Here is a 124706-nt window from a genome sequence, read left to right on the forward strand (position 1 = left end):
CAAAGATGAGAGGAGAGTAAGTCATCAAAGATGGGAGGAGAGTAAGTCATCAAAGATGGGAGGGGAGTAAGTCATCAATGATGGGATGAGACTAAGCCATCAATGATGGGAGGAGAGTAAGTCATCAAAGATGGGAGGAGAGTAAATCATTGAAGATGGGAGAAGAGTAAGTCATCAAAGATGGGAGGAGAGTAAGTCATCAAAGATGGGTGGAGAGTACGTCATCAAAGATGGGAGGAGAGTAAGTCATCAAAGATGGGAGGAGAGTAAGTCATCAAAGATGGGAGGTGAGTAAGTCATCAAAGATGGGAGGAGAGTAAGCCAATAATGATGGGAGGAGACTAAGTCCTCAATGAAGGGAGAAGAATAAATCATCAATGATCAGAGGAGAGTAGGTCATCGATGGTGGGAGGAAAGTAAGCCAGTGGGTTGAGAATATGTATTAGGTCGGTTGGTTTCCCTTGGTTCAATCAATCAATCAATCAAGACATTTATAGAGCGCACTACTCACCCGTAGGGTCTCAAGGCGCTAGGAGGGGGGGGTGCCGTTACTGCTCGAACAGCCAGGTCTTGAGCTTCTTCCTGAAGGAGAGGTGGTCTTGGGTCAGGCGCAGGTCGGACGGGAGGGAGTTCCAGGTCTTGGCGGCCAGGTAGGAGAAGGACCTTCCTCCTGTTGTCGCTCTTCGGATGCGGGGGACGGCGGCGAGGGCGTGGCTGGTTGATCTGAGGTGGCGCTGTGGGTAGCGAGAGCGTTTCCATAAGAGAGTGATCAGAGAGGAGATGGGAGAAAAGCTTCTTCTGCTAATGGTTGCTGAGGGTGAGAGGAAAGCCTACAAGAAGTTGTAGAAATAAGTAAAATGTAAATGTAAATGTAAATGTAGACGTATTTGTAAAGCGCACTGATACTACAGAGTGTCCTGGCGCTGTACTCGTACCGCTAGGGAACCCTTCCTGGTTTTTCCCCGTGAAATGTCCACTCCTGGGCATCCCCAGGGTGCAACCAGGCATCCCTAGCGCTGTAGGGGGCTGTTGTGGAGACTAAGCAAGCTATTGCCCAGAGTTGCAGCGTGGGACCCATGCTTAGAGTAGGCACCGAGGCGAGAAATCAGGTCCGAGGAATTATGAGCCCAAGATCCGCCGAGACCAGCCGAGGCCAGCCGAGGCAGGAATTGAACTCTGGTCCCGGGCCAGACCTCTGCATCAGGGTCTGCCACTCTAACCATTGAGCCACACCTCTCCACTGTGGTTCCTGTCAAGAATCTAATTCCCAGTGGAGGGAACCAATGTCACCTGGGGGAGGGATAGACAGCCACAATGCTTGCTGTGACATGTTCAATAGTTTTCATAAGCGCTCTTATACAAAGCAATAGCACCACTCGTGGACTGCCGGCTCCTAGCGATGGTCCCACCACCTCCCGGCAGGACGTCTCACAGTCCTTACCTGGTTATGTGCCATTAAACTTTTCTAATCCTTTGTTTATGCATTCAGCTTTCCATCTTCATATGTGTGCTTTGTCTGCCTCATCCTTGGAGTTTAACTCTGCCCTTCATCCTGCCAGCACCTCATGGAAGAGAGGACAGACAGCTCAGCCAGACACACACCACAGCACAACACATCCGGGTCACTGCATGCATGGAAAACATGGAGCATTGGCAGATAATAACCCCGAAAATGTATGTCGATTCTCCCTCACACTACAATGATGAGAGAGTGTGAAGGGCTGAGAGGGAGGAGAGAGGGAGAGAGAGAGAGAGAGAGAAAGAGAGAGAGAGAAAGAGAGAGAGAGAGAGAGAGAGAGAGAGAGAGAGAGAGAGAGAGAGAAAGAGGAGAGTGCGAGCAAAAGAGGGTGGAGAGACAGTGTGAGGAAAGGGAAGAGAGGGTAAGAGTGTGAGAGAAAGAGAGAAGAGAGACACAGTGAGGGGAGAAGAGACACAGAGGAAAGCCAGAGTAGGGGAGAGAGATGAGAGACTGGGACACGAGTGAATTAATAGACAGAGAGCGAGAGAGAGAGAGCGAGAGAGAGGCATACAAGAGAGAGGGGTGATAAGGGAGCTTGAGAGTGGAAGCAGACAGAGGGCGAATATAAGAAAAGCGAGGCCAGGGGAAGGGGGCTCAATGCAGATTGCTTGGCCTGAACCTAATAGCAGAATCACAATGAAAACTGAAAATGTGAAGATTCCCTGGAGCTTGCCTGCCCCTCTTTGGATCGAGAGAGCGGCACAGAGGCCCCCGAGCCGCCTCTTACAACAATCACAAAGAACTGATAAATATTCAAGGGAAGGGGGGCTGCCTGGGTCAGTCGGGAAGGGGGGGGTCTGCAATTTCAATGCATCAAAAGGGCTCTGGACTCCTCACAGTCAGAGGGAACCTATTAAGACGTCCTTCAGCCCAGGTTCAGAGTGAGCTGCAATGCATCTGTGCAAACTCCTGCAGAGGCGCCTCTGATGCAATTTGTTGCTGAGGGCATCTGTGCAAACTCCTGCAGAGGCGCCTCTGATGCAATTTGCTGCTGAGGGCTGCTGTGCAAACTCCTGCAGAGGCGCCTCTGATGCAATTTGCTGCTGTGCATCTGTGCAAACTCCTGCAGAGGCGCCTCTGATGCAATTTGCTGCTGAGGGCTGCTGTGCAAACTCCTGCAGAGGCGCCTCTGATGCAATTTGCTGCTGAGGGCTGCTGTGCAAACTCCTGCAGAGGCGCCTCTGATGCAATTTGTTGCTGAGGGCTGCTGTGCAAACTCCTACAGAGGCGCCTCTGATGCAATTTGTTTCTGAGGGCTGCTGTGCAAACTCCTGCAGAGGCGCCTCTGATGCAATTTGCTGCTGAGGGCTGCTGTGCAAACTCCTGCAGAGGCGCCTCTGATGCAATTTGTTGCTGAGGGCTGCTGTGCAAACTCCTGCAGAGGCGCCTCTGTTGCAATTTGCTGCTGAGGGCTGCTGTGCAAACTCCTGCAGAGGCGCCTCTGATGCAATTTGCTGCTGTGCATCTGTGCAAACTCCTGCAGAGGCGCCTCTGATGCAATTTGTTGCTGAGGGCTGCTGTGCAAACTCATGCAGAGGCGCCTCTGATGCAATTTGCTGCTGTGCATCTGTGCAAACTCCTGCAGAGGCGCCTCTGATGCAATTTGTTGCAGAGGGCTGCTGTGCAAACTCATGCAGAGGCGCCTCTGATGCAATTTGTTGCTGAGGGCTGCTGTGCAAACTCCTGCAGAGGCGCCTCTGATGCAATTTGCTGCTAGGGGCTGCTGTGCAAACTCCTGCAGAGGCGCCTCTGATGCAATTTGCTGCTAAGGGCTGCTGTGCAAACTCCTGCAGAGGCGCCTCTGATGCAATTTGCTGCTGAGGGCTGCTGTGCAAACTCCTGCAGAGGCGCCTCTGATGCAATTTGTTGCTGAGGGCTGCTGTGCAAACTCCTGCAGAGGCGCCTCTGTTGCAATTTGCTGCTGAGGGCTTGTGAGGGGGCAGGGTCGGGGAACTCAGAGGATGGCGAGTCAGAACCAAGGGGTACGGTATCTAATGAGACAGAGTCGGGAAATAGCGCTCTAAGTGAAGGTTTTATTTTAAGATAGGCTTTTCGTCTTTTGGTAGTCACTCTCAGTCTTGCAAATTCAGAGGTCTCCGTTCTGACTCCTCTTGTGAATCCTGAGCTAGCCAGAATGAAGCAGGGCTGTAGACCAGTAGATCCGCTCTCTCCGGTCGTGAGGCAAAGGAATGGTGGCCCGCTGAAACACTGGCTCGTGACTCCGTCCGGAGGAATCCCGGAAAGTAAAGGAAAGAAAGGAAACAGTCACTGGGGTGTCCGAACAGGACTTGCAAGGGCCCGGGGAGTGAGGGAAACCAAGTGTACAATCAAATATAGCCGTCCGTAGTGCTCGTGAGGGGAAGGGAACTCTACTATACAAAATTTACACAGGGTCTCGAGGTTTCAACTGGTCACTCCGTCCCACCCAGCCCGCAACTGCACCCCGTACCTTGTCCAGCCACGCTCCTCCCGTGGGACCGTGGCAGGGCGAAGCGCCGAACCGGTGGCCTCCTGGCTTGACGATCTCAGCTGGGCTCTCTCCGTACTCTTCTCCTCCGACACCAGGCTTCACCGCTCTCCGTCTCCACTCCAATACGCCTTCCGCCTCCAGGGAAACGCCGTCCGCCGTCTCTGTCGCTCTTCCGGCTTTTGACCCTCCCACGCTCTCCGGGGGCGGGGCCTCGCCGAACTGTAGTCCCGGGTTAAAGGGACCGTGCTCTTTTTCCGGAGGGTAGTTCCACACACTGTTGTCCTCCGTCTCACACCAGTCCCCTAGTCCAGTGGCATCAGTCTGTGCAGGGATGACAGAAAGGGGGGTCAGCGGCATAGCGGACCACCAGTCCGCGGGCACATCAGCATTGACATCCCCAGAGTCCGCCTCCCCGTCACACACCTCCCCCCCTGGACTCTCCCGATCGGGGAGAGGGAGGACCCTGGACAGAAAATCAGCGTTCCCGTTTTCGGACCCCTTTTTGTGCAGCACAGTGAAGGAATAGGGCTGCAACGACAGAAACCACCTGAGCACTCGTGGATTGAGCGACCTGTTTCGGTACATCCATCGCAGGGGGGCATGGTCGGTCTGCAGAATGAAGGGCCGGCCTTCCAAATAGTACTGTAGTTTTTCTACCGCCCATTTGATGGCAAGACACTCCCGCTCCACAGTGGAGTATTTCTGTTCTCTAGGGAAGAGTTTCCGGCTAGTAAACAGGACAGGGTGTTCAACTCCCTCATTGTCCAACTGCGATAGAACGGCCCCTAGGCCGGTCTCAGAAGCGTCAGTGGCTAGGAGGAAGTCTTTATTGAAGTCCGGGGATAGCAAAACGGGGGCAGAGGTGATGGCGTTCTTTAAGAGGGCGAAGGCCTCCAGGGCTTCCCTAGGGGGTTTCTGTATTTCCTTTGTCCTTACGTCTTTTCGTAGGAGGTTCGTCAAGGGGGTGGCCACCTCAGCAAACCGGGGAATGAACCTACGGTAATACCCGATTAGCCCAAGGAAAGCGCGGAGCTCCCTTTTCGTGGTCGGGAAACACGTGTCTCTGATGGCCCTGATCTTCTCGTCTTGTGGAGAGATGGTGCCCTCGCCTAGCACGTAGCCCAGGTATTTGACCCACGTAAACGCAGCCCGGGATTTCTTTGCATTGACGTGTAGGCCCGCCTCCTGCAGGGCCCGGAGGATGGCCTGGAGGTGTTGCAGGGGCTCCTTCCATGTTTTGCTGTGGACGACGATGTCGTCTAGGTATGCTGAGCAGAATGTCGGGAAGGGTTTCAGGATGTGGTTCATGAGCCGTTGAAACGTGGCCGGGGCGCCATGAAGCCCAAAGGGGAGAACCGGGAACTCGTAGAGCCCTTCGTCGGTGATGAAGGCGTTTTTTTTCCGGTCCTCCTCTCTGAGGGGCACCTGCCAATACCCCTTGGTCAGGTCTATGGTCGTTATGTACACTGCCTCCCCTAGGTTCTCTATCAACTCATCAACGCGGGGGATGGGATATGCGTCGAAAGAGGAAATCATATTCAGGGCTCGGAAGTCCATGCAAAAGCGTTTTGTGCCGTCAGGTTTGGGTACCATCACTATCGGGGAGGCCCAATTGCTGGAGGACGGTCTGATCACCCCCAACTCTAACATGTCCCGTACCTCTTGTCTCACTGCCTCTCTCCTGGCGGCAGGGATCCTATAGGGCCGTTGTCTCACTATTTTCCCGGGGATCGTCTCGATGCGGTGCTCCACCAGGGTTGTCTTCCCTGGCAGATCTGAAAACACAGACAGGAAGGGCAATAAGGTTTCCCTTAGGTCTTGTTTTTTTCTTTCTGATAGTTCAGGGTTTACCACGAGGTGTTGTAGGGTGTTTTCTTCCGTTCTTTTGTTCGGGACCGCCAAGTGGGCATTCCGGGGAGGGGGACCGATCCACTTTTTGAGGATGTTTATGTGGTATGTCTGGGTTTTTGATGGAGATAGTCGTAACCTGTAGGTGGTCTCTCCTATCGTTTCTGTTACCTCGTAAGGACCGACCCACTCGTTTTTCTTCGCGACGGAGGGCAATAACACCAGGGCCCAGTCACCAACTCCCAGTCTTCGTAGTCGTGTCCCTCTATCGTATGCCTTCTTTTGTTTCTTCTGTTGTTGTTCGAGGTTCGTATAGGCCAGACTACGTAGTTTCCCCAACTTGGACCGTAGTTGTGCGGTGTATTCCAGAGGGTGTTTCTTTCTTGGTCTTCCTGCGCTTCCCATGCATCTTTGGTTATTTCTAGCAATGTTCTTGGTATCCTCCCGTATAGCAGTTCAAAAGCCGAATGACCGAGACTACTCTGTTTTTGGGCCCGGAGTACGTACAGGGCTAACGGGAGTAGCCGGTCCCAGGCCGGACCTTCGGAGGACAGCATTTTCTTCAAGGTCGTTTTGAGGGTCTGATTGTACCTCTCCACAAGGCCGTCTGTCTGGGGGTGGTAAACGGATGTCTTCAGATGATGTATGTCCAGGGACTTACAGATTTCCTTCATGAGACGTGATGTAAACGGCGTTCCCTGGTCCGTTACCACTTCTTTTGGAAAGCCCACCCTGGAAAACAGTTCCACGAACTTCTCAGCCACATTGGCGGTAGTGGGTGTTTTTAAGGGAAAGGCCTCTATGTATCTTGTGGCGTAGTCCACTATCACTAGAGCATATAGATGCCCTCTGGGGGTCTTCGGGAGGGGCCCTATGAGGTCCATCCCCACACGCTCGAAGGGCACCCCAATGATGGGCATCGGCTGTAAGGGAGCCGCCGGGGGTCTGTGGGTGTTCCTCCTCTGGCAGATCTCGCACTTTCTGCAGTACTCCTGCACATCTCTGTAGATACCCGGCCAGTAGAAATGCCGTATAACGCTCTCTGTGGTCTTCTCTTTGCCCGCATGGCCTGCCGTTAGATGAGCATGGGAAAAAAACAGCACCTGTTCACGAAAAGACGTCGGGACCAAGAGCTGCAACTCTTGCCCTGCAGCTGCTTCTCGGTATAACAGTTCCCTTTTTATGATGAACCTGGGATATGAGTTGTTGGACTCTTCCTGAGAGGCCTGTGCTGCCTCCCATGCGTTAAACAAAGATCTGTCCTCTGACTGGGCGAACCGGAAACTGCGGTCAAGGACCCATGGTTCGGAAGTGACCAGAGCCGAACGGGGTTTGTGCTCGGTCAGGGGTTGTTCGTATACCGTTCTTCGAAACAGATCCAGGAAATCAGGGTTGTCTACACCAAGGATCATCTCCTCTGGGAGGGTCGGCAATACTCCTACCCTTACTGTACACTCAGGGTGGATGCTAAGGGCAACGGACACCTGGGCCACGGGATACGGCTTTACGTCACCGTGTACGCAACGGATATGTACTATCGCATCCTGGTCGTATTGGTCGGGCATGACAAACCTCTCTTGCACCACTGACTGTCTACACCCCGAGTCCAGGAGGGCTTTGATGCTATACCCGTTCACTTTTATACTCACATGAAATGAGGTTCCCAGCTCAGCGGAGTAGAGGACAGCCTTGGGTAGATACCCCACCTCCATAGGTTCCTCGGGAGGTCTTCTCCGGGGCAAAGGCGGGCGATGTGCCCCCACTCGCCGCACTCAAAGCATTGAGGGCCTCGAGGTAGGGGAGGCTCCATCCGGATAGGGCGAGGCTGGAAGGGCTCCGGGGTAGGTTTTGCTTTCTTTTCTCTTCTTCCTAGGGACAGGGTTTTTGAGGTCTTCTCCGGTTCCCATCCTATGCCCCGTGGCTGTGCTCGTGCATAGTTGGCGGCCATCTCTATGGCCTGTTCCACCGTGAGACCCGAGTGCTGTCTCAGCCACCTCTGGGAGCCATATGGGAGTGCCTCCATGAATTGCTCCAAGTATATTTGAGCCAGGATTTCTTCTTTAGTACTGGAGCCAGATTTCAGCCATTTGTCGGCCATCATCTTCAAGCGGAAGAAAAGGGTCTTTGGGTTCTCTCCCGGGATCCCCTTTTCCTTGCGGAACCTGACGCGGTACGCTTCGGAGTCCAGTCCCAAGCGATCCAGTATCACGTTCTTGATTAGGGTATAAGGAGCGTTCCCAGCAGGATTCGCAACTTGATATGCAAACTGGGCCTCCCCAGTTAACAGCGGGGCCAAGAAGAACGGCCATTTTTCTTCGGGCCATCCCAGAGCCCTGGCCGCCCGCTCAAAATTCATCAAAAAGGCATCAGGGTCCTCACCGTGCACGTATTTTTGTAGCGCTATTCCGGATGGGCTAGGGACATGGGCTCTACTCTCCCCAGGAACAAGCCCGGAGGGATGGGTCATCGTTTTCTGCATGTTGTCCATCTGGGCTGCTATAGTGTTTTTGAAAAGGTCCCTGTCGGCTTGGGCCGATGTCATCTGCCGCTCGACTGCCCATTCAAGTTTCTCCTGCCCCTTTATGAGATGCTGCAGCAGGGCGTCCATCTCGGATTCACAGATGGACTGGGATGGAGATCCCACTTCTGACACCAGTTGTGAGGGGGCAGGGTCGGGGAACTCAGAGGATGGTGAGTCAGAACCAAGGGGTACGGTATCTAATGAGACAGAGTCGGGAAATAGCGCTCTAAGTGAAGGTTTTATTTTAAGATAGGCTTTTCGTCTTTTGGTAGTCACTCTCAGTCTTGCAAATTCAGAGGTCTCCGTTCTGACTCCTCTTGTGAATCCTGAGCTAGCCAGAATGAAGCAGGGCTGTAGACCAGTAGATCCGCTCTCTCCGGTCGTGAGGCAAAGGGATGGTGGCCCGCTGAAGCACTGGCTCGTGACTCTGTCCGGAGGAATCCCGGAAAGTAAAGGAAAGAAAGGAAACAGTCACTGGGGTGTCCGAACAGGACTTGCAAGGGCCCGGGGAGTGAGGGAAACCAAGTGTACAATCAAATATAGCCGTCCGTAGTGCTCGTGAGGGGAAGGGAACTCTACTATACAAAATTTACACAGGGTCTCGAGGTTTCAACGGGTCACTCCGTCCCATCCAGCCCGCAACTGCACCCCGTACCTTGTCCAGCCACGCTCCTCCCGTGGGACCGTGGCAGGGCGAAGCGCCGAACCGGTGGCCTCCTGGCTTGACGATCTCAGCTGGGCTCTCTCAGTACTCTTCTCCTCCGACACCAGGCTTCACCGCTCTCCGTCTCCACTCCAATACGCCTTCCGCCTCCAGGGAAACGCCGTCCGCCGTCTCTGTCGCTCTTCCGGCTTTTGACCCTCCCACGCTCTCCGGGGGCGGGGCCTCGCCGAACTGTAGTCCCGGGTTAAAGGGACCGTGCTCTTTTTCCGGAGGGTAGTTCCACACACTGTTGTCCTCCGTCTCACACCAGTCCCCTAGTCCAGTGGCATCAGTCTGTGCAGGGATGACAGAAAGGGGGGTCAGCGGCATAGCGGACCACCAGTCCGCGGGCACATCAGCATTGACATCCCCAGAGTCCGCCTCCCCGTCACAGGGCTGCTGTGCAAACTCCTGCAGAGGCGCCTCTGATGCAATTTGTTGCTGAGGGCTGCTGTGCAAACTCCTGCAGAGGCGCCTCTGATGCAATTTGCTACTGAGGGCTGCTGTGCAAACTCCTGCAGAGGCGCCTCTGATGCAATTTGTTGCTGAGGGCTGCTGTGCAAACTCCTGCAGAGGCGCCTCTGATGCAATTTGTTGCTGAGGGCTGCTGTGCAAACTCCTGCAGAGGCGCCTCTGATGCAATTTGTTGCTGAGGGCTGCTGTGCAAACTCCTGCAGAGGCGCCTCTGATGCAATTTGTTGCTGAGGGCTGCTGTGCAAACTCCTGCAGAGGCGCCTCTGATGCAATTTGTTGCTGAGGGCTGCTGTGCAAACTCCTGCAGAGGCGCCTCTGATGCAATTTGCTGCTGTGCATCTGTGCAAACTCCTGCAGAGGCACCTCTGATGCAATTTGCTGCTGTGCATCTGTGCAAACTCCTGCAGAGGTGCTTCTGATGCAATTTGCTGCTGAGGGCTGCTGTGCAAACTCTTGCAGAGGCGCCTCTGATGCAATTTGTTGCTGAGGGCTGCTGTGCAAACTCCTGCAGAGGCGCCTCTGATGCAATTTGTTGCTGAGGGCTGCTGTGCAAACTCCTGCAGAGGCGCCTCTGATGCAATTTGCTGCTGTGCATCTGTGCAAACTCCTGCAGAGGTGCTTCTGATGCAATTTGCTGCTGAGGGCTGCTGTGCAAACTCCTGCAGAGGCGCCTCTGATGCAATTTGTTGCTGAGGGCTGCTGTGCAAACTCCTGCAGAGGCGCCTCTGATGCAATTTGTTGCTGAGGGCTGCTGTGCAAACTCCTGCAGAGGCGCCTCTGATGCAATTTGCTGCTGAGGGCTGCTGTGCAAACTCCTGCAGAGGCGCCTCTGATGCAATTTGCTGCTGAGGGCTGCTGTGCAAACTCCTGCAGAGGCGCCTCTGATGCAATTTGCTGCTGAGGGCTGCTGTGCAAACTCCTGCAGAGGTGCCTCTGATGCAATTTGCTGCTGAGGGCTGCTGTGCAAACTCCTGCAGAGGCGTCTCTGATGCAATTTGCTGCTGTGCATCTGTGCAAACTCCTGCAGAGGCACCTCTGATGCAATTTGCTGCTGTGCATCTGTGCAAACTCCTGCAGAGGCGCCTCTGATGCAATTTGTTGCTGAGGGCTGCTGTGCAAACTCCTGCAGAGGCGCCTCTGATGCAATTTGTTGCTGAGGGCTGCTGTGCAAACTCCTGCAGAGGCGCCTCTGATGCAATTTGCTGCTGAGGGCTGCTGTGCAAACTCCTGCAGAGGCGCCTCTGATGCAATTTGCTGCTGAGGGCTGCTGTGCAAACTCCTGCAGAGGCGCCTCTGATGCAATTTGCTGCTGAGGGCTGCTGTGCAAACTCCTGCAGAGGTGCCTCTGATGCAATTTGCTGCTGAGGGCTGCTGTGCAAACTCCTGCAGAGGCGTCTCTGATGCAATTTGCTGCTGTGCATCTGTGCAAACTCCTGCAGAGGCACCTCTGATGCAATTTGCTGCTGTGCATCTGTGCAAACTCCTGCAGAGGCGCCTCTGATGCAATTTGCTGCTGAGGGCTGCTGTGCAAACTCCTGCAGAGGCGCCTCTGATGCAATTTGGTGCTGAGGGCTGCTGTGCACACTCCTGCAGAGGCGCCTCTGATGCAATTTGCTGCTGAGGGCAGCTGTGCAAACTCCTGCAGAGGCGCCTCTGATGCAATTTGTTGCTGAGGGCTGCTGTGCAAACTCCTGCAGAGGCGCCTCTGATGCAATTTGCTGCTGAGGGCTGCTGTGCAAACTCCTGCAGAGGCGCCTCTGATGCAATTTGCTGCTGAGGGCTGCTGTGCAAACTCCTGCAGAGGCGCCTCTGATGCAATTTGCTGCTGTGCATCTGTGCAAACTCCTGCAGAGGCGCCTCTGATGCAATTTGCTGCTGAGGGCTGCTGTGCAAACTCCTGCAGAGGCGCCTCTGATGCAATTTTTTGCTGAGGGCTGCTGTGCAAACTCCTGCAGAGGCGCCTCTGATGCAATTTGCTGCTAAGGGCTGCTGTGCAAACTCCTGCAGAGGCGCCTCTGATGCAATTTGCTGCTGAGGGCTGCTGTGCAAACTCCTGCAGAGGCGCCTCTGATGCAATTTGCTGCTGAGGGCTGCTGTGCAAACTCCTGCAGAGGCGCCTCTGATGCAATTTGCTGCTGGAGGCTGCTGTGCAAACTCCTGCAGAGGCGCCTCTGATGCAATTTGCTGCTGAGGGCTGCTGTGCACACTCCTGCAGAGGCGCCTCTGATGCAATTTGCTGCTGTGCATCTGTGCAAACTCCTGCAGAGGCGCCTCTGATGCAATTTGCTGCTGAGGGCTGCTGTGCAAACTCCTGCAGAGGCGCCTCTGATGCAATTTTTTGCTGAGGGCTGCTGTGCAAACTCCTGCAGAGGCGCCTCTGATGCAATTTGCTGCTAAGGGCTGCTGTGCAAACTCCTGCAGAGGCGCCTCTGATGCAATTTGCTGCTGAGGGCTGCTGTGCAAACTCCTGCAGAGGCGCCTCTGATGCAATTTGCTGCTGAGGGCTGCTGTGCAAACTCCTGCAGAGGCGCCTCTGATGCAATTTGCTGCTGGAGGCTGCTGTGCAAACTCCTGCAGAGGCGCCTCTGATGCAATTTGCTGCTGAGGGCTGCTGTGCACACTCCTGCAGAGGCGCCTCTGATGCAATTTGCTGCTGAGGGCTGCTGTGCAAACTCCTGCAGAGGCGCCTCTGATGCAATTTGTTGCTGGAGGCGGCCTGCAGCTCACCATCACCGACCACTTTCCAGCCCTAGGATGCCCCACACCCTATAATTGCCTACAGCGCTTCAACGCCCTGTCAAGGGAAGTAAATGGAATTAATTTACAGTACATGTTTCAAAAACTGTTTGCCATCTGCCTCGAGCCTGTTTTAGAAGCCTTCCCCTGAGCATCATGGGAAATGTATTTACCTTCGCTTACTTGTCTGTAGATTTTCACCTCCACGCGTGTCGTTCACATGCCCCCCGGCTGTGAAAGTGTGACTGCGAAGGCGATCTACATTGAGAAGAGCCTGGAATCCCTGAGGGGTGGTTGAGTGTGGGGAGAGTCCTTGGTCCTGGTCCCTGACTTGTGCTTTCATTTTAGAGAGTGCTTAATTTGCGCAGGTGATGGGCAGAGGACTACATCATCTTGCTTGAGCCAGAGCAAGAGAGAAAAGGGAAGAAAGTGAGAAAGAATAAGAAAAAGAAAGGTAGGAAAACGGTGACAAAAGGAGTAAGCAGTTAAGGCAAAACCTGCAAGAGTGAGACAAAGAGAGGAAGTGTGGGGAGGTGGGAGAAGGAGGAATCAAAACTAGTCAGCCTCGGTATCCATGGGATGAAGAGAAAGGAAGTGTAGGTGGTGGAAGAAAGAGGCATAAGGTGGAATCAAGACCAGGAAGTGGAGGGTGGCGAAAGAAAGAGGAGTGAGGTGGACTAGAGACCAGGCAGCTTCGGTATTCATAAAATAAAGAAAGAGGAAGTATAGGGGGGTGGAAGAAAGAGGCGTGAGGTGGAATCAGGAATAGGCAGCCTCGGTATTCATGAGATAAAGAGACAAGAAGTGTAGGGGCGGAAGAAAGAGACGTGAGGTGGAATCAAGACCAGGCAGCTTCAGTATTCATGCGATAAAGGGACAAGAAGTGTTGGGTGGTGGAAGAAAGAGGCATGGGGTGGAATCAAGACCAGGCAGCCTCGATATCCATGAGATAAAGAGACAGGAAGTGTAGGGGGTGGAAGAAAGAGGCATGGGGTGGAATCAAGACCAGGCAGCCTCGATATCCATGAGATAAAGAGACAGGAAGTGTAGGGGGTGAAAGAAAGAGGAATGAGGTGGAATCAAGACCAGGCAGCCTCGGTATTCATGAGATAAAGAGACAGGAAGTGTAGGGTGGTGGAAGGAAGAGGCATGAGGTGGAATCAAGACGAGGCAGCCTTGGTATTCATGATATAAAGAGACAGGAAGTGTAGGGGGTGGAAGAAAGAGACGTGAGGTGGAATCAAGACCAGGCAGCTTCAGTATTCATGCGATAAAGAGACAGGAAGTGTAGGGGGTGGAAGAAAGAGGCATGAGGTGGAATCAAGACCAGGCAGCCTCGGTATTCATGAGATAAAGAGACAGGAAGTGTAGGGTGGTGGAAGAAAGAGGCATGAGGTGGAATCAAGACCAGGCAGCCTCGGTATTCATGAGATAAAGAGACAGGAAGTGTAGGGTGGTGGAAGGAAGAGGCATGAGGTGGAATCAAGACCAGGCAGCCTCCGTATTCATGAGATAAAGAGACAGGAAGTGTAGGGGGTGGAAGAAAGAGGCATGAGGTGGATTAAAGACCAGACAGCCTCAGTATTCATGAGACAGGAAGTGTAGGTGGTGGAAGAAAGAGGCATGAGGTGGAATCAAGACCAGGCAGCCTCGGTATTCATGAGATAAAGAGACAGGAAGTGTAGGGTGGTGGAAGGAAGAGGCATGAGGTGGAATCAAGACCAGGCAGCCTCGGTATTCATGAGATAAAGAGACAGGAAGTGTAGGGGGTGGAAGAAAGAGGCATGAGGTGGATTCAAGACCAGACAGCCTCAGTATTCATGAGACAGGAAGTGTAGGTGGTGGAAGAAAGAGGCATGAGGTGGAATCAAGACCAGGCAGCCTCGGTATTCATGAGATAAAGAGACAGGAAGTGTAGGGGGTGGAAGAAAGAGACGTGAGGTGGAATCAAGACCAGGCAGCTTCAGTATTCATGCAATAAAGGGACAAGAAGTGTAGGGGGTGGAAGAAAGAGGCATGAGGTGGAATCAAGACCAGGCAGCCTCGGTATTCATGAGATAAAGAGACAGGAAGTGTAGGGTGGTGGAAGAAAGAGGCATGAGGTGGAATCAAGACCAGGCAGCCTCGGTATTCATGAGATAAAGAGACAGGAAGTGTAGGGGGTGGAAGAAAGAGACGTGAGGTGGAATCAAGACCAGGCAGCTTCAGTATTCATGCGATAAAGGGACAAGAAGTGTAGGGGGTGGAAGAAAGAGGCATGAGGTGGAATCAAGACCAGGCAGCCTCGGTATTCATGAGATAAAGAGACAGGAAGTGTAGGGTGGTGGAAGAAAGAGGCATGAGGTGGAATCAAGACCAGGCAGCCTCGGTATTCATGAGATAAAGAGGCAGGAAGTGTAGGGGGTGGAAGAAAGAGGCATGAGGTGGATTCAAGACCAGACAGCCTCAGTATTCATGAGACAGGAAGTGTAGGTGGTGGAAGAAAGAGGCATGAGGTGGAATCAAGACCAGGCAGCCTCGGTATTCATGATATAAAGAGACAGGAAGTGTAGGGTGGAGGAAGAAAGAGGCATGAGGTGGAATCAAGACCAGGCAGCCTCTGTTTTCATGAGATAAAGAGACAGGAAGTGTAGGGTGGTGGAAGGAAGAGGCATGAGGTGGAATCAAGACCAGGCAGCCTCGGTATTCATGATATAAAGAGACAGGAAGTGTAGGGTGGAGGAAGAAAGAGGCATGAGGTGGAATCAAGACCAGGCAGCCTCTGTTTTCATGAGATAAAGAGACAGGAAGTGTAGGGTGGTGGAAGAAAGAGGCATGAGATGGAATCAAGACCAGGCAGCCTCGGTATTCATGAGATAAAGAGACGGGAAGTGGAGTGTAGGCTTTCCGTCCAACACTTAGAAAATTACAACCTCCTGGAAGAAGAACAATTTGTATTCAGGCCGGGCCATTGCACTGAATCAGCTTTGATTGCAACCATGGGCGAGCTAAGGATGCGTGTCGATGAAGGGCTCTCAGTAGTACTGATTTTGCTGGGCCTCTCTGCTGCATTCGACACTGTCTCTCATGCCACCCTCTTAGCTTCGGTGGAGTCTATAGGGGTCCGTAGGCCGCATTGCAATGGCTCCGCTCGTTCCTGTTGAATAGAAGTCGAGCAGAGACTCTTCCTCCCGATCGCTCCCAGGTCAGGGCTATCAACCAGGGAGTGCACAGGGCTCTATCATCAGTCGATTCTATTTAACATTTATATGGCTCCGTTGATTAGACTTATCAAATTTTATAAAGTGACCCTGGTTAACTATGCAGATGATACTCAGCTTATTGTTTCTCAAGCCGGCAATCAGGAACTCTCTTCCTTTCATGATTGCATGATCGACTTCGCTCAGTGGCTTAGGCGCAATTCACCGAAGTTTAACGGAGAAAAGACAGAGCTACTTTACTGCATTTCCCGTAATATCCCCGAGGCTCTTCCCTCCCAATTTCTGGCCTGGATCGATTAAGGAGCCTGCCACTCCAGTTAACACAGTTCGGAATTTGTGAGTTACCTTCGATAATAAACTTAGCTTGGAAAGCCATGTAAATAAGACGGCCGCAACTTGCTTTGCGCTCTTGAAAACTCTTCGGAGGATCTCAGCCGTTTGGACCACCGCAATGCTCTTCTCCTGGCTGCACCAGATTACCTCCTGCATCGCTTGTTGAGGGTGCAGATTGCAGCTGCTAAACTTGATCGCGCAGATCTGGAACAGCGTTTGCCTCCCTGGCCCTTAAAGAGCGGCATTGGTTGCCACTTAGGAAAAGAATACAGTTCACATCTCTCTGCCTGGCCTTTAAATCCTTTCATGAGCTGGGCCCTGTTCCCTTGCAAAAGAGATTGAAAAGATATATATTTCTCATAGATCTCTCCACTCTGCATATGCTAATCTGTTTTTTTTATATATAGTTTTATATAGCCCAAACTTGACCCGAAGGTATCAGTTATCAGAGCGCTTTACATGAGCACCAGTTGCATTACAGAAGGACACATTTATTTATTTTTGTATACATGGGGAGATTAAGTGATTTTCCCAGAATCACAGGATGTTGAGCATCGTTGCCGAGACTCGACCCGGGTTCCCCATGTTACAGATCGACCACCATAGCCGTTAGGCTACATCCTCTCCCAGGGATGCTTTACAAGCCCAAGTTTAGGAAATGTAGGCAGGGTGCCAGGACTTTAATGGGTGGAGCAACTAATCTCTGGGATTCATTACCTCCCTTCTTGAGAGCGATGACCGACCTGCTAAAGTTTAGGAAGGCGAAAATAATGGGTACGGAGCGGCTCTTTCCTTAGAGCTCTGAATCATTTTATCTTATTCCTTCCTTTGCTTTTCATGTATCTCCTTTAACCGTTTTTGGCCAGCGCCAGGATACCAGTTGGTGACAGAGCGCTTTACAAATAATATAATAATAATAGTCATCCTACCTCGCCGTGATGGTACAAATGGACAAAATGGACATATTTGGATGGGCTTTTAAGAAAAAATAATGTAACTAAAATCACAGGACCAAGATAACGCCGTCCCTTGTATAATGTGTAAATATCTTAATAACCATTTTTATATACGTTTTTATTAGTGATGCATGTTCACCATTGAAAGATTTTTATTAAATAAGCAATAAAGTACTTTCCCTAGTCATCCTACCTTCAGACTCGGTGAGTTTCGAAACTGTCTCAAAGAGCTCCCTATAAAAGCTGTCTCCCCCCAAACACCTAAATGGCCTACTGTAATTCTGTAGTTATTCTGAGGGGTAGAGTTTTTAGTAGGACAGGCCATTTATGGGTTCTCTGCCTTTGTTTACATGCATTCTATTGTGATGGTCACATTAAATTAACCTTTTCGATATCAATTTGTTTTTTTCTGGAAATTTTTGAAGTTTATTTTTATAGCTATTTAATTATGCCAGGCCTCAACGTCACAAAAGGGATCCACTCTCAGAGCCGGACCACCCCTACTGCTGTCTAAAGAGTGACAAATAACTTAATAAGAGGCCTGGGGGGCTCAGAGGAAGTGGCCTGAAGGAATTCAGATAATGCTTTTGGCGGGATCAGGTCATTGACAAGTCAGGTGAACTTGACTCCTGACTGACGTCACATTATAAGTATCTAAAGCCAATAATTTTTAATGATCATACACACCGAGCCTACCGGTCTTTTTCATTCATTGGCATGTAGTTAATTAATTGTTATCTTAAGGCGTTTGGGGGCCCTGGGAGTGAAATATTTTAGGGAGACCCTGTTCAGAACAACTTTGAATTGTATTAATAATTTTCAGCTAATTGAAGGCCCGTGATGCCAAACAATATTTACTTCTATGTTAGAGAGAAGTAATATAGAGAAAATGTTCACTTTTCCAGGCCCCCCCTGGAAGGTGGGGGCCCTGGGCAATTGCCCACTTTGCCCATGGCATAAACCATCTCTGAAATAAATCAGCCACGTTCCTGTTATGTGACTGATTCTGTCCCAGCCCTACCAGCCTCCCATGACCACAAGCCTCAGAAGGAATCGCCTGCTTGGGGGACAAGTGACTGACTCCGCCCCACCCCCGTGGCTTCTCGGTGAACCAGCATGTGGAGAAGTATCCCAGTATCTAGAATGTATCACCTCATATATAGGCCAAATTACTTCCAACAAGGGTTCAATCAGGCACTCAGAAAATAGCACCAACAATCCGGTTCAAATCAGAGCGCTTCACAGCCTCTCCAGGTCCATGAAGCGCTATATAAATGCTACGACAAAATACAATAGACGAGCACGCCTCCTGCCTGTGATCAGAATTCTATTTTTCCACCCTTAATTTCGAGATGAGCTCAGTTGATGGGAAAAGACGAGTGAAGTGAGCCTCTGATTGGTCAATTTACATCTGAGCTGCCTCACGTCGGTACCCAAGCCAGGGACGCTGACGTCATGGCCGCCTGTGTAATTCCACTTTAATTACTGGCGTTCGAGCTGCTGAGACCAGAGGCCGGGCGAGGACCACACGTAATTGATGAAACATTTCACCCCTTTGAGAGAGGAGACGGCCGGAAGAAGGCTTGCTCGAGCGTGAAATGTTAACTGGAGGGCAGAAACTTGTGTGAAGTTTCAACTTACATTACATTACTGTTGTCTTATTAAGTCAGATGTTATGCTACCTTTGGTTAGGTACGTTCTGTATATCCTATACAAGTAGATGAGAAGAGTGTAATATGCTAGAATCATGCTACAAGGGAGGGCCAAATTATGTGGCAGAGTTTACTAAATTATGTGACAAGACAAGGCAAATTATGTGGCATAATGCTGCACAGTTTGCAATAGTATTCGTTCATTATTTTGTCATTTTTAGGTCGAGCCTGGAATTCGCATCCGAAGGATGCGTCCAGGTGGAGACTTTTAGCTAGCTGACTCGGGGGAATGAAGGACAAGAAAGTGTTACGAGCTTTTGCTGCCAGATTTGGGTGCGCGAACGCGCACGTTCCGTCCCGCGCCATGCACATGCGCACACAGACACACAGACACTCGCTCACACACACACCCTCCCCCCCACAGTCACACACACACACACACACAGACTCCAAGACACATGCACACACGCACGCACGCTCACACACATACATACACAGCACCCCGCCGCCGCACGCGCGCGCACACACATGCCCCCCCGCCCTCGCAGCTTGTCAAGAAGGCGAAGCCCCACTCACCGGATTCCTTGGGCAGCGGCGGCTCTCCTGTCATCGGCAGCTGCAGGGCCCGGCAGCAGGACTCTTCCTCCCTCCTTCGGCACCGGGGCGCAGGGTAGGCTCCTGCCTGCTCCGGTGCTCAAACAGCCGCGGCTCTTCCGTGGGAGGCGGGGTAGGCTCCCGCCCTCCTACTTCCTGTTTCCGGTTGTCCCGCCCGGCCTGCCTGACTTCCTGGTCGCAGGCCGGCGGCGATGCTCGGTTTGTACCGGGCTGCGGCAGTGATGCGGGGGGGACACACGAGGGGTAGGCTCCCTCCAGAATTTAATTACTTAAGGCGCCCGCAAATTATGGGGCAGTGGCGCTTTTGCTCGCACGTGATGGCAATTATCAGGGCCGGGTGTACAGTACATGCTGCTGCACGCAATTGACTTTTTATGTTTGTGCAACTGGTTTGCTGGTGTATTAGTGTGTTTGTATCCCCTCACTTAACTTGGTACCCTTTTTGAAAATACGAATAAATAATTGTTAGAAAAGATTTCATTAAAATCAATGGTTTTCTAAATAGAATGCAGCCGTTTCTTTATTTGTGTTGTTTGTTTAAAGTGTTTACATCTCATTTGCAAGTTATGTGTGAACACATTCTCTGAAGCAAATATTGTGGTAACACAAATATTTTTCAATGTACGCTTTACGCAGTTTTACCAAAATTTGTCATGGCGTGTTCCTAGACGTACTTTATCTTGGGAAGACGAGGGGATGAGTTAACCTTACTGGTATTTAACTCTTTGGGACGGTTGCCTTGGAATAATAAGAAGTGGTCTGTGTTACTCTGTTCTTTCAGCTTCTCACATTCTTTCAGCATGTCATTCTTTAAACAGCTGAACGTATTTCACATGCCCTAATATTTTTAATCTTTGACTCCATAGCAATATCTGAAAAGGGAGATCCATGTTTGGAATGAATTTGAAGTCACTTTTTTTCTCCGTCTATACCTCAAAAGCATAAATATGATTAATATAAATATGTGTTAAGAAAAAACAGTCGTGCAGTGTGTTCAGTACAGTGTCTGCTAGATTCTCTTATCTGATTTTGGTTTCTTCTATCAGATCTCATCGGGTCCCCACACACAATATTGTCATTTATACAGCCCTCATGGTTGAGATGTGTTATGTTTTCGGGTGACAATAAATCTCTTCAAACCACTTTGTGTCTTCATGTTTATCGTAACAAAAGGTCACTACTACTGTAAGCCCAAGAATTCACCAACACTGCCCCACCTCAAACAAGAAGATAGCTGGCAGACGGCCAAATCACAACATTGCCTAATTCATCTTAAGACATAGATGGACACCGTTTACCACTGCCAGAGCAGCTTACTACAGATAAACAAGCATTTGCAATGCAATAGGTCTTGCATTTATGTGAGTTTAAGCTATTAGCACTGTAAATGACAATGCCTTCTATGTATGATTTTAAAAATGAAAAAAAAAAGGCATTGCTATTTTTTACTTTTGTTACGTCTCCCATCAAACTGCAAGTCCGTGCTTCTTTCCTACCTTTCTTAAGCGTCTCATTTAACTATAGCTTCGTGCCCGTCTGCTCTACCTTTGCCACAGCTCCCATTAAATTACATATACGTTCACAGCTGCTCTACTCTCAAATAAGCCTCCTATAAAACTATAATAGCAAGTCTTACAGTTTGCTCCTTGTCATCATTCCTATAAAGCTACCATTTCATATTACAAATGTCACAAAAAGATGTTAATATTTCACTTCTGTGCTTGGATTTTCATCACAATAAAATACACTGAACATAATCTTCACAAAAGTTATTTACAAAAGTTTAAGCTATTGCCATTAAAAATTACAATAACTTTTATTTAAGTATTAATTATTAAACAAAAATAAAAGCCATTGTTATTTGCAATATCAATACATCTAAGGCACGTAAATACAACACATATTGCATTACAAATGCTATAGTTGTCACATTTGCGAAAGTTAAAACTATTGGCATTATAAATGACAAAGCTATTAATTTAGCTATTTTCAAAACCAACACATAAATACAAAATTTGCCATTTACAATACCAATAGCTCAAACTTTCCTAATGCGAGACCTATTGCATTGCAAATGCTTGTTACACATGTTACCACTAATTGGGCAAATATTTCACCTCATTATGATCATTCTGACACCCAAATGCAACAAGAAGCAACAGAAAGATGACCGGTCAACCGTTATTAAGGGCCTTCCGCAATGTAACACACCTGTTGCTGCGTTTTTAATGACTTTTGATCCGTTTGACCTTGAAAAAAAGTTTTTTTGTTAAAATCTGCAGTTTAAATAGCCGATAATGGATTGTGGCAAATGCAGCAAAGTTATGCAAAAATGTGCTGGCACAGAATTTCCTAATTTCAAGGGGCCCTGACCAGAATTCGTTCAAAAAGTGAAAAATCTGTGCAGTGTGACAAAATCACAAGAACTAGGCTTTGGGAATATGATCACTGGAATTGTCTTTTTTAAAGCAATTCCAGAATGAAATCTGTGAGGGGATAAACAATGTTTCCTGAAGTTAGTCAAGCTGCACTAAGGTAAAAGTGTATACATCGGCAGGTGCACTGAAGAATTAAATATGTGAATGTGAATTTATTGGTAAACTTTTAGTAAAACACAATATTTGTTTTCAAGAGTGTGGCATAAATTATAATATAATACATATTTATTTATTTCATATACTTATATTGTTATGCTGTATAGGTACTTTATGTATCAGCATGTTTGGTTAGTATGGGATACAACCCATCTAATCTGTTGGTGTATGTCTATTCTTATGTCATATAAGATTGTGTTATTTTATACTATGCAATATGTTATTTTATGTTTGTTGGTTGTATTATGTTGTCTGTGTCATTCTGTTATGTTGTATGTTATTTTATCAATATTTTGGAGTGCCAGCGGTGATCTTGTCTTACACTGCTAATCATACTAAGGGGTCGATTCTGATCCCGTTCGGAAGGGCCCCGATCGGATTCTGGTTTGCCAAATCCGATTCTGAACCCTTGTTCCGGACCGAATTGTACACAGTTCCCAACAACCGATTTCGATGCCTGTAAACCAGGTAGGGCTGTCCGAATTGTTTCCAAAAGGCATTCGGACAGGTCGCGTCTTTTGCAGCCGAATCGTACAGCTCTATGGACTCGATTTCCAAGCGAGCGATTGCAATGACCGATTCGGACAGCCTTTCTGATTCAGTTTCTCCAGAACTAAACGGCTGTCAGAATCTGTCTTTGGGGGCCTGTAGCAGGCCCCGCTTCACCCGGGGCCCTCGGAATCAGGTCTGTGGGGGTACTCAAGTGACCCCCCCTTTCCAACCATGCACAGTGTGGCAGGCACCTTGGGATGCCCACCACAGGGTGCAAGGTTTTCCCCAGCCATCCCTTTCTTCAATAGGAGCCTGTGCTCTCGTTCCGAACACAGGCCCCCATTGATGTCAATGGGAGTTAGACTGAATCTTATCCGGAAGCATCCAGATACATCCGAATCGCTTAGTCGGAATCACCTTTTCCGAGCCGTCCGGAAACAATTCCGGGACGGATTAGGTAGGAATGAAACAGGATCGTAATCGGCCCCAAAGCCACCTCCTACCCAACATGTAAGCACCTATCACACCTTCCGTGGGATCCAACAGGAAGCAAGCTGCCACCCCATGTAAATATTTATACTGTAGGCCTTGGATCTGATATGACAGCGTTTCCTTATACTGTGTCAATCCCTTGTCTGGGACACTGTCCGTTCTGTCCCTCACCTTTTGGAAATTAATTATTGGAATACTATTGGAGGGTGGTTTTTTACTAGACAGAAACTAACACAGAATGTGTTAACTGAAATAACAAGATGCACTTCTGAGAAGCAGGAATTGAGTCAGGAGTGACACTATTTATTTAAACAACTAAACAACTAATGTCAAAGACATATCATTAACCAAAAACAACACCATGCAATCTAACAAATAACAAGGGTCAAAGGCACATCACTGATCAAGACCAAAAACATGCAGCCTTGACAATTCAAAGAGAGAGAGAGAGAAATTGAATAATGTCCAATTTTAAATAAATCAGCTAGCCGGGACCACCTCAATCTTGAAATACACTGTGAGAGGTGATCTACGAGTTGGACAGTAAGCAGTTTTAATGTGAAACTGTTGACCGCAAAGTCTAACTTTAGCAGGTGTTTGACCGCTGAACATAACAAAACCTGAACATTTTACTGAAAACAATTTCCGTCACTTCTGGGAAGCTTTAAAGCAGAAGCTCCTTATAAGGTTATTGTTTATTTTAAGCCATGTCGCTGTCTTAGTTTCCAAAGCTGCGGAAAGTCCCAGTTGGCTCCCACTCCTACTCTTAGCTCATCTTGTTCTTCTAGATGACAGATGCATCCTGGTATTTCTACATCGTCTTGATGTTCAGAAGGATGTACACGCAGAGGACAGGGGCTCTGAGACGTATTTATCAGAAAGACAGTGACCTGAGGGGTTCGGCCTTCGTAGGAGAGATACCTTTGAGGTTACAGGAGGGCGTGAGGCCTACTGCTTCTGTAGACGCTCATGTCAGTGTGGACAATTTTAGCACAACCCTGTCCATGGGCTGGCAGGGATATTTGAGACTCTCATGCTTCTGATGTGGACAGAATGGGGCTTGGGCACTGTATGGTAAACATAGACCCAGCTTCAATGTTAAGTGAGTAATTTTTCTTTGCTTGTTGAATTTTTTTCAAGTCATTTCAAATTTTTTGCATGTGGGGGCATTGTAGATATGGGTTGTTTGTGTTTTTAGCAAAATATATAAAACTGTTATTTTTGTTTTTTATATTATTTTTGTTATTTTTTTAAGATGATTTTTTATGTGCTAATAGATTCATTGCTTAATGTATTCATTAATTTATATTTTTAATTGAGTTGAGGCGCGTATTAGGTTATTGGGTTAGTGTTTTAAAGTAATAATAACTAAAAATGCTATTTTTTAATTGTTATTGCTTTAGATTGTGAAAATACTTTTTAATAATCAGAACCTTTTTTATTTGTTTTTTATGTGAGTGTGTTTTTGGGGTTTGAAGCTAGCGTTTTTCAGATATATTTATTTATTAATTTGAAATCATTTTTTGAAATATAATATTTTAATGCAATTACCATAATTAAGTCAAATGTTTATTAGAAATGTAATACATGTAATGGAAATATAGCTTTTTAAATTGTTTTCTTTAATATTTTAAATATTTCAGTGGGTAGTTTTATTTGTTAAGGACATTATTATCCTGTATTTTTTATTAATGAATATCTAATTGTGTAATGTGTTAGGTTTTTAACATTTATAATGTTTACATTTAACTGATTTTTCAAAGGTTTTTAATCATGTTTACCTTTTTTAAGTACATATTCATAATTTTTCAATAAGATTTTTTTTTTAATCAGGTTTCTTTATTGAAAGATGTTGTTTGTTAAGTTATTAGAGAGTTGTAAATGTATATACTTTCTTTTATGATTTGAGCTACACCAATTAGAATATTTAATATGAACCATACAAAATATGCAGTATTTATTGGGCAGTATTCATGGCTCCACCCACCCCAAATATATGCCACGCCCCAAATGTTTTGTTTATGGAAGGGAAGGCAGGAGAATAGGTGAACAAGGGAGTGGAGAAAGTGTCAGCAGGGGATGGTGTGAGACGAACATGGAAAAGAGACATTAGGAGAGGAAAGGGGAGGGAGGGACAAAAGGGAAGAGAGAGAAAAGGTGAGGGATAGAAAAGGTGAGGAAGAAGGTTGGGAAAGAGAGGGAGTGAGGCTGGAAGAAATGTAAAGGGTGAAACTAAAACATGAGAGCAAAAGGCATGAAACTGGGCAGAGTCAGGAGGAGCATTAAAGGCGGAAGGGGGAATAAGAAATCGAAAATAGAGGTACAGAGGTGAGAGGGGAAGTAGTAAAAGATGAGAGAAAGAAGTGAGAGGGCTGGGAGATGGGGGAGTGTATGAGAGAGGGGAGTGAGCAGCAGTGAATAAAGAAGGAGGGGAGAGAAAGTGAGGGACAGAGAAAGAGGAGAGAGGGAGAGGGGGGACAGAGAGAGAGAGAGAGAGCAGAGGGATAGAGAGAGAAGAATGAGAGGAGAGGCAGAAAGCGATAGAGAAAGAGAGTAGAGAGGGAGAGAGAGGACGGAGAGCGCGGCTAGAGAGGGAGGGAGAGTAGAGGAATAGGAGAGAAAAAGGGTGTAGGGTTGGTTGGGGTAAAACATGAGTCTATGGAGATATAAGTCAAAGACAGGGATGAAAAGAAGGATGAGGGAAAGAAAAGAGGAGGAAGTGATGGCACAAGAGGAATAAACGGGGATGGGGAGAGGAGAAACTGGGTGGGAGGGACTGACAGGAGAGAGGCAGAGAGACACAAAGAGGGAGAGAGAGACACAATAGGCTAGACAGGAGAAGTGTTGAGAAATTAAGAGGGTAGTATGGTGCAGGAGGGAGGGTTAGGAGTAGAGGGAAGAGGGAAGAGGGGGGCAGAGTAGAAGAGAGGGGGGACATGGAGGGGATGCAGATAGATCTGAGAAAGAGTAAGAAAGAGAGAGAGATGCGGTGAGGGAAAGACGTGGAAAGAGAGGCAGGAGGGGTAGGGAAGTGGAACTAGGTGTGAGAGATGGGAGGGGTAAGAGATGGAGATGAGAGAGTGACAAGAGATGATGAGAGACAGGAAAAAAGAAGGACAACGAAGAAGGGGTGGGGCAGAAGAGAGAGGGGGATAAGAAGAGAAGGGAAAGAGAAGAAGAGAAAAGAAGAGGAGAGGCGAGGGTGAGAGAGAGTGGAAGAGGGTGAGAGAGAGTGGGAGAGAAGAGGAGAGAAGAGAAGAGGAGAGGAGAGGAGAGAAGAGAAGAGAAGAGAAGTGGGGAGAAGAGGGTGAGAAGAGAAGTGGGGGAGAAGAGAAGAGGGGGAGAAGAGAAGGGAAGAAAAGAGAAGAGAAGGGGGGAGAAGAGAAGAGGAGAGAAGAGAAGAGAAGAGAAGAAGAGAAGAGAAGAGAAGTGGGGAGAAGAGGGGGAGAAGAGAAGAGGGGGAGAAGAGAAGAAAAGAGAAGAGAACAGGGGGAGAAGAGGGCGAGAAGAGAAGTGGGGGAGAAGAGAAGAGAAGAGAAGAGAGAAGAGAAGAGAAGAGAAGAGAAGAGAAGAGAAGAGAAGAGAAGAGAAGAGAAGAGAAGAGAAGAGAAGAGAAGAGAAGAGAAGAGAAGAGAAGAGAAACTCACGTCTGACAAGACGGGGAATGAGACAAATCTGAGGGGAGAGCGGCAGAGAGAACTGGAGAACAAGCATTGGAAATGCAATAGGTCTCGCATTAGGAAAGTTTGAGTGATTGGTATTGTAAATGACACTTTTTTTATTTATGTGTTGGTTTTGAAAATAGTAAAATTAATAGCTTTGTCAGTTACAATGTCAATAGTTTTAACTTTCGCAAATGTGACACCTATAGCATTTGTAATGCAATGTGTGTTGTATTTACGTGACTTAGATGTATTGATATTACAAATAACAATGGCTTTTAATTTTGTAAATAATGTGGTGGTGGATGCGGTGGTGGTGCATGTGGTGGATGTGGTGGTGGATGTGGTGGTGGTGGATGCGGTGGATGTGGTGGTGGTGGGTGTGGTGGATGTGGTGGTGGTGGGTGTGGTGGATGCGGTGGTGGTGCATGTGATGGATGTGGTGGTGGTGGATGTGGTGGTGGATGTGGCGGTGGATGTGGCGGTGGATGTGGAGGTGATGGTGGATGTGGTGGTGGATGTGGTGGTGGATTCGGTGGATGTGGTGGTGGTGGATGTGGTGGTGGATGTGGTGGTGGATGTGGTGGTGGATGTGGTGGTGGATGTGGTGGTGGATGTGGATGCGGTGGATGTGGTGGGATGTGGTGGTGGATGTGGTGGATGTGTTGGTGGTGGATGTGGTGGTGGATGTGGTGGTGGATGTGGTGGTGGATGCGGAGGTGGTGGATGTGGTGGATGTGGTGGTGGTGGATGCGGTGGATGTGGTGGTGGATGTGGTGGATGTGGTGGTGGATGTGGTGGTGGTGGGTGTGGTTGATGTGGTGGTGGATGCGGTGGATGTGGTGGTGGTGGATGTGGTGGTGGATGCAGTGGTGGATGCGGTGGTGAATGTGGCGGTGGATGTCATGGTGGATGTGGAGGTGGTGGTGGATGTGGTGGTGGATGTGGTGGTGATGGTGGATGTGGTGGTGGATGCGGTGGATGTGTTGATGGTGGATGTGGTGGTGGTGGTGGATGCGGTGGTGGTGGTGGATGGGGTGGTGGTGGTGGATGGGGTGGTGGATGTAGTGGTGGTGGATGTGGTGGATGTGGCGGTGGATGTGGTGGTGGCGGTGGATGTGCCGTCCCAGAGTGATGTGGCGCCGTCCCAGAGTGATATGGTGGTGTTGTGCGGCGTGCAGCAGTGTGAGGCGTGCAGCAGTGTGAGGCATGCAGCAGTGTGAGGCGTGCAGCAGTGTGAGGCGTGCAGCAGTGTGAGGCGTGCAGGGGTGAGAGGCGTGCAGGGGTGAGAGGCGTGCAGGGGTGAGGGAGGGTGAGGGTGTGTGAGGGTGTGTGAGGGTGTGTGAGGGTGTGTGAGGGTGTGTGAGGGGGTGTGAGGGTGAGGGGGTGTGAGGGTGAGGGGGTCTGAGGGGGTGTGGGGGTGTGAGGGTGAGGGGGTGTGAGGGTGTGAGGGTGAGGGGGTGTGAGTGAGGGGGTGTGTGGGTGAGGGGGTGTGAGGGTGAGGGGGTGTGTGGGTGAGGGGGTGTGTGGGTGAGGAGGTGTGTGGGTGAGGGGGTGTGTGGGTGAGGGGGTGGGAGGGGGAGGGTGTGTGAGGGTGAGGGGGTGTGAGGGTGAGGGGTGTGAGGGTGAGGGGGTGTGTGGGTGAGGGGGGTGAGGGTGAGGGGGAGTGAGGGTGAGGGGGAGTGAGAGTGAGGGGGAGTGAGAGTGAGGGGGAGTGAGAGTGAGGGGGAGTGAGAGTGAGGGGGTGTGAGAGCGAGGGGGTGTGAGAGTGAGGGGGTGTGAGGGGGTGTGGTGGTGTGAGGGAGAGGGTGAGGAGTGTGAGGGTGAGGGGGAGTGAGGGGGTGTGTGAGGGTGAGGGGGTGTGCATTCTGAGGGTGTGTGGCGGTGTGAGGGGGTGAGGGCGTGTGAGGGTGAGGGGGTGTGCATTCTGAGGGTGTGTGGCGGTGTGAGGGGGTGAGGGCGTGTGAGGGTGTGTGTAAGGGTGAGAGGGTGGGTGTGTGTGAGGGTGAGAGGGTGGGTGAGAGGGTGGGTGAGGGTGAGGGGGTGAGTGAGGGGGTGAGGGAGGGGGTGAGTGAGGGGGTGAGTGAGGGTGAGGGGGTGAGTGAGGGGGTGAGAGTGAGTCAGGTGAGTGAGGGTGTGAGAGTGAGTGAGGGTGAGAGGGTTGTGAGAGTGAGTGAGGGTGAGAGGGTTGTGAGGGTGAGTGAGGGTGAGTGAGGGTGAGTGAGTGAGGGTGAGGGGTGAGTGAGTGAGGGTGAGTGAGAGTGAGGGCTCTGAGGGGGTGTGGCGGTGTGAGGGAGAGGGTGAGGGGGGTGAGGGGGAGTGAGGGGGTGGGTGAGGGGGTGTGCATTCTAAGGGAGTGTGGCGGTGTGAGTGGGTGAGGGCGTGTGAGGGTGAGGGGGTGTGCATTCTAAGTGGGGGGGTGGCGGTGTGAGGGGGTGAGGGCGTGTGAGGGGGTGGGTGAGAGGGTGGGTGAGAGGGTGGGTGAGAGGGTGAGTGAGGGTGAGGGGGTGAGTGAGGGGGTGAGGGGGTGAGGGGGTGAGGGGGGTGAGTGAGGGGGTGAGGGGGTGAGTGAGGGGGTGAGTGAAGGTGAGGGGGTGAGTGAGGGGTGAGAGTGAGTGAGGTGAGTGAGGGGGTGAGAGTGAGTGAGGGTGAGAGGGTTGTGAGAGTGAGTGAGGGTGAGAGGGTTGTGAGGGTGAGTGAGGGTGAGTGAGGGTGAGTGAGGGTCCGAAGTAAATGGTGGCAGGGCAGACATCATTGCAGCTAGCAAGTCGATCTTGACATTTGTATACTCTCTACTCCGACCAAGGCTGGAATTAGTCACTAGTTACAGACCTGAAGACTGGATGTGCTCTCTCTGAACACACTGCAGCGGCAGAGCTGTGAACATCGGCCCGATCAGATCTGCACACAATTTGTCATAGATAGACAATAAGCACATTGCATGGAGAGCAAATGTTCCTTCTGCTGGACTACGAAGCAGTCCGTAAGACATAGACACACACTACATGCTCTACTGCACAACCTCATGAACACACTACAAAGTCCGCAAGAGCTAAAGATAGAGCTAGGCAAACCCAAAGCGCAGCATACATATATCTACGGAAATCTAAGATGAAGCAAAATTAAACTCAAGGCTCACGGTGCCCTCAAGCCACAGTCTAGAACACCATGACTGGGAATCCATTTTAGACGGAGCCATAATGAGCGAGTGGCCAACAGACCCTGTAAGTCCCAGTGGGGTACACGTGTTACTATGGTAATCCCTAAACTAAAGCCACAATAAACATGTGGTAAATGGAGACTATAAACAACAAGCTCTCGGCATTGCTGTGGGGGAGGCGGGGGAGCGGAGCGCATTCCTTTGAAGTGTGATGATATGGGGGGGGGCAGGGGAGAGGAGCGGCCACATCAATGGAGAGCTGATGAAGTGCTAGGATTCCCCACGGCCAGACTGACTTTTGCGTGGCGCGCAGCGTACTTGGGAACACAGCGACATATAGCATGGGACAGAGTAGCAGCGTGAGAGGGACAGAAATGCATATTTTTAGCGCACAGCATGGGCGGGGGCAGTATGTGACAGAGGCAGAGCGTGGGCAGAGTGGGACGCAGCAAGAATGTGGGGTCAGAGGGGCACATAGTATGGACGGGGGTGGGGGATCAGAGGCAATATGTGAAAGGAGCAGAGAGTGCCATGGGGCGGACAGAGTGGTGCACAGCATGGACGGTGTTGGGGGAACGGAGAAGGCAGCATGTGACTGAGAGGCAGAGCGTGGGCAGGAGACAGCGTGGCGCGCAGAGTACTTGGGTTGAGAGGGACACTTAGCATGGGGCAGACTATCAGCGCGAGAAGGGCAGAAATGTTGATTTTTAGGGCACAGCTTGGGCGGGGGGCAGTATGTGACAGAGGCAGAGCGTGGAATGTTTTTAAGACAAACTTAAAGAGAGGGCTAAGCGTCCCAGCAGACCGCGCCCTAATTTAAGCTCGGACAATTTTATAGAAGCAGCCGAGGGCAAGAGACTGCCCGCTGGTAAAAAAAACAAGCCTTTCACCGTAACACGGCGGGCAGGGGAGGGGGCGGAGAGGGGAGAGGTGCGACACGGCAGGCAGGCAGGGGAGGAGAGTAGGAGGAGGAGGGGGGAGGAGAGTAGGGGAGGCACGGCCTAGCGGCCGTGCAATCAAGTAGTGAGGGGGCGGAGCTGGGGGAGGCTGTGAGAGAGAGTAGGCAAGGCTAGCGGCAGGCAGGCAGGGGAGGAGAGGAGGAGGGGGGAGGAGAGTAGGGGAGGCACGGCCTAGCGGCCGTGCAATCAAGTAGTGAGGGGGCGGAGCTGGGGGAGGCTGTGAGAGAGAGTAGGCAAGGCAGGCGGCTGGGGGCATGTGCACGCGCATTTAAGCTCAATGCGCATGCGCATTGAGCTTAAATTTCTCGTGCACTGCAAGGAATCGCCACGATTCCTTGCAGTGTGGATAAAGAGCGGATAAGTGCCAATACTCTCGCCTTGCTCGATGCGCATGCGCATCGACAGGCGAGACCTAAAAAGGTAAGCTAGGAGCAGTGGATTACGGGTTAGCCATCATGATTAGGGGTAAGTGTGTGCGCTGAGTGCTGATTTAGTGTACATTGGTGCAGCGGGTGCAGTGGCACCGGGGCCCAGGACTCTAGGTCGGGCCCTGATTTTTGTCCTATTTTAGAATTCAAACCGCAGGCGCGGTGTGTGTGTGAGGTGGTTTTAATTTCCTCCCATGCACCAGGGCTCATAAGACTGTCAGACGGGCTATCCTACTGGCGCAACGTCTGACCCTCGGCAACGTCGGACGGACAATGGCTCCCCTCGGGCAGCCTTGCATCACAGGCACTCGTACGATCAATCGCTGGGTTTGATTTTTGACCAGTTTATCACTTCCGGTTTCCCGCCCCTTGCCATCATCTTTGTCCTGCCCACCCAGTCACCAGCTGTAAAGTGCTGAAGCCACTGCTGGGCATCTAGGCGCTACTTCAGGTCCAGAGACACTTTATGTGGAAAAAAGAAAACCTAAACTCATAATCTGGATGTACAATAGAAAAAAATGGAATGATGTTTTTTTTTGTAATTTTCTGTATCGAAAAATACAACTGTAAAGGCTGCACTTCAGGGTCAGGGGCATTGTGAGATTTTCATATTTTTGCCATTCGTCATAATTGGACGTCATCGTTGTCAAATGCAGTGTGAAGTGGGTGCTGCGTCCCTACGTGTTTATCATTATGGCTGATTTAACTATATATTTCTTAATTATTGTATTTCTTCAGTGCGGCCCCTGTCAGTGTCACATCCATCGGAATAAATAGTTACATTATAGCGCTTCGTAGCCCTGAGGGGGACCCGGGAGTGCTCTGATTGTTGACCGGTGTTCCGGTTGTATGAACGAGTGTTGTAGTAAGTTTAACTCTTGGTGAAAGGTGGTAAGGTGCTCGGTGGGTTGGGCGCCAGCTGCGACTGAAAGTCAGCGACCCGTCTCCCCTTTAAAGCCGAGCTCGACAGGAGTCCGTCTCTCGCCTTTCGGAAGTCCCAGCGCTCGAAGGCAGTGTCACCTGCGGTTAGAGCGCTTGGAAGGAGTGTGCATTAAGTAAGAGGCGCTGTATGGTTGCAGTTTTGCTGCATTTGAATGCATAATATAAGAACAGGCGTCTTTTTTTTGTTGCAGATTTTTATAGCGCGAATTCGACCCGAGTTATTGGAGCGCTTTACACGAGCACCAGTCACGTTACACAAGGGCAAATTCATTTGTTGGTAGGCACAGGGAGATGAAGGGATTTGCCCAGAATCACAGGATGCTGAGCCGACGCCGAGACTCGTACCCGGCTCCCCAGCTACCAAGTCGGCAGCTCCCTGACTTGACAGGTGCGCCTAGAAACAGACGTTCACCCACAGACCGTCCTGCCAGAAAGAAGATGTCTCATATTATCACACGCAGTCTACGAACCCCTCCACGTGTCTGTGGCAACACAGACCCCCTCGCGCAGAGGTCGCTCATTACTGTACTCACACCACAGACCCCCCCCCCCCCTGCTCAGGGGTGGCTCTCTCATTATCATTCACGCACAGACACCCTTGACCCGGGGAGGGAAGTCTCTCATTATATCACACATTCTACAGACCCTCTTTTTTTGGGGGGGGGGGGGGGGGGAGGGGTCTGTCTCACTATCTTACACATGCTACAGACCCCCTTGCACGAATGTCTCTAATTACCATTATCACTCCACAGACCCCTTACCCGGGTCTCCCGTTACCATATTTACTCCACAGACCCCCTTGCCGGGTCTCGCATTACCATAATCACTCCACAGACCCCCCCCCCCCCTTGCCCGGAGGTCCCTCATTACCATACTCACTCACTCCACAGACCCCCTTGTCAGGGCGGGATGGGGTGTGAGCGTGACTGACAGTGAGGGGCGCACTTCCGATCCTTGCTCCTCTGCCCCCCCCCCCCCTCTCCTCGGGACGGCCCGCCCACTCCTCCCGGGGAGGGAAGGGTTAACGAGGCAGGGCTGCCGCGGGTCCGCCGCGCCCCCTGCGTGGAGCGGAGGCTTTAAAAGCCCCGGTGAGGGAAGGCACCGACCAGAGGCTGCGGCGGGTCCGCCAGCAGCTAGCGCCTCCCTCCTGCAGAGGCTTCGCGGCGCTTCTTTTGTGTCTATCTTTCCTGCTGACATCCGACGGCGGCTGGAGGCAGAGGAGACCCGCCTCAAGCACCCCACCCCCGGCGCTGAGGACTTCCGTCTAAGTTTGGAGGGTGAAGAACCGAGGCAGCGCGGCTCCAGCACCCCCGCTCCGGGGCTGAGATTCACGTTTCTACAGAGGGTGGGGGCCGAGGACCCCCTGCAGCTCGGCGGGCGCCTCATACCTCCAACCCCGCCACAGACGCTGGAGGTAGAGGTCCGGAGCGGGCACAAGAGATGCATCAGGTGGAGCGCCTCAGGTAGAAGCATCTCCCTCCAAGGCTGAGAAGATTACATAGCGCCTAGAAGAGCCCGGCAGCCTCCCAGACACATCCTACGGGCTGGACGAAGCCTCGTAGCTGCATCCTAACCCCACGAAGGACAAGCAGACTCTAACAGCAGAGCTTAAAACACCCGGCAGAGGCTGGGGTGCAAGGCAGCAGCTCAGACACCTGCTACCTCCGAGGCTGAAACTTCCACCAGAGGCTGGAGGTAGAAGACACTAGAGTGCATCTCAGATACCTCCTACCTCCGAGGCTGAAAACTTCCACCAGAGGCTGGACTTAGGGCGAATCTGAGATACCTCCTACCTCCAAAGCTGAAAACGTCCCCTAGAGGCTGGAGGTAGAAGACACGAGGGTGAATCCGAGATACCTCCCACCTCCAACATAGAAAGCTTCCCTTAGAGGCCGGAGATAGAAGACCCTCGACTAACAAAGCGGAAATACCCTACCCTCTGGGCTGAACACTTCCAAAGGAGGCGTTCATGAATGGCAGCAGGTAACAGGGTACCCACCTCCTCCCTCCAGACCTCAGAGCAGCCAACAGAGGCAGCATCCTGAGGACACCGGGCAGCATGAAAAGACTTTCTACCTCCAGGACTAGGAACAGAGGCTAAGAGAGGACCCCAGGCTGAATGGCAATGCCTCCCACCCCCAGGGCTGGGAACATGCAATAAAGGCATGTGAGGCACATTGCACCTCCTCCATGGCTGACCAACCTCAATTGATGCTGGAGGTAGATGACAGATACCTGTGACCTCTGCTGCTGAATATACTCTCCCTGGGTGAGGCAGAGGAGACAAACGCCTCAACATGTCAGTGATCAGCTGCTGTGGGATTGAGGACAAAGTCTACCTTGAAAGGGACCGGAACAGCACCAACCAGTCCCTATTGGACATCACCACGTCTCTGACCTCAGAGGACGTGGAGCTCTACGTCGACGCCTCCAAGGCCACGCGAATCTTCATCGCCGTGGTGTACTCGGTGGTCTGCGCCCTGGGCGTGGTGGGCAACCTGCTGGTCCTCTTCCTGCTCTACTCCAGGCACCGGCGGAAGATGTCCACCGTCACCTTCTTCGTGCTGAACTTAGCCGTCACCGACTTCCAGTTTGTGCTCACCCTGCCCTTCTGGGCAGCTGACACGGCCATGGACTTCAGCTGGCCCTTCGGCTGGGCCATGTGCAAGCTCATCTCCTCGGTGTCCACCATGAACATGTACGCCAGCGTCTTCTTCCTCACGGCCATGGCTGTGGCCAGGTACTGCTCGGTGGCGCTGCCCCTGCGGGTCAACGAGGGCTCCTCCCGGCGCTTGGCCAAGGTGGTCAGCCTCCTTATCTGGGCCTTCTCCATCCTGGTCACCCTGCCCCACGCCATCTTCTCCACCACCGAGGTCATCTCGGATGAGGAGCTCTGCTTGGTCAAGTTTCCGGAGGTGAAGAACATGGACCCCCAGTTCCTGCTGGGGTTGTACCAGATCCAGAAGGTGTTGTTGGGGTTCCTCATCCCACTGGTCATCATCTCAGCGTGCTACCTCCTTCTCCTCAAGTTCCTCAGCAGACTCAAGATGTGCAACAGCAACACCAAGCGGCGGTCTAAGGTCACCAAATCGGTCACCGTGGTGGTCCTCTCCTTCTTCATCTGCTGGTTGCCCAACCAAGCCCTGACCACCTGGAGCATCTTCATCAAATTCAACGTGGTGCCCTTCACCGAGGCCTTCTACACCGCGCAAGCCTACGTCTTCCCCGTGACGGTGTGCCTGGCCCACACCAACAGCTGCCTAAACCCGGTGCTGTACTGCTTGATTCGGAGGGAGTTCCGCGATGCCCTCAAGGACCTTCTGCTGAGGGCCACGCCGGCCTTTGTCAAGGGCCACTCCATGAAGGCGCGGAGGAAGGGGCAGGTGCTGGTGGTCATCCCAATGGAGAAGGTCCAAACGCAACCCACCTGCTGTGGGTGAGACGGTGTGGGTGAGGTAGAGCCGCACCATGTTTGGAACCAGAGTCCAGTTGACTTCATCACGCCTACTGTCGAGGATGTGGTGGACCAGCGGAGGAGGAAACAGAGACAAAGTGAAGTATGCGGAAGAGTGGAATCCAGAGACCGGAGGGAAGTCCAGAAGCCTAGATGGATCCATCAAATGTTTGGAGTGAATTTCAGAAAAAAAACATCAACACATCAGGCAGTCCACTCAGCGTTGTGGTGCGCTCCACCAATACTCAAGAATGAAGAACGCTAGCAAAAAAATGAAGGGATTCTGGAGCGCTCCATAAACTATTGTCAGCAATTCTGGAATCGTCCAGCAACTGCTTTGAGAACCATGAAGTGCTCAAGTTAATTGCTTCATCACCTTCAGGAGGTTGTAAATATTATAAGCTGCAGTAAAAAGTCTCCAGCCTCAATGATAACTCTAGCAACATCATGTATGGCCATGGCGAGCTCTAGAAAAAAGGCACATTCATTTCATGCAGGGCTCTAAAACAAAAGCCTTAAAAGCATGCACAGGCCTCCTAAAAAGTTTCTGCAAACTTTCAGGGGGCGCACATCTCCAGGGACAGCTTCAACAGCCTGTAGTGCAAAAGGAAAAAAGAATCACAACCATATACATTTCTAGCAAAGCTTTCAGTGCTCCAGAAAACCAATCAGTCCCTTGAAACCATCAAGCAAGGCTAAAAATACCTTTCAGCAAAATGATATTCAACACACGGAGTGCTCCAGACAAAAAGAAACTTTGTATTCATGGAGAGTTCAATCCAGATAGTTTGCAGACCTTTATAGTTCGACACAATGTTCAGGAGAAATCATTCTGCAACAAAAGAGCTCCATCTAAACAGTTCATCGCCACGGAGAACTCCAGAAAAACCCCGGAAGCACTACAGAGGTAACAAGAATATTCATCTCATGACAGAAAGTCCTCAAAACAAATTAGCACAGTGCAGAGCTCATGTGAAAGCCTGCAGTGCCACAAAGAGCTTGATAAAAGCATTCAGCACCAGAGAGCTCCAGCAAACCAAGCAGCACCAGGGCAGATCCAGAAAAGCATTCAGCACAAGGAGAACTCCAGTTAAACCCGGCAGAATCAAACACAGCTCCAGAAAAATATTCAGCACCAGAGAGCTTCATCCCACCATGCAGCCCCCAAGAGAGCTCAAGAAAAGCATTCAGCACAAGAGAACTCCATCAAACCAAGCAGCAACAAGAGAGCTCCAGAAAAGCATTCAGCACAAGAAAGCTCCATCAAACCAAGCAGCAGCAAGAGAGCTCTGTCAATCCATGCAACACTAAGAGAGCTCCAGAAAAGCATTCAACACAAGAAAGCTCAATCAAACCAAGCAGCAGCAAGAGAGCTCCAGAAAAGCATTCAGCACAAGAAAGCTCCATCAAACCAAGCAGCAGCAAGAGAGCTCTGTCAATCCATGCAACACTAAGAGAGCTCCAGAAAAGCATTCAGGTCAAGAGAGCTCCATCAAACCATGCAACATCAAGAGTGCTCCAGAAAAGCATTCAGCACAAGAGAGCTCCATCAAACCAAGCAGCAACAAGAGAGCTCCAGAAAAGCATTCAACACAAGAAAGCTCCATCAAACCATGCAACATCAAGAGTGCCCCAGAAAAGCATTCTGCACAAGAGAGCTCCATCAAATCAAGCAGCAACAAGAGAGCTCCAGAAAAGCATTCAACACAAGAAAGCTCCATCAAACCATGTAACATAAAGAGAGCTCCAGAAAAGCTTTCAGCGCAAGAGAGCTCCATCAAACCAAGCAGCAGCAAGAGAGCTCCAGAAAAGCATTCAACACAAGAAAGCTCAATCAAACGATGCAACATAAAGAGAGCTCCAGGAAAGCATTCAACACAAGAGAGCTCCATCAAACCAAGCAGCAGCAAGAAAGCTCCAGAAAAGCATTAAACACAAGAAAGCTCAATCAAACAATGCAACATCAAGATAGCTCCAGAAAAGTATTCAGCACAAGAGAGCTCCATCAAACCAAGCAGCAACAAGAGTGCTCCAGAAAAGCATTCACCTCCAGAGAGCTCCAGCAAACCATGCAACACCAAGAGAACTCCAGAAAAGCATTCAGCACAAGAGAGCTCCATCAAACCATGCAACACCAAGAGAGCTCCAGAAAAGCATTTAGCACCAAGGCAGATCCAGAAAAGTGGTGCAGGGAGCTCCAGTTAAACCCAGCAGAACCACACATAGCGCCAGTAAAGCATTCAGCACCAGAGAGCTCCATCAAACCAAGCAGCCACAAGAGAGCCCCAGAAAAGCATTTAGCACAAGACAGCTCTATCAATCCATGCAACACTAAGAGCTCCAGAAAAGCAATTAGCACCAAGAGAGCTCCATCAAAACAAGCAACACCAAACAAGCTCCAGAAAAGCATTCAGCACAAGAAAGCTCAATCAAACCATGCAACATCAAGAGAGCTCCAGAAAAGTATTCAGCACAAGAGAGCTCCATCAAACCAAGCAGCAACAAGAGAGCTCCAGAAAAGCATTCAACACAAGAAAGCTCAATCAAACCATGCAACATCCAGAGAGCTCCAGAAAAGCTTTCAGCACAAGAGAGCTCCATCAAACCAAGCAGCAGCAAGAGAGCTCCAGAAAAGCATTCAACACAAGAAAGCTCAATCAAACCATACAACATCAAGGGTGCTCCAGAAACGTATTCAGCACAAGAGAGCTCCATCAAACCAAGCAGCAGCAAGAGAGCTCCAGAAAAGCATTCAACACAAGAAAGCTCAATCAAACCATGCAACATCAAGAGAGCTCCAGAAAAGTATTCAGCACAAGAGAGCTCCATCAAACCAAGCAGCAACAAGAGTGCTCCAGAAAAGCATTCAACACGAGAGAGCTCCATCAAACCAAGCAGCAACAAGAGAGCTCCAGAAAAACATTCAACACAAGAGAGCTCCATCAAACCATGCAACATCAAGCGTGCTCCAGAAAAGCATTCAACACAAGAGAGCTCCCTCAAACCAAGCAGCAACAAGAGTGCTCCAGAAAAGCATTCAGCACAAGAAAGCTCAATCAAACCATGCAACATCAAGAGAGCTCCAGAAAAGTATTCAGCACAAGAGAGCTCCATCAAACCAAGCAGCAACAAGAGTGCTCCAGAAAAGCATTCAACACGAGAGAGCTCCATCAAACCAAGAAGCAACAAGAGAGCTCCAGAAAAACATTCAACACAAGAGAGCTCCATCAAACCATGCAACATCAAGAGTGCTCCAGAAAAGCATTCAACACAAGAGAGCTCCCTCAAACCAAGCAGCAACAAGAAAGCTCCAGAAAAACATTCAACACAAGAGAGCTCCATCAAACCATGCAACATCAAGAGTGCTCCAGAAAAACATTCAACACAAGAGAGCTCCATCAAACCATGCAACATCAAGAGTGCTCCAGAAAAACATTCACCTCCAGAGAGCTCCAGCAAGCTATGCAACGCCAAGAGAGCTCCAGAAAAGCATTCAGCACAAGAGAGCTCCATCACACCATGCAACACCAAGAGAGCTCCAGAAAAGCATTTTGCACCATGGCAGATCCAGAAAAGTGGTCCAGAGAGCTCCAGTTAAACCCAGCTTACTACATGACTAAAGCAGACACCCACACACGGTTTACTGGATGAAATGCATCAGGTGCATGGGGGGAGGGAGCTGCTTCGGAGCGCTATAAAACACTCTAAGTCACTAAAAATAATTGCACGCTTCACAAGAGACAGACACTGACATCCAGCAGGGAAGAGGTGCGTGGCACATAGGGGTGGGTGAAAAGGGGTTACCCACCCACCCCGCACATCCCTGAACTCACACTCGGATCTGCTGTGTCACGTGTGCTGGGCTGACACCAACTCATGGGAGGGAAGCAAAGACGATTTTAATTCCTGGACAATGACTTAAATATAGACCCCCTCCCGCATGGGTGTGGGTGGGCAGGGTGGAAATGGCGCAGATTCTCAACAGGTGGTCCGTACCAGGGTTAACCCTCAACCCTACCCACCGTACCCCCAGATGAAGCTAACTCCCTGCTCAGTTTGGGGGGGACACGGAACATTCCCCATGCTATCTTACCCTGAACCCGCTATTTTTCCGGGGAGAGGACGACGAGGGGAGGAGTGAACGGCTCATGTGTAAAGTATCCCAAGGTGCATCGCGAACATTTGCATAAACGCCACGCTGTGTCAAATATTCACCCTTGGAGTCCGCATTTTATTTCTTTAGCCCGGCTGTGATTGTGTATATGGTGTGTTCAACTGTGTGCGTGTTCGGGGCACGAGTCAGGGGTACACATGGGTGGACGGCGTCCACCCACTTATTTCACAGGGGGGACGCTGTCCACCCTGGCAAGAAGTTGGGCCCCACAGATAAAGATGCTGAATTCATCCCGGGGTATCTGCTTTTGATCACCAACAACGTGCAGGTGGGGACTGGGCTCTCTCATTTCTAACTTCTGCTGGCTCTCAACAAAGGCCGAGTCTGAGGGGTCATCAGGCCTCCTTTTGTTCGAGACTCCTGGCTGGCAGCGGTCTGGAGCAAAACACACAAGATCATGGATGGAATGTTGCACATTGGCAAAAAAATTCACCCCCAGTCACAGATCTGGGTTTAATCCATCGTTATTTTGCTCACCAAGCCACCCCAGTTCAGACATGGCCATATGCAAATCAGTCTTGATCCTGTTCCTCATGGGAACAGTCCAGCCCGAACTGCCAAGCCATGTCTTCCCTGGACCAGAATCAAGCATCGATTTTGGAGCCTCACATCCAGAGGCAAATGCAGCAGAGGAGAAACAAAGGCTCACACCTTGTTAGCGCTTCACACACACTTAAGAGCAGCAGATTTCTCTTTGTTTAGTTCCTGTTTAGGAGATCTGCATGCACTGTAAGAACTGCAGATGTATTGGTCTTCTCCAGTATTTGCACAAAATAAATAGCATTTATATAGTGCTTACTACCCCTGAGGAGGTGTTGTAATAATTTAAATATCACTATTTTTTATGTTAAAGCACTATGGCCACAGGAAGCTTTACGCGGACAAAAGGCAACATTGTTTTATACAAAAGTGTGAATCTTCTGCCTAATTCAGGAGAGTTTACAAGTATACTCGAAATGTGCTCCAATGTACTCATGATACACCTGCTAAATGTTTATGTGAGGGATTAAGATCTGATGTCACTTCTTGTGATGCCACTTCCTGTGATGTCACGCGTGTCACGAGGCATGATGTCATGCGCTGTGATGAAACTTGCTTACTGATTAACTAGGTGAGTCCCCCCACTTCTTTTTTTAGGACGTGTGCCCTGCGCGTGTCACATTCTGCGTGTGCATTCAGATGCACATTTATTTCGCGGTCTAATTGTGATGTACTATTTAAATATTGGTATGCGCGTTTTGGCATATGTAGGTTTCTAATTAAGCATTTGAGTAACACCCAATGTACGAGTTTGAGTGCACATAGCTCGTGTGTTTGTGAGTGTGTATATCCGGGCACATGAGTTTGTGTGTTCCTGTAGCTGTGTATTTATCTTTTTTTACGCATGTGCGTCTATTTTTATATTTATTTGTGCATGAGTGTTTCTCTGCATCTGTGTATATTTCTTCATGCACCTGACAATGCTCACCGAGGCTCGCGTGACTCCCTGCACATGTGCTTGTTTGTATTCATCCTTGCAGGTGCATCTTTGTACCTGTAGATTCATATTTGTGCTTACCCCTCTTTGTCCGTCTGTCGGCCTGTACACGTGCGCGCCTGTGTGTCTGCAACCTGCTCCACTTTTGGGTTTTTTGTGCACGCCTGTGTGTGTGTGCATGTCGATTTCTGCGTGTGTGTTTTCATCTAAGTGCCTATAGCTGCGCCCTCGTTTGTCATTGTTTGTGTATGTCTGTAGGTCTTTGTGTGCACATGTCTTTGTGTTTCCAGAGTTTTGCTGCCTATGGGGCCCCCTACAAATTGATATTTTTACTTTTCCTTTCAATTTCCCCTGCTGGTCCCTCTCTCTGGGCCTAATCGCTGCATCCGCGTGTTGATGACAGCAATTAGACAGGTAATTAAAGTGCCCTTGTGTGTGAAGTGCGCACTGCCCCTGTATGAATGAAAAGCCGGTATCCTGCAGGGCACACAACAATTGAGACTGCACACCCAGGATGAGGAGAAGGGAAGCAGAGAGTGGAATAAGGGTAAGACAAACAGAATACAGGGAGAGGAGGGGGAGAAGCAGATAGTGTGAGGATAGTAGTGAGACAAAAGGTGCCTGCAGAAGAGCAGTCAGCATGTAAACGTGGCTGGAGCTGGGATTTAAGTGGGCTGGGTCCCTCGAGTCTCACACCCGGTAGTAATTTAAAATGGACATTAAAACAGACCCTATCAGGCTCTATATTCATGTCCTTACTTTGCCTGCAAAAACACTGATCCAGCGTCTGAACAATGTATGTATAACAGGTTAGCAGGGTCGGACTGGCCTATAGGGCTATCTGGAAGTGCCTTACGGGCTAATCTCTCTGGCCAGAATGTAGGCCGGTTTTCTTTTTGTAAATTGGCTTCCTTTATTGTCAGGAGGGCCGTTTTTTATGTTCATTTTCATGATATTAAAATAAACATTGCCTGCAGCAAATTAGTCTATGTAGTCGTCCACGCTTTGCAAAAAAAGTATGCAGCTTGTCTTTACAAGTTAAAAACTTCCCTAATTTGCAAACATGGGGCACTTTTCTAGCTACCTAATTCACTATTGGGGGTCACTTAATTTTGGTGCCAGGGCCTGTTTTCTGTCCCACTCAGGTGCTGCATGTTAGGGTAATCCATGGCAGCGATTTAGTTCCTGTTTATATTTCACGTGCTTTACTTAATCTTGTATTCATTACCAATGTTTCCAGGATGTGTGTTTCTGTATTCTATTTAACATCATATTACTCTTGTATGGTGCAGACTTTGTACGGAGTTGTGTCCAGGTGTTTAGAACAGGCTCTGTTGAGCACTTTGGGGTTAAGTCTAAAGGCAGTAGGACTCCCTCACTGTGCCTGCTTGTGGGTCAAAAAGGTTTTCACAATACATGATCATTCAATTCACGGCCTCTCTGCAGAGCACAGAGAACAATGCTCACATATTCTAGTTGCAGTTGTGAATCTGTGCAACTGTGTATGGAGGAGGTACTCATTGGTTAAAGTATTGACCAGATAAAAGTAAAATCATTTATTGTTACATTTATCTTAAGTAGCTAACAACCAGTGACAAAAACAATTCCCTTGGTTGTTTTAGGTGTATGTCAGTTGTTGTGTTATATTTCTGGATTCAATCACAGAAAGCACAGAGATGAACAAAAGTATCAGTCACATAGAACACTATGGGAATTACGGAAATTTAGATTGCTTGTTTAAGCTACACCCTTGATTACATAGACCACACGCCTTTTAGCGACCCACCCATTTGTTCTGCCCATTTAAAGCCCTAGGATGGCGGAAAGGGAGACAGAGAAAGAGGAGAGATGGATGTAATGGGCAGAATCAATGCGAACAGGCTGGTAGAGAGATTAGGAGATGAGGTGAAGGGCATTGCATGCAAAAGACAAGGATGTAAGAAGGGTAGAATTGATGCAAATAGGTAAGGGGGAGGGAGACTGGTGAACCTTGAAAGGCAGAGGTTTCTAATGAAACATACAATAATTTGTGGTGTGCCAGGCAAGCCTCACGCTTTCTAGTCGTTTTGGGGTTTCACTCTCCTCAAGAATACTTTGAAAGATGGCAGAAACTGGTATTTTTGGCCCAGTTTTCATAAAAAAGTACGTCAAGAAGCTACATGTGTGATCCATTTTAAACAGTTGGTACCACTCTCCTGTGCCTCATTCTTAAGATGTAAGAACTCCACTCCTGCCTTTTCCCTTCTCCCTTCTGTAGTCCCCTATTTCCCATGTGCTCTATTTTACCCTTTCAATCACAACACTTTTCTGTCAGAACCCTTCTCCCCTAGTAATCACCTCCCTCTAGTGCATAGGTCTTCAAACTTTGTTACTCTGAGCCCCCCCTAAGCAAAATGTTTTGAGGTCGGGCCCCCCTCCAAAACGTTATGGCAAGCATTGGGGAGCGGGGGGTGGGGGGGGGGGCATGGCTGTGTGCAGGGAGCGGGGCTATGAGAGGATATCAGGAATACCTTTTCTATATCTTATGAACTGCACTAAATATGAGACTTATAAAATAGCAAATGCATCAAACAAAAACTGATTTCATCCCAAACAAATTGCTCCCCATAATTGGATTATGCGGCATAATTTGCCTTTTTCCGCATAATTTGGTCTACGTTGCCACATAATGTGTTCTCTACTGCTGCATAATTCCAGTGTCCTCGGCTGTAGCTTGATGGGCCCATCTTATGCAAATTGTAGGGGCCTCGCATGTTCCTATTCTGCCCAGGGCCCCATAAATCCTAGGACTGGCCCTGCCCCAGGCTCGTGCAGTTTAAATCTCTGTGCATGGCTGGGTGTGCATTGGCGCCTAATTTCTCCTCCCCATGTTAGGACACATTGCTGGTGCAGTGAGGTAACAAGCTCAGCAGTGTGCGCATGTCTTCGGTGAGCTAGGACTGGCTGGTGCTGTAGCCACCCACTCAGAAGAGCTTGTTGATTTAGAGGTCGAAGTGGGTAGGAACTATTGGGATCTGCGTTTCAAAGCTTACTTTGTTTCGTAAATGCAGTTCCTATACTCTGTATTTAATAACTAATTGATCCACAATGGTTTACCATAGCCCAGTTCCAAACAGCTCGCATCTTGTACGCGAGCCAGAGGACAGGACAGGACAGGACAGACGGAGTAAAGAAAGGAAATTCTGCCATTTTTTGACGGCCGTCCACGCCTCCTTCCGGATGCAGGAGTAAACATGGGCGCTCCACATCAGGCCTGGGTGGGGGCATGCTGCAGGGAGCCTGCGGTGATACAGAAAGCCCGATGGGCCCATCAAGCTACAGCCGAGGACACTGGAATTATGCAGCAGTAGAGAACACATTATGTGGCAAAGTAGACCAAATTATGCGGAAAAAGGCAAATTATGCCGCATAATGCAGAACATTTTGTAATAGTATTAGTTCCCTATTTTTTCAGGTTTACATAGGTTAACACTGTCTGGGCAAATGGTTCACTCCATTACTACAGATTTAACATCCGAAAACAGCAATAACTAGCAGATAGGCAAACAATTAGCTTTTTTGAAGGGCCTTCCCCTGCGTTGAAGCACGTTCTGCTAGTGTTTCAGTAACTTTTAATACATTTGAGGTAGAAACGTCTTTAAGTTTAATCTGCAGATGATAGACTACATGGTATATGTGGCAACCCCACAATTATGCAGAAAAGCACCAACCACAAAACTGTGTCATTTCAGTGGCCCTGGCTATAGCTGGTAGGGTTCGCTCGCGGGCAGCTAACTGCACCGCTCGCATGCTACCAATTTAATGGGCCAAGAAGTTCTGTAATTTGTGATTTATGCTTTTGCTAAAATAACTTCACTAACACTGGTTTTCACAATTTAGCAACCATATTGTGCAATGCTTCCCTCCTCCATATTCATGTGCGTCCAAAAGGAACAGAAACAAAGCGAGGAGGAACATACAGAAAACACACAAAGGCTGAAAGATTAAAGGAAAAGCAGAAAGTAAGACATAAAGCAATAGAGTATGAGGATAAGAATGAAAAGACTTAAAAAAAACAACCAAGGGAAAAAATCTCAAAATGTAAAAATAATGAGAACTGCAGAAAAACAAAGAGGCAGTGTTATGCTTACTCTCCTATGCTCCACAGATCAGTTACTGCAATCCTTGTGCGATACCTCAGTGGGTTCAGAGGCTCACTACAAGCTTCTACATTAGGACACTTTGATGTTTCCGCTAAAATGTATATTACTGCTGGTGCTAGCAACCTAGTAATTGGAGCAGAAGGAAAGCAAAGGAAAGAGGATGAGAATGTGTGGTAGGATTTGTGTCAACATATCTACAAAAAGCTTAGACCTCATCTTATGTAATAGAGAGAGAAGCTCTTGCATGTTGTTGGGGTATCAAGCATGTTAAATATTCTGTGTGGGGTTTACTCTTCGAAATCCGGACTGATCACAAACCATTACATTCATATAAAGGTGGAAAGGGTTTGGAGGGAAAAAAAGTTCAATAATATCAAGGTGGATGTTGTCTGTCCTGGAGTATGATTTGGAGAGGGGATTATTGACGGGATTGACGAATATTGTAGCAGATTCTGTGTCCAGATTAACAATAGATGAAATTGGACACACATTAGGAAGGAATGCTGATGGAGTGTTGGAGACTCGAGAGGGAATGGCACTCGAGAGATAGGAGTGGGAAGTTGCTATGGGACCTGGGGCCAGATGTAGGAGGCCATTTACCGACCGGTAAATGGGTATTTAAGATGTAGGGGGCCAATTTTACCGATTCGGTAAATTTACCGAATTGGTAAAATACAGAATCGATCTTTTTACCGATTCTGTAACTGCCAGATGTAGGTGGGACTCTTCTGAGTCCCAAAGGCCTTACAGATTCGGTATTTTACCACCCAATCCAATTGGGTGGTAAAATACCGAATCCAGGTGTGCATGCACATGTGTGCATGCACACCTATGCCATGTGACAGACAGACGTGCCCTTAGGGCATGTCTGTGTGCCACATGGCACACATGCCTGTATTTGGGGTGCTAGAGGGTGTCAAAGTGACACCCTCTGCACCCTTGGAGGATTCGGTATTTACCGATTCTGTAATTACAGAATCGGTATTTCCCATTGATTCCTATGGGCTTCAAAGCCCATAGGAATCAATGGGAAATACCGATTCTGTAATTACAGAATCGGTAAGTACCGATTTTTACAGAATCGGTATTTCAAATACCAATTTTACCTACATCTCCCACCTTCTATTTTACCGATTCATAAATACCGAATCGGTAAAATTCGGTATTTATGAGTCGGTAAAATAGAATTACCTACATCTGGCCCCAGATTCTTTGTGGAGTGAAGTAAAATAATGTGTAACGCAAAGTCGGAGTAGTGAGATGAAAGCTTATTACAATGTGAAAGATGAATTGAGCTTCTATGAAGGAACGTTAATGAGAAGGAATGTAACAATTCCACCCACAGATCTGGGCAAGCTAATAATTCAGAAACACATGAGGGATATCAAGGTCAGACCATGACTAAAAGGAGGATAAGACCTCTGGTGGTCTGAGTTGGATGATGCAGGAAAATATGTAGTAAGGGACTGTTATGCATGTGCTAATAGTGACAAAACAAAAGTAGTAAGGCAACCTCCTCTAGAGTGTATGGTTTTGTCTGACAAGCTATGGGGAAAGGGTGGCAATAGATACCCTGGACCCAATAGCTATGCTGGGATCTAGAGACAACTTAGTTTGATGGATTATCGCACAATGTGGTTTGTAACTAAAACTTTGGAACAAATAGATACTCAGAATGTTATTAGATTTCTAGAAAAAGTATTTGTGGATGAAGGGATCCCTAAACATTAGTCTTAGATAACGAAGTGTAAGTTGTTCACAGGCGTATCTCGGAGTTCCTGATCAAAATGAGAATCGTGCGTGAGAGTGGCTCTATTCAGACCTCAAGCTAATGGGCTGGTGGAGAGAATGACTTGTCTACTCATGGAGAACCTACAACTATCTCTGGCCAATGGTCTTTGGTGGAGGAGTGGGTTGAGAAAACTAATTTGGGCGCACAGAGTAGCAACCCACTCAGTAACGCAAGAATTAACTTTTGTCTCTCTCTAAGGGCGTGAGTATGGGAAAAAAGAAATTCCTGCATGGCTAACGAGTAAAGACTGCATGCGGGTTGGTCGCAAGGCAATTAAAGATAGAGTCACTGAAAAACAAAAGTGGTCCACAGGGTATTATTTATGACCTTAGGAAAGGGGTGAAAAATGTGAGTGTGGAGGTTGGCGACTGGGCTGTAGTAAAAAGAGAAACTACGGTTAGGAAGGGTAACAGCATGTTTTCTGTTGGGAATTGGATCAGTGTGGAGCTCAGGGAATGCATGCAAGCTTGGCAGCTCAGTACAGGAGACTGAAGCATAACATTGCCTGTTTATTTTTTACTTAGAAGAGGGAGCATTTTAGTGCACACTTTTATGGGAAATTACCGGTGGTCTGGCAGGAAGAAGCGTGGATTCCACCCCAAAGACACACATCCAGAAAACAAGTTTCCACTGAATAGCATTTACAGCTGGGGTGAAATGGGATCACTGGACATCTATTGGGACACAGCAGCACTGCAGGCATGAGCCCCTTGAGCACAGATCACTACAATGCATTACAAGTTTCTTCACACATTCAGGGTAAAGGGAACCTCCGGGGGACTCGGAACGCGCTGTATACAAAGACCTGGAAGATCACACCCTTATTGAGTCCAGGTGGAGACTTAACTTCAGCACTCATAGATTCACCCAACATGGTAGACAGACTGTTGTGGTTACAGCTTGTCCTGATATCCATGCCCACACCGACTCAGGGCATCCATCCAGGGTCATCCGTCTTGGCCTATCAGATGCGTTTAAAGTGACCAGGCTCGTAATGGCATTGCCTCTTCATCCGGTGACGTTGTTCTCATCCTCCAAATGGTTGACTCGCTCTTCGCTAAGATGGAGAAGCATAGGAGGGTTGACGCTTATTGTCCGCAACCACCACCACCACCTAAGGTGACCCCAAAGGGCTCTCCTTCTCTGATTCCCTCAGGTTCAACTGCTACATGTTCTGCTTCATGGAGGTAACTCAACCCCATATTGGCTCCACAGGTGATCAGAACCAAATAAAGAGTCCTGCATGCCAGCCATGCACTAGGGCTTTTCTGCTCACTCCCCATCTACTCACCAGTATCACCTCCCCCCAACCAATAACCCCCTATCACCTGCAAGTCAAAGATCGCTCATCAAAGCAACCTCAACATGTGGAGGATACAGTGATGCATTATCCCCCATGCCTTTGAGGGGAAGCACAGCATGTTAGAACATCCATCAGATGACATTGATCAGTGTTCTATCAGACAGTGAAGATTGGGACAAAAATAGCATCCTGGCGAGAGAAATGCCCAACGCCAATGTGCATAGGTGACACGCACACCAGCACCAATGTGCACAGGGGGCACGGGCACCAAAGTCAATGTGCACAGGGGGTATGTGCACCAACGCCAATGTGCAGGGGGGTATGCTCACTAAAGCCAATATGCACAAGGGCACGTGCACCAAAGCCAGTGTGCACAGGAGCATGTGCACCAAAGCCAATGTGGACAGGGGGCACAAGGGCAAAGGGGCTGGAGCAACATAAGAGCTAGGTACATCACAAGGAGCAGCACAAGTGACCAAAGAAAAGATGTAGGAGGATGGAAGTAAAGGGGAAGGAAGAAGTTTACTTGGGGTTGAAAGTCACCACTTTACAAAACCCAGGCAGGAGGTAGGATAATAAACCAACTCAGGCTCCACCACCCTAGATAGCGAGACTCCGGAAATCGTTTTAACATCCAACCATCAGCGCCTCTCCTAACCAGGTCCTGTTTAACCTTCCACTGTTTCCAGAAACCTCCAAAAAGAGGCCTTGTGGATAGCCCCTGTGCTCAGGCCCTATCACACTTCCCAGGGCTCACACACACACACACACAGGCCTGGCAGAGCTCGTGGGATTCACACCACAAACCACCTAAGACAACACCACAAACACATGCCACCCTCCAGCAGCCGCCTGACCCAGAACAGAGACCAGGAGCTCCAACACTGGAGCCAAAGGGGATCACTGCATAATTAGACAACTGGCATTATGCACATGAAGAGAAATGTCTGTCTGGTCAATAAAGACATTTGTGCCTGTTCGGTGGAATAACACAAGCCCCGCAGCCCCTGCGGTGTGTCGGGGTGGGCAAGCTCCAGGTCCCCCCTCAGCATAGTACTCTGGCTGGAGAGCTCCTGATTGAGTCCAGAGGTGGCCCCTCCACGTGCCTAGCAGGGGGCCCCCCTCAAGATTTTATACACCAGTGTGCCTGGTTGATTCTTCAAAGGTGCTGTGCAGTAGCCACTCAACACAGATCACAGATGGTCTTTTGGTAGCCCCCCAGAAGTGGGATTTGCTGACATGCACCAGCAGTGGACCCAAGGGGCCCTTTCCCCAGAGGCTTTAGAGAAGAAGAAGAAGAGGCTTGCACTTTGCTAAATGTGGCACAGAGGACTTTCCTAAATGTTCCTCTGACCCATATTCATGTTGTGTGTGAAGGACTTCAGTCGCCTCAGAGAGAAGCTCGACCCATGAATTGATACTGGAAGCTGCCATGGTCAGCTGCTCTTTCCAGATGATCTAAGAGGAAGGTTTATCCCTTCTGTCCTCTCCTGAACAAAGAGTCCAACAAAGTATGTATTTAGATATGTATTATGTTTGTCTGTATGTGGTATTTGTATAGCATGAACCTAGCCAAAAGGCAGCGGAGCACTGCACAGGATCTAAAGCAAAGATACATATGATTGGAGGGGCAGCTGGGTACTGAGAGCTGAAATGGCCTTTTAATGCATTGTAATGTAAGTTCTTAAACCCGTTTCTTGCTTCGAAAGTTCAGCGCCAGTGCTGAACGTTCTAAGAAACGGGTGGGGCCACGTCGGCCGTTGGACGTGCGCAGCACTACTGAGGTAGTGCTTGCAACGTCCAACGGCAGCACTAAAGGGGTTAAAGAGGTGCATCGGTAACGAGGTCTGCCTTCAGACAAAAAAAATAAAATGTTGAAAAGATACAGCAATTAGTAACATCCGTAAATATCACAGAAACCAAATTCAAGATTTTTCAGTTGGACTTTGTGTCCCTCAGCTCTGTCGCAAGGTGGCACCGGTCTCCCCTCACATTGCCATGCATCAGGTATCTTAGACAAGGACCATCATGGCAGGCTTGGCTCCGAGTCCACTGCCGTAACCTGGGGTGTCCATAAGGCTGCGCTCCTCTCATCCCTCATGGACGACATCTACAAGATGCTCTTTTACACTTTGACTTATAGGGAGTTGGACACGTCGAGTCTGATTCACAAAGGCATGTAAAAGTATGTTAACGCCTTAACTGCGGCCGTTATTTTGGCGCAGTGCGGGCGTTCTGAAGAGTGGGCGGGGCTGCGTCGGCCATTGAACATTCGCAGCACCAGCCAGGTAGTGCTCCGAACGTTCAGCTGCCGACGGCAGCAGCAATGGGGTTAAATAATATTTCTGTAGAACTAGTTCTCGTACTCATAAATGCTTTTGTGAATCGGTTCCTTTTGTGTGAGCTTACATGCACGACTGTCACCCTGGGGGCCTGGCAACTTGTAACCAACTCCCAAAAAAATGAGAGGGGCCCTTTACCACAAAAGGTGTAGGGCACTAAGTAGACCGTAGTCAGGAAAGAATCCCCCTTTAGGCAGATCATTTAAACCAGACAGAAGCACACATCGAACCCAGTCAATCACCAGTGCAAAACACCAACTCCCTCAAAAGGCCAAATGTTCACAAATAGAGAGAGATATTTATTTTTGTTAAAAAAAAGATTTGCATAACAATTCATCATCTACAGTAAATGATCCCATACTTTTTCAAAAGTTAAAAACTTTATACAAACAATTAAAAAACACAATATTCAAAAAGTTAATAAAACAATCAAACATTGTATGCACATATTACATGCTGGGGAGAACCTGCAAGAAAAATACTTTCTTGTCAATAATGCAGGCAAAAACATTAGATCCAGATCATTCGTTCTATTTAGAATTGGTATTCTGAATACTTGATTTGTTAGAATGGCAAATGTCTCCACAATCTACAGTCTGCTTTCTTAATCCGCATTCCAGTGGATTGCGCCACTATCGCTCCAAGGATCACTATGGAAACCGCCTCCAGGTCACTCTCGGACTGTTGTGGACCGGGCCGTCACATCAAGTACGACCCTATAGTGCATTTAGTCTGGCTGCCTTTATCCAGGGCACTCCTCTGTCCCTTCCGAGGGGGCCTTACAGAGAAGTTATCCTGACCAGCGGCAACCAGTGCTTGCCATTGGCCACTCCGCTTCTCTTGAATGGACCCTCTGGTGCATTTATCCTGACTGGTAATGAGTGCACTGATGAAGACCACCTGTCCGTCAGTCCTGGGCAGTGTCTAACGTGCACTAATAGTGCTTTGTTTGCCCTCGATTGCCCGTCGGTCACTCCTCAGATCATTTATAATAATAATAATAAAGGGTTTTGTAGAGCGCTCAGTAACGCCATCACGGCGTGTCCCCGCGCTAATGGAGAAGTGGCAAACAAAAAAACTCACTAGGAAACCCCCTCACCAGAGCCTCACAGTGTGTACAAGTGGGTCTTCAGCAGAGACCGAAATATTGCCTCTCTGCTCTCCAGCCTTAGAGCCAGCGGGAGTTTGTTCCAGTTCTGGGCGGCCAGTAATGTAAACGACCGCCCTCCCATTCTGGATCTCCTTATCCGCGGAACCGTCAGCAGCCCCGTACCTCCCGAGCGCAAGGCCCTGGGCGGCTCGTATCTGCAGACTAGGTCCCGAAGATAGGCGGGAGCCCTCAACCAGACAATCCGGTGGCACATAAGCAGGCATTTAAACAGAACACGTTTCTTTATGGGGAGCCAGTGGAGAGCATCAAGCGCCTTCTGTGAATTGGCTCTCCTCGGCCTCCTCAGCACCAGGCGAGCAGCCGTGGTCTGGATGACCTGCAGGCGGCCCATACTCCTCTCGGTGGTACCAAGGAACAAAACGTTCCCTTAGTCCAACCGAGAGGCGACCAAAGCCTGCGTCATCGTCCTTCTGGCAGTCAGGGGTAGCAGATCCAGAGTCTTATTTAGAACCTTCAGGACCCCAAAGCACTTCCCCACAAGGCGTCTAATATGACCCTCATAGGACAGTGTGGGATTAACCCACACTCCTAGGTTTTTTGCTTCCTCACCTGGTACAGGAGTGGCGCCCAGACAGGAAGGCCACCAATCGGCTGACCAGCTACTGCTCTTCCCACCCACCACCAAAACCTCGGTTTTGGAGCCATTGAGCTTTAAACAATGGGCATCCATCCAGTCGGCCAACCTTGAAATTGGAGGATGCTCCTGTGGGGTTTTGAGACAGCGAGATAAGCAGTTGAGTGTTGTCGGCGTAAGACACCAACTCCACCCCAAATGCTTGGACAACCTTAGCCAGGGAGGCCATGTAAAGATTGAAAAGTGTAGGGCTCTATGCTGAGCCCTGTGGCACTCCCTGGTCTAGAGGCACCTCGGAGGAACGGCAGGACCCCTGTTGAACTTGAAAGCAGCGCCCCGTCAGGAACGACTGCAGCCAGTTCAGGGCGGCTCCTACGACCCCAGCTTCGTTTAGACACTGTAGCAAGATGGAATGGGCTACAGTGTCAAACGCTGCGCTGAGGTCGAGCATTATCAAGGCCATAGTGTGCCCCGCATCCGCTCCAGCTCTAAGGGTCTCAGTTGCACGCAGAAGGGCCGTCTCCGTCGAGAAGCCCGCTCGAAAGCCTGATTGGGAGGGGTGAAGAATATTGGCTCTCTCAAGGTGTTCAACTAATTGAGAGTTCACCACCTTTTCTGCGACTTTGGCCAGATAGGGAAGCAGCGAGATGGGCCTAAGGTTCTCCAACACGTCAAGACCGACGTTGGGCTTTTTCCTAATAGGCAACACAACCGCCTTCTTCCAGTCCTCCGGGATCTGTTGAGTGGAGAAAGACGTCTGCAGTACATGCCTGATGTAAGGTTCCAGCACTGACAGACCACCCAACACCACTCTAGGAGGCGCAGGATCAATGGGAGATCCGGACCTGACGCTGCGGCAGATCCTGTTTAAGCTCTCAGTAGGAGGAACCGTAAACAGTTGTAGTGTATTGCACGGATCCATAGGTGTCCTTGCAGCCCTGAATTCAGTGCCACTCACGGGTTGTTTAGAAAAAGAGGAGTAAATGTTCTTAACCTTCCCCGAAAAGAAGTCAGCTACCCTGTTGCATTCTGCAACCGAGTCTACTTTCGGGGCATTAGAACTGGATACCAGGGATATTTCCTTAAAAATTTTGAAGAGCTCTCTCGACGAGCTCTCAGCTTCCTCTATGCGTGCCTGATAGTGTTTGGCTTTCGCCCTGCGCAATGCGCATTGATATCTTTTATGCGCTAAACTATAGCTACTCTTGCCCTGTGCGCATGGCTTCCTCCTCCAGCTCCGTTCAAGTTTTTTACATTCTGATTTAATTTGCTGTAGCTCCTGGGTAAACCAAGGGGCAGTGTGCTGTCTACCCCCTTTCAACTTACAGCTGCTCCGGGGAGCAAGGGAGTCCAAGGCAGTTAGAATTAGTTCGTTAAATTCGGTATTTGCAGTGTCACTATCCCTGGCCATAGGTGGACCCACCCTCTGTATGAGCAGATTAAAAGCCTCTTTGGAGAACTGCTTTCCATTCCATTCCATTCCGTTCTGTTCTGTTCTATTCCATTCCATTCTATTGTATTGTATTGTATTCTATTCCATTCCATTCCATTGCATTGTATTGTATTCTATTCCATTCCATTCCATTGCATTGTATTGTATTGTATTCCATTCCATTCCATTCCATTGCATTGTATTGTATTCTATTCCATTCCATTCCATTGGGATTTGTAAAGCGCATGGCTACCCACAAGCGACCCAGCACGAGCATCCACCAACACCAGCTGTCTGTGCAATGTGCACGCCTGCACGTCACTCACCTGACACTATAGTGCATCAACCATGACTGCGTGCATCTGGTGCATGTCGCAGGCTTCTCCTTGGTTGCACATGGGTGACTTCCATCAAGACCCGCTGCCCTGAGCACAGCAATGAATTAATATATTTGACGTGCATTGCAGCTCGCACACCTCTTCCTGCCACCCCATGCCTGGGTGCAGGGTCCTAAGACAAGACAAAAGCAGCACTCTGGTCACTCACGAATGACAACAAAATGCATCCCACAAAGACCACACTGCCATTCAACACTCTTCCAGCCTAGGTGTAGCATGCTGGCCATCCGCTAATGGGCTTTAGCGCCTCATGAGGGGTACGAAGCACTATATAAATGTAGGTACAAGCAATTACAATAACCTAAGAGATCTAAGGGAGTCACTGGGAGCCTGTGACCTGTAAGCATGCTCAGATGATCCTCTCTGAACTGTCTTGCCACACTGTGGAGTTGACACAATTGAGGTTCATACCACAGTGTAAGAGGGGGTTTATCAAGCGACTCTACGCTTTGTATGTTAGATTCACTGATCAAAGAATTTAGGTTTTGAAAGACAGCCAAGTTGCCTTACCCTTGATATGCAGAAGGTGCTACTGGGAAATCCGGGATCAAATCCCAGCTCTACCCTTGTAAATCGTGTGATAATAGGCAAATTACCTCATTCCACTGGGCTCAATTTTCCTAAAATCCGACGTTTGGGAGTACCTGGAAGCTATTAAGTACAGAGAGTGCACTAAAATACCTTCTATTTGTTGCTAAATATTGTTAAATGGTTCATAAATGAAGAAATACTGAATATTTATACCGTCCAAGACATAAGTGTATCTTTCTCTTGGCTCACTCACAGCGACTTGGTAAAGCCATTTCCGTCTTAAATGTTTTCAAGTTTTTGTTTAGAAATGATGAATTTTAATAAATGCTAATCAATGCGGCGATGTGTTCAATTATTTCAACAGAAAAAAATTACAAATGTCAAAAAGTGAAATATTTTTGAATTTCAAAGAGTCTTATCATATTTTTACATCTCATCAGCTCTGTGATTTACATAATAATTCTTTAAAGGGGTTGGCTCACGCTTTGGCTCTTTAGGCCTCTCAGGACGGGTGTGTGTGATTCTGTTCCCCGATTTACTTGCTAATTTAGTGGCTTCCTCAGATCTCTTCCTAATTGTGTTCTCTTTTTAGCAGCAGCGGCCCGTGCAGGTAAGAACGGTGGCGCAGTGGGGCCGGGTGGGGGGGGAGTTTCGGCTGGCAATGACGAGGGAAAATTAATTATTTATTTAAATTTCCCTCTTCATCGTCTGTCGAAATCCCCTCCCTCTCCCCCTCGCCCCTCACTCCTTCCCGCCCCACTGCCCTACCGTTCTTACCTGCACGGGCCGTGGCTACTTTTTAGCACTGTTTTTAAAACACTTTTTGCATACTCCCTCTTGCCTCTGCAAGGGGGGCTTGTCTGTGTCCCTGTTCCCAGTTACTGGTGTATTCCTGTTTCATGAGCCACTAGAGAGTTCGGTTCGAATAAGCCTCTGGGACCTGCAAGCGCCTGGATATCCTATTGGGTGATTAGCCGTGCTTTATAAATCCTGGTTGATTGACCCCCCCCCCTCTGTGGACTACTATAGTGGTCAGAGGCCGCCACTTCTAGGATTGTGGCTAAACTCACCACAAGCTGCAACTCATGAATCCTACCATGGGGAGAGGGCCTTTACGATGTTGACACGAGAAGTGAAACTCACATCGAATATAATTTCCTGACACACCCACTTTGCCTATATATTCCAAGTGCACGATAAGTGTAGTGTAGACAAAGTCAACAGCATTGATTTTCTAGACGTAATTCATTTATTACGCCTGCTTTTCGACTGGGCCGCACACATCCAGTTTACAATTTTACGGGTTTTAGGAGAACCCTCTGAACCATGCTATGTTTCTCAACACCCCCCCACCCCACCTATTTCTAAGGTTGTGTGAAATCGGCGTGATTTTCATTTGCGTAAGCTTGGAAAATTTGGGGAACATTAAGTTGAATTACCCGAATTACTAACATGGAATTTAGCGAAATCTGTCACTGCATCCATTTTGGATTCAAGGACGCATTTGGCCACATAAAAATAACAGCACTAAATGGGCCATAATGCGAACAGCACCCACGCTCGTTCTGGTCGTTCACCATGTTCCCTTTCACACGCAATGGGATGGAAAATTACGCAATGTGGAGTAATGGCATAATTTCGACTATTTTGAATAAAAAGCATAACACAAAATGCCAGAAATGATGCAAGATTACACAGGTGTAACAAAAACTTCCCCAGAACTATGTATATCCACCACCTTACTCCTTCCATCAACGACTCAACCCTCTCACCTTTTGTTACTCTTTTTTGTCTTTACATATGGTGACCCCGCCATCTCCTATTTTTCCTACTCCCTACTTAAGCACGTCCTTCCTCTCTCCCACTTCTCAATTTTTTTATTTTATTCCACTATATATTTAAATTCTTCGGAAAAGATTCACCTGGATGGGGCGGCAATGGAGGAGCGGTTAGGGGAGCGGGTAAAAAAGGAGTTCTAAAGGGAGTGGGCGGGGTTAGAGGTATATTATAAATGAAAACAGGGAATAGGAGGGCAACACGGAGAAGACAGCGACACACAGCACGGGGCAGAGGGAGAAGCACACAGAAGAGCGCAACATGGTGCATGCAGGGAGAGGGGTAAGAAGCAAAAGAGAGAGCTAGAAAACACATGCACTCTTATGGAGTGCTTAAGAAAAAAGAGGTTCGTCAAAAGTGAGCTGTGGAAGGACACTAGTCAACTTGTCATGAGGATGGTAAAGAGGATGTGGTCGAGGGGAGGGACAAACCTAAGATGGACAATGAAAGCAATTGAGTAAGAAGGAAGGAAATGAGAGTGACAATAAATCCAACCAATGGTAAGCAACTGGCTGGCACTAAGGTCTCGTAAATTCTTGGGACGCCTAAAATAGGCCTTTTGCAACCAGGAAGCTTGCGCTGTCGGGCAGGCTTGCCCTATAAAAAATCATTGGGAAACTATGTCCGATATATTTTTTTAGAAGTTCTGGGTTTTTAGGGTGAAGTTAAAACTTCGTACACCCCAAATGTATACCCTTTTCTGAATACATCCAAGGTTCAGATTGCTCTCTTAAATTGGCCATTGGAAAAAAACAACCCTTGCTGCTCTAACAATGACCAAAAATAAGCTTTCTAGAATGCTGCTTTGCTTGCTTATATCAATAGTGATTTTGATATGAACTGTGGCATCATTCATCAGATGCCCCCCCCCCATGGTCTATTTTGCTTGTACAGAGTCCCACCATGAGATTTATTTTGGATTTCAAGGTATTTTATTGGTTTTATAAGCAAGTACATTAGCATTTCTGTTACAAGGTTAGCCACACGTATTTTGTAGAGCAGTGTTTACAGGCCCTTTGAAATATATGTTTAGCTAACCCCCTCTGACTCGACTTGCTGGAAATGAGGCAAAGGGTGATAGAAAGAAGCAGAAGAGAAAGGGGTGAAAGGAAGATACAAGAAAGATTCTGTAGTAATGAGACTTGTAATCGCGTGACAATGCCATCACCACGCTGGGTTGCTTGTGGCGAGGTTGGTAGTTGAGTCGGACCGCCCGTCCCCCGTTTATGGTAGGAAGAACAACAATGAAAATCCTTGCTTGGGTGAGGAAATTATTACCCCTGTAGAGTCGACAGGTAGCAAGGATTGTTTATTAGCCCTTCAACAATATATTGATCATCTGAAAAGAAGTGGCTGCATCCTGAGAAGGCCCTCTGCAAAATATTGACTCAGTAAATTGCCCAGTGGAGGTGGGGATGGGGGGGGGGGTAGCATATTTTAAAAATATTCAATGCTAATTACATGTTATGCTACAGACCTGGCTGACATATTGACTCTCTAAGGGCAGAACATATAATGAATTCATACAAAAGAACATTGAAGTCAGTGATGTTAACACAGCTGCTAGGCAGGCTTAATGCACCAGTGAACTCTTCTGTAGATGGGATTATTAGAATTGATGTAAAGTATCTCTCCCAAGTTCCTGGCCTTTAATATAGGACACAGTAAATACAATTTAGAACTTACTCATTTCCAGTTTTGAAGTTAACCGGTACATGGAAAAAGTTTCCTAGTCTCTAACACCATGCTAATTTATTTGAAAACAACTTTGATAAAATATATGAGCCATCGATAAACTCTTGGTACCAAACAAACCCAACTGATGTGTGCTCTGATTGTCTAATTATAGTCATTTTAATGATGGATGCAAAAAAACATTAAAGTGATTGATCAGTGTGCACAGCTGTTTGTAGTTCAAGAAGTTTTAATTATTTTTTATAAGATGCTGAGTTTTTTTGGTATTTTGCATGTGACTAGTTTATATAACTCATTTTAAGACGCTGGAACAAAACAAAAAAAATAGAAAATAAAGATGTGAAATAAGAAATGAGCAGAAAGGCTGATATACAGCTGGGTCTGAAAGATGCACTGGCTTTTTATGGAGACGGAAAGCACAGAGGGCCATAAATCATGGGCGTTATCTCCACTTCACTGTCCTCATCTGTAAAATAACAGCTTGAGAGCATAAAAAAGGCAAGAAATGGAACTTTAATCAGTAAACAGCCCCCTTCCCCACACAGGCCCAAACCCCCTCTTTCTCTGCTGCTAAGAAAGGGAAGTCGTATTTAGATTTGTCATTGCTGGTGCCAATTAGCATATATGTAAATACATTGTGATTACATTTCCATTTGAGGCAGTGTTAACTTTCCCGAGAGAGTTTGTTTTGGTTTATCCAGAGAAATATTTGCATATATGTATATCATTGTACTGCATTTGACTTTGAATTTGTTTGTGGATATCATTACATGGTAATCAGTAAAATGCAGTGCACTTGTTTATATGTTTTATTACTCTCTTTTGGTGTGTCACCTTGGCCCCCCAGGGGCTTTGCCTTTTACCTACAGTCCAGGTTGAGGGTTGAGGATGAAGAGCACTGAGGCAGTGTCCCAGTTGTAATAGGTCAGACTCTATGCCCATTCAATCCATGGCCTCTCTGCTGAGATCACCAACAAGGAGTGCTAAGTTTATGTTGTTTCTATAGGAAATATTTCATGTTGTTGTTTGAAAGTGTAACAACTGTAATTGGTGTCACTCCTTGGCAGTGACGTCTTTTCCGGTCGTGCTATGCCTCTCTGGGGATGTGCATGTGCATCCGTGTCATTGCCCCACTGTACTTGGCCCAAGGTAGCTTGAGATAGAGAAATAAATAGACACATGTCAACTAGACAGATGGCACACCTTCCCAGGGGGTTTCTTGGAAGGTGGGGCGCCCTGGGCAGTTGCCTACTTGCCCAGGCCTTAAAAGTACTTTGGAGCCTGCCTCCACTCACCACTCGAACCCCACGCCTCATTTAGTGTGCAGGAGATGCTGGTGGTTTTACAATGGTGGATGTGTACCCGGCTTATCCAATGGGAAAACCTTTAGGGGAATCCGCAGCCAGTGAGAAGGACATCTGGTGGGCAGGGAATACATACTCTTTAGGGACGCTTTGTCCACTCCGCCATGTGAAGCATAACACGTGTGAATAGGAAAGGTCCAAAAATATCCTTCAAACTCTTGGGAAAAAATTCCCCATTGATGGGGGACATTAACCTTCTCAAGAAGAGCCTCCAACTTTTGGAAGCCTGGCTCTGGAAAAAGCCAAAGTGCCGACAGGTCCTCCGCGCCACCAGGGCACGGAGGATCTTCAAAGACTGGGGCGGAGTCACAAAAGTATTTATGCATGAAGTGGTACTCCAGGGGTACTCTTTTATGCACTCTTACGCGCCTTTGTGAATCGGTCCCAAAACATCCAAAACATAACAAAACATAAGTATAAGTGCATGGAAGGCACCACCCTTTCTTTTTGTACTCACTGTATAGGAATAGTCCTTGGAAATTCTCATTTCATTCCCATTTTGGATGCTTTGGGGCCAATGTAGAAAGACATGTAAAAGTACATAAAACATTACTAAAGAGTACATCACACTTGCTCACGGGGATCGCCCTGAGGATTGTGATCCAACAGTGTGGTTGTTAAGATACCTATGCATATTTTCCTGGTCAATCACATTCCCGACACTACTGCGAATGACGGATATGAAAGTTATTTTAAAACATAAAAAAAACACCTTTGTCGATTGATGCAGCCATCTGATTGGTGGATCAGGCCCAGAGTAGCATGCAACAAATTGGAATTCTGTATGAAGGAATTACATTGATTCATTGACCAATCTAATCTCTTGTGGTTGGATGAGATAAGTCACTGATGCTACAGGCTCATCTGTCCTATGCATCCAAGCCTCTTTCGACAAATTACACGTACATTCTTTATTATGTAAGCGGTTACTACTTTAGTTCCCCCATTAAAGTAAGTAATGACTTGTCCCAATATAGCCTTCAGCATTTTAGAAAACATTTGTCAAATTTGTAAGAAGTCTGCTATTCTCGCTTCGGTGTTCCCCAACTCTGTGTATGCGCTTAGGTAAGCTTCCCCATGGCTAAATTACTCATCAGTCCCTGTGCGTTGACTCTTCTGGGCTGCTGAACAAGACTATTTCAAGTGGAATAAATGCTGCCATTCAGCGCAAACGGATGCTTCAGTGGCCTGGCGCTCAACGAATGATGACATTAATTCCATTCAACAACCTATTATTCACGGATGGTAACTTCAATGCTTCGAACGCAAGGCCGGTCGCAATCACAGGTAATGTTGTAGTTGAAGGTAGGATCTTGACCCAAGAGTCTGTAGCCATTAAGGCAGGATGTAAGTTCTTTTTTTCCATGTTAAGCCCTGCGTTTACAGCATTAGCAGGTAGGTCGAATTGTGGCTCTATCCTCCCTTCACCTGTCTCAACCATCTAGGCTCTCCAAGCACAGTATTTTTTTTAACTTTTAATATTAATATTAAAATATATTATTGGTTAGATTAAAATCATGCACAATACTGCACAATTCAAGGGAGAACAATACACAATAATATTTATATCACTAAAATTAGTAATAGGAATTTAAGCACTATAATCAAAGGACTTGGGGCCATTGTCAGAAGATTTGATTTGATTTTTGGATTTATATAGCGCTCGAATGCCCGGAGGCGTCTTGGCGCTGGAGTGGACAGGTGTGGCGTAGCCTTGAAAGGATAGTAGATACTAACTATCGGCGTGTGAACAGCCACGTTTTGACTTGCGTCTGAAAACTCAGGAAGTCGGAACACTTTTTAATAGGCAAGGGTAGGGCGTTCCAGAGTGTGGCCGCCTTCAGAGAGAAACTCCTACCACCCCAAGCCATAGGCTTTGCTCTGGGGTGGATAGTAGCCTCGCATCAGAGGATCTGAGCTTTCTGCTTGGGGAGAAACAGGCCAACTTTCCACGAAAATAGCTAGGTGCAGATTTATGCAATAAATTAAAGGTTATGCACAGTGTCTTATGTTTTATCTAAAATGCAAATTGTTATCCAGTAGACTTCTCCAGAGTTTTACAGAATGGAAGGAAGATCCCCCTGCTCTTTTAATCGCAGCCACAATTAGTTCTTAGTACTTGATCTTAGCGATACTTCGCGGCTCTCTCGACTCTCATCGGGCTCTATGGATTTAAGCCTTTGCACCGGCCATTACAAGATTTTGCTTGAGGATCATATAACATTTAGCCGGCTCCAACTTATATTAAACCAAGACTCTGGATATGTGAAAATCTCAAATCTAAAATTTAGAAACCAGTTCCACCCAAAAAACAAGAAAGAACATAACTCCCCATGTCAAAAAGCGAAAAATTATACACAGAAATATTGAATAAAGGGGATGGTTTTCACAGAGAGGTTTTGAATGGCATTAAATATAGCCAGTACTACACCAAGAGTGGAATTCCTTTATGATGCAGGAACAATTAGAAAGCACTTTTGTTTCCCAATTTTGCTATGTCAAAGCAATGAATAATCAGATTTAGAAACAAGCACAGGGCTCTGACTGACAGCAACACCCAACAAGGTACAGAGAAACGTCTATGTGGTGAAGTAGAAGGGCAAAGCATGCCTAAAATACAAGATATAAAAGCATATTGTGTTTGCTACAGATTATTATTAGTAAAAATGTATATGATATTATTCTTATTATCATTGTTTCTGTTTTTATTAGAAGTAGGAACATTAATATTGGATCTGTGAATTAGACACATCATATGTATGAAAGAATTGGATAATGTATCTCTTGATTTTAATTTTCATATTTTCACAGAGCCAGAATAAAGTAACTAGATTCAGCTACACTCTATCCTCCATCAATGAATACCACTACTCTTTTCTATAGCCCAAAAGCTTGTGAATCTCTTGAAAGGCAGGCGAAGAGCGCCCTTGTCTGAGATGCCGCGGCGCTCCATCAAAGTCTGAAGGATCATACACCAAAGCCGCGGAGGCAGTGTGGGAGCCCGCCTGGAATAATAGATAATGACAAACCCTCTCCATGGAAGCCTCAAACCTCTGAAGCTAAACCTTGATAAAAAAGTTTTTTATGGCACACTGGAGATTAATAGGACTTTAGTTTGATGGATTTTATAAAGAGCCTTTTTATATACTACTGCGACTACACTCTTCATCCAGCTGAAAGGAACTATACCAGGCACAAACTACAGAAAAATGATTAGAACTAAGGTAGTGCCCCAGGGGGATGGAAGTAAACATGGCTTCTGGTTGTCTTCAGGAGTTCTATGAGTGACAGGGGTTTCTGGGCTCACTCTGCAACAATCATAACTGGTTACAACTGGTGTTTGACCTCAATATTGAACACAAATTTGAGTACAAAGGACTGTATTTTAGCACTTGGCCCTGGAGGTAGAGCAGGCCAAGGCTTACTCTGTGGGGTGGAGTGGGGCAAATGCTCAGAACTCAACCAAACCGTCAATAAATCAAGATCTAACCTTTGCTTTTATTTAGAAGAAATTCTTCACTTCTGATACTCAACATAATATTGTACATAACTTCAGAGGGCACTTTAACCGGTACAGTTATTAGGGTAAGAATTCCTGGGAACTGGAAGACAGACTAGGCTACTCTGCTAGGACAAGTGTCCAATGATTGTCCGAGGCAAGTCAGGACAATTGCCCTCCTGCGGTAATTTGTGGGTAATGATTGTATGTGGCTCGCTTGGGTGCTTTGGACCCCTTTCAAGAGTCCAGGGTTAGGTCAGTCTCACTACTTGCACTGCACCAGTCTTTCCTCGTGGTCTTGTTTGCAGGCTTGGCCTGCATGTGCTGGTGGCAGTCGTGGGCTGCGTTGCTGCAGGTGATGTGTACCCTCATGGGCCCACCAAGCACCGTCGCATTGACTGTCACTCGGATCCGATGGCATTGTAGTAGTCTATGTCTGATTTCCCCGCCCTAGCTTGACAAATTGTATTGTAATTGCATTTATATAGTGGTTACTACCCCTGAAGAGGTGTTGAATTGCTTTTTTGGCGAGTAGCATGCTACTCCGGAAACCATAAAGGATTAGTGGTGAATTAGTAGAGCGAAACATGAAAGTAATTTGAGTGGTGGATTTGTTAGTCAGTTATTTGAATTGAGAAGGATAGTGGAGGGATAGAAGAGAAGAAAGGTTTGCATTTATATAGCGCTTGCTACACCTGACGAGGTGTTGAAGTGCTTTTTCGGAAAGTAGCACGCTACTCCGGAACCCATAAGGGATTAGTGGTGAATTAGTATAGTGAAGTATGAAAGTAATTTGAATGGTGGATATGTTAGTCAGTTATTATGATTGAGAAGGATAGTGGAGGGATAGCAGAGGGAACATTTTGGCATTTATATAGTGCCTGATACCCCTGATGAGGTGTTGAATCGTTTTTTTGGCGAGTAGCACGTTACTCCACAACCCATAAAGGATTAGTGGTGAATTAGTATAGTGCAGTATGAAATTAATTTGAATGGTGTAGCGCCTACACAAGTGATGAAGAGGCTTCACTTGGTTTGCTGCAGCACTCACTGTTGTAAATCGTTCTTGGCGGATCTTCCTTCGGCCCAACGCACAAAGTCAGCGTGCAAATCAAACTGAGAGCCCACCCTGGGTCACAGTGGTGGCTGGTGTCATGCCCCGAGTTTTCCCTACACACTGCCCCTTTAATTGAGATCGCTATTTAAGTCACTAAGACTCTTGGAGCGACGCTTTACGTTCTTGCGTCTAGCTCCATTGGTTCTGTTGTTCCGTCCTGTTCCTGTTTGCCTGACTTCCTGTTTTGCTATTCCGTCTTCGTTACCTCGGTGGGATTGTTTCCGGCCCTCGCGCTCGAGTGCGAGTCTCAGAGGTTATCGGACGTCTCTGTCCCTAACGTCCGCTTGTGTCTCGGTGCTGTTGTCCGGTAACGAGTACGCTACCCAATTCCTGGAGTCCCGCCCGGCGGCCGGGTTCTTCCCCGCCATCGGCTGGGCTCAGCTTTTGTCCCTCTTCATTTGTATTGCTTCGCCCGGCGGCCGGGCTTAGTCTCCGCCGTCCGGCTGGGCTCCTACTTAGTCCTCCTCCTTTACCTGCGTAGCTTCGCCCGGCGGCCGGGCTTGGTCTCCGCCGCCTGGCTGGGCTCCTCACTCATTCTTCCCCCCTTACCTGTGTTGCTTCGCCCGGCGGCCGGGCTTTGTCTCCGCCGTCCGGCTGGGCACACTGGGGCCTCCTAGTTAGTTAGGTTCCCTCCCTGCTCCGTTTTATTTCTCCTTAAATCAGGTGCTCCGCCCGGCGGCCGGACTTGGTCTCCGCTATCCGGCTGGGCATCTATTTCCCTCCATGTCATCCTTCACTTTATGCTAAATTCCCCATTGAGCATATCATCGTTTTTGCTTATTCCTTGGCAAGCCTCACATGTGTTCTGGGGTTCTTGCGTGGACCAGAGTGGGGTGCAGAATTCAGCCTTCACGACTTAGAATCACGGTAACAGCGCTATGCGCTGCCTACATATATGTTGACTAATGTTATGATTCTAATAGAAACTTGAGTGTGTGTTTTGTTTCCTAGATTTCCATGCAACAATCATTGGTGTTGGCATCAGCTCATTGTTATCAGAATAGTGGATGTTGTCCAGTAGTCTTCTACCACATACAGAGTGAGAATTTAACAAGTCAGATATTTAACACTTATGTGAACAAGGTCAGAAGACAGTGTTTACTGTTATTTTCTTTGTAACAGCTCAAGAGGAATTCCTACCATTATCCCACATATCAGTTCTGCGACATAGACAAAACAAATGTGGTATGTAGCAGTCATATACATAATATAGACAGGGTATATTTGTGTATTGTGTTTAACCTAGATAGATTGTATATTTACCTTTCTTTACATCCCACCTGTTGCCAAGTATCCATTCTGAGTTGCCACGCATCCACTCTGAAGACTTCCTTCAAGCTCTTGTTTTTTCCCCCAACCTTTCCTTGTTTTGTCTCCCTGTTTTCCCCTGGCGAGCCTTTCGTTACTCTAGTGTTTGATAGAGTCGGAAGGCCATAGGGGAAGGCTGTGGAATATTCTTCGGATTCCTGACGCTCCTGCGGAACCGGTTTGGAAATCATTACAGATGGCACTGACTGTGGGGAGTGATCCCATCCTGGAGCAGCTCATCTCCCAATTCTTCAGTCAGGGCTGCTGAGGGCGGTCATGATTTTCAGCATCAGCCACAGATTCTATGTCTTCTTCAACAGGTACAAACGTGATGCATGTTTATACTTTCCATGGGTGACCCACAGTCATGCGGGCCTCAGCTTCTGAACATGCTCCTGGGATACTCGGGTTCCAAGGCCTTACCCTGCAGCCTAGAAATGCTGGTCCTTCTCTCGAGCCACAGCCGGCAGCTTCCATCTGCCACGTCTAAGCTACCTGGAGTGCTCCACATGCAAGAACAACTCCAGCGTCCCTCAGAAGCGGCCAATCAGCATTGGAGACAGACCAAGGCAGCTCCTCTTGGCTGTCTGTAGAACATCCCCGGCTTCTGGTCCCCAACCTGGAGAAGAGGAGTTGGTGGTCAGTACCCCAACCTGTACGCCCTAAAGGGATCTTCCATCACCACTGCTGAGACCCTGGATTCTGGGAGAAAAGTCTTAGCACACTGGCCAGAACTTTCTGTCCAATGCTTATATTCTGTTTACAGGCAGCGTGTGTGTATTCCACAGGTCCTCCACCTCTGGGACTGGTTTCAGACAGTTCCTAACTTCTATGTATCTCTCATAGACTGGTACAACCATGGTCTTTGTCTTGCAGTGTCAGAAGGAAAGTGTGGTGGAGTTTGTAGTCTCCTGTCACAGAGGGCCCAACACAAAGGCACAAAACAGGGAGAGTCTTCCCCTCTTAACCAACGCTCTACCAGGCGTGGGTAACACTTATGGTAAAGACTCAAGCACAAAGGGGCAAGGGGTTTCCTTCCACTTCAAAGGGGCCCTCTGCCTCTTGTCCTCCACACCATGAAGTCTGGTGAATTCCAAAGAGCCCCTGAAGATTTATTGAGAAGTCTTGCAATCACATTGGTGTCTTGGACTATCCAATCTTCCATTTCAGGTCCTGCGGTGGTCCAGCGCCCTTCTTTTCTGGACACCACAGCGTCATCCTCTTTAAGACATCCATCCTCTATTCTAATCCCAGCCTCCACACAGGCCTTTAACAGGAATGCCTATTTGATAACATTTGAGGTTCTCAATGCAGAAAGCCCCTGCTGGGTTTGTGTGAAATCTTTAAAAAGCCTGATCCAAGCAGGAGAGATTGTTTTTTATAAATTTCCAGACCAAAACATTGATTAAATTTCACAGTACTGCTTTTTTCTTCTCCACCGAAGGCCTTCATATAGTTCTTTCAGCGCAGCCTATCCGCTGGAAAAGGCTTGCATCTGGCGGCTTCTATCTTAACGTGCTGCACAACATTATTATTTCTTTTGTTGGACCTCATAGCTTGAGATCACAGACGAGAACTGTTCTTGTTGCTTTTGTCCAAGTCCATGCATTCATCAAAGAAGCCATCCTCTTATTGAAATATAGTTTAATCTTCCCAATCTGCTTTCAGATACTTGTCTGCACTGCATTAGAAGGAATTTGTCGAATTCATGATTTCTGCCTGCCTTGAGAGAAGTCGCAGATTTTTGCTTCTTAGTTCATTGTCCCACCAATTTTTTGTTTGAAAGACACTGTGCAGATATTGAAATAAATCACAATCTTATTTCATCTGAAACCTCAAGGTTGCTTTGAATGCTAAGTTAACTATTATTTAGTTATATTTTTTATAAAGCACTCTGTCACCCACTGGCCTCCTGGCCATAACGGTTAAAGGTGATTCATGAGAAAAAGAGAGAAAGGACCCTAAGAAAAAGACAGATCAGAGCTCCAAAGAGAGGGGCGACTCAATACCAGTTACTTTGGAAAAAGCCAGGTCTTGAGCAACTTCCTAAACGTTAACATATCGGTCATAGCTCTTAGGAAAGGAGGAAGTGAATTCCAGAGCTTAGTTGCCAGGACCATACAGTAAGCCTGGGCGGAGTTCACAGAGTTCCAATACGCGGAACTCCGCGAAGTGCAAAAAAACCTCAGTGGCAGAGTTTCTTTCGATAAATGCAGTTCGCGGTGATTCTCAGTGCCAGGTGCTTGTCCGCACTGTGCAATCATCATGAACAGCACCATGCACAGCGCAAGCAGGTGCTGCTTCCTTTCTGCAAATAGATTTTTACTCAAGTGGCAGCTTCTCAATGCAAACGGACAGTTTCTTAACACAAACATAAGCGACCACTTGCAATGAGAAATCTGACCACCCACGTTGAGAAATCTCACCAGGAGGTTGATTTTCCACACTCCCGCTCGCCAACTTGATGCGGACGATCGCGAACGAAGAAAAATCTTGCCGGGAGGTGGATTTTCTTCGCTCGCGCTCGTCAACTTGGCATTTTGGAACTATGCAAGCTCCGCGTAACAGAGTGCAGAAAACTCTGCAAACTCCGTGAACGGAGCGGGGTTCACCGCCCAGACTTACCATAAAGGTCCTGCCTCCTTGCCTGAATTTCCGAAACTTGGGCTCAAAAAACAAATGAGCAGATGCGGATCAAAGAGATCTGTGGATATATCTCCTCAATCTCTTTTGAAAGGGGGGGCTTTCTCTACGTATTTGTATGAGTGTACGTATGTATGCAGTGGAGTGTATAGAACATGAACTTAGCAAGAGAGCAACAGAGCATTGAACTACCAATTGTACTGCTACAATATTGTGTAAAGAAAGCTTAATACCAGAAGGATGGTCAATCTCATCTAAATTAGGCCTAGGTGGGAAGAGGGATGAGAAGTCCCTATTGGTGAGGAATGAGATGGTCTTTGGGTGCAGACCTCTTTAGAGTTGTATGAATAAATAAAGAAATATAGAGCCTGTTTTTTGGCAATTATTATATACACATGTACCATGAAGAAATATTACGGTTGATACACTTATGTTGTCGAAAACTTCTGTGGATGTTGAAATATATTTGACCATCAAGGCATAAACACACGAAAAATAAATAAATTCAATACTAATGTTCCATGGAGGGAGAAAACACACAGAAAAACAAAAGGCAAACTTGTTGTAAACTGTCCAACAAATATTTGTTCTGTAAGAGGTTTATTAAGAAAAAATTTCCTCTTTCAAGCACTGAATCCTGCGGCTTGTCTGCTCGCCATCAGAAGCATCTTCGAGCCCAAGAAAGCAATTTTCAGGAAAGCAGAGAGGCGCGAACCTTTGGTGTCTGGCAAGCGGCCATGCTGAATACCAGGCTCTGTCGCCCAGAGCAGATTGCATTCATTTTCATGGAAAGGTCTATCTCACAAGTGAATTAATACGCACCAATCTCCACGGGGATAATCTCAGGTTGTTAGAAAGCAGCAGAGCTGAAAGAGAGCTCGAATGATTTTTTTGTCGGGCTGCTGGCCTTGTGCCTTCCTCTTGAGAATACCGAAACGGCGCAATTAGCTTTCTGGATCAGTGGTTGCGCCTATTGATATGCACGCATTTAATGCTGGTAGGTTTGATGTTGATGAAGGGCTAAGCAGGTTTGGTTGCTGAAAAGGGTTCTTTGATATGCTAATTTCTCTGTGGTTTTTTAATTAGCGCTTTAGGACATAGTGAGACTCGCGCTCACACATCTCATCGGCTTTCGCAAACAGGCAAGTTGACTTCTGAAATGGCAGCCATCGGTCTATAGGGCCACTTATGGTGGTCGCTTGCACAACCTTTAACTCATAAGCAGAGAGGTGGTGGGTAGGCCTGAAGTATCAATGTAATCCCAAGAATGAGTACCGCAGCGCAAAGACTGAGAAAAGAGAAACAGAAGGTAAACTGTTTTTTAATATTATCTTACAGAAACCTATCTAGGGTTCAGAGTATAGAGTTACAGGATTTCTGCCAAGCTTTGTCTTTTGCTTTCTCACACTAAGTGCGCCATTTATGCCCAGACTTGTGTCCCAGGCTCGCTTTGCCACGGTTTTCAAGGTAGCCTGGCTGATGAAGGGTGAAACCATGAAACCGGTCCCAGGGTGCTTGTTTCCGGTCTGGGGAGGACCTGGCTTGGCAGTTCAGGCTGGACTGTTCCCATGGGGCACAGGGTCTAGCCTGATTTGCATATAGCTGGGTCTAAACTAGGGTGGCAAAGTGAGCTAAAGAACGATGGATTTAACCCAGATCTCTTGGATGGGGGTGAATTTTTTATTTTTTCTGCATTCCATCACTTGTGTGTCTTGTCATTTCCTTCCTACTCATGTGTTTCTTCGTCATTCTCTTCAATTTGCTCCTTTTCCATTACGTACTTTACTGCCCTTCCTCTTAACTTTCCATCCTTCTCTGCTTTCTCTTCTTTTTTCCGGTTACCTTTAGTCCCTTTTCAGCTGTACCTTTATATTTTTCATTTCCCCACCTTTTCCAATTTCCTCCCTTAGCTAATTTTTTCTCTACCCTTCACTTTCCTCCCTTTCGGCGCATGCATCTTCCTCTCGTCTTTTATTTTTCCTCTCTTCCAGTCTCAATTCTCCCTCCTACACGCCTGATTTTCTAAAGTTCGCCCTCATGCTCTTTCCTTTCTCCCGTCTGATTAGCCCCGCTCCCTCCTCTTTGCTTATCTCCCTTTTTTGTTTTCCTCTCCTCTTTCCCCGTGCCGTTTTCTCCCTTCTCACTTATATTCCTGTCTCTTGTATTTGCTTTTACCATTTCTCTCGCCTTTCCTCCTCTCTTCCAGTTTCTCCCTTCTCCCCCTCCTCCTCTGCACCTTCTTTCCTTCTCCGTCACGCTCTTCTCTTCCCCTTCTCCTACCTCTATTCTCTCATCTCACCTCTTTATTCACTGCGCGCCCCCACTTCTGCCTGCACGATGTCCCTTATGCATGCATGCGGTACATCCGGTTCTGTTCATCATTCACCAGGCACAGCTGAGAACACACCCAGGGTACAAAGCTGGTCAAGTAAGATGGGTTCTTTCGGCTCCAGCCTCCTCGGGTCCCAGGGGAAGCAGCTTCTCTGCAAGACATTCCAACTTGATCTTATTTCCTTGGCCAATTTGTACAGGCCCTTTAATTATTCATATTACTGTAAAATATGGGTCGCGCTCTTCAACAATTGTGCCTTAACCTAGCAGATTCTGAATTAAAGTCTGCAATTTCGCAGTGACCCGCACAAACTTTTATAAAGCGCCAAGAGGTGTCACTAGTCAAATTGACTGGAAGGTCCCAATTTTATTTCCCGTAGGCATGTGTAGGGTGACCAGATGGCAGCAGGAGAAAGCTTTTCCAATCCTGGACTTTGCTTTTACTTACTATTGTTGGCAAATGTAGTGGTTCAAGAACAATGAATGAAGACTACAACTCCCAGAATGCACTTTTATGTTAAATCAAAACCAGAACTGGAAAGGCTATGTCACGGTTACATGAAGTCTTCTTGGTAACCCTCGGCCCATTGAAACTACTGTCCTAATTCGTTCTAAGCGGTACATTGAATGCTAGTGTCTGACCCCCCCAATCTTCTACCCGTATCACATTCCCAGTACGTCAACACCACCCAGCAATAGCCATAATTCTGTGCTTCCTGGCAAAAGCAGAGGGGAGGCCAAGTAGGGACAGTAAAAACATATTGTTACTGTGCATGCATGCAATACGGTTGCATCAAATGAGGTCGGATGGTATTGAAGACTGGTAGTTTCAACAAACAGAACACCAACTTATAGATGCTCCAACCAGAAGACAGCCATCTTCTGTAATGCATCAACCCCTCCTTTGTGCAGTGCCCTAACAAGGAGAAATTCCAAGTGCAAAGTCTAAGCCAGCCAGAATTTGGCATCCAAGTATATCAGTGAAAATATGTTTGTGTGAACTTAGCTCTCTATCTATCTATCTATCTATCTATCTATCTATGTAGGTAAATAAGATCTTGGGTTAAAAAATCCAGAATTTTAACTTTGCTTCGGATAAAAAAAAAAACTCAATTTCAAGTGACCTTATTGTTAGGCATGGTAATAAGATTTAGAATATGCTGAAAAACAGAAATTCACTGAAAAAAACAAAGGTTAATGTGACTTTATATTTAAATGCTAAAAACCAAAGCAACACCGACGATCACCAGTTATAGTTTACTGAGCTAACTGTAACTTGCACCCCTGTCATGCACTGCTTTTCACCTCACATATTACATCACTTGACATGTTAAATGACATCAGCCAGTCACTGTGACAGCGTCCTATAGTTTGCGTCTGAGAGGTGCAACCCAAAAGGCTGCTTCATGGAGTAGAAGGAGTGGCCTTGCCCTATGCAAGGGAAGCACCGCTTTGTGATGCAAACACTACTAAATCCAGTCTCGACTGAGCCCAAACGAACAAAACTTTACACCACGTATGTTATTGCATGTTTGGAGTGGTTGACATGTCCTTTCACCACAAATCAGGCATGGTAGCCCACTCACTTGGGCATACAGATTGGTGACAACTAAGTTATGAACTCATCTGCATAAGAGAGCAGAAAAAAAAGACACGAATGCAGATTAGGGGCGGGGAAGAGGAAAAAAGGGGCTACCTTATAAATAGCAGAATGATGAGTTTCGCACAATTATGCCAGCTGAATATGACTGCGACACACCTCTAGATATAAAATTGGACTGTTCAAAAGCTGCCTAACCCATTTATGTAATAAGATATACAATAGAATAGTTTCTGTAGAAGGAATCCACAATATAAAACCACTGAAAACAGCTCAGAAAGAAACAAAAAATACAGGTGCACCCATGCAGGAGTGGGTGAGGGAACAGCAAGCGCGTGCCCTTTTCAAAGGGCCTCAATTTCATGAAAACTGAAAGAAAACTGATGAGTTGAGAGACAAGAAATATTTCATGTTTTTCAGCTCCTGGATACTGCAGGTACTTGAATATTTCATTATTTTTTCCATTACCAGTATCTGTCTATGAGCTTTAAAACACCCAATTACATTGATGTCACCCTGGGCTGCCTGCTGCCTTCACACGTTACTTTGCTTCACCCTGTCTCCTGCAGAAGCATCCTGACAGAGGACGCCTCTTCACCTGGAGGCCAAACCTCCCCGCCTCTGTAGTCGCTGCCATTTATGTTAAGCCTGACCTCGTTTGGATTCGCATTTTGAAGGCTTTAATTAAAAAAATATCTTTTTGATCGCCTTACGGGGAGAAGGTGGTAGTGCGCCTACGCAGAAGAGAACGCAGCAAACTAGAAAATAGGTGGCAATGAGTCAGACATGGGAGAGGGCAGGGGGGAAGAGAGAAAAGACTGAGATGAAAGATGGGAGGATACATAGATAGGCAGACAATTTACGGTCACAAACTCTCTTGAACCGCAGAAGTTGTGGTTGGCGCAACCGTAATAACTTTGTCCCTCCCCCCACATCAATTTGGGTGAAATTTGACAGCACAGTAATCCTGCCTAAATTGGAGCAGATTGGTCAAAGGATGAACATATTTTCCTGAAATATTGTTTGTTGGCTATGTCACTTACTGGACTGACCTATTATCTGTGTACCTAAGACAAAGCTATAAAGGCATTTCAGCAGGCAATTTAATGTGTTCCTTATAGACCAAAACCAAAAAATGCCTTTTATAATGACCATCTAAATTGGGCACATCCTCAAGATCCTTTGTTTTGAAGACCTTGGATGTCTGTTAAGTGTCGAAAATTGTTTCATAGGATCAACCCTTTGGTATCAGAGGGACATTTTGATACAAGGTGAGTGCAATCACTTTGCCAAGATTATTACAGTACAGAAGCCTACCTACAGCCCCTTTGGACCACCTGCAAGGGTTCAAAAACAAGCTGCCGGCATGGGTCTCAAACAATGAACAGCATAAGAACACAATTCTCAGGCTGAGAGTGAAAGCTTGTATCACCCTTGAATAATCAACAGTACCAATCAAGCTATTCATTGACCATAGAACTATCAAAGATGCTGAGCAAATCCACCAGAAGGTCCCAAGGACATGCTGTGGGAATTTCATTATGGATGTTAACGAATAATGGTAAATCTTCAATTGATTTATTTGGTTTGGATGGGGAAATCTTCACCTCGCTGTGTAATTACATATAGGAGTCTAAAATAAAATTAGGAACTGCAACGGAAGGCACACAGCATAAAGGTGTTTTTGAACTTTGGAATTTTTCCAACGCTTGAGTGGAAGTTGTGGAAATAGAGAGGAATCGACCATAATTTCACAATACATTTATTTGAAAATGTTCTACAGCATGGGATCAATAGGAAGCGCCCTGATGAAGTTCTGATGACAGAACAAAACGGGTTGACTGGGCTGATCGAGTGATTTTTTTATTAAGTCTACGATTTGTAAAATGAGAACTTTGTCCTGATTATACTTTTGGAATCTTACAAGAGGGATCGCTGCAAAGTGAATGATATTGCTAAAGAGGATAATATGTAATGGTAGGGACACTTATGGGTGCTTCCTCTGCATCATTGGTACTTCTTTGGCAATGTGACCTGTAGATGGCTAAGCACCCTCAATTCCTGAATGTGCAATGCTATAAGCACAGTCGCCTGGTTTTGGGTTTCAGATTTTCCGTTCATGGTCCAAACTCCTCCTATTTTTAAAGAGAAAACGGAAAAGTAATAACCAACACAGACAATGATGTGACAGGACAGAAGGTTTGTGGAGGACACACTTGCTGGAACGCTATTGCTCCAGATAACTGTTACTTCCAAATAAGTTAATTGCCATACAGCTGAGGCTTATTCAGAGGTTACGTATCTGGAAAGCATTTGTTATACCATGAAGTTTAATCTGGAATAGCATGCCTCAGCAGATAAAAGAAACCCACGCCCATTTCCACAGCCCCACAAACAAACACGTCTCGGATCGTGCTTCGGTTCCAATTTGTGACTTTATTTCATTCATGCAAGTTCTTTTGGGATCACCCAACAGCGAATACTGGAAAGAGGGTTGTAAAATGTGCATGAGTAATACGTACAGGGCGAGAGATCAGGAGCCCAGGGACAGGAGGTGCAGGACTGCTCCCAGGGAGATCTCTAGAACATGACATAAAGTCAAAGAACACAATATTTAAAAGTATAAAAACAGTGGCATGAAAAATACAGTACAAAAGAATGCTCATCTCGATTGTTCAAACACCATGAAAAGAAGATCAGACTACTGCCTTCAAGAGGGAGACAGTTGTATCCGTGCTTTCTTTGCTTGGCTTTCCACGTTGTGGCAATCGGCTCTCCAGTGGGTTCCATTCTCTGCGTGTGCAGGCCTTTCCACCCCATTGTGGTGAGCATGGTGTTCGGGATCCCCTTTAATTGGGCGGTCCTCAGGACAAGTTTTAACAAGCAGTTCAAGCTTTGTGGAATGTACTCTCTCCTCTTTTAGTGCCGGCGAGGAGGTCTCGTCTTCTTTCACATGTGCTCCAGGAAGTGGCACAGTTCCTTCAACCCCATTCTCCTCTTCCTTCAAAACCTTGACTGAAGCATTGGTGGGGAGTCCAATGAGCCCTGGCTTCTCCTCGTCCTTCACCGATGTTCCTTCCGATATCCCAGCCCACTCTGGGATCTCCAGCTGCAGGTGGCTCATAAGTCTGGTCATGACGTCATCCACGTATCCATGGATTCGGATATCTGCATGCTTGTCCTGATTCAAAATTAAAATGAAATGCAAGTGTAAGGTGTCATGCCCGACAAAGTCAACCTTTTATAATCAGGACATTTCCACTAAACGTATATAAGACTTAGACAGATTTAATATAATTCATTGCACCAAAGTGAACAACCTATTGCAAAATACATAACGGTGAACTATGAGCATCATGGTACTAAGAATACAAGGTTACGCTAAATCTTCACATAGATAACAAAATACTATTAACCCCGAGATCACCCCCTAGGAGCGCAGCCTACTTTGTGCTACACCAAAGATCCAAGAACGCTTAATATTTCTCATCTAACCTCTGGATTCCTATTGTCCATCTTACACGCAAGGAGCACATATAGTACCGCGTTTCGAACTGCAAGGTGTTCCATTTTCCTGCACAGATTAGAGCACCGGTCAACACATTCCCTGCTGCATTTTTCACAAGTAACATGCCCCGCCCCCCTGTTTTAAATGGATAACTTGGAGGTGAGCGTAAATGGGCCAAGAGCCAAAAACATTACATGTCCTATATCCCCACCACTGCGTTTTCAGTGTGTTGTAAAGCGGCCACAGGCTCCCCCCCAAAGTAAACCCCTTACGGGGTCCTGCCAATGCTGGAAAAGCACTAGAAGAGTCGCCCATTAGAAGCCAGCGAGTTGGATTTGATGCCCACATGCAGCCCTTTTCTTCTGGAACAATAAGGAAAGGAGTGCACGTCAAACTATAAAAGAAAAAGGGTTTCGGAATGATAATCCTGTCAGGCCCGTGGGGTACCCTAGTACGTAGTTCCTAGAGTAGTCAGGCGATCGTTGTAGGTAGAAAGTATCACGTGTGCCCTGTAGTCATGTTCTTGCTCTTGAGGCTAAGCGGCGCTGGTTGTGCAAGCATCCAGGAATAGGTTGTAGCGTGGACATCCGCACCTACCCCTTCCAGCAGCTGCCTCAACCCATTTTCTTTTATAGTTTGACGTACACTCCTCACACCCTTTATTTCTAGGTCCTGAAGAAACGCTATTGATCGTTAAGACACTACAAGCGTGAAACATGTCGACCTTGTGACTAGTTACACTGGCACATTAAAGCCCCATGTAACTCACTAACCTGTTGTTTTTTTTAATTTACCAAGGACACCACGAGAATAAATAATCTAAGTTTGGATGCCCTTATGTATTTTTAACTTCACTTGCATGCACCACATCATTATTCCTCGTAGAATCTTTCCCTTTACCTGCCCCGCCCCCACACCTGCACGCACTTTACGGCGTATTCTCTTTTAAAGATCTCCGCTAAAGAGACCCTTCGGGTCCTCGTCAGACATTGCAGCGCCGGTCTGACGAGGAGCACCAAAAAGCCCGATGATGAAGCATGACATCCTTCTGGGTGTGTGAGGGTGAATAAGAGGCAAGACTTGGTATTCCCCTTCGGGATTGGATCCTTTAAACCGGGGATAAACAACTGCCTCTTTTCTCTCCCTCTTCCTCTCCCTTTCTCTTCTTCTACCACTACTCTCTCCTTCGACTTCTATCTTCCTCTTAACCTTCATTTATCCTACTTCTCCACTCTCCTGCTGATCTTCATGGCTCACATAACATACGCCAATTCCAAAAGGGCGAAATTCCCGCCATGGTAGCTCCCCAACCGGCCCGAAGGAGCTACTGCATACATTTCAGGGCTTCTGGCACTCCACTATCAAGGATATATATTGGTCATCTGTGTGCAGGGAAGGCCATTCACATACTTAAAAAGCCATCATGGTTCTTCTGACCAACCTCCAGAGGTGTGCATTTTCTTTGTGATGCAAGAATGCAGATGAGCCTGAGTGGTCAATATATCCACCCTCGGGGTAGAGAGAATGAGTGGTGGGGTGTCCACGTCATAAGCTTCCTTTACTCTATCGAATATCAGTGGGGCATCAGTCCTGGACACTGATGTATGCAGAATCACTACCAGCACTCTCAGAATGCATTACACAGCTTCTATTTTGTAGGCTTCCTGTACAGATCACAGCGTAGTGTTTGGATTATTCTCCTGCACCAAGGTTTGCATCACAACTACCCCCAGCCTCACACTGCAGGATGTTTGTCAGTGACCCACTTTGTAGCCCTCAGGTTCCAGCCAGGTAGTTTAGCATGCGGGGTGTGAAACTCACATGCTTTGTTGCTTGCAGGTTCACGATAACCAACTTCCCTCCTTTCTTTTTGGTCACAACAGGCAAGTTACCACTTGGTTTGATTTGCAGGGAGGTTCCCAGGGTGATGGCAAGGTCAGCTTTTCTGATGGAATAAACAAAGACAATCAGTTCATAAATGCACAGCAAACTACAAATCACTCCAGCACTCCACCCAGACAATTGCTGCTTTCACACCCTATGTCTAATCAGGAGACACATCACGAAACATCTCCCACTCATTTCTCTCTCCTTTTGATTATCATCGGAAAGGTCCCACCACACAGGTTAACAAATCTTCTTACAAATGAGCACAACTCCACAGCTGCAACAATCGTATCCATGAACACTCAACTCCTTCAACAGTCCGCACATGGCAAGACTTCCCAACTATTTATTGTCAATGGAAGCCGCTTAAAACAATACCTAGAAGCATCTTCGGCTAAAGCGAGATCCCGATCCGGTAGCGAGTCTTCCCAATCCAAAATGGTGTCTCTTAACTTTCCTCTAGTAAAAAAAGAAATTACCACAGTGATGAGTTTCAAACTGAGCTCTTCAGCCACGCCACAGAAACAGCAGCTTCGCTCTCAGGATCTACTGGTTGCAATAGTCCTATCACTTTCTCTGCATGTACCCCACAGGTTCACACTATATTTTCACACACTTTACCATCTAAGATTGCTCAATCTGGCTTCATCTCAAACCAATCTTTTTATCTTCTAGACGTGGCCCTCTTAAGTTTCCCCATTCCATCCCAAGCTCCATACCACTTACATTTATTATTTGTTGGGCGTAGTGAATCATCCCCGAAGGGATCTCTTGGCGCCATAGCAGCAGATAACAGTTTGCAAAGCAATGCCCAGGTTAAAGATTGAACAGCCAGGTTTTTAGAAGTTTTCTAAAATAGTTAGATCAGTGCAAGAGCTAATGTAAAACAGCAGCTGATTCCATCGGTGGGGAGCCAAGAAAGAAAAGGAGCGACTGCCAAGTCTAGTTTAATGAATACTTTTGGGACACAACAATAGGTGTTCACTGGATCTAAGCTGTCAGGCTGAAATATATGGCTGTAATTTATTATTCAAATAGCATGTTCCCCTTCCCTGCAAGGTTTTAAAAACCAGACAAAGGAGTTTGAAGGGGGGCCACTCTTTTTTTACGGGCAGCCAATGGACGAGGCGCAGTAGTGGTTCCGATGGGGACCGTGGAGGAAGATTGAGAGCGAGGTGCGCAGCTGTGTTCTGCACCACTTGAAACCTGGAAAAGAGGCCTTCGTTCATATTAACCATTAGGGAATTCCCATAGTCAAGGAGGCTCACTATCAAAGCCTGGATCTGGGTCTTTCTAGCATGTAAAGGGGTCCAACTAAACACCTTCCTACGCATGCGCATCAGGCCGAAACACGTGCCAGAAATGGTTTTAACGTGCTCATTCATACAGAGATGGTCATCCAGTAGGACACCGACGTTTTTAACACATTTTATCGGAGTCGGAGGTGGTCCCAGTTCCGGTGGTCACCAGTCTGAAGACCAAACTGAGTGGGCTTTTCCAAATAAGAGAATCTCTGTCTTATTGTATTAAGTTGAAGAAAGTTACCTGTCATACATGCAGCGGTCTTTAACATGCAGTTTCCAAATTTAGCCTTAGTAAGTGTTGGATTAGTGTCCAAATTGATGATCAATTGGGTGTCATCATCATATGAGATGGTGTCAAAGCCACATGATCTAATGAGCTTCACCAGAGGGGACACATACATGTTAAAAAGAGTGGGGCTCAGAATCGATCCCTGTGGCACCCCTTTGTCTAGAGTCATGGACTTTGAAATAAGAGTCTACTGCGTGGGTTGGTTCTGATAAAAAAATTATAACCATTTTAGAGCATTACCACTGATACCGATCTCCCTCAGCCTTTGGACTAGCATCTGATGAGAGATGGTATCAAACGCCATTGATAGGTCTAAAAGCATTAGCATGGCTGCGGTCCCCATGTCTAGGGCCAGTTTGATGGTATCAGTGACTTTAGTTAAGGCTGATTACGTACTATAAGAAGCACAGACGTCCGACAGAGGGATCCAGCAGAATTTGAATTTGAATTTAAAAGCATTTGTACAGCGCTCGTTTACCAGGCGGTTTCATGGCGCTAGTGAGGGACAGTGGGTGGCAGCAACAAGAGGAGGCTAAGTCCGGTAGGCTTGCGCGAAGAGGAAGGTTTTGAGGTTCTTCCGAAATAGAAGGTAGGAAGGAGAAGTGCGCAGGGTAGCAGGGAGGGAGTTCCAGAAGGTGGGAGCCAAGACAGCAAAACTCGATCCGCCCGCTTTCTGTTTTTTAAAACGAGGAATGGCAAGGAGGGCCGAGTAAGTGGAGCGAAGTTCTCTGCCAGGATGATAAGACTTGATGGCAGAACAGATTAATTCGGGAGCAGTGCCCAATCTGGCCTGATAAGTGAGGCAGCCAAGTTTAAAGAGGGCGCGCTCTTTTATTGGGCGCCAGTGTAGTGTTTTGAGCAGTGGGGTGGCCCGATGGTATTTGGGCAGGCCGTGGATCAGGCGAGCCGCCTGGTTCTGCACCAGTTGCAAACGACGGATCGCGTAGGCAGGGGCCCCATTATAGACTATGTTACCGTAGTCTATACGAGACAATACCATGGCCAATACGATTACTTTTAAGGCAGAGGAAGAAAAAAAACGGGAAACTTTCCTAATGATTCTAAGGGAGAAAAAACAAGAGGAAACCACGGAACTAACTTGTGAATGGACGGTGAGTTGAGAATTGAGGAAAATCCCCAGGGTTTTTACTTTGGGCACAGGGAGTGGGGGAGCACCAAGGGAAGGGGGCCAAAAGGAAGTGGACCATGGACTGCAACCACCTCCGGTCAGAACCAGCTCGGTCTTGTCCGGGTTGAGTTTGAGGTGGTTGCAGTTCATCCAATCATGAATGAACGTCATTACTGTCTGGACGTTCAGAGCAGACGAAGATGAGTGGGATAGATTGAAGATTAGCTGGAGGTCATCCGCGTAATTAAACACGGTGACCTCCAGCTGCTGTAACATAAAAATGAGGGGGAAGATATAAAGGTTAAACAAAAGGGGGGAAAGTGATGAGCCCTGGGGGACCCCGCACTCTACCTTGCGGGAGGCCGCAGCGTATCCAGCCAAACGGACCGCTTGAGTTCTCCCAGCGAGAAAAGACTCAAGCCATGAAAAGGCCAAGCCTGCTATGCCTGCCGCCCTGACACAGTGGAGAAGGATGGAATGGTCCACCGTGTCAAAAGCGGCGGACAGGTCTAAGAGTATCAGGGCTTGCGGAAGGTTGGTGTCAATGCCTTCACGCAATTCAGCAGACCGTTGGCTTCTCGATAGAACATCACTTGGTGATTCACCAGTGACTCGAAAATTTTGGAGAAGAAAGGCAGTAGTGAAATAGATCGGTAATTCAACAAATCCATAGGATCGACCAGACAAAGGGCATTAGGCCTGACAGAGGTCAACATGCGCTTTTGGACACCCTCCATTGTATCACAGGGCCCTCCACTGTCTGTTCTCTCCAATAAGGTCCAATTCTTGTGCCTACTTGACCTCCTCAATTACCTCTTACAACATGCTTTCCTACATCCTACCATGTGCTTTTGTCTTCAAATCCATACCTGCAAGCACGGAGTCCTCGAGTCTTGGGAACTTCGCAGAGTCTTCCTGTTGGTTTCAGGCCCATGCTCCCCACGACAGTATCCCGCACGTACTGCCTGAAAGAGGAGACAGAATTATTTTTGGAAGCAAGCAGCAAAGTCAAGGTTCAACAGCAGCATGTCTGAAACACCTGGCTTACAACCAGAGGAAGTACAGGTAGTTAAGTGTTTCTTTTTTAGGATTATCATTACAAGTACTGTAGAAGAGCCTAAATCAATCTGCACGAGTATGGCTTGAAGAGTGAACTACCTTCAGATACGTCATAATGCTGTTGTATATGCAGAGGGAGGCTGTATACGTAATACAGGTGCAGTGTGATGACTTAGAATAATCATCCTGTACATCACAAGAGTTTGGTGCTGAAGCTTCAGATAGTTTTTAATTCTGGTACCAGGTGATAAATCCACAGGTGGAGTCTCCAGTATGTCATGAGGGTGGGGTCTGGAGGCTTAGGTGGAACCATGTGATGTCACAAGTGAACCTCTTAAGATAGACCTTTAAATATTACGTGATTGTGGTGTTGTATACTCAGATGATCTCATGTACATTGTGAAGAGTGGGTTTTGTAGCCTCACACGGCGTTTCAAAAATATATCATAATGCGCTGTGGCATCCTGCTTGTACTTTCATGCAGGTCATGGCAGTGCATATTGGGCGCTTGGAATTAATCGCATGTCAATGATGCGTGTTAGTCTCGTATATCCTCATGCACACCTTATTTCTTTATATTGTACTTAACATTTCTATGGGGCACTACTCTAGCAGACAAGAAAGGTGTCAGTGTGCTGTACATATTATAAACAAAACTACTGAGATGGGAACATACCTTATGCAGAAGAAGTAGCAAACTTCACAGTACAAGAAAGCATATCATAGTTACAACAACTTACAAAGCCAAAAAAGATTCAAGTTTGTGTCAGGATAAAAAAGGTGTGAGAAGTGGATACATTTCAGAGCATAAGTGACATTTTGAGGTAATGAAGGCTAGTGGAAACTGGAGGGTGTGGGGAGAGGTCAGGGATGGAAGAGTGAGGAAACTCGTAGCGGCTGAGGAAGAATGACGAATGTCAAAGTTTGACAGCAAGTAAAGGATTGGATCGCTAATGTTAAAAAAAAAAATTTTAAAAAGAGGGTACGCGGTGGAGCGCAAAATGCCATGTGAGGAGGTAGGGAATGAAAGACAGGAAAACACTAGTTACTAGTCCAGAATAGCTTTAAAACAGCATATTTTCAATTTTTGTGACGTCTTAGGCCATACAGAAGGGTGTCCCAAAGAGTAGCTGCATTAGGTGTTCTGAATATTTTAGTTTCGACTCTGAGTCCGACTGGACGTTGCAGATTCTTTATGCCACCAGACATTCATGTTTTGGTTGTGGAGACTTTAAACGAAGATGTAGGCAGGTTTAATGTAGATGCCAATAAATCCTTTACAACTGAGGTAACATGATCACATTTTCTATTACCAGACACTAGACTGGCGAGTGATTCTAGAATGACACTGAGGGGAACTAAAGAGGATAGTGGAGTTCCCATTTGGATGGTATTCCGTAGGGCAAGCTGGGCTAATAACAGAGCCTGAACTACATGGCGAAGTTCATTAGACTGCAAAATGTGTTTATGTTTTTCTTTTTTTAATGGATGGGGGGCAGATCTTGAGGTTGTACTTGAGGGTGCTCAATTTGTGTTAACATGGAAAGGTGTGGGGTGATCCACAGGTGTCACTTAGCTAAAAAAGAGTAGAAAATAGACCATGTATGAGAACTTCTCGGAGTAATTTTGAGACAGATTGCGAAGAAGAATGACATCTATTTATTGCTGATTGAGTCTGAGAATGTTATTAGACATCTCTGTGTGGATCTGGAAGGTGGGTGTTCAGTGTCCATATGTCACAGACTAGGAATATTTTTAAATTGTTCTGAATATCATCTGCACCATGCTGGTCTCAGTCTCCAACCAATAAAGGGTGGGTGCTGTGGTTCCACAAGGAGTATGCAGTGAAGGTGCAACAAAGACCTGGAGACTCATGTACCTCATGAGGGTTGGGTGATATTTTGAGATAGAGAGATCTTAAGTACATGACAAAGGTTGAGTATTGTGGCCTCCTAGTGGGGCACCTATGTTCATGCCAGGGCTGCTGAGTGCACAGGTTAATACACTGCAGTGAGCAGAGTACACATCATGTACAGTCCTTGGAGCAGTCAACATTATGTGATTGGATATACCCACATATTTCCAATCCAACGTGGGGTATCTCGCACATAGAATAGACTGCCTCGAATTTTAGAAGAAACTTCGGGCTTGACATATCAGAGAACTTTCTGTTGCTATCTGGTGGGACAGTGGAAGATGCTGCGGAGTCCTTTAACTTTCCTAGCACAACCACTACAACAAATCCAGGTCACAAATTTAAAATCTAAAGTCGAAAAAGCCAATAGTTTGAATGTAAAAGGAAGAACCATTAAGTTCAAAATTTAGAGCAGCCTGTGTATTTTATCAACTATTTTGAAGACAATAATCCAATCTTCTAATTTCTCTAATATATATAATTTTTACAGGTATGCACGCATGCTAACCCTAAACCTCATGTTTGTCACTAATGATAGCTATATTAGTTGTCACTTGCAGTTGTCTACCCAAACATATAAATAGTTGCATACAAGGGTGATACAAACACTTGCATTTAGTCAGTCATTTAAAACGTGTATATGGGAGGTGGTCATGGAAAAACATGCAAAGAGGATGATGAAAAGCATATATACCGAAGAACTTGGAAAAACTTGAATACAGTAGATTATGGGCAAACTTGAACAAAGTAGGTGATGGAAAATGTTGCATACAGGAAGTCTCGAGTCACAATGGTTCGAGAAGGACTGACTTTTGATCCACTCAAGAAGATTAAAGCATGATGGTTTTAAATACGGCTATGATTAGCTACTGCTTTGTGATGACTGAGGGTGCAATTTGGGTTGGTCCACAGAGGATCCTCGCGAGTGAGAGAGGTTTCATGTGAGGAGCATATCTTGCAAGAAAGGATTTCAGATAGGAGATTATATGTACCAATAGTAACTACACAGGTCTGATTACCCCTTAGTGCAACACTGCTGTACAAGCCTGAGCAAGTCAACCAATCAAGTAGGGCAGATATGTCATTCTAGAGGCCCACAATGAGTGCCTTCAGGATCTTTATTCTTGGAATGCTTCAATTAGTAAGGAGCACTCCGAGCAGAAAGCTAAAATGGCACTTATTACTCCACTAAGTTGCAAAACTAGGTTGCGAGTAGCTATGCTGCTATTCCCCAGAGTTTGGGGTGAAGGGTTTAATTTGGACAGAAGAGCACAAATCTACACTTCAAACTTCTAGTCTTATTTTCCTCACTGAAGAACCCGCAGACGACTCCCTGGCTCTTAAATCCCCTTGAGATCAGTGCAATAACTTATTTTAAGTTTCAGAGACACCCTAGAACATTTGCAGAATTAATTTGTGTTTTTTGGAGTCATAAAAGATAATTGTGTTACAACTGAGCTAGAAAATGTAAGAAACCTGTGGAACCAGAGTGACGTGAAATACTGTGGAAAGAGTAACTTGTGAAGCACAGTGGACAGTTGGCACAACTAGTAAACAATTTATGTGGTTGTTGAGGAGGCCATCCTGCTAGAAGTCCCACTAGGATTTATGATCCCTGGCTGTGGGTTGACGAGGGCCCCCACTGGCACCCTTGGTTCTTCCTTTTGCCTCTTGTGAACTTATCACATAAAGATAAATAAACTACGAAAACCTTACCAACATGTGTGCAAACCACGTTTTGTGATGCATTTGAGTAGCCTGCTGGCTTAGTCAAAGATTAAAGAAAACATGAACAGTCCAACAACTGTCTACCTCTTATTTGGATGGAACCATTATACCACTGAACATTTGCATGGCATGCTACAAAAACTAAAAATTCTCCTTTCCGCTGACAAGAGTGATGATTAATGAACATGAAACGGTACTCTGAGGCAAGTGAAAGAGGACACAGAGTACTCCATGAAACCTCTGAATAAAAGAATTGCTTTGAAATGGTAAAAGGCAGAGTGTACCTGTAGGGGCTTGAAGCCTTATATTTGCTTGTTACACAGGTCTCTGTGGTGAGCATATTAACTCACCGAACACCCTTAAAAGCGAATCTGCTCTTTTCCTTCAAAGAGGATTAGATCATGTGATGGCATCAAAAATGGCAGCCATGCTGGGCACTTGGCGAGAAGCCTGAGGCTAGCCCTCCAGCAAGGTTACGCGCTCTGCTGAGCAGCTCGTCAGTTCTACTTCAGCCTTCATCTAACCAGAATTTGAATTGCAGGTTTGTGTCCTCGGGATGAGCTTTGAAACATCTGCAATTAGTCCAACAAGCGCGCGCTGAATGACGTATATGCCTGCCAGTTACTTCTTTCCTAGCACACGGCGTTATCCGTCAATGCCTGCAGAGGGGCTGGTGAAGGCACCTAGAGATGGCATCAGATTGCTTTCAGTGCCAAAGAGCAGCCAGCTCAGATGGGGGTGGGGAGTTACATTCTTCCAGATGTTGGCATCTGTCAGGGAAATAATGGACAATTGCTGAAGCCTTCTGTTGGGCAGGAAATCTGCAATAATTCCTCACATTTTAAAGGTAATTTTACACTCCGCCAGTTCGAAGGCAAATCAGTGCTCTGTCGATTGTCTTGAAAGATTTGCTTTTCTCCCCAGAAAATCTAGAAACCTTTTTTTAAAAATGCCATCATTTGCAGTAGATGAACCCTAGGGAAACATGACCGTGGCGCTTTGATGCGAAAAGAACAGCTTGAGCTGCTCTTATATTTTTGACTCGTTAAAAGGCGCCTCTGTGAATGGATCCACATCTTTATCTTCAGGTACAATATGAACAACCGCTTAAAGACTGGACCAGGGATGCTAGCCCGGAGCATGTAGCGGCCACAAAAAGGCTCTTCAGGCATTCCGTCTTTTATAATGAACAGGTCTCACGGGTCGGAGATCTTGAGTGAATAGGTGAAAATTAGCTGCTATCACAACACTGTGCACATTTATCAGAAGGACTTGTCACTGTACCTTGTCTTAATTTGTTCACTCATTATTTCCAATATGAGCAAAGGTACTATGTTACTGTGCCTTTTCCATTGTGTATATTTTAGCCACATGTTGTTCAATGCCTGAGTTCTGACAGTCTAATGGACTTCTTCTTTTGTTACATAGTGCCCCACTTTTAGGTTTCTTTCATTGTGTTCTTTCGATTCAATCGACTAAAATATTCCATTGTGAATGGAAAGCATAGGGATCATTGTATTTCTGTGCTGTATTACTTGACATGCTCGCTTGTAAGGGACCACTGTTCCTGTAGAAACGACAGTACCACGCCAAAGCTTTTTTTCACATAAACAATATAAATTCTGTGACAAGATGTCGAGCAAACCACTTTTCACATTCATAGCATCGCAGAAAGTAAACATTGCTAAGACAGAATACATACTGGTCCCAACACATCATGCATGGGGTTCATAGACATAGATCGAAGTAGGATGACCAGGGGTCACAGATCCTAGCATGTTTGTTGAGACAGGTCTCACCAGGTGCATTGCCTTTTCCATAATGGTGCATCATACCATCCTCTTAGCTATTTTCGCACTGGTGGGCGGTGAGGGAAAGCCTATGTTTAGCTATATACTGTTTAGCTACTAGGAAAGCCAACCTAATCACATCTTGGCATTTTTCGGGAAACCCTCCTCTACCATCATTCCCCAAAGTACTAGTTTGGGGGGTAAAGTGACAGAAATTTGCCTTGGAGAGGGTAAGAGCTATTGTAGATCAATACTTCTGGGCAGGACCTGTCACAGGAAGAAGCCTACTCTACCAGTATTGCATCTAAATCCTGTAGGGAGGGGATCACCCACATCTTCTATTGATGCTATGGCATGAAATAATCTCTATGCATGTACTTAAAGCACTCCAAAACTTAGCAAGCTTCCAAGAGAAGCATATAACACAAACAATGAACCAAATATTAAATCCCTTACTTATCTGAGGAAATCCCAGAGATCACAAACTCTCTATAAGGGAGACCAGAATAACTGACTTGGATTACCATACATCTATCTCTCCAGGTCACGAACGAAACTCCTGTCACGCCAAGGGCGTTTGCCTGGACAGCACCGAAAGTTACAATTATTCACCCGGTAGAAGAACATAAAAGTAACCCTGTTTGCAGACTCAGGTCCGTGTTCTTTCACTTCGGAGGAGAGGACTCTCGTGCACTGTCCGTTCTGAGTCGAGTAAAGATTCAAGCCTGGTTTCTTTCAGATTACGCAGTCACATGCTCGGGCGGCTCCTCAGCAATGACGGAGGAGAATTGCCCCACTGGCTTTGAGCCAGCAGCTGAAAAATAAAACAATGTTTTATCATAGTTTTCTTTTCAGCTGCTGGCTCAGCCAGCGTGTGTAGGGAGGGGCGGGGCCGGGGCTATGGGAGAGGGGAGGAGGACTGGTTGGTGCACTTCTAAGTGCGCATGTGTGTTTGGCCGGCCATCTTAAGCCGTCCAAATACACATATACACTTAGGTTTCTCCAACCTGGCTGTATTGCACAGCCGGGTTGAAGAAACAGCACAGACTCCCTGTGCATCAGCGAAGCGTCAAACCAGTCCGCTCAGGCCTATCCCCGCGCTGCTCTCATAGCATAAGAGCAGGGCGGGGATTGCACAGGGAGTCTGCCCAGTGTCTGCTGGGACCAGGAAGCACAGGAAGAACGAGGTGGCCGACAGCTAAAGATATGTCTCCTTTTTTTATTATTAACCCCCGTTTTCCTCCAACCTGCCCCACCACTTTTTGTTTGTGGTGACTGCCACTGCACATGCCAGTCCTCTTTCTATGCACACATATATAGGAGAAGGAGATGCCCCTGCACTGGAGCAGATGATGTCCCAGAGACGGGCACAATTCCATCATGCAGCACAGTAGACTCCCCACTTCACATCTTAAATGAATAAGTTATCCAGTACTGGGAATAATACATACCCCAGGCTGAAGAGCACCGAGCCCAGTTGGGAAACATGCATGAACCTGCAGTCAGAGAGTTCTGTCTTGTGAATGTATTACCAAAAGAAATCGTATGATCGATGTACTGGTTACTAGAGTTGTACTCAGGTGGGCCTCTTTTCTTTCCCGCCACGTTACTTTCGTATGGTGTAATCCTGCTGTGGGTCAAAACAATGTAGGTTGCGCTACTGCACTAGAGTTGTCAAAAATAAAGGTATAAACACATATAGTCAAGTCTGCACAAACAGAAAGGCAGCGAGGGCTTGCACACATACAGCACACTCACTACCAGACTCTTTAAATTGCATTTTGTAAAATTACAATTAATACACCGAGCGTCAGCAAGGGAAGGAGATGCAAGCATGATAACCAGTACCTTGAGGAGACTACATCTAGCTTTGAGACCCACTGCACCAAAAGCTGGTCTACGTAGCCTCAAGAGGACCTGAAATTAAGCGCTTCCTGGAAGAAGCTAAGATGTGACACGAAGTTTACTTACTTGCCACATTTCGTACACTCTTCCACAAACATGTTCCCATGAAGCTCCGACAGTCGCTCCCTGCAGGGAGAAAGGAAACAGAGAAGTTTCAGGTCACAAGTGATTTGACATTTTATCCTAGCCACTCAAGCCTTGGATTTTAGCTGTCACCCCAATGACCTGGATAGACACATGTACAATGGACTAAACGTGTTCAAAAGAATATTTCAGCAACACATTGGTATGCAATGGGCCAAAGATTAAGAGGCTTATGCTCTCTAAAGATGTACTAGTTCAGGACTGAGTCAGCAATGACTATACTTTGTGTGGTTATTATGATAGTGTGAATGTTGTATGGCTCATATATGTTTTTTGAAAATAATAAAAACACCTTTTAAAAACAGTGCTACACATGATGTTATCAATTCAATTATATTGCCTGTAGAAATAGGTGCCATGATACTCTGTATGCTTAGTATTTGATGCCTAGTGTATTAACACACTTTCTCAATCTTCAACAACTCTAGCGATCTTTTTTGTCAAGAAGTCGAGAGGAAGCGGTGATCAACCTGCGTATACAACACAGCCAAGACCGTAACAGGAGAATATTCCGACTTAGCAGCGGGCAAAATATTCTGTGAATATCCTACTATTTCTTATGTTGTCTGGAGCATCTGTACTTGCATCGTTAATCTTTCCAATCAAACCTTTCTGCGTCTATACAGCAAAGCTGAAAATGCTCAAGTCGGATTACTAACTTCATGTAGCTGAAGCCTAGGCTATGCACTCCTGCAGAGAACGACTAATGAACCCGCTCTAGAGCTCAAAGTGGTTGGATGCACACAGCTACGCGCATCTGTTACTCTAAGTAGCTACTTGTGATCAACCGAACAAAGATCAATGTAGCTGAAAGCGGTGAGCAGGCTGTAATCTGGTTCCTCATACGGGTCTTGAAAAGATCTCAGGTCTAACATCTGAGTGCCCAAAATTTTTTGAAACAAACAGGTCTTACAATAGGGACCGATCCACTGTCCACCTATTAGGAAGCCAGAAACTAAGCAGTTGGTAACTAAATTAATCAATTCATGGTCAGACAAAACCCTGTTTTCCATTCCCGTTTAATCAATCCAGGAGTAGGACCTATTGTCCATCAGTAGTCATTTGCAGTCACTTTCAGTGCACTGGCAGGGTAGCTCCCCAGGAGGTAGCCTCCTTATTTTCAGCAAGGTTGTCCATTAATCTTGCTTCTTTATTCTTAGCCTTGAATGATCACAGGTTGCCGCCTTCCTCGAGACGAACGGATCCCTCGACCCATCGCAGTCCGGGTTCCGAGCCAACCACAGCATCGAGACCGCCCTCATCGCAGCCACCGACATCAGAACCCTGCTCGACAACGGGGAAACAGCGGCCCTCATCCTCCTGGACCTCTCCGCAGCGTTCGACACTGTCTGCCACCGCACCCTAGTCCAACGCCTCAGCAACACAGGTGTCCAAGAGAAGGCACTGGAATGGATCATCTCGTTCCTCGCCGGAAGAACACAGAGTGTCCGCCTCCCCCCGTTTCGATCCGAGGCCACCGAAGTCATCTGCGGCGTACCGCAAGGATCATCACTCAGCCCCACCCTCTTCAACGTCTACATAAGACCCCTTGCAGCCATCGCACGCCAACACAACCTCAACATCATCTCCTACACCGACGACACCCAACTGATCCTCTCCCTCACCAGAGACCCCGCCACCGCCAGAACTAGCCTACACGAAGGGATGAAAAACGTCGCCGAGTGGATGAAGAACAGCCGCCTGAAACTGAACTCAGACAAGATGGAAGTCCTCATCCTGGGACCATCACCCTTTTGCCTGGGACGACTCCTGGTGGCCCCCCGCCCTGGGCATCACTCCCAAGCCAACAGACCACGCACGCAACCTGAGCTTCATCCTGGACTCCTCCCTCTCGATGACCAGACAAGTCAACGCCGTCTCCTCATCATGCTTCAACACCCTACGCATGCTCTGCAAGATCTTCCGATGGATCCCGACCGAAACCAGGAAGACGGTCACCCAGGCACTCGTCACAAGCCGACTGGACTACGGAAACACCCTCTATGCCGGAACCACAGCCAAGCTACAGAAAAGAATCCAACGCATCCAGAACGCCTCCGCCAAACTCATCCTGAACATCCCCCAACGCAGCCACATCTCGGCCACCTGAGGGGCCTGCACTGGCTCCCCGTCAGCAAGAGAATCACGTTCAGACTCCTCACCCACAAGTCCCTCCACGACCTTGGCCCCAAGTACCTCAACGACCGCCTGACCTTCTACACGCCCACCCGCCAACTATGTTCGACAAGCCTCGCCCTCGCCGCCGTACCACGCAGCCGAAGAGCCACCGCCGGAGGAAGATCCTTCTCCTACCTGGCGGCCAAGACATGGAACTCCCTCCCCACCCACCTTTGGCTGACCCAGGACCATCTTGCCTTCAGGAGACAACTCAAGACCTGGCTGTTCGAGCTATAGCAGACCCCTTCCCCCAAGCGCCTTGAGACCCTTCCGGGTGAGTAGTGCGCTATACAAATGCTATGATTGATTGAGGTGATTAGGCCTCTCCCCCAGGGCCAAGGAGGGGAGGAAACCTGGAGATTAAAAAATTTGAACTATCTTACTCAGTCCCGCCAAAGAAAGAAATGTCCGCTCCAGCCACCTCATTAACACCCCAGAAATGATGCGTTTAAAAAGGTTCTTTCAGTGGTCCCTTCATGTCAAGACTTGACACAATCTATTCTTGCTCAACACTTGATTTTCGAAAAATGCCTAGAGCTATGCTTGTGCATTATCCATTTGTCCCAGAGCCACTCGATAAATGTGGGCGGCTTTAGAAGCACAGACGTCGGATGCCCAGAAATCTTGCACTCTGTGTGAGGAGCTGCAGGAAAAGGGTCACCGTCTTTCTCTTGACATCCAATGTCATAGCTGCAGCCACTGAAATTTCACTCATTACAGACATCCGCCAAAAAAACCGCAGCAGAAGAGCAGTCTTCGAAGGGATCTTCACTTCTTGGACTCAATGACGAAGCAGGAGGCATGTGATTTTTTTTTTTTTTAAATCTGTTTATTAGCAGAGTAATCAGAGCAACTTTACAGTATCAGTACCATATATCATATTCAGGAGGAAAGGAAGCTCCATCAGGCTTGTTAGCAGTAAGCATATTATACATTTTAACTTTTGCAGTAGTTTCAGATAGTTGAAAAAACCCCATAAGAATGTAGAGAATCCCTCCCGCCGCCCACTAACTAAAGTCCCACCCCAGACACTCCTGTTGTTCATATGTATACATTAGAAAGTAAGTAAGTACCGGGACGTACCCAACAAGCAGATCAGTTCCAATATGCAGTTTTTCACAACCAGGCAATGGCAGAGGCAATAGTACCACGGGGTATCCCGTATTACAATCTAGCGCAGCCTTCTTCGTGCACGGCACATGTAGGTCTATCTACAGCAATATACAGTTCAATTTACGGTATTGAAATATCAGACACTTCCTCACCCCCTGTCTCCAACCTTCCTAGAATAGTAAACCAATCTAAGGAGATCGGTATTTTTCTGAGGCCTCTGCGTTCTTCACGCTGCAGCGCTTCACCCTCTGCTTTGCCCCAGCGTATCATGTCCGTTTTCCACAGATCGGGGTCAGGTGGTTTGGGAGACTTCCACCTCATCGTGATGGCACGTTTCGCAAGTAATATGGCTATATCCGCAAAGCGTGCGGCTACGCTTCTCTTACGCGCTGTTGGGCCCAGTCCTAGGAGCGTGTATTCCAGGGTGAGCGTCTGTGTCAATGCACCTGCGTCTGTAAGCGAGTCATGAACAGTAGTCCAGAAATAACCCAGTTTGGGGCAGCTCCACAACATATGGGACAGTGTCGCATCATCCATAGCGCATCTAGGGCAGGTGTCAGTGGCATTGGGGAACATTGCATGTAACCGGCGTGGTGTTAAGTATGCTCTGTGTAGGACCATCAGTTGGATGAACTTAAATTTTGGATTCCGGGCCACCTTTTTGGGGAATTGAAGGATCCGCTCCCATTCCTTGTCCCGCAGTGGCCTCCCTATATCGCCCTCCCAATTGGTTCTGAGAGGTGACAGTGAAACCGCCCGCCCCGTCCTGATGCTAGCAGTGAGCCATCTCGTCAGATGACTTCCCGTTCCCATGAGGTAGTGCATCGTCAGTAAGGGGTTCGTGGGCGGGTCCACTCCCCCAGGCGCCCACCTTCCTAGGACATAACGGCGGACACTAGCATGTAAAAGGAGTGATCCCCCAGGGATGCCATACGTGGTCCTGAAGTCTGCAAAGGACAGTATCCGCCCCTCAGCAAAAAGATCTCCTACGTGTGTCACACCTGCATCGTGCCATGGCGTTAGTGTTTGTGTCGTAAGCGGTCCCGACCCCAGGGGTATACCCAGTAGTGGGATTGTAGGGGCGTATGATGACAGCGGAGCCGTGTACTTCATCGCCTTCCGCCAGTAGTATATTGCAAGTCGGAGAAGCGGTGAGGTGTCACTCGGTAGCTCTGAGCGGGGCAGGAGCAGGACATGGATCCTCCCTTTAGTGCGATCGTCCTCCATCATGTCAATCTCATGTAGGTTTCTACCAGCAAGCCAATAGGCCAGCCATTGCAGTTGGCATGCAAAGTTGTAGGCCCTGAAGTCTGGGACACCCACACCTCCCGCGTTGGCTGCGAGTTGTAACTTAGCGAGGCCTATGCGCCTCCATCCTCGTCCCCATTTGAGTTCCGTAAGGAGCGTGTCTAGCGTCTTGAACGTCGTTGCAGGGATCAGAAACGGTAGATTTGTAAAGTAGTAAATGAGACGGGGAAGCATCACCATCTTGGAAATGGCGATCCTGCCGGCCACCGAGAGAGGGAGTGACAACCAGAATTGTATCTGAGATTTAAGTGTCCTCATAGCCCTTCCCAGGTTGCCATCAATCATCATGTCGGCTTCCCTGTAAACTTGTATCCCGAGGTAACGGAAGGTAGTATCCGCCATCTGAAACGCGTGTGGCGCAAAGGGCAGTGGCGCGGCGAGTCGGCGGTGGCAAAGGTAAACCCGTAAGACTTAGGTTCGCTTATGGTGAGGCCAGATAACGATCTAAAGTCCTCAAATATAGAAGGGATAGGGTCAAGGTCGCCTCGCACGTTATGCAGATACAGGATAATGTCGTCAGCATAGGCGGACACTATATGTGTTGTCTCACCTCTCCTTATTCCACAATGGGGGGCCATAGTCCGGAGTTTACAGAGCAGCAGTTCAAGTGCCAGAATGAAGAGGAGCGGGGAGAGGGGGCAGCCCTGTCTCGTACCCCTTGCTATAGCTATGGGATCCGAGATGCATCTGGATGTGCGCACCCGGGCCGTGGGGCGTGTGTATAGCAGCCGGACCCATGCTATATACTCCATAGGTATTCCGAACCGCGCGAGCACAGCGAACATGAAATCCCATTTGAGGGAATCGAAAGCCTGCTTCAGGTCTAACGAGATGCATCCTTCAGAGCCCAGGGCCGACAGATCCCGCAGCATCAGCTGGGCCAAACGTCTAAGATTCATGGCCGTGCTCCTGCCCGGTACAAACCCGCACTGATCAGGATGGATCAGTTGTGGGATGTATTGTGCCAGTCTTGTCGCCAGCACCTTACTCAGGATCTTATAAATCGGTATTAAGTAGAGATAAGGGTCTGTAGCTAGCCAGGTGTTGCCCATCCTTTCCCGGCTTCAAAAGGGAGGAAATCAAAGCATGGAGGGAGGACTGTGGTAAGCCATCGGTCCGTAGCGCTTCCATATAAATGGTATGGAGGCGCGGGGCCAGTAGGTCCATGAATGTGGTATAGAACTCGGCCGGTAGGCCGTCCGTCCCAGGGGTTTTGTTTCTCGGAAGCGCGCGCATTGCCTGCCTAATTTCCGCGATGGAAATGTTACGCTTTAGGTCGTCGCTTTGCTTGTGAGTGAGTTTGGGTAGTTCTAAGTCCCTCGTGAAACCCTCGAATGCAGCCTGTGAGAGGCAGTTGTGTGGGCTGTAAAGCGTGGTGTAGTAGTCCTTGAATGCGGCGTTGATTCCTACTTGGGTCGAAACTAGCATGCCGTCCTGGTCCAGTACTTCTAAGATGGGGTGGTGTACAGGGGAATCACGTATGATGCGGGCCAGCAGAGCGCCCGCCCTATCTGCCTGTGTGTGTTGTTTTGTTGTGTATTCCCTGTAGTCTAACAACCTCAAGTCTTCTAGTAGCTCGGCGTGTTTCACATGTGCGTCCTGCAGTGGCGTGAAATGTGTGTTCGTGCCCGCAGCCTCACACTCCAGTGTTGCTAGCTTACCCTCCACTTCTTTCAGGTCTGCAATGACTGCCCTCCTCATGCCCACCCTAGTGGCCATCGCCTCCCCCCTGATGAAAACTTTGAAGGCGTCCCATTCCATCTGTCGGGAGCTGGCAGTGTTAGTGTTTACGTCAAAATAACCCTCGATGGCATCCGCCATAGTGGACCTGAAGACTGTATCTTCCAACAGTTCTGTGGGTAGTCTCCAGGTCGGGATTGGGGTCGTCTGTCGGCCCCATTGCCAAGTCAATTCAACAGGATTATGATCGGACAGGGTCTTCCCCATGTGCTGGGCCTGAATAACCGATCCTAATAAGGAACGGGAGCAAAAGATTCGGTCTATCCTAGTGTGGAGCCTGTGAGGTGGGGAGAAGAAGGTATATTCCCTGTCCTGCAAATGTGTACTGCGCCATACATCCGCTAGATCCCATCCCTCCGCCCACTGTGCCAGTGCGTCCGCCTGTCGCCTGCTGTCCGTGGCGTGTAATGGGGGGTGTGACCTGTCCAGGGCAATGTCCAACACCGCATTGAAGTCTCCTCCAACCACCCATTGATGATCCGCCCAATCCGCAAGGACCCCGTTGACATTGATCAAAAATTCAGATTGTCCCAAGTTTGGAGAATATACACAACCAAGCACAACAGCAGCCCCATCTAGTAGGCCCTTTACAAATACATATCTACCCTCCTTGTCAATTCTTTGCTCTAGTGGCTTAAAGGGGACAGAATTACGGAGCCAAAGAGCGGCCCCCCTAGAAAATGCAGAATAGGACGTAGCGAAGAACTGGCCCTTCCACTTCTTATGCAGTTTCAGACGTTCAGCACAGTTCAGGTGCGTCTCTTGTAGGCATGCCATCATAATGTCCCTGCGGTTTAGCTGGGCAAGTATCCTGTGCCTTTTATGAATCGAGCCCATGCCCCGCACATTCCAGGTGCACAAGGTATAAACATTAAGTGGCCCCATGTCTGGTCGTGTAGTGCGGCAAGAATGAGTCTGTGGGCGCACGCGCCCGGTACATCGTATTGTAGAATAGGAGTGTCAAACAAACAGTTAATCCCTGAACACTAAGGTCCCCAGGCCAACGGGCTTGAGGTCCGAACCGTGACGCCCAACAGGGGCAGAAGTCAAACAGTTCCATGTGCCTGCGGTGGGGGGCGCAGACCACTGGCGCCGTACTTGTTTCGGCCTGCGGTGACACAGCGGCCCCCGGTAAATCAATCCCTCAAGCAACCCACCTGTGTGCAAGGCAAAATACAGTCAATACATTACCACCCGGAGTGCAGTCACGATGGTGATGCTAAAAGTCTTCTGCCGTCTGCGCCGTGATCTTGGGGAAAAGTTGTATGCTGTCCGCCGATCCCGATATCTCTGTGTGCGTATCAGAGTTGCTAACCAGGTCTCTGGCTGTGTCTGCATCATGGGCAGCGAGTGCCGCCTGCGTCAATTGCATCACCGGCGCGAAGTCCGCTGGACAGTTCACAGCGGTCGCATCCGTCGGCGCCGTCCTCTGCGGTGGGGCTTGTCCAGTGTCCGGAGCGGCGCTTTTCCGAGCTGGGCGATTCCGACAGCCTTCTCCTCGAGCGGCCAGAAGTGGGTCTTGCGAGGTTGGCGGGGTTAGCGTTACTTCCATCCATTCTGCCGCTTCTTCGGGCGAGTCAAAGAAATATGACTTGTTACTGTGCAGTACTTTAAGGCGGGCAGGGAATAGAAGGGCATATTTTAAGTCTCTCTCACGCAACTTGCGCTTCACCCCCAGAAAGGTGGACCTGGCACGCTGTACCGTGGACGTGAAGTCAGGATACACTGAGATATTCTTGTCTTCGTATCGAATCGGTGCCTTTTCTCGGGCCACACGTAGCACAGTGTCGCGGTCTTTGTAGTGAAGGAGTCGTGCGATCAAAGGATGTGGGGGCACACCCGGTTGCGGTGGTTTGGATGGTATTCTATGTGCCCTCTCCACGCTGTACAGGGGCGTAAGATCTTCCGGACCCACCAGTTGACGGAGCCAGTCCTCTACAAATTGGGTAGGGTTCCTCCCCTCGCTGCGTTCTGGAATGCCTAAGATGCGGACGTTATTGCGGCGGGCACGTCCTTCCGCATCGTCCACCCTCTCCCACAACTGCTTGAGCTGTTTTTCTACGCCTTCCAGTTTCGTCGAGTGTTCCGTTTGTTGGGGTATGAGATCATCCAGCGCAATTTTTTGTTCGGAGACCCTCTCTGCAAGTTTATTATGATCTGCTCGGAGCAACGAGAGACCCACCGCCATGGTATCAATACGCGTTTCCAGCGCCTCACGTGTAGCTCGTATCTCGTTAAGGATAAGGTCTAGTTTGGCATCTTGCGACCCCTTCCCAGTCGGCGGGATAGCGTCCATATTCGAGGAGGAAAGAGGGTCCTCCGAGGCGGTAGATTGCATGTCCGTCGATGCTCCGGGGTCCTGGGCCCTGCCCCTGTGTCGTCCCATCGACCTAGTATGCAGAGCGGCGTCGGGGTGGTCGTGTTTCTGTCCGCTGAGGGTCTCCACGCGGCTGCTGGCGTCTTAGCAGGGAGTGCAATAGGAGCGGTGTCTCCTGGCGCTGAGGAGGTCAGTAGTGTTGTAGCAGAGGTGTCACGCCTGGACCGTGCGGCGGCGCTCCGCTGTGGAACCTCCGCGTAACCACCGCGGTGGCCCTGGAGTGGCGGCAGTTAGAGGTAAGGGGCCGCAGGAGGGGGACGGGACCGCCAGAGGCAAAACAGCGGTGTGGTGCCCCTCACCTGTCCCAGCTATGGAGGTTTCGCAGTCAGGGGCTCTCCACGTGTGCCCCTGGGCAGTTGGACCCCTCGACGTTGTCCTGGTTCACCAGAGGCAGCGTGCTTCAACATCCTACGCATGCTACGGAAGATCTTCTGGTGGATCCCCACCGAGACCAGGAAGACCGTCACCCAGGCCCTCGTCACCAGCCGACTGGACTACGGCAACGCCCTCTACGCCGGTACCACCGCCAAGCTCCAGAAGAGACTCCAGCGGATCCAGAACGCCTCAGCCAGACTCATCCTCGACATCCCACGAACCAGCCACATCTCCGGACATCTGAGAGACCTTCACTGGCTCCCCGTCAACAAAAGAATCACCTTCCGCCTCCTCACCCACGCACACAAAGCCCTACACGACCAAGGCCCGAGCTACCTCAACAGCCGAGTCAACTTCTACGCTCCCAAACGCCACCTCCGATCAGCCAACCACGCCCTCGCCTCCGTTCCCCGCATCCGAAGGACGACAACAGGAGGAAGGTCCTTCTCCTACCTGGCCGCCAAAACCTGGAACTCCCTCCCGACCGACCTGCGCCTGACCCAAGACCACCTCTCCTTCAGGAAGAAGCTGAAGACCTGGCTGTTCGAACAGTAGCGGCACCCCCCCCCCCCCCCCCCCCCCAGCGCCTTGAGACCCTACGGGTATGTAGCGCGCCTTATAAGTGTCACTGATTGATTGATTGGTTTCAGGGGTCGTGCTGGCATCGCGTCGTTTCCCCAGATCCGTATGACCCCTGCCTCTTTCAAGGGCTGCTGGCGATGCCGAGATATGCGGCGACCTTTACTGGGCAGTCGGTGTGCGGGGCGGAGGCAAGATGGCGCCCGCGTCACTGCCTCGGCGCCAAAGCCCGCTGGGCCGCCGCCGGCCGTTCCATGCAGTCCCGGCAGCTCTCAGGGCTCCGGCATCCTCCCTTCAGCTCCCTCAGCGTTGTCTTCTCGCCAGGTGCAGGCGCCCCCGCAGCAGCTCAGGGGGGGGGGCGTAGCGCAGTCCGGTGTTCCTCCGGACACTCACCGGGCAGCCAGTGCAGAGCGGGTCTCGGGGGGGGGGGCACTGGTGTACAGGGGGCCGGGCCGGGGTCCGCAGGATCAGTCGCTGGACTCCCGGCAGCGGTGCTCACAGTTCTGTGCCCCCGTGCACTCCCGGTGTCCCGCCGGCGGCTCGGCAGCAGTCAGCAGAAGTCGCGCCCCAGGGCCAATCGAGGCCGCGGCTTTCCTCCGTGCAGGAGGCCCCAGCGGTCGCCGCAGCTCGCCGAGGCGGTAGGCGGTGTCGGAGGAGGGTATCTCGCCGCCACAGCCCGCCGCTCGTCCAGCACAGGTCCGGGCCAAAGTCTGAGGTGGGTTGCGTAGAGGTTAGATAGGATTAACAGCTAATATCACAGGGCTGCGGACGGAGCTATTGAACTACACGTCCGCCATGACCGGCTCTTGGCCACGCCCCCGCAGGAGGCATGTGATCACCAGTGAACGAGAGACGTGCCTTCCATGAAGGCACCACCTTGGGTCTACCGAACCTCAAGCATTTCCTTCTCAGCCTGCTTTGGGCAAGGAGCCAGTGCGTATGCAAACAGCTGAATGAAAATCAAAAAAGACCAACAGCAAGATGAGGTCCCAGTAGGATGGGGCAGAAAGTTTCCCAGCAGGCTCAGCATGTGTGGACTACACCATGAGTGAATCTCAATGGAAATCCAAGATACAAAACCCTCAGCGTGGAAAGCATGCTTCAATTTGCTGGGCTTCAGAAATCTTGCAATAGTTTTGAGAGAAGCTATCAGAAATTGTCACGGTAAGTGACAATCCATACACATGAAGGGGCGTGGGGGTACGATCCAGCAGTAAGGAGTTGTGAGGAAAACAAGTTCACACTGCCTTGCAGCTCACAAGGGACCTATATTCCTCACCATGACTCTTCCAAACCAGACTTCAATTTACCCTGCAGTCTCTTTATCATTACATCTCTGCCCATGCTGGTTTTACTGCATCTACCAGACCTACGTTTCATTTCACCCATGTGCCTAGATCTCCACCTAAATTAATATTTCAGCACCCACCACCTATCCCTGCTCCTCCTAGCTCTCGTTATGGCCTCAGAGCTTTCTAAAGCTGCTGGAAAGGGATAGGTTGTCTACCTGATGTATATGGCATAGCTTCATACAGGATAGGAACATGAAAATGCAAAGCTAAAACTCGACACGAAAAAGTGTGGTTACGCTCTGCCACAGGCAAAAGGAAATTTCCTGGGTGCATCAGATGCTCTTCGGTGAGATTTAATATATCAAGATATGATCTTCTGCAGGACTGAAAAGGCAAGGCAACTCAGAACCAAAACTACACACAAAATCTCAGATTGAAGAACCCAGTGCAGTAACCACCTAAGCAGACTATTAGTAAGAAATATCATAAAGTAACCCGCAAAGCTGTTCAAATCTAACAGCATAACAAAAACCACTGAGCGTCTATCTCTTACAGCTCATCATCCAACACACTGCTGCGCACTGCGTCCCATAACACAATGACCGCACCTCCGTGATCATCACGCACAACATGGAAACACTTCACACATAGGATCACGACAAAACCAACATCTTTCCAACCACACGGCCTACATGGTGTAGCATGCTCCTCATGCAGGCAAGTGCTTCAGCGCCACCACATAGGGGGTGATTGCACTCTCTTTTGGGGTGATGGAAGTTTTTCTTCGGAGTGGTCATTACAAATCTGCCCCGAACAAGAATGTTCCTCACTCTCTCATAATTCTACCAGCACCAGGGACCCCACAGAACGCCAGACTGTTCTGTCCATAGCTCACACATTTACGCCTGCTGGTTATCCATCCAAGTGGAAGGGTCTGTTTCCTTCTTCTCTAGTTATTAGATCTGATCTCTCCTCCTATTTGTGATCCATACTTTCTTGTGTTTGTAAATTATGGTGGGCAGGGAGGGCTCTTGCTACAACTTTACGCATGAGCGCACAAACAGATAAATGGGAAAGACAGCATCAGAGAGAAAGAGCTGCACAAAAAACTGGGCCAATCTTACAGCCATTCCCCACAGGGAAAAGAAGGATGAAACTGCAATACGGATGTGGTGCATTAATCCATAAATGAGCAACCTGCGACTGGTGGCGGAGTCTCTTATGCCGTAAGCCTTCCAAGGGAAGCAAAGATGATTACTGGCAAAGTGTGAGACTGGCCCAGAGAGACAAAGGCAGATCAAAAGGTCTGAGATCCGAGGGGCGGCAAATTTCATCTACTATTTATCTCTTGTTCAAGGCATTTCTTTGCGGACACTTTCCTAGCAGCTGCTTCAACTTTTCCATTAAGCCAACTTTTTAAAAAATAACTCATTTAGCGGCAAGAGCGCTCAACAAGCATCGCGTGCCACACAACGAGCCTGGCTTGTGAGATGCACTTAGCAAGGAGAACACATGCTGGGTGGGATCCCCGATGACAGAAAAGGGGCAAAGGGTACCAACAAGATTAAATATACCAAGATCATATTGAGGACAGGGAAGCACTACGTTGACATAATGGGGAGCCCTGTATCTGACTGAGTCGCTGAATATCCTATCCAATCACTGGGATTACCAACAATGATTAGTGTTAATTGGGGTAAGAAATCCATAAGAATGGAGTTTTCACATGATATCGCCAAGTGAAGAGGCTTCTAGAAGTGGGTCCGGACCACTCTTGGTGGCAGGAGCAGTAAAGTGGTTGAATGTGGGGGGAAAACGAATCCATTCTTAGCGCAAAGCAGTATTGTTGAAACGGGGGGAGGTAGGACTGCAATACTGCCAAACTTTGGTTAGTAAAAGAAAGGGGGGCCCAATGGTGAAAGGTTTGCAAATGCTGGAATAGTACATTGCTTTGGAATCGGATACCAGTGGAGAATCCACTGCAGCAGGGCGGTCAAAGCACATCACAAGGTCTGTGCAACATATGGGACCTTTCAGGGTGACACTAAAATAAATCTGAACCTGCAAGAGGAAAATGAAATGCTAACATTCATTTCATATTTATGAAAAGGAGTGTTGTCCATTTGCAATTCCAGGGACGGGTTTTATTTCATATAACACAAAAGAAGATAGTTGCAGAAAATAAGAGGCATTGAATATTGCAATCATGGAGGGACACTTTATGCTCTTCATATGTAAATCAAGAAAGGAGAACCTAGCTCATGTATAGGCACACCATGATGGAACGCCTAATCAGAGTCGTTTATTTTTTACCAGACCCTCAGGACCTCGCGGACTCTATACTACATTTGGAATACATTGGATTAACGTGAGATAAGTGTATGCTTCACGAACAGAAGTGTTACCTGTGTGATTAATATCCTATATAAAGCTGCATAACGAAGACTACAGGTTAGCAATTGCATATTCTACAGCAAGAATCTGTTCAACTGAAACGCTTTGTATAAAGGAAAGAGACTTAAATCACATGGGAGGCAGGTTTGAGACACTTGGGGGTCCATTAGGATGGCGGGCGGGCTTTGCCCGCCCACCACCCTATCGATAAACGGGACCGCCCGCCTTAAGGGCAAGGGTCCAGGCGCCAGCATTAGGATGTGCCCGCCACAGTGGCGGGCACATCCTGCATTCCTAGCATTGTGGCGGGCGGTGCTCTCAGCACCGCCCGCCACAATGCTAGAAATGCATTTCTGCATTTGCATTAACAAAGCGGCAGGCACCGCGCGGTGCCTGCCGCTTTGTTAATGCAAATGAAAGGGGGTACCACAGGTACCCCCACATGAGCAATACCCCCCTCCTTCACTCTGGGGGCCCCCAGAGTGAAGACCGCATGCCTTTCCGTGGCGGCATCGCCGCCACGGTAAGGCATCACCGTCAGCCCATCATACTATGGCTGGCGGTGTCTGCTTGACACCGCCACCATATTAATCATTTCCCGCCCTGGCCGCAATGCGACCAGGGCGGAAAAGTGGCGGGCGGTGTTTTGCTCCGCCGTGGTCCCCCCCGCCATTATAATATGGCGGGGGGGAATACAGGGAAGGATGGCGGGCGGATTGCCCCCGCCAGGCTGGCGGTGGCTACCGCCAGCCTGGCGGGGGGCAATCCGCCCGCCATCCTAATGGACCCCTTGGTGCCAGCTCTACAACTTATTATTTATCATCATTAAAATAGCTCTACATAAAAGGAACAAATTAATAAAAGCTAAATTAATGAATGCGACAATCGTCGGAGCTTTGAAATGTGGGGTTTCAATTTCTCGCACAGGATAGGGGGTGCATAACATATCAAAATAATAGAAAATTCTATGAAAGTGATCAAAGATAAAGAACAAAAAGATGTCAAAATCACAGCGTTGGTGAAGAGGTACCATGAAGTTTTACAAACTATACATATTTTTACTGGCATAATAATAGTCCAAAGAGTGGTGCTTAGCAGAGGCATGAGACAGAAGGCCACATTGTCCCTAATCATGCAACCACCGCTGGGATGCTGCCTAGGAAGGAACGCGCTCCTGGCACACTTCGCAAATGCTTGTCGGCTAATTTACAGAACGGGCACATAGCTGCCACAATCCCGCTGGACCAAGATGCTTCAGACGGTTTGCTGTATCATAACTGCCTGAAGGTGACAAATAATTGATGAGTACTTCTAATCTCTGCAGTCACGTCGGCCGAGCGATGATCCGTGCATACAGATGGAGTATAACCAGCCAGGCTAGATGCAAAGTAGGTCTCTCCAAGGAATATTAGCCTGACCCACCAACGCGAGGAAATTTGCATCCACGTTGGTGAGATGAAGGGCTTAACCTTGGCGCCTACCCACAGACTAATACCTTAGTAACAACAGGCACGCCTGGATAACTACCCTGCTTATGGCCCACCTAATACTCAAATGATTTAGTGGCCCTCTAATCGATCATACTCGAGCCAAGCTGTATAATAGATGCTAATACTATATTGTCCTGATATACTGATATGAGTCGGGACCAATAGAGGACATATATTCCATCCAATGCGATACCCATATCAATCAACTGCGACTGTCCAGACATGTAATATCTGATGCGATCTTATAAATACTTTTGGCCACCAGAGATTTTAACATAATCCACCCTGTGTGTCCTGACTAACCCAATATACTCTGATCTCCACTATATGACGGTTACGCAACCCACTCTGATATATCACTAACTCCAAGCTTCCGACCATGTCAGGCTAGGCCTATACTACCCAGGAGAGGGCGACCCAAGTAGCAAACAGGACAGAGAAGATAAAAGCGGTTCAAGACATCATTAAGGAACTTGCAAAGCTGATCACAGCTGTCAGCATCATGTGTACTGCGAGCCATAAATGGATATCAATCTCTCACACTTCTTCATCGAGCACACGGTAAGCACTGCACCCGTTTACAACAACTACACCTCAGTGGTTGTCACACATGACTTCAAATCACTGCCCGCACAGGATCAAAGCAAAGAAAACACCCTACCATCCATACCCCCTTGCTTGGTACATCATGCAGTTAAGCAGTGCTGCATGCCACTTTTCAGTAATGTGCCATGTAAATGCTACACAACAATGCAATTTGGCGTTTTAATAAACATGCGAGGGCTTCTCTCCATAGGTGTTTGAGGTCAGAAAAAATACAGAGAGCTCGGTCGTGTGATTAACATGGAAGGCAGAAATGGCGTCAGGAAAAAAGTTAATGACTTGGGCTTTTCACTGCTTTAGGGAAGGTCTTGAATGATTAGTCTTCTAATGAAGGTTATAATTCACTATCTCTACATGTGTCATCTATTATTCTGGTACAGAGTTCCTCCTATGATCGATGCTTTAGTACACATTGTGCATAAGCTCAAACAGAGAAGAAGTAAGAACAAGTTTAAGGCAATGCAGAATGTCGCTTTCGTTACAACCAAAACCAACTATCTGAAAATAAAACTTCCCAGGAAGCAAACGCTTCTTGCTTTACTCCACACAAACTGTTTCTACAGGCTTGCTGCAAAATCTGAATACATTTTCGAAAGATTTACGAGTTCAAATATTGACACTGGGAGCTATGATGCCAAACTCAGAATATCCGAATCGCTGCGCCCTATATCTTGCCACTCACCCTAAATAAGAAATGTCTCTGTAGGGTATATTTACTAATGTGAAAATGGTTTCCTCACATGCCCATCAGTTGCGATCACAAGAAGAAAAATGAGGTGAATCAAGAAGTGCATGTGAAAATGTAATGCAGTCGTCTCCACGCTGCTGATTCCTGCATCCCCATCTCCGATGTACCTAGTGGGAGAGCTTTCATTTACTGCAAACAGTTCTGCGGTTAAAATGTTCACCTTATAAATATGTGGTCTACCACACTGCAGTGGAATTCCCATTTGTGGCATCTTTTATATAGAGACTTAAGCTCCCTACCAACTTGTCTATTTCTCCAATGTAGAACACCAGCAGCAGCAATGCTTTCCTCCTAACTGCTGAAGGCTCCAGTACCCCAGATCTCTTGATAGTTGACAGGAGTGTCCCTGAATGTTTCAAGGACCTGTGAAGCATGTCGTAAACAACATGAACTTGATGTGAAATTGGCTACTGTGGATAAATTGAACCAGCTGATGTGCAGTTTGTTTGTCTGCACAAAATTGTGCAGAAGTGCTTTTCAAACCTTAGGAATACTTCAGTTGCTATGGTGACTTATAAAGATTAGTCTTTGGATGTCTGTCAATTTACCAGGTTGTCGGTTGCCATCAATAAGCGTGTGGTTTTCCTGCTGATCATCCAGGGAGTCACAAAGCAGTTGGATTCTCAACCTTGCCCAGAGGACAAGGACTCATCATGCCGAGCAATTTCTTGAATGCCATCAGTGGCCGTCTCTGTATAGACTGTTTTTTAGGAATGACAGTATTCACCCGGTAGATGGTTGAAGTTTTGCTTAACACGCCTCCTCAAAATGTAAGTAAACCACAAATTCTGCAGGATCCTTTGGTGTACTGTGTATATCTCAGTGTTTGGGGGATCCAATGCCAAGATCCTTGTTACAAGTGGTGCGGGAAAAACAATGCTGTGCATATAGCGCTGGAAATACTAATGCTTCGGGTTATGATCATTGTTGTATGTGTTATAACAACACTCTTAAACTTTTACCCTGACAAATGGAGAATCACCCCAGGAATCTATGTCTATGCACAGATGCCCCTCAGTCTTACTCAGGAAAACTGCCTGAATTTACCAGGAAAAATGGGTCTGGGAAAAGTCACAACAGGGAGGGTTTTCCCCTCACATTGTAATCTCGGTTTGGCTGATAACTACATATGGTCTTTGTGTGCCACGGTGGAACGCGATAGCCCAGGTAATGTCAGGTGACATTTGCAAATTGCAAACCGTTTTAAATAGCATTCATGAAAGATGAAATATGAAAGGTTTATGCAATTTGGGTTAAAATTCCAAAATTTGCTAACAGATCTGAAATGTAATTTGGGTTAAAATTCCAACATTTGCTAACAGATCTGAAATAACTCAATCTATTAAAAAGCTGAATGAGGTTGAAGATTTTATACCTTACTTGGCCTATGGTGATTCATGGCTCTATAATATCTCTGAGCTGTGAGAAACTTTTAATAAGACGTTCTCATGGATTTGCCAGGTCATCCTCTTCTTAAGGCCTTTTTTCTCGCGTGTGTGTGTTGGGGGTTCGGGTTGAGGGGACTGAGCGGGGATTATAAGGGAAAAGGTAGCTGATGAAATGGAACAGACCGGTCATAAAATCACTCTTTGGATCATACTTTCTTTTGCCTTCTGCTGCACCTGCTGGACTGTATGAGTTTTCTAGCTTACACACTTGTCTTTCTTCCCTCACTCAGACTTAATGTTCTCTCACCGGAGCAGGGAATGTCTTTGTAGTGCAAGAGGATTGGACTACTGACCCAAGATGTGGATTTTTCTACTCTAACTGAGGCCTGGCCCAACAAGAGAGGCCTTCTCCTGTGTTTGCAGGAGACAATACCTAGATCCGAAATGCATGAAAAGTGCAGATGCTGCAATTCTGTCGCAATGGTCAAAAAAATAATGTCGATAATGCCCAAAACGAGGTCCATAGTGTAAGTAACCTCTCCGCTACCTTATATGTATGTAAACTGATTGCCACTAAGTAGACAATCATTGTTCAAGACAGTGTGGATAATTACAAGTCATGCGTAGTGATATTTGTCTCAGCCCTCTGGTTTTAGGGGGTTGAGACTTGTAAGTGTACGCTTTAGAGATAATGTACACTCAGAAATGGTGAACAGCTAAAAGTAGAATATGTATGGTAACATGTTTACGTCAAAAGCAGATTTTGTCAAACTTTATAAACTTGCAATTTTCAGAAGGGAAGGAAATCTGTACAACTAGAACATATCTACTCGGCAAATAGCATCACATTCCCCTATCGCTTGCTGATGCAACACACAGAATATCCTGAGCCAGCTGCCTCTATAGGTTCAACGATAGTGCAACCCGGAGAGTTTCCATGAATACATACATTAATGTACTTTTATAAAAACACATGCCTACGCTTTGGAAATTTGAGCAAGGCTGCCTTGCTGACAAGGGGAGCAAAGAAAATGATGGACAGGCAAGCTGCATTGCAGTTAATATAAAAGCAGGGTAGTGAGCAAGCCCGAGGGATGCTGCGCTACATCAGAGTTTATAGTAATGAGGACCCTAGAGGAGAAGAGAAAAGCAGCTATCGAAGATGCAAGACAACACAATCTCTACAGAGAACTTCTTTGAAGGCCTCTCAAAGGCTTTTCTAATGGAGAAACTCCCCAGTACATTAATACAGCCAATGTTTTTGCTGGCGGAAGCTGAAGGTCATCATTTGCTGCTGCTCTCGGCTAAAGTGTGGTAGGAAGCAAACCTCTCGCTTTCCTTGTAGCCGTTTCCTGATAGTTCTCCTCGCTAACGAGGTCTCTGGGACCCTTGCGGGCAGCTTCAGTCTGCAGTACTCATTTGCTTTCTCCCTCATTCACTCCCAGTTCTTGCCCCTCCAGACACACAGCTGTCCATCAAATCTCATGCAGAGACGAGACAGAGGAGCGCGGTGAGGGTGTACACCGCACAAGACTGAAATCTTGAAATTAGGATGAACATAAAATATCAGACCTCAGGAGGAGGATATACAGCCAAATATCATTAGAAAAGCAATATCCCCACTGACATGCAATTAATGAACAGTAAAAGGTTTCATTGCAAGTGCTGGGCTCCTCATACATTGCATCAAAATATCCAAATTTAAGTGGGCCCTTTAAGGCCAAGTTGTGGGTCCTTCGTAACAAGGAGATGACTTAATCTATCAGTGTCTACATGACTTCGACAGTACTCTATGGTTTACACACGAGTGAGCAGTATAAGGATTAACTCAAGATGGCATGATTCTGCACCAGCCACTGTGAACAGGCAGCCACACACTCTCACAAGAAGCTCCACTGATTAACAGTACTTGTGCAAACACAAAAGCATGCTTGGTACAATCTGTGCCGTTGTGTCACACGCAATCACATGCCGCAGAAACCAGCAGAATACCAACATGATTAGGGGTTCTGTCTGGGCACCAGTGCGCCATTAAAGCGACCAGACCACACAGTGTAGCCAAGCGCAACATATTCCAGTCCAGTTTTTCATTCTACAGACTACTGTAATCAGAAGTTCAGTGAAACGGTTGAATTGAGATAAACCAGAACTAAATCTACAAGAATGCATTAGGCTGACATGGAATCATACAACGTTGAACCCATCAAATAAGCGAATACCTAATTTACCATACACAGCCCCTGCATGGCATCCCTGCCAACACAACACTGTATGCAGAACAAGAGATGAGTGTTAATACAGATCCACCCCCTTGGCATTGTACTATATGCATGTGCATATACCTTCATATGAATCTGACTATACACTGCTGCCCTAGTTCTTGAGTCGCCCTTCTCTCTGCACAGTTATGGAGGTGCTACCAACTCAAGCGCACTTCCCCAGCACCACACCATAATACAACTCACAATCATTCAGATAAAGCCAGGTCAAACATACCATATCATCATGTGCATAGTATCAAAATATAGCACAGAATGGCTACCCTTCGCTATGCAGAAAATGGTCTGTTGTTTTCAAGATACATGTGTGATTGATACCCTTAGTTTCAAGGGTCTTCTACTGACTGTAGTGTAGTGGTAGAGGAAACTTTTAGGCAACAAAACGGCTGTGTTTCTACATCGGTCTCTCTTTCAATGGATGCAAAACCCCACACATATTCCTCAATAACTGTAATAAATCGTACCTGCATCGTACTGATTGTTGAGTCTAGCTGCTAGTTTTGTAAATGCATATAAGTCTGAACTTACAAGTGATCACTATAAAGATGTGATCAGAGAGGAACTGTGGAGTTCAACTGCCATGAATTGGGGCCTAAGCAAGGAGTAAAACATAAAATGAGAATTTTGCCTATAAGAGCAAAATAGGATATTGCTAATATGATATTATGAAGCCATGAGGAAATCAATATAATTTTACAAAGGCCTTCACCAGTGGTTGTGGCCCCGAACACGCCTGGAAAAGTATGACTGAGCATAGACATACACAGTTTGAACAGAAACCAAAGCGTATATGGGACTCACCTCCAATACTCCATAGACAAAAATAATAGCAAACTGAGGAAGCTCAAAATCTTGTCCAACTTGTAACTAAGCATCAGCATGTCAGGTTAAGTTACACGAAAATTGGCTGTTGATTTGTGAAATTTATAATAAACAAGCAGCCCGTCCTGACGTTGTCCGGTCGATAATGAAGTAATATAAAATAAATTAAAATAAACAGCTCTATCCTCGTCATAACCCATGTCTACAACCAGGGACCATGTAGGAAACATCTAACCAATCAACTGAATTAACAAATCTAGCAGATAAATGTCATAAGCTATTGAAAATATATGAGATGCATCCTTTTGATATTGGAAGTGTTCACCTATTAACAGGATAGAAAGATCTAACTGTGATATGTCTTCCACAGTCCTAAGACCTGATAGGTTGTTCACAGTTTGGATATATCTGCCACTGCGAACATCTTGGTGAAGAAAGAAATTGAGCCATCTATGCTCTGATCTCGAATACATCATGACACCTTTCATCCTCATCTGTGAGTATGTATATGGATAGCTTAGGAAGAATCTATGAATAGGTCTCCTTAAAATTAGATACTATATTCAGTCATAGAGATGTGTGACTACATGGTTTATTGATGAAAACCTGTAGAAGGCCCTGAAATTTACTTATTTTCTTTTCTCTCTGTTTCTCTTCTTTCAACTTCCCCTTTCCCTTGCCCTCCCTGATTTGGTTAATTTTGGAAATGTACAAGGACTTGAAAGATAAGAACGTTGAAATCAGTTTATTATTGTATTTGTTAGATAAGAAGTCTATATAAAGCTACCTTTCAAGACTTTTGTTCAAGAATGTAATGTCTCTTTATTATGTATATTCCTTTGTTGTTGTATTTTTCATTATTATATCCATAGAAAATACGTGGCTCCTCCAGAAGAAGGCGCTGGTCGCCGAAACGCGCGTCGAGAAATTTTGTGCCACTTTTTAATATGTTTTTTTTTAAAAATCTATTTGTTGTAATTCGAAAATTGTTGTGTTGTATTTCTTTGTTTTATAAGTATTGCGACTAATTGATTTACTCACATAATTTTTATATGTCTGTAATTGATGTGTTGTTTTATATATATATATATATATATGTGCATAAATATTGGAAATTTAATTGATTGGTAGCTTCTTTTTTGCTCAACATTTTATTGTAAACTACGCAAATTATGATTGCCTAGGTTGTTTTATGTCATTTGTTGTCCGGGGCAATACAGCTACCAGGAAGTCCCTTACCTGGCGTCATCCTCGGGGGCCGGCTCAGGCCCACGGCCCCACTCTCGCCGCCGCTCTCTTTAGCATTGCGGAGATTGCACTGAACCGGGTGTCGGTTCCACGCTCCTCCCCACGCCAGCTTACAGCTACCAGGAAGTCCCTTAACCCGGTGTCGGTTCTGCGCTCCTGGCCGGACGCCCGAACGCCGCGTTACTTTTCCCACGGCTCCACTTTCGCCGCAGCTCTCGCACATTTCACTGAACCGGGTGTCGGTTCCGTGCTCCTCCCCATGCCACGCCCACACGCCATCGCGTATACGCCGCGTTATGCGCCCATGACGCCGTACGCCGCGTTCTATCACTGTATGCATACGCCTAAGGACTACTTTCCCCCTAACGTTCTCCCCCCTTAATGTATATGGTGTGGTGCTATAGCCTATGTCCATCTCGTGGACCTCCCCTTTCCAACGCTGTATTGGGTGTTGTGATTGGAGGTGTAGTTTTGGAGTTTACCCGCCTCAAAGGTTCCCAGTTCTCGCTTTATAATAGTAGTATAGATAAAGGAGGTGGGGGTAAGGGAAAAAAGAAAGATACAATCTTAACCTTAAGTTTCAGTATATCCAAGTGGGAGAGAAGAACATTGTCCGGCTTTTAAATCAACGAGGGCCGTGGTTGGGAGAAAATCTATAGCTTTCCAAATTAATTTTTGTTATTAAATTTCCCAATTGCTTCCCTCTTGGACACTTGCTTTTTTGTTGTGCAACTCTGATGCACTGCAACTTGATCAATACTGTTTCTTTTGAGCCTCCTATTCCCTTAGGGATTTTTTCACTATTCGCATATGTGATCATTTAGCTGTCAGGTGGCCTCATGTGAGCCTCATGACAGGCAACCTTCTTTTTTAGCCACAAGCATTTGGCTTTCTGGGACGTACAGTCAACTCTCAGAGTTGTTAGTCTTGGCTCAAAAACCTAAGCATGTAAAGTGCTGTTCGCTGTAAAGACAGACCCCGGTGAGAGTGTCATACATAGGCACACTTGGCAAAGATGTGACCACAGAACTATAGAATACATATGCTTCACAGTGATTCTGACAGATATGCAAAATTAGCCATATATGTGAAAATTGCTCAGCTGCACAATGCACCCTGTCTCCTTTAGAAACTATTTATTACATTTGCAAGTGCGGACAGTGTTTTTTGTATCCCCAGGTGTACAGTGGCTCTTACTGCGGTATAACATTTGCCACACCAAGGACGATCACTTGCTGCAGATGTGCACTGTGTGCAGGTGGAACAGCATTAGAGACAAAACTGAAACGTGTCACTTCATTGGGCGTATTCTGAACCCATTAGCAGTCCTTCTCCAACTGGCTGTAGACGCTTGTTCTGCTTGATTTCTGGGCTCTATTTATGAGTGATGGTGACTTTAAGCTTGCTAACATCCTGAATCTCTATTCTTGCCTTGGGTTGGTCCTCTTAAGGCCTTTTTGCCATACTTAGATCCCTTATTCTTGACTCTAATCCATCTATTGCCTATTGGCTTTGACATAATTGTATGATTCTACCTATAGTAGAGGGTGGATCCTGTAGTCCTGACCTTATATTACATATTGGTATGGTTTGCATAGGTACTCTGATAGAGCTAAGTGTTATTTCATCCTTCTCAGGCCTACAAGGCCCAGAACTAGAGAGACTCCATTTTGCTTTCTGTCCCTGCAGAGCTGAGATGCTTGCAGGGTAAAGGTAATGTTTTAGTTATGAGGTGTTGTCTGCTCTTTGCAAACCAGAGAGAACCGGCCAGAGCTGAATCTAATCAAGAAGTGTCCCTGGGCTCAAGTCTCTAGACGAAACAAGCAGCTGATCACTGTGAGAGCGTCTAGCGCAAGGAGCCTGGTGCATGAAACTGATGGGAGGAGGCTATTGACTGGAACTTTCCACTAGAGGAGAGCATTCCATATTAGCGAGGTACAGAAGAGGCGGAGTGTCAGTTGGTGTTTGGGACCGTTCAAGTCAGTTGCAGTGGATTCTGCGAATGGAGAGAGAGAAGGCAGATGATTGCTGAGGTTGGAGAAAGCAGTCAGATGAATATTAGAACCAAGTTGGAACTGTCAGCTGGAGCTGCCAGTGTATCCGGATGCCTTATGGAGGAGTGGGAGTTGCCAGCTGGGGCAGCTGAGCCAGAGGAGTGAAGCTGTGGTGATGAAGGGAGAGAGAGAGAGCCCTGATTCCACCAGAGAGAGAGAGAGAGACAGTCCTCCTAATAGGGTGAGGTGTTCTAAACTAGTTTGCTTTACACTTATATTAACCTTGCTTTGATTTCCTAGGTTAGATTCCCTACTGTAATGTTTTATTGTATTACTAATCCTTTTCCTTTCAGCGGTGTGCAGTCTATTTACAGTCTCTGTTAGTTAGATGTGGATGTGGTCTTTACAGAGACCCTGCAGATCTGTGTATGTGTTGTAATGTGATGATGTATGTTTGTTATGAATAAAGTACCCCAGTTCTTAGTGAACCATTGTGCAGAAATTGTTATTGGTAGTGAGGCTAACCTTTCTTCTAGTCAGGTGCAGGTGAACGGATGCATCTCCCGTCCATGTGGGTCTGAGCAAGGGGGAGAGGAGAGCGTACATTTGATAATAACCTTTGCATAGTGTGCTTCTTATTCTTGTATGAAAAGGTAACCTGTTCTTCTAGTCAGGTGCTGCTATGTGAACAGATGCTAACCCTGATCAGGTAAGTGGTAACTGAATAAGGGAGAGAGGAGCTCTTGGATTGAGGGATAGGTTGTACATCATCCAAATTGGCAGTCATTGTGTGATTGGTAATACTGTAGTTCTATACCCCTGATGAATAGTGAGACTGATCCCTTTTATGTAATGGTAATCATAGGATATACTGCCATTAGGGTAGAGAGGTCTGGGTCGGAGTGACCGTGAGGCCGCCGATATACTGCCAGTAGGGTAGAGAGGTCTGGGTCTGAGTGACCGTGAGGCCGCCGATTGCTGATCATAGGATATACTGCCATTAGGGTAGAGAGGTCTGGGTCTGAGTGACCGTGAGGCCGCCGATATACTGCCAGTAGGGTAGAGAGGTCTGGGTCTGAGTGACCGTGAGGCCGCCGATTGCTGATCATAGGATATACTGCCATTAGGGTAGAGAGGTCTGGGTCTGAGTGACCGTGAGGCCGCCGATATACTGCCAGTAGGGTAGAGAGGTCTGGGTCGGAGTGACCGCGAGGCCGCCGATTGCTGATATTACATGGTATGTATCTTAGGAATTCCCTGTCCTTAGGGGGTAGATACCTGTTGTAAATAGGTCCTAGGGAGAGGAGAGAGAGTAACGTTCTGACTGGGTTAGTGAGGCTCTGATGAGCTGGTCCTATCTGATCCAAAAACCCAAGCAGAACAACGCTGCAGCAAAAGGGCCTGGGGCATCATCATTGCACATGTGCTGGTTTGAGATAGAGGGTCATTCCCAACTGTTTTCACTTGAGTACCAAGTGCAATAGAGCCTGATTAAATCAACTGAGTGAAAGATTCACTCACATGTTTTGAACATGTAGCATGTGAAGCAGCTGGGCATGTGCAGCTGATCAGCATGGTTAGCAGCTGTCCCAACTCTCCTCACACAGAACGAGTAGGAGCAGAGATTAGCATGAGGTCTGAAAGCTATTCTCACAGAACAGGCATAGCTAGCAAATGGACCCCTACCACATGACAACTTCAGCTCTGGTCTTTTAGCCACCCATGCTCTTATCTGGTGACTTTCTCTAGTAACATTCCAAGTAGGGGCTCAAATCCCAGGATCTAAATTGCTGCTAGCTAAACAAAAAAAAACAGAAATGGCTGGAAATGTTTCACACAACACTAGATACATGGGAACAATTCACCTGTACAAGACTCTTGGAAACCAAGAGCATTCTCTTTGTGGTTCCCCAGCAATCAAAGAAGGTCTTGGGGAAGTGACAGGAGGTAGGAGTGGGGTTAGAGCATTCTTCTGTAGCAGGTGGATAGTGATTCAAGGCTGAATGATGGACTAGATGCTTTGTGGTACCTTGTGCACAACTGGGGGGTGGGGGTGCTAATGTTCTTAATGTTCTGTGTTTTGTGAAATTGCTACATTCCAGGAACATCTGGGGACTGCTAACAGTTGCTGCAGACTTGAGGATTCGGAATGATATGCAATTTCTTAAAAGCAGTTAGCACAGTGCATGTCCCAAGACCCTTGAATGCTACTGCTACTTTTCAGATAGTACACAATAAGGGCGGTGGGGGATGGTGTTCTGAAAGTTGCTGCTAGATTCAAGGAATCGGAGTACTGATTGATAGTTGGTGTTTTAACACATCTTGATGGGAACTGCTGAAACATTCCTGCAATTCTGGTAGGAGTTATCCAGTTTTGCAACATCTTGATTGCAGATAAATGGTTTGCTTACTGGCCCCTAAGTAAGGCTAATGGTGCTACTGCCAGGCCTTGAGTACAGGCGATCAGTGTACTGCAGGTACACGTGTGATCCGAGTCTGCGATCCATACTGCAGCTGGAGAAGGTTACGGTACATATTTTTGGGGCAAAGAGGTCTAAAGCTCCTCCCTTCTGTGGTCAGCGGCTGGTGGCATGCATTATTGGTCAATGATTGGCTGTAGGTCTCAGAGCTAGCTCCTTCCCCTCTTGTACAGTGTGTCTGCGATTAGCACTTTCCAGTAGCCTAGACAAAATCTTTTTTCTATTACATTAAATATGGGGTACAGGAAGACTCTGCACAAGGGAATGAGAGAATCCTTCAAAGTGTCTAAAACATGGTCTCTGGCATAGAGACAGCTTTTGCTTTTTTCTACTTTATATAATGCACCCTACAACCCCGCGACACTCTAAAACGCTCACCTCAAATGTCTGTTTTTCTAGCAGAGTTTTTGAGCATAAGATTAACAGTGTCATCCATGTTGAGCTAGAAAGCGACAAAGCCTTTTACCATTTTTACAGCTATAACTTACAGGTGAGAATCGTGGGCAACCTCAGCACACCAGCTTTGAGCAGTCAACCAATATATTACAGACAGTCTACCGGATTCAGTTAATTAGCGTTACAGAGACCCAATGTACACATTACCCACAGCCTTCCACCATTGATGGGCATGCACACTTAGAGGCGCCATCCAAAGTACTCATAAGGTACAGCGCTGCATCGTTAAAAGCTGAGGCGCCCTAGGTTAGAGGTAGGAACCTGTGTTTGCAGAAGGTGCAGCAGAGCATCATGGCAAGTGGACGCATGGTGGGTTCAATTCAGTGACCAAGCATTTCAGCACATACAGCTTCATACCGTGGGAAACCAGAGCGCACATGCAATCCATCGACATTCTGGCTGACCAAGAACTTTAGGATTCCGACTCTCTCTAGCTGCAGCAAGGCCATATGAGTCTTCGAGGGGCGTGCATTTTCAAAAGTGGTGTCAAACTTGGGGTGCAAGCCCTTCTCCTCCATCGTCCATACACCTGTTGGTCCCCTGAAAATATAGAAAAAAAGCTTAGTATAGAACGAAGAAAGGGGAAGGACACAACCCGCAATACAACAAGAAGGTAAAAAAAAAAAACCCTGCTGAGAAACAGCACAACTATGCTTTTAAATTCAAAGGCTCAGCACAACCAGGTACCCCACACTAAATGTAAACTCACCTGAAATCAGGTATGCCCGAAGCTGTACTGATGCCTGCACCAGTGTGGAAAACGGTGTAAGAAGAATTCTTGACAAGCTCTGCAAGCTCCTGGACTTTTCTTTCAACTTCATCTTGGGGATCAAACACCTGAAAATGAAAGTTACAATGGAGGGAGTAAACAACAAAACAGCTGGCATTAATATGTGCAGCACAAGTCTCTAAGCAGGTCAAAAAAACATCAACAAAACAAACTGTTTCCCCACTCTCTCTCAGTAACTACAAAGCTCCTACATGCAGGTTGTGAAATATCAAATTAGGGCAGATTTAGATCTTGGCGGACAGGTTACTCTCTCATAATGGTGAGGGATATCACGTTCACCGAAATAGAAATCCCATTATATCCTATGAGATTTATATTTCAGCGGACGGGATATCCGTCACCATTGTGATGAAGCAACCCACCCGCCAAGATGTAAATCAGGCCCTTAGTTAGGAATGGTAGCAACTTATTACCTCATACAGGATCACGCTATGCTGAGACGCCATTAAATTCACACCAAGATAGAGCGCCCTCTGCTAATTCTCCAGATCAGTCCTACAGGCCATAAAGAACAATGGGAACTCTAAAGTGGTTCAGAGGGCTATAAATGCCCAATCTGCTGCACAAGACACCCTCAAAGCCCACAATATTTTCCTCATTCACTGAAAACGTACAAAATGTTAGGCCAGCTACAGCAATTGTACGGAGGATCCCTGCCCCCACGCACAGCTATCATGGTACTGCTCCGATGCTCCTCTTTCCAGGAGGCAACCACATCGAAAACCTGTTCATACTAAAATTCACACCCAGTAACGAATCTGCATGGCTGTGCCCTGTCATTAATGCTGAATTACAAGTGAAGGTACTAGCCTCATTCAAACTCCATGAAAGCAAGAAAGAACCCCACAGTTCCGAACCACACCCTAATATCCCCTCCTCAAAAAAGCAACCCTGGCCCCAACACACTGAACCAACTATCAACCAATTGCAGGACTCCCATTGTTCCCACAAATAATGGATAAAGTAGTCACTGCTCAACTCCAAGCCCATATAGAAACAAACAGCATTCTAGACAAAACATAAATCAGACTTATGCCCCCAAGGCAGGACAGAAACATAACTACTCTGGGCCAATGCACCTTAGGCATGTATGTGGTACTTCTATAGAATGAATTTAGTAAAAAGGGAGAGAACAGCTTAACCGGGCCAAAACAAGGACAGGTCAGCAAGTAATAGGAGAGGTAGCTGGTTTGTTGACTGTTTATGCATAGTGGTACATTCATTAAATAAGTGTTACTTCAACTCCTTCCTAAATAGAAGCAGCATGGTATGATATTGATGAACACAGCCTTGTCATTCCAGATCCTGGGTGCCTTGATGGGAAAGACCTTCTGCCTTATTTTTTCATTTTACATTTCTCGGTGTGCAATTTGTTGGTGTCTTGGGTGCATGAGCACCGACAACCACCAGAAGATGGTACGGTTGTGCGCAAGCCAAGCAGGGGTGCTCGTCGTGATGGCTTTATAAATAATGCAGTACCCATATGTATTCAAGCCCTGCGGGAGACAAGCTTAGGCATGTGTGATGCCCTTAGTGAGGATCTCGTGTGGAGTCTAGGAAACTATGGAGCAGGGCATCCCCACTATAGAGTTGCAAAAGTACAAAAGCTTGTAGATCAGTTCTGAAGTCCCTTTTGGGAAGAATGTGTTTCACTTTCTTTTGAAGAGCTAGCTGGAACTAGGCTGTGTTTATTTTTCAAGCAACATGTTACTTGAGGGTGAGGTTGGTGTCCAGGCGGAATCCATGTGACTTGGTATTCAATGAAAGTTGGGGATCCATGTCATCAAGGTTCAAGTCGTTGAGTAAGGGTTGTAAATGTTCCTGTTCTTTACAAAAAACAGGAATCCTGCCTTGTTTTGGTTGTGCTTCAGGTAGGAGCTGGACATCTAGGTCTAGATGATGCATAAGCAGTGCTTGAGGAACTGGATTTCTGAAATAACAGCAACTTCTAAGTAAATTGTGTATAATCTGCATATTGGTGACTCTTGATGCTGTTCTATGTGGGTAGCGCAGCAAGTGGCTCCATGTGGAGTTTCAAGGTGACAAGGGGACAGTGTAGAACCCTTGGGGACTACACAAGTGACAGGGATCTTTTGGGACCTGGAGGTGCCCAGGTGAATAAACTAGTTTTGGTTGAAAAGGCAGGAGAAGTACCAGTCAAGGACACTGATGGTGAATCCAATTCGAGACTCCAGAGTGGGTTGTGTTGTATGCAGCTGCGAGATAAAACTGTATCAGGAAGCTGGTAGCATCTTCATCTGTGGTCAAAAGGGCATTGTCTACAATGTGTAATGAAGCAGTCTCCGGGTTGCATTGTGATCAGAAGTCATTCTGGTAGTCGTGAAGGAGATGGTTAGAATTAATATGGCCTTGGAGTTGAACACAAACTGCTTTTTCAATTATCATGCCGAGGAATAGTAGGCGAGTGTTGGGCCAGCAGTAGGTGAAGTCGTCAAGAACTACAGTAGGTTTCTTTAGAAATGGGAGTATCTTAGCTGTGTTGCAAGCTTATGAGAATATGCCTTGGGCATCAGACGCATTGACAATAGTGGATAGGGGTGATACAGAATCATCAGAGAGAGCTTTGATGAAGGAGAAGGGTAAATCATCATGATAATAATAAGTGACGTTGATGGAGGTGAGTATGTTGGCGAGCTCTGTAAGCGATAAGGCTTTGAAGGCTGGAAGGGTTCCTTCTGCCCTCATAGACATGCCTGTTACCATGAAACACATCACACGGTTACACACATCTCAGAAACTTCTTGCAGAACATGCTAAAACATCAAGCTAGAGGACTTCAAGTCTATGCCAAGTACAGGCACCTGCCTCCGAGCCCCAAAATGATCCCCTCTACCACTCACTTCAATATCTACCTCCAACACTGCTTACAGACCACCTCTGAACCCATACCCCAGCTTCCACTCTTTCATCACACAAATCTATTTACTCGCTACATGCGTAAAGACTAATTCACAAACATATGAGATGACCTCAAAACAGAGACTTGAAACACATCTGGTTTATGGCAAAAATGACTGCTACTGATCAAAGACATGGTCTGCTAAAACAGGAATGTCACTTAGAGATTAAGCAAATCATCAAGCGATAGTGTTACTCAAACTGCTCTAAATGGGTAGAAAAAAACTACAAGGAAAAGAAACATCAAATGCAAGCCAGTCAACTATCTCACCCACTCTCTTGCTCAGTTGTATAGCTGCAGCCACTCACAAAAACACGGGGTGGAAAGATACAATGCCCTCGAAGATCCATGCTCACTAAACTGCCTAGAAGCAAATAGGTAATGAAGTGAACACTATATAAATCAACATAATAGAATGAAGTCCCAAAATCGTGCTCTGCAGTTATAACTCTCCCACTCCTCCACCACAAACATCTGATGTCTCTGCAAGCGCAAAATGTACACACACAGTGTCCTGCAAAGTGATGATGGAAAGGTGGCCACCTAGCCACCACCTCAACCTCTGTTAATACTCGAGTCAATTCAGTGCATTCATTTGTTGGACAGACAATCCCATCACAGGGTTATCTGCACCCCTGGAATAGGTACCCTATCCCCCAGGGCTCTCCTATATGCACCCCTTGATCACTTGTCCCTGAACCCCTTAATCGGTTCTCTCTCTCTCTCTCTCTCACACACACACACACCCCTCTTACATTACTCTTTAACTTCACTTCCCCATGTGTAAGGACCAGGATCTCAGCCCCCTGCATCTCAGATCCCGTCCCCAAACATCCCACCTCATCTGCACCACTGGGAAGGACTTCCGGCTTCCCAGGATGACCCCCTGTGCCCCCCTCCCTGCATCCTTCTCTTCCGGACCCGCTTCCTCTGTTCACGCCTCTGCCTTCCCACCCGTCCCTTCTTCTTTTCTCTCCAATCTACACCAGTTCTCCTTCCTCCCTCTTTGTCCCCATTCCCTCCCCCTCTTCCATCCATCCTCCCCCTCACCTCGGGCAGGCCGCACTTCCCCTTGTCGGGGTAGGGGGAGAGCCCCGCCGCGTAGTTCACGGACATGATGAACCAAGGATCTGCACTATAATCTTCGGGGATGCACTTCCGGCCCCCCAAAGCTGAGCATCACCCACTTCCGGCAGTGCTGCAGGTGTTCCTGTTGAAGGAAAACAGAGTGATCCATCTACGAGGAAAAACAACCCGAACGAAGACCCGCCCACAAAGTGATGTGAAGAGGATACGCTGGTGGGAAGGAAGATCCATAAACAGTATATCATGCAATGTAAAAGTGAGAAAAAAACGTATTTATATCGATTCACAGTGTCCGCATTTTACATTAATTTATTTATGTGTTTATTTATGTATTGTTTATGTATTTATTTATTTCTGGGTTTTGTGTAGCACAAAAATTTGCTCCTACTTCAACACTTCAACACTGCTGAAATACTTGTATCTTTTCTATAGCACTTTCCTACTCCTTGTCCAAGTGTTCAGTAACTACTACATTTGAAGTTCAGGACTAATAGGGTGTTAGTAGGAGTTACATCAGATTTCTGGTGCTAACCCACAGTTGCCAACATTTGACAAAGATTTCCAGGGACACTTTGCAGCACAGCTATCAATTACTCACTTGAAAATTTACTACACCCACTGCCCCAAAGCCCCGCCCTCTCAACCCAACCCACAAAATTAGCAGAATGTAACCCCGCCTACTTGAACATTACTTCTGTGATATGCATGATACACATTCTTTGCAGCAGGCACAATCAACCCTCTGCGCTACTGGTGAGTCAAAACTTGCACTAGACAAAACTCCAATCCCTCTCCAGCCAGAACATTAAACAACACGCTCGCTCTCTTTGACTTAGCAACAGAGTCATTACAACGCAGCCATTACACCGCATGTCACTTCAACGCATGTCATTACAACGCATGTCACTACAACGCGGGCATTACATCGCAAGTCATTAAAATGCATACCTTTACAACGCATAGTACACTTACACTATCCAACACTGACCCTACTGTTGCACTCACTGGAGTTAGAATAGTATTTTTTACCCCTACACTATCCAACCTTTACCCTACTGTTGTACTCACTGGAGTTAGAATAGTAATTATTAACCCTATACTATCCAACACTCACCTTAAATGCGATGTAATGGTATGCATTGTAATGGTATGCATTGTAAAGGTATAAAGCAATGTAATGGTATGCGTTGTAAAGGTATAAAGCGATGTAATGGAATGTGTTGTAAAGGTAGTTTCTGAAAATGCTATGTAATGGCATGAGATGTAAAAGAATGAGTTGTAAAGGACGTAGCGATGTAAAACCTGCGTTGTAAAGGCATGCGTTGTAAATTTATGCGTTGTAACGTTATAGATTCGAATAAATCTGCTCACAGAGGTGGGTAATGTGCATTACAGGTTTGGAACTCCTGAAAAAGGTAAACTTGCAGATTTGTGACTATTCACAACCCTTTTTCAGGTTGTTTTTCCTCCCTGAAAATGAATGGAGATCCAGTCTTAGTGTTTTTGAGCAATGTAGGTAACTACAAATAATGGTAGTCAATTTATAGATCTGGTGGAGTTAAAAGCTGGGTTTGCCTTCCAAGACTTGAGCTTGTGAACCCTTGTTGATAAAGAGATAGAGATGCTATAGGATGTTACTTCTGTGTGAATGCTTGTTGTCTAGCTTTAATCTCGCTTCTATTGCAGCAGAGACATGGCACAGGAAGGATGCTAAGTAAGCCTTAACACCCAATTGCAACCATGTGATGATATATAGAACTGAGCAAACTTGTATTTTTTTCTTGCTATTAATATGTGGTTTATATGCCAATGTCTAGAGTGTAATATATTTTTTATTATCAATGTTGAGTGTAGGGAAGTGCTAAAAGAGAAGGCTTGAGTGGGCCATGATGTTCTTTCTCCCTCTCAAGCAAGGTAACAAGTAGCATGTTACGGTCTACACGTCTGCATATGTAGTTTATGCTCTTTTGTTGAGTTTTGTGATATTCATCTAGCTCCAGGCTACAATGCAAGGGATAAACCGTTGCATTGATGTAAAATCACACTGGACATGCATCTAAACCACGGGCAGAGTGTTCCTCTGGTAGGCCATTGTTACAGCGTGGGACTGGAAGGTCCCTTGCATGGCATATGGATGTGGATCACTGCCCTGAATGCCCGTCTGCAGTGCAACTAGTATCCTGATTTTTTGTTTTGTCCATCGTTTCACACTAATCTAGCATAAGCACAGAGGCCTAGGCCTTTCCGAGATAAATGCAAGGTGCAGGCCTTGTCCTGTAGCCAGGAGGTGCGCACCGAGCCTGCCTTCATGATAGTCAGTGGACTATTATCCCTGTCCTGGGTGTGACACATAAAGCAGCGGTGGCAGCGTGTGCGGTGCTTTATGATTTGTCGAATGACCAGACTTTTACCTTCGCGTCAGTCAGAACATGGTCTACCGACCCCTCTAGTGTAAAGTTCCACTGTTATGTGAGATCCAGAACCTTGCACTGACATCCCATGCGCATGTACAGTGAGCGTAAGATGCATGTGCGGTAACAGGACTGTGTGTGTGTCTGTGTGTGTGTCTGTGTGTGTCCCAGTGTGTGTGTGAGTCTCAATATTGAAGCCAGTGTAATCCATTTTAGAAGGCTCCTGGTTTAGCATGGCACAAGATTAAAAAACGCCATTGAACAGTCCATATCAAGCGTGGCGGTAAACATCCTTTACAACGCAACTTTTACCACGCAGTGCCTTTACGACGCAACATTTACAAAGCAAACCATTACAATGCATTGCGCTGGGGGGCGCTCTAGGATAGGGAATAGGTTTAATGTACTATCCAACACCTTCCCTACTATCCATGGGGACTGGAGTTGGAATAGTAAATTAAACTATTCACTATCCAGAGCCTAAAAGCACTATGCGTTGTAATGGTATGCGTTGTAAAATTTGCGATGTAAAGGTAGGCGTTGTAAAAGTATGCGTTGTAACGTCATACATCCAAGCGTGGCTGGCCACCGATGGAGGGCTGTTTATAGCCGAAGCCCTTTCACAATGGGGACTCGCCAGTGGTTGTGCATGGGCCAATCCTATTCATCCATTGGTCTGCTCAATTGTCATTCTGCCCACCATAGCATGGGGCAGTGGGGCAATGTGCCTGCCCACTTCACCTACTTGCTCTCTTGCAATATCAACGATGGCAGCTGTCCTAATCATATGTGCAAAGCCGCCTGAATAAGAGTGCACTTCAGTGCCTGACTGCTAGGTCACCCTTTTATTTGTACATTGTATACATAGTTGCCAAATACTTTTTGCATGCTGTATATATTTTCCCAAAATATATATATGTTTTTAAATCTCACGATTACCGAACCAAGACCTGTTAGCTTTCCTAGGGCTTGTTTCACTTGAAGCAGCTCCCACCATGAAAGTGGAAGCTAATTTCTGTGGGGAAATGCAAGCTAAAGTGGAGAGAGTCCCACTGCTGACTATGCAGGAGAGACATCGCCAAAGACCATCTGGGACAGAAAATAGGCCCAAGCACCAAAATAAAAGTGGCGTGCATTAGCACATCAGAAAGCAAATTAGGGCAGTTTTGAAGTTCTACAGAAACTCAACTTAGGTGTTTCACAACATATGGGAGACTGCATTGGTTTTTGCTTGTTGCAGGCAATGTTTGTGGTACTATCCTAGAAATTAATAGTAAAAACTGCCAACCAGACCATAAAACAGGCCCAAAATAAGAATAAAACTGGCCCACTCACTGAGCTTTCTGAACAGCCATTGCCTGAATAGGCAGGGCCATCAGAAATATGGGATTCTATGACAGTAGCATTCTCCGCATAGTTATGGAATTGCCACAAAATCCTTAATCTGTATCATAATTAAGGCTACCGGTTTTCCATTTTTACTAATGTTTACAGATAAATACAGACAGAAAACAATGTTTTTCCAGTCTGTATTTATTTTTTAAAAGTGCAACAATATGAAAAGAACAACAGCTGAGTAGATAGAAAGCATGGGAAGTCAAAAAACAGGTTCAGATTTCCCTAAATACAGGCATATGTTAACATACATGTGTAATATAATGCTGATATTTACCTGTGGGTGTAATGTTTCACTATATTTCTCGGCTTAATTTTTCTGAAATGCGACAGGTAGCAAGGAATAAGCGCATGTTTATCAGTTATATAAAGTGTGAAATATAAAATGTTATGATTCCATTTGGTCTCAAAACACAAAATAAATATGGATAAATACAGACGGAAATGTTAAAAAAATAAATCCCATAAAACCAGGAGCCCTAATCATGATCTGCAGATTTTACCCCAATATTCTGTTTGTTTCTAGCGCAAACAGATCAAAAGTTTCTAAAAACATGGAGGCACGTGTTGCTGTGCAGTGGAAGGCCCTTCCCAAAGGCTGACTGCTCAAATTTCAGTTGCATATTGCTGTATTTGGGCATAA

At 47.1% G+C, this 124706-nt stretch overlaps 2 protein-coding genes across 2 annotated transcripts; one reads left to right on the forward strand and one right to left on the reverse strand.

The window, feature by feature from the left end:
- The first annotated feature begins 33806 nt into the window (after positions 1-33806).
- On the forward strand, positions 33807-35273 carry LOC144798706 (relaxin-3 receptor 1-like). Its single transcript, XM_078669715.1, has one exon. It carries the CDS (start codon positions 34054-34056, stop codon positions 35194-35196), a length of 1143 nt encoding a protein of 380 aa, XP_078525841.1. The 5' UTR covers positions 33807-34053; the 3' UTR covers positions 35197-35273.
- A 39082-nt stretch (positions 35274-74355) lies between these two features.
- SIRT6 (sirtuin 6) lies at positions 74356-120422 on the reverse strand. Its single transcript, XM_078668458.1, has 8 exons — positions 120222-120422; positions 116171-116298; positions 115819-116001; positions 88520-88579; positions 80926-81021; positions 77713-77793; positions 77269-77392; positions 74356-75120 (listed from the first exon to the last, which is right to left on the reverse strand). Exons 1-8 carry the CDS (start codon positions 120285-120287, stop codon positions 74650-74652), a joined length of 1209 nt encoding a protein of 402 aa, XP_078524584.1. The 5' UTR covers positions 120288-120422; the 3' UTR covers positions 74356-74649.
- Positions 120423-124706: the final 4284 nt, after the last annotated feature.

This window comes from Lissotriton helveticus, chromosome 12, assembly GCF_964261635.1.
Source record: "Lissotriton helveticus chromosome 12, aLisHel1.1, whole genome shotgun sequence".
Lineage (NCBI taxonomy): Eukaryota > Metazoa > Chordata > Amphibia > Caudata > Salamandridae > Lissotriton > Lissotriton helveticus.

Excerpts from the sequence above, each read along its gene's own strand:
- LOC144798706 (XM_078669715.1), top strand. The coding sequence starts at position 34,054 with ATGTCAGTGATCAGCTGCTGTGGGATTGAGGACAAAGTCTACCTTGAA.
- SIRT6 (XM_078668458.1), bottom strand. The coding sequence starts at position 120,287 with ATGTCCGTGAACTACGCGGCGGGGCTCTCCCCCTACCCCGACAAGGGG. Across the intron at positions 81,022-88,519 it reads GAGTGTACGAAATGTGGCAA|GCAGTACGTGCGGGATACTG; the intron begins GTAAGTAAACTT and ends CTCCTCTTTCAG. Across the intron at positions 77,393-77,712 it reads TTAGCCGAAGATGCTTCTAG|AAAAGCTGACCTTGCCATCA; the intron begins GTATTGTTTTAA and ends TTATTCCATCAG.